The following is a 121,896-nucleotide window of genomic DNA, read 5'->3' as shown; positions in this document are numbered from 1 at the left end:
TGAACTACAATAATAAGAGCTCCCGCAGAATAACTCTGTTCGTTTTTCCCTCATTGAAATCGAGTCATCTTAAAAGATTCCTCGAACGAACCTTCTCTTTTCAAGCGGCCAAACTAAACTCATGGCTCGCTCAAATTATACTTGACACCTTTTCATACCTCCACTTTAGAAAAAAGCTCAAAACTCTACTTTTCAATGGACCAAATCCTTAATGCTCCCCACTTCCGCCTTACGTTTCCTTTCTCCACTTTAGAAAACAGATCAAAACTCTTCTTTGCAACAGACCAAACCCTTAACGCTCCCCATCCCCTCCTTAACGCTTCCCACCTCTTCCTTTACTTTTTACGCTCCCTCCCCCCACCCTTCTAAGATTGTTGCTCCCCCCTTTCATCTAATACGCTTTGCTCCCCCTTCTCTTAAATTCAATTGTATTCTCTTACCGTACACACTGTATGTGCTCTGTATATAGCCCTTCCCTTACCTAAATTGTTAATGTAAACTAGTTTGACTCTATGATTGCTTTGTTATGCTCTTCAATTTCAACCGCACTGTATGTAATTCATCTATCTGTTGTGAACCGCCTAGAACTCCCTGAGTATGGCGGTATATAAAATAAATTATTATTATTATTATTTACTTGCACATACCATTGCACCCCTCCCAAAGAAAACTACTACGGTTCAGGATACTGACACAGCACTTCCAATACAGAGTGCTACCATTTGGACTCTCCTCCACGCCATGAGTAGTCACAAAATGTGTCGCAGTAGCAGTCACCCACCTCCACAAGAAAGCCATATGCGTGTTTCCCTACCTCAATGATTGGCTGTTGGTGGGGCCATCGAGCAGGGAGACTGCCACAGCAGTCGACACCACAATATCTCTCCTTGGGCTTCCTCCTAAACACCAAAATACCAAGCTACAACCAACCCAGTCACTAGAATTCATCATTGCAAGGATCTGCATGCCACTCAATGCAGCTTTTCTACTCCAAGCAAGAGCAGAGGCAATCCTGGCACTGATGCAGTGCATATCAACAGCGTGTACGGTCACAGCAAGGACAATATTCTGCCTCCTGGTCCATCAGGTGGCCTCAATCCACATTGTCTCACTAGCAAAGCTACACAAGCGTCACCTCCGAAAAAACTGGAACCAACACAACCAAACTCTCACAAGATCACCATAGACTAGAGCGTCAATGACACACTCAAATGGTGAACACACCAGCGGAACCGTTGCAAAGGCAAGCTGCTCTAGCAACCCCAGCACCAGCTGACTCTGACCACAGACAACTCCAAACAGGGTTGGGGGGGCCCACATGTTCCATTTGAGGACCAAGGGCCCGTGGTCATCATCTGAGGCCAAACAACACATCAATCTCCTGGAGCTCAAGGTAATTGGGAATGCCCTACAAGTCTTTGCTCCATGGATCACCAACAAGATCATACTAGTCCAAACAGACAACCAGGTAGCAATGTTCTATATCAACAAACAAGGGGGCACGGGTTCCTTTGAACTCTTCAGAGAGACCCTCAAGATATGGAATTTTGCCCTGGAAAACAACATCAGTATCCAGGCCACCGACCTCCCAGGCCTCAACAATGCCCTAGCAGACAGCCTCGGCCACAAATTGGACCCTCATGAATGTTTCCTCCACCCGGCGGTGGCCCGGGATCTCTTTCACAAGTGGGGCCTCCCAAAAATGGACCTTTTATGCCAGAGGACAACAAGAAGTGTGCCCTCTTCTGCTCCAAGCAACCAACACAGCACAGTCAAGCGCAGGACGCCTTCACCTTATACTGGGGTCAACATCTGCACTATGCTTTCCGCCCCTTACCCCTCATCCACAAGACGCTGCAGAAGATCAGGCAGGACGCAGCCACCCTGATCTTCATCACACCCTACTGGCAGAGACAGGTGTGGTTCCCCTTCCTGCAACGCCTCCAACCTGAGGACCAGGGGCACATCCTCCACCCAAAACTGGACACCCTGGTGCTAATCGCTTGGATGCTGAAAGGTTGATCTAGGAACCCCTACACATGTTCGCAGAAGTGACTGAAGTCCTTCTAGCAGCCAGACACCCCTCAACCAGGAAATCCTATGCACTCAAGTGGAAAAGATGCCACACCTGCCCGATCCCAGCAATCCTTCAATATTTGCTCATCCTGTCCGTGACGGGCCTGAGGACACCCTCTATGAAAGTACACCTGAGCGCCATTTCAGCCTTCCGCATCCAGATGAAAGGAAGGACCCTTGCAACAAATCCACTTGTCACCAAGTTCATGAAGATTTGCAAACCTGCACCCATCGGTCCACCGCCCTCCATCGGCATGGGACCTTAGCATTATCCTAAGCAGACTGACAAACCACCCTTTTGAGCCACTGGAGGAGGTACTACACAAGTTCCTCATCTGGAAGACAGTGTTTCTTATTGCCATTACATCTGCAAGATGCATCAGTGAACTACAAGCCCTGGTGACCTACCCGCCATATATGCAAATACTGCATGACTATGCACTGCTGAGAACGTACCCAAAGTTCCTACCAAAGGTAATGTTACCTTTTCATTTAAACCATGTAATTGTGCTCCCATCTTTCTTCCCAGAACCACATGCCAATGACACAGAGCAATGTCTGCACACCTTGGGCTGTACCCATGCCCTTACACATTGAACACACACAACCATGGTGGCACAGCTGTTAATCTTTTTTGACCCCAACAAACCAGGGGCACCGGTTGGGAAATGCACAATATCAGACTGGATCTCAAGTTGCATCGCCCTCTGTTACAAGGAAGAGGGATTGACCCTTACCAACAAGGCTACAGCTCACCAATTGAGGGCCATGGCAACAACACTGGCAAAACTCCTCTAGAGAACATTTGAGGAGCCGCAACCTAGTCCACCCCACATACCTTCACCAAGCATTATTGCCTGGACCGCCCTTTGCAGACCTGCAACAACTACGGCGTCAGCATCCTACAAGCTGAAACCAACCCCACGGGACATGCAGTCAGAAGCTGGAGAATGGATATCAGCACTAAACTTTCTAAGAGAGCCTATATACCCAGAGACCCTTCAGATCACTAGATGGACTCTTGTTCCTTTTAGGCCATGTTGGCCATGCTAAAAAATGTGTTTTCTTTGTTTATTCAAAACACCATGTTGGTGGCATTTTTGCTTGTTCCAAGAACAGATATGAAAACTTGTTTCTTTGGCTTAAACCAGGGTTGTCAAACTCAATCACATAAGGGGCCGAAATCTGAAAATAAGGTTAAGCTGCGGGCCTAATTTTTAATTAAGATAATTAGGGGTCATTTAATTAAGGTACGCTAACCGATTTAGTGCGCGCTAAATGCGCACCTTAATAAAAGGGCCCTTAAGTGACTAAGGCTTAGTCTCAGTAGAAGTATAGGGTTACAATGTCTCTAACCCCACACCAGCTCTGTGGTATAATCAAAATAAATATTATAATCACAAAACAGAAAAGAAAATTATTTTTTCTACCTTTTGTTGGTCCCAGGCTCTGGTTGTCTTCTGATAACTCGCTTGCCAGGGTTTCCTGCCCATTTGTCATTTTCTTCTTTCTCCGTGCTAACTATCCATCTTCCATCTCTGTCCTCCCCTTCCATTTCCTTTCCCTCCCCCGGAGGTCTGGCATCTTTCCTTTTTTTCATGTCCATATCTGCTGCAGCAGCAATGGACCCCAACATCCCCAGATTCACCATCTGTCCTTTTCTCAACTACCCTTTCATCCAGCATCTCTCCCTACTTCCCCACCACTACAGGGTCCACCATCTCTCTGTTTCTATTCCCAACTACCCTCCTATCCAGTATCTCTATCTCTCCTCCACACCATCCCTTGTGTCCAACTTCTTTCTCTTTCTGTTCCTTCCCTCTCTCCCTCTCCTCTATTTTATTTCTACCCCATCCCACCCTCCACTCAGTCCGGCATATGCACATCTGGACCCCTTCTTCTCTCCCTCTGGGCCCGTCCCTGTTCCAAAGGACTGTATGTTTCCCCCCCCCTCCTCTTCTTCCCTTTCTCACCTTCAGAATAGGCCCGCTGTTTCTACCCTCTCTCCATTCCAGCTTCCTGGTCTCTTCTGGCCCACCGGCACGAACCGCTGCTCTTCATTTGTAGCCGTCTTCACCTTGTCTCCTCTTCAAAGCAGCCTGCTAAGGATCGCTGGCCAGCTTCAGTGAACATCATAGGCCGCTCTCCATCTCAGTAGCACGTTCCCTCTGACGCGATCCCGTACATCAGAGGAGGGGCGGAATTGTGTCAGAGGGAACGTACTACCGAGGTGGAGAGCGACCTGCGAGGTTTGCTACAGCCAGTCGGCGATCCTCAGCAGGCTGCTTTGAAGAGGAGACCAGGTGAAGGCGGACATGAATGCAGCAGCGGCGGTAGCGATTCGTGCTGGCGGGCCAGATTTATTATAAAGCTTAAAATGTCTGGCGGGCCAATATTGAACACCCCGCGGGTCAGATTTGGCCTGCGGGCCACAGTTTCACATGTCTGGCTTAAACAAAAGAAAGTTCACGTTTCTTTAAAAGTAAAACAAAAATTGCCTGGTCTCACATCTCTCTCTCAACAACCTGGAAGTCTCACCCTACCTCAGCAGGACACTGGGCTGTAGAGGGTCCACCCCAGTAGGGGCCCCACTTGCTTCCCCTTTGCAACCCGCAGCTGGAGAGTCACCAACATGTGGCTGACTCATCCTGCTTGTCCATGGAGAAAGCGAAGTTACTTACCTGTAATCAGTGGCGTACCTAGGGTATGTGGCACCCAGGGCCCATCATTTTTTGACACCCCCCATGTAAAAAAATATTTTTTGTAATGACCATGAAACGGAATAAATGGTCAGAATAGAAACAGGCAGTGAAAATTTTCTTATATTCCAAACATAACATAACATAAATTATGTCTGAATTGTCATGACATCAGAAGTACATATGGAGTAGTTGCAGGTGATGCTTGGGACAGTTCTGATTGTGTTAGTTCGGTTTTATGTGTTTTTTTAATAGAAGGGTTTTTATTTCTTTTTGAAGGTTTTGCAGTCTGTGGTCGATGTCAATTGGTTGTAGAGTTGGGGGTCAAGTGTTGCAGCTCGAATGGCTAGGAGGTTGTTCGAACAGTTTTTTTCTTTTGACGTTTTTGGTTGGAGGGTGTGTGAATGGTGCGTGAGTTCTCCTATGTCTGTTTGAAGTGGATTGAATTATTTAGCTGAAGAAATTAGTTACCCCCTCATCCCACACACATTAATTCTCTTCCATTTTTGTTCTCATTATAAAAAACACTGATAAGTTCCAAGAAAAAAAAATACATTAAAATAAGAAGTGAAAACAAAGGCCCCTAAAGATGAGAACATAACATAAGAATAGCCTAATTGAGTCAGACCAATGGTCCATCATGCCCAGTAGCCCATTCTCATGATAGCCAATCCAGGATACTAATACCTGGTCAAAACCCAAAGAGTAGCAACATTCCATGCTACCGATCCAGGGCAAGCAAAAAGGGCTGCAGAACAGAGACAGAAAACTACAGACCGGTGAGTCTTACATCCATAGTGTGCAAACTCATGGAAACACTGATCAAACAGAAACTCGACGAAATTCTAGACGCAGAAAATTTACGAGATCCACACCAACACGGATTTACCAGGGGAAGGTCCTGCCAATCTAATCTGATTGACTTCTTTGACTGGGTGACCAGTCATCTGGATGCCGGGGAGTCCCTGGATGTGATATATTTGTACTTCAGCAAAGCTTTTGATAGCGTCCCACACCGCAGACTGTTGAACAAACTAAAATCGATGGGATTAGGGGATACATTCACTACATGGGTAAAGGATTGGCTAGATGGTAGGCTTCAAAGGGTGATGGTAAACGGTACCCCCTCCAAAACGTCAGCAGTGACTAGTGGAGTACCTCAGGGCTCCGTCTTAGGGCCGATTCTATTCAATTTATTCATAGGAGATTTGACCCAAGGGCTTAGAGGAAAAGTATCACTATTTGCCGACGCCGCCAAACTATGCAACATAGTAGGTAAAAGCAGTGTTCCTGACTCTATGATGCAGGACCTACGGAAACTGGAACAATGGTCATCAACTTGGCAGCTAGGCTTCAATGCTAAAAAATGTAAAGTAATGCACCTAGGCAAAAAAAATCCACACAGAACTTACTCACTAAATGGTGAAACCTTGTCCAGGACCACGGTGGAACGTGATTTAGGAGTGATCATCAGCGATGATATGAAGGCTGCAAATCAGGTGGAGAAAGCTACGTCCAAGGCAAGACAAATTATGGGCTGCATCCGTAGGGGTTTTGTCAGCAGAAAACCTGAAGTCATAATGCCACTGTACAGATCCATGGTGAGACCCCATCTCGAGTATTGTGTTCAATACTGGAGACCACACTACCGAAAAGATGTGTTGAGAGTTGAGTCAGTTCAGCGTATGGCTACCGGGATGGTCTTGGGGCTCAGGGATCTCACGTATGAAGAAAGGCTAAAAAAATTGCGAATGTACTCACTGGAGGAGAGAAGGGAGAGGGGGGACATGATTGAGACCTTTAAATATATCACGGGGCGTATAGAGGTGAAAGATGATATCTTCAGTCTTACAGGGCCCTCGGTAACCAGAGGACACTCGCTGAAAATCTTTGGATGGAAATTTCAAGGTGATGTTAGGAAGTACTTCTTCACCGAAAGGGTGGTCGATCATTGGAACGAGCTGCCTCAGCAGGTGATTGAGGCCAACAGCGTGTCAGATTTTAAGAGAAAATGGGATATTCACGTGGGATCTATAGGGGAGTAAAAGTCAGGGAGTGGGTCATTGGTATGGGCAGACTCGATGGGCTGTGGCCCTTTTCTGCCATCAATTTCTATGTTTCTATGTTTCCCCCATGTCTTAATAACAGATTAAGTTTCAAGTTTCAAGTTTATTAGTTTGCTTGTTGAATCGCTTAATCAAATTTCTAAGCGATGTACAATAAAATATACATGTAAGGAAACGAAAACATTACATACAGTTAATTAATTATAACGTAAACAAAAGGTAAGAGGGGGTGAAATACATTTTTTATAGTAAAGAAAGAACATACAGGGAAAACACATAAGGAAATTAAAAAAACAAAAGATAAAAATAATTCGCTAGAATAACACTTTATAATAAAATTTAATTAATTTGCAAATGCGTCTTTGAACAAAAAGGTTTTTAATTCGCTTTTAAATTTCCCAAACACCTTCTCCTCCCGTAAAAACATAGGAAGCGCATTCCAGATCTGGGGAGCTGTACATGAGAAGATAAATTGTCTTCTTGTGCTAATTACTTTTAACGAAGGAATTGATAAAAGGTTCCGTTCACTAGATCTTAAAGTTCTTTTAACTGAATATGGGATAAGTAGTCTGAATAAAAATGCTGGAGTCTTATTTTCTAATGTTTTAAAGATAATAGTACATAATTTATGTGTAATTCTATGTATGACTGGAAGCCAATGAGCCTTTTTAAGGAGTGGTGTCACATGATCAAATTTTTTAGATTTTGTTATTAATTTAATAGAAGCATTTTGAATAATTTGTAAACGTTTAATTTCTTGTAACGCAATTCCTGTAAATAATGAGTTGCAATAATCGATTTTAGACATCACCAGAGAGTGAATAAGAATATTAAGTGCTCTGGGACAGAGGAATTTAGAAATGGATCGAATTTTCCGCAATCTATAGAAGGTGGTTTTCACAATACTACTAATGTGATCATGATAATTAAGTTTATTATCAAAAATTACTCCTAGAATTTTAGTATTTTTAACTAATTGAAGAGGAATATTTTGAATCAAAATAGGAGCAACTAAAGAAAAGTTTTCCTTATAAGGAAACAGCATGATATTTGTTTTTTTAATATTGAGGGCCAACCTGTTTTTGTCCAGCCAATGATGAATTTGCTCAAGTTTCCCATTAATTGACAAAATTTCATTTATGTTGTTATTATTTAGGGGGTACAATAACTGTATATCATCAGCATAGGCAAAAACATGAAATCCTATAGATTGACATAATGTCAGAAGAGGTGCCAAAAATATATTAAAAAGTAAAGGTGAGAGAATTGATCCTTGAGGAACCCCATATGATATTGGTGAAGTTGAAGAAGAAGAATCATTAAAAATTACTGTAGATGTGCGATTACTGAAGTAAGATGTAAACCATGCTAGAACATCATCTGTAACCCCAATAGATTGAAGTCTAGCAAGGAGTAATTGGTGATCAATCGTATCAAACGCTGCTGAGAGATCAAGAGATGTTAAAAGCACCGATTGATGATGATCCAAGAAATATTGAATTGAAGTTGTCATACCAATTAGTGAATGTTCTGTACTATGGTGTTGTCTAAAACCAGTTTGATTGGGATGTAACACATTTGTTTGCTCAACAAACTCTGAAATTTGTTTAAAGACAATTTTTTCTGTTAACTTTGCTAAAAATGGAATGTTGGATATTGGTCTAAAATTAGACAAATCATCATGATTAGCATTTTTATCCTTAAGAATAGGTCGAATAAAGGATTTTTTCCAATCTAGTGGAACTGTTTGTTGTTTTAAACTTTCTGTTACTAATACATGAATCCAAGGTCCAAAGATGTCAAAGTATTTTTTAAGAAGAAATGGTGGTATTTGATCTGCTTTTGAGCTTTTGATATTCAGAGTTTGAAGAGTAATTTCAATCTCCTTAAGACTCGGTATTTTAAATTTTGAACATTTTGAAAATAATACATCTTGGTCAATCTGATCTAATTCAATTTGAATATTAGCATTTTTGAAAGTTTTTCTTATGTTTGAAATTTTTTCATTAAAATAATCAGAAAGTTCTTGAGCAGTGGGAATTTTACTATTTAATTCAAATTGTTTTTTATTGTTTGGTGTGATGTTATTGAGAATGGAATATAAAATAGAGGGGTTTTTAGCTTTAACTATTTTCTCAGAATAATATTTCATTTTCGTTTGATTTATTTTCGCTTTATAGAATTCTGAATGTTCTTTAAAAGATGTAAGATTAGTTTGAGTTTTATTATTCCTCCATCTTCGTTCAAGGGTTCTTAATTGTCTTTTAAGAAGTAAAAGTTCTGCAGAGAACCATGGATTACAAACTTTACGGGCAGAGATGGTTTTAGTTTGAATCGGAATCAAATTATCTAATGTGTTTTGAATAGCCATATTCCATTTATTGTTTAGATCATCTATTGCACTAGTGGAAGATTCGGAGATGTCAAGATCCCATGCGGCTTGTAGAGATTCGGATGAAAGATCCTTAAAATCTCTATAACTAATTGTTTGGCGTTTAATTTTCTGGTCAATGCTATGAGTATTATATGTTAGAGAGATCAGAAAGTGGTCTGACCACGGAACTGGAAGGCAATGATTTAACGTAAAATTATTCTTTTCTGAGAGAGGAACTAATACCGAGTCTATAGTATGACCTGCTTGGTGAGTTGCCTGATTTATTAATGAACATAAATCTAATTGATTGATATAAGAAAGGATGGTATTGGAGAAGTTATTCAGATGGTCATCGAAATGAATATTAAAATCACCCAAAATTAATGGATTTAAAGATGAGCTACCAAATTCAAAAAGTAAAGATTGTAGAAGAACGATGTTTTCTGAATTGACTGGAGGAGGTAGATAAATTAGTAAGACATCTATTTTGGGTTTTGATTGTATGGTAAGATGGAGATATTCAATTGAAGCATAACCTGTAGAGTTATCAACCTTTGTCACTAATGAGTCCCTGAATATTACTGCCAGTCCTCCACCTCTTTTAACAGAACGATGGTTAAATACAAAAGAGAAATAATTAGGACAAGCATATGAGAGATATGCTTCTTCACCTTCTGATAGCCAAGTTTCAGTTAAAAATAGTATATCTAAGGATTGATGCAAGATAAGATCTTTAATAAGGTGATATTTAGTTTTAATTGAGCGTGTATTAATTAATCCAATGTTTAAAGTTTTATATCTGAACTTTTGAGAAAATTTTAAATTATTAGCAAGAATTCTTTCAGTAGAGATTAATTTTAGATTAGAATTATTATTTTGTGAGTTAGTCGGTGTAGATTGCTTATTATGTAGATGGTTTGATTTAGATTCAAATATGCTCGGTCTATGACCCCAAAAAACTGGAATAGAAGAGATTGGTTCCTCCATTTTTCTCAATTCGAAATTAGAAGCACAATGAGCCAACTTCATTGCTTCTGATAAAAAAGCCCAGAATAAAATGATTAAAATGATTATAAAAGGAAAGAGGATACTAGTTTTCAATATTTTATTGCTTATTTGTAATTTGTTATTTCCTTTAAAATGTTTAAACCATAATCTGCACTGCAGTATCGCACAAAGGAGCGCATTAAGGAGCAGAACCTGCTCCTTAAGCGCGCTCCTTTGCGGCGTGCGCCACAAAGTGGTTGAATTTAACTGTCATGTACCGGAAGTTGAGGGGTGGAATCTGGAACGCGCCGCCGCTGTGCGGCGGCAGAGAAAGCACAGAGGGATCAGCTAAAGAAAATAAAAGCAAGGTAACAACCTTAATACAGATAAAATGAAACTGAAAGTTTAAAATCATTAAAACAGATAAAATAAACGCTAAAAATTAAGTTTCTGTTCATGCAGTAACTATCATTGCTAGTTAGAGTGCTTATGGACTTTTCCTCCAGGAATTTGTCCAAATCTTTCTTAAAACCAGCTACACTATCTGCTTTTACCATAACTTCTGGCCACTTCATTTTTAAGTTTAGATCTTTCCTTTCAAACAGAGACCTTGCTAGATGTCAAATACAGCACAAGGTAACTTCACATGGACTTAGCTGTGCAGGAAATGTGAATCTCCTCATACACCCATCATATAGTGCAAAAATGTGCAAAGGTCTGGTTTTTTTCTTTCGATCACTACATAGCCTAATGCCACACAAGCAGCGCTGTTACAAACATATTCTGTAGGTCAATGCTAAGGATAACAAAGTTTCCTTCCTTGGACCAGAAGGAGATACTGATAAACCACTGGAAGAGATCCCAAAACAACACCCAAAGACCCACTCAGTGTGTGAATCAGTTGAGTGGAGTGGACTAACTGGGGGGTGGAAATGGGCCCGGAGTTTGCTCAGCAGAATTTCCCAGACCACCTCTTCCTCTCAACACATTGACACGCTGCCACCATCACCACTAGGAACACCTCACTGGTAGGCCAGCTATGCTATAAACTTTATAAAACACATTATTATATTTTCTTATAAAGCACATATTTTAACTGAACTCTCTGACATCCTCAGCCTTTCCATTCACAAAAATAGAAGGAAGAAAAGTTCCCATTTCCTGCTGTCTCATGTCCCCGGCCTATACAATATTTTTTTTCTGCAGACCCTACAAAAGTCTGACCAAATCTTCGTTTCACTTGCATTATAAAGTACTGTGGATGCCATCTCTCCCCAATCCCAGGTCCTAAAGTCTAAGACAGTAGCGCAAACTAATGCTGCCAGATTCAGGAAAAAAAATTTCGATTCGATTCAGCCTATATTGAATTGGTTTTTCAATTCGATTTTCCTGCCCAGTTGGGTGATTTTTTTTTAAAACTCCTGGTGGGTTTTATAGCTTTTTCACCCCCTTTGGCTTCTCCTAACCACACTGGCGCTGTGGTGTAAATAAAATAAAGAAACAAAAAGGACTTTTCCTCTCTCTGTTAAATCCTAGCTCACGTTTGCAGTCCAACACCAGCTCTGGCAGGATACACATTTCAAATCTGACATATTATAATCACAAAACAGAAAATAAAATTAATTTTTCTACCTTTTGTTGTCTGGTTATATTTCAAATCTTGTTGGTCCAAGGCTCTGGTTTTCTTCTGATAACTTGCTTGCCAGGGTCTCCTTCTTTCTGCATGCTAACCATCCATCTGCCAACTCTGTCCTCCCTTTCCATTTCCCTTCCCTTCCCAGGAAGTCTGGTATCTTTCGTTTTTTTCATCTCCCTCAACAGATCCACCTTTTCTTAACTACCCTTTCATCCGGCATCTCCCCCTCCTTCCCCACCACCCCAGAGTCCACCATCTCTCCCTTTCTTTTCCTAATTACCCTCCTATCCAGTAACTCTATCCCTCCTCCACACCATCCCTTGTGTCCAATTTCTCTCCCTTTCTGTTCCTTTCCTCCCTAAATCCCATGGTCCATTATCTCTCTCCCTCTCCTCTATTTTCAGACCCATTATTTCTTCCCCCCCCCAAAGTTTGGCATATGCACGTCTCTTTGAACACCCCCTTCCCTCCGTGTACTTCTAAACCAGGGTCCTCCCCAAAGGCCTGTCTCCCCTTAAAGGTCTGCCTGTCCCCCCTTGAAGGCCTGTCCTCCCCTTGTAGGCCTGTCCCCCCCTTGAAGGCCTGCCTGTCTCCCCCTTGAAGGCCTGCACCCCCTTGAAGGCCTGTCCCCCCTTGAAGGCCTGCACCCCCTTGAAGGTCTGCACCCCCCCGAAGGCCTACACCCCCCCGAAGGCCTGCACCCCCCGAAGGCCTGCACCCCCCGAAGGCCTGTCCCCCCCTTGAAGGCCTGTCCCACCCCCTTGTAGGCCTGTCCCACCCCCTTGTAGGCCTGTCCCCCCCTTGAAGGCCTGCCTGCCCCCCCTTGAAGGCCTGTCCCTCCTCCTTGAAGGCCTGCACCCCTTGAAGATCTGCACACCCCCCCGAAGGCCTGTCCCCCCCTTGAAGGCCTGTCCCCCCTTGAAGGCCTTCCTGCCTGCCTGTCACCCCCCTCCCCGTTGAAAGCCTGCCTGCCTGCCCGCCCGCCCCACCCTGAAGGCCTGATGCCCCGACCCACCCCGAAGGACCGCTCGCCCCCCTGGCCTCCCCGCACCACCTATGAAGCAGCCGCAGCAGGATCACGACGTCAGCAATCCCTGCGCTGCTTAGGCGCTGCTTCCTGTGCCGCGGTCCCGCCCCTCCTCTGACATCAGAGAATGGGCGTGACCGCGGCGCAGGAAGCAGCGCCCAAGCGCTCAGGGATTGCTGACGTCACGATCCTGCTTCACAGGTGGTGCAGGAAGGTCAGTGGGGCGAGCGGTCCTTCGGGGGTGGGGGGGATTGAACGGCAAGGCCGGGAGCACCCCCTCAGGGCTGGCACCCGGGGCGTACCTCCCCCCCCCGCCCCCCCCCTTGGTACGCCACTGCCTGTAATGGGAGTTCTCCGTGGACAGCAGGATAAGTCAGCCACACGAACCCTCTGGTATACAATTAAAAGTGTGGCAGACAAAGCCGCGCCGACAAAAGCACACCAGACATATGCATGTCGCCAGTTCACCCTATTTAAAGCCTTATCTTTTATGCTCTTAGGGGGGGAATCCCCGACTACAGTTAGAAGTGCTGGCGCTCCTGTTGGGGGGCTTGGGGTGGGGGAAACCCCTAGCAGGATACAGAAGATGGTGAAGTGAGGTAAACTGGAAACATTCTCACTAGTGATTCTGCACATTAAAAGATAAGTAAAAATACTTCCTGTTGTAATGTTTTATTTAAATTGGTTTATACGATTATAATACAACAGTAAGTGATCAGCAATACATTAAGGAGGAGATGAAAAAAGGGCCAAGGATTGACATCATCACCCATTAAGCTTTGTAATTACACAATTAGTGCTTAATAAAGCGTGTTTTGGAGACCCTTTAGCCCTTTTTCCTATACTGGACACTCTTAAGTGGGGTGGTTGTGGGAAACCCCCATGCACTGAAAACTCTTGTTTTTCCCTGTTTGGGAGTTTTCAGTGTAGTGGGGGGGGGGGGTTCCCCCTACACCCCCACCCCATGGGAGCGCCAGCACTTCTAACTGTAGCAGGGGGTTCTTCCCCAACACCCCCTCAGTACTTTTGATGTGTCACCGAACCCTCCCAACCTCCCCTGGGGGCGATCCTGCCATCTCCAAGCTAAGACAAACACTGAAGAGCACAAGGGCTACACAATCCTATATACGGTAACCTGCCCATACTCAAAGGGGGCTTTTCTCCAAAAGCCTTACTCTGAGCTCTAGGAGAGCGAATCCAGATTGGGGTCGTCGAATGATGTCGCCAACATGTGGCTGATTTATCCTGCTGTCCACGGAGAACTCCCATGACAGGTAGATAACTTCACTTTATTTGCTTTTGCAAAGTTTTAATGTTCTCCTCCGCCATTCCCGATTTTATTCCCAGCTCTGAAACATGAGTTTTAAATTGTGTGACTTTATTTGTAAGGTTAGAGAGTTCCTCTTTTATATTTTCATAGTTTATTAAAATTTGATAAAACGCTTCTCCTGGAATACAAAGCGTTGTACATTAAAATTTTAAAATATGAATAGGGATCAAACAACAAATAATGAACATAGACCTTCCAAGACTGACAGTGTCTTCCTTGGTGTCGTATATGATTTCTTATAGCGCTCTCAGCTCCTCTAGGATTTCAGCACTAGTGCCATTTTCCAACGTCGGGAGACATGTTTTAGATGGTGATCTCGGTTCTGGCTTATGCCTCTTTCCTGTCTCATTGGAAGCCATTCTTCGCCCAAAATAAGTAGATGAGTGAAGAGTATAGTAGTTAAACTCTCTTCTGGTAAGTTGTTATAATCAGCATGGTTGTCAAATTTTCTCTGTTTTCTTAATTAATTTTGCTGTGAGGAGAACTGCTGCCAGAAGGATGCTGGGCTGTATAAAGAGAGGCGTAGCCAGTAGAAGGAAGAAGGTGTTGATGCCCCTGTATAGGTCATTGGTAAGGCCCCACTTGGAGTATTGTGTTCAGTTTTGGAAACCGTATCTGGCGAAAGACATAAGAAAACTTGAAGCGGTCCAGAGGAAGGCGACGAAAATGATAGGCTTGCGCCAGAAGACATATGAGGAGAGACTGGAAGTCCTGAATATGTATATCCTAGAGGAGAGGAGGGACGTTCAAATACTTAAAGGGTATTAACGTAGAACAAAATCTTTTCCAGAGAAAGGAAAATGGTAAAACCAGAGGACATAATTTGAGGTTGAGGGGTGGTAGATTCAAAGGCAATGTTAGGAAATTCTACTTTACGGAGAGGGTGGTGGATGCCTGGAATGCACTCCCGAGAGAGGTGGTGGAGAGTAAAACTGTAACTGAGTTCAAAGAAGCGTGGGATGAACACAGAGGATCTAGAATCAGAAAATAATATTAAATATTGAACTAAGGCCAGTACTGGGCAGACTTGCACGGTCTGTGTCTGTGTATGGCGTTTGGTGGGGGATGGGCTGGGGAGGGCTTCAGTGAATGGGAGGGTGTAAATGGGTTGGAGTAGGTTTTAACGGAAATTTCGGCAGTTGGAACCCCAGCACAGTACCGGGTAGAGCTTTGGATTCTTGCCCAGAAATAGGTAAGAAATAAAATTAAAAAATTTAATTGAATCAGGTTGGGCAGACTGGATGGACCATTCGGGTCTTTATCTGCTGTCATCTACTAACCCTCCGATCCAAGTGCAATCCGTTTGCATGCAGGCTGACGAATTCACTAAAGGCCTGCTTACAAAAAATTCATCCAAATATCTTAACCCCTCTTCACCTTCCTCCAGATAATTCTCCCCTATAAAATCCTCCCCAAATCACCTACCAAGTAAACAGATCCCTGAAATGCATTGTAATCTTACCTACTCTAAATGTAATCTATTGTTTATATCACACAGTTCTGCACTGTCAATTTGCTATCCAACTTGTAAATCCCCTCGGAATCTTTCCAGCTATATCTCCTCTGTTGTTAAAAAAAAAAAAAAATTGTATCTTCACTGGAAAATGTCCAGTCAAATCTTTTGTAATCCGCCTTGAACTGCAAGGTATAGGCGGAATAGAAATCCATAATGTAATGTAATGTAATACAAATAGAGACAATCGTTGACACGCTCCCAGCCAACTTCAAGGATCGCTAAAGCCCTGACAGTAGTGACAGGAGAAACAGCCTCCTGTCACTGCTGTCAGGGCTTCTGCCGCTGGCTTTTTAAAGTTTTTTTTTCATTGGGCAGATATTTTTCGTGTTTTGCACACGCAAAATATCTGCCTGATTTAAAAACAAACAAACAACAAAAAAAACCTTCCCCTCCCAACAAGTGCCCCAAACACCCCTCCTTCCCCAAACTCCATCAAAAATTTGCCCCGCCACCACCGGTTAAACCCTCCCAACTGGCCCACTGCACCACTCATCCGAATGGCCCACTGCGCCACCCACCCGACAGGCCCACCCCCGGCCGGGCCAGGCCCGAACCAGCACTCCCTATTTCAAAGTCGGGAACAGGAGGGGTGCTCGGTCCCTCCTTCTCCTTAGGCTTCCCACGAAATCTTCTGGGAGCAGGAGGAACTGCAAAGTGCTCCTGCCCCTCCTCATGATGCACTGCCAATGTGGGCAGGACCGCAGCAGAGGAAACAGCTCAAAGCACTGCAGTACAAAGAGCTGTAACTGCGATCTTTGGCTGAAGCTGTAAGGTAAATGGTTAGGGAAGGCCAGGGGGAACACAGAGGCCTTCCCAGGGGGGGTGCACAGTCTTTCGGGGTGTGGGACAGGCCTTGGGGGGGTGCAGGCCTTCAAGGGCTAAACAGGCCTTTAAGGGGGGGCAGGCTTTCAAAGGGGGGAAAGGCAGGCTTGGGGGGGGCAGTCCTTCAGGGGGTGGGACAGGCCTTGGGTGGTACAGGCCTTTAAGGGGGGAACAAGCCTTTAAGGGGGGGACTGGCCAGGGATGGTGGTATAGTCCTTCAGGGAGGACAGGCAGGCCTTCAAGGGGGGACAGGCCTTCAGGGATGGGGGTACAGGCTTCAGGGGGGACAGACCTTCAGGGGAGGGGGGCCCTGGTGTAGAAGTACACAGAGGGAGGGAAGGGGGTTCAAAGAGATGTGTATATGCCAGACTTTGGGGGGGGGAAGAAATAATGAGTCTAAAAATAGAGGAGAGGGAGAGAGATGATGGACAATGGGATTTAGGGAGGGAAGGAACAGAAAGGGAGAGAAGTTGGACACAAGAGATGGTGTGGAGGGGGGGGGGAATAGAGATACTGGATAGGTGGGTAGTTGGGAAAAGAAAGGGAGAGATGGTGGACCCTGGGGTGGTGGGGAAGGAGGGAGAGATGATGAATGAAAGGGTAGTTAAGAAAAGGTGGATCTGTGGATGGAGATGAAAAAAAGAAAAGATGCCAGACCTCCAGAGAAGGGAAAAGAAACGGAAGGGGAGGACAGAAATGGCAGATGGATGGTTAGAACGGAGAAAGAAGAAAGAAGAAAACCGTGGCAAGCAAGTTATCAGAAGACAATCAGAGCCTGGAACCAACAAGATTTTAATAATGACCAGACAACAAAAGCTAGAAAAACTAATTTTATTTTCCATTTTGTAATTACAATATGTCAGATTTGAAACGTGTATCCTGCCAGAGCTGGTGTTAGATCGCAAACGTGAGCTAGGATTTAACAGAGAGAGGAAAATCTTTTTTGTTTGTTTATTTTGTTTACACCACAGCGCCAGGGTGGTTAGGAGAAGGCAAAGGGAGTGAAGAGGTTATAAAATAAACCTACCAGGATGTTTGAAAAAAACACCCAATTGGGCAGGAAAATCGAATCGAATCGAAAAACCAATTCAGTAGGCTGAATCGAATCGAATCGAAATTTTTTTCCCTGAATCGGGCAGCACTAGTCCAGAGGAAGGCTACTAAAATGGTCTGTGGTCTTTGTCATAAGGCGTATGGGGCAGACTTAAAGATCTCAATATGTATGCTTTGGAGGAAAGGTGGGAGAGGCGTTTAAATACCTACATGGCATAAGTATGCATGAGTTGAGTCTCTTTCATTTGAAAGGAAGCTCACCTGCCCCTCCAATTTCCCCTTCCAATCCCACCCAACTCACGCCCTCCTCTCTCACCAGTTCAGTAAGGACCAACATGTCCAACTTCACAGGAAAACTTTTAACCCTCCTCCTTCTTTACCTACTTAGCACAAGGAACTGGATCACCAGAGTCTTAGCCTTCGAACCCATCCCTACCTACCTCACTTGGAACAGAATCACCAAACCAGGAAACCCACTTCTACCCTCCCGTACCCTCCATGATTACAAGGAATCAGGCCCCTTCCCAATCTCCATGGTCAATGCTTCCCGACACCTCCTTAGACCAACACACAAAAGAAACCGACTCCTAAGAAACCTACCAATTACAGAGCCCAGTACTCCCCCGGAACACCACACAATCTCTGGTGTCTATCTGAACATTCGCTCGGCTAGAAAGAAAGCCCAACTGATCAGAGACTGGCTAGAAGAAACCCACCTCAACATCCTCCTCTTAACCGGAACATGGCTAACTTCCGATCATTAGAGATTTTCTTCCTACAAGCTACAAAATCATTCCACTATCAAGACACACCAGGAGAGGAGGCGGCCTAGATATAATCCTCCGAGATCACTTCCAATTCCAAACTTTAGACTCTAAACTGACCAATGATCTGGAAATCCTCTCCTGCAAAATATCCAAAGCAGACTGTAAAGATAATCTGACCATCACAGTTTTCTACACCCCCCCTAACAAATGGAACCAAGCTAAAGAAGATCTCTATGAATTCCTCCTCACAAATTCCACCACTGGCACCCACACTCTTCTCGCCGGCGATGTAAATCTCCACCTGGAACAGGCAGAGAATTCCAACGTCTTTGACCTTCTCTCCTTCCTAACATCCCTAGGATTCTCTAAACCACCTCCAACTAAAACCCATGCTAAAGGACATCACCTAGACCTGATCTGCCTCCCCCAGCATAAGCTTTAAAGACGAAACCTGGACCACCATCTCTTGGTCATATCACCTCCGTTGCAACTTTAAATTACACTGGCTTAAAAAACAAATCCAAAGGCAACCAAGAACTATCCACAAAGAAAAAACAATATGGACTAGAGGTTGAAAAGAATTAGGTCACAATTACTGCCCCACACTCTCTCTCTGTCATTAGCAAGACAGATGCATCTGGGGACAATATCTTAGAGACAAAAATTCTCCCAAACCTGTCCAGTTTATTGAATGTTCTGTGACTCTTTTTATATCATTTTACATGAGTCAATGTTGTCAGCATGTGTCAGCATGTGACATAAATACAAACCATATATGGACACAGATCACATGAAACTTTAAAGAAATAACAAACATCTTACTATCTAAAGGCTGAAGTCCAAAGGGTGCTCTGCATCGCAGACACTTTTTGTTATCTAAAGCTTCTTACAAAAACAGCTTATGAAAACAATTGAATTCACTTCACAACAAGATAACACACATCTCTCAAACATAAAATGGCCTTGCAGTATTTCAGAGAAGGAAAAACAAACAGGGTCTGGTTTTCTTACAGCTTCAAACACAGCCTAAGAAAAATTACACGTGTCCCTTCAATCCCCTCTTACATCATGAAAATGATGTCATAAATGCACAGCATGAGCTGGGAGGGAGAGATACTCTAGATACGTCTCTCGAGGAGGGATTTTAGGAGCTGTAATACGAATAACACAGTGCATGAGCAGTCGAAAAATTACATAAGAGACAAGAGTGCAGATAATAATAGAGATTATAACAATAAAAAGGTCTTTTACCCAACCCTGCATTCAACTAAAGTACTGATCCCAAGAATTAGATAAACCAGAGTTATGTTTGAGCTCAGCAGAGAGGTCTTCTAATTTCTGAATGGCCATAGTAACCTTTCCTGTAGGACCTGTATTGTCAGGAATAAAAGTGTAACACCATAAAGTACTGGGAAGAATTTTACAGACACCCCTCTTCTCAGCTAGAATCATATCCAGGGCCATACGATTTTGAAAACCATCTGAGAAGTGGGGCCTAATTGATCAGCAATACCTTGCAAGGCATCCCTAGAGTCTTCACAAAGCATTGCTGATTATAATAAATTTAATTAATCCAATCAACATTCTTATTAAGAACATAAGAACATAAGAAGTTGCCTCCACTGGGTCAGACCAGAGGTCCATCCTGCCCAGCGGTCCGCTCCCGCGGCGGCCCATCAGGTCTGCGACCTGTGAAGTGGTTATTGACCACTTCCATAACCTACCTCAAGTTCTATCTGTACCCCTCTATCCCCTTATCCTCCAGGAACCTATCCAAACTTTTCTTGAACCCCTGTACAGAGTTCTGGCTTATCACCTCCTCCGGAAGCTTGTTCCATGTGTCCACCACCCTCTGGGTAAAAAAGAACTTCCTAGCATTTGTTCTAAACCTGTCCCCTTTCAATTTCTCCGAGTGACCCCTAGTGCTTGTGGCTCCCCACAGTTTGAAGAATCTGTTCTTATTCACTTTCTCTATGCCCTTTAGGATTTTGAAGGTTTCTATCATGTCCCCTCTAAGTCTCCTCTTCTCCAGAGAGAACAGCCCCAGCGTCTTTAACCTGTCAGCGTAGGAGAAATTTTCCATACCTTTTATCAGTTTAGTCGCCCTCCTCTGCACTCCCTCGAGTACCGCCATGTCCTTCTTGAGGTACGGCGACCAGTATTGAACACAGTACTCCAGGTGCGGGCGCACCATTGCGCGATACAGCGGCATGATGACTTCCTTCGTCCTGGTTGTGATACCCTTTTTGATGATGCCCAGCATTCTGTTTGCTTTCTTTGAGGCTGTTGCACATTGCGCCGATGGTTTCAGTGATGTGTCAACCATCACCCCCAGATCCCTTTCAAGGTTACTCACCCCTAGCCGTGTTCCCCCCATTTTGTAGCTGAACATCGGGTTCTTTTTCCCTACATGCATGACTTTGCATTTCTCTACGTTAAAACTCATTTGCCACTTATTTGCCCAGTCTTCCAGTCTCGTTAGGTCCCTTTGCAGGTTTTCACAGTCTTCTGTGTTCCTAACCCTGCTGCAGAGTTTGGTGTCATCAGCAAATTTGATAACCTCACATTTTGTCCCCGTCTCCAGATCGTCAATAAATATATTGAACAATAGAGGTCCCAGCACCGACCCCTGTGGAACTCCGCTCGTGACCCATTGCCAGTCTGAGTATTGGCCCTTTACTCCAACCCTCTGTTTCCTGCCTGCCAACCAGTGTTTGATCCATCGGTAGATATCCCCTTGCACCCCGTGGTTCCACAGCTTTTTTAGTAGCCGTTCTCGAGGTACCTTGTCGAAGGCTTTTTGGAAGTCAAGGTAAATGATGTCTATGGATTCCCCCTTATCCATCTGTTATTAATAGTAACAAAGGGAATAAGGGACTCAAACCCAGCCTTAACCTGATCTTGGGCCTTAAATTCATCTGGGATCCCTCTTGGGACCCCTATAGCATCTATGTATACATGCGGATCAAAACTACCAAGGAGATCAGATTTATGTCGAGACGGAAAAGAGGAAAAAACATATGAATAGGAAGGGTGCCCTTCAGAAAGAATATGCAGGAGCATGGTAACCTTAGCTAAAGTGCACTGGCCTATCCACTGGCTGGGTAGCTTAACACGGAGCCAAAAGTCTCCATAGAGCCAGTAAATATCACCTAGGGTGAAAATCTGATGCTGCAACAATGGGGCATACCTATGATCCAAGACAGAACAATAACCTGGGGGTAAATTACCTACAAAACTACCCTGTGTCAGATTAGAAACATGACATGTGTAATTACCCTTATAGATGGTAACGGCAATATCAAGCTTTTTCTGTCCAGGCCGCAAAAGGTATTTAGAACACCACAGTGTACAAAGGGGATAGGTAAAATTAAAGGAGGTAGATAGATCCCGTAAGAGCTAGACCCACCCTTAAACCACATGCCCATAATATACATACCTTCATCAGTAGGTCTAGGGTTGTCAATAGTAAGAGAAAGCTTAATAATTTGTGCAGGAACACTTTTCCTATAACAGTTTCCAACATTACGAAGGGTCATACAAGTAAGCAGTGATTTACCATTTTGGTACACTTTTTTTCAGAGCACTTTCTGGTTTATAAGCCCAGTCAGTATCAATATTCCACCCTACCGCTCCCCAGAATACACACTTACCCCCCAACGTGAGTCAATAACACATATATATACATATGTCTTTAGTTTTAGGAATCTCTGAGGACCAATGGCACAGCCTTGGGATATCAATTGATGAACAGTCCACAATGTCACAATACTCAAAAGTGAAGGTGACCACGTGCACACTGCTGGAAGTAAACCAAAGGGTAGTATACTGTCTGTCTTTCTGGATTCCAATTGAAGGGCAGCCCTTGGAAGGGAGTCCAGCTTGACGTCGTGTTCGCAAAGAGGTGCCGGGGGTGCTGTTTACAGCAGGAGTGTCATTTACAGATGGGTATGGGCAGAAAGTGTCGTGAACCCAGGACACATCATCCCTGTAGACCCAGTTAGAAATGATCCATACAGGAAGAAAAACTAGCAGCAGCGTTGCCAGTAAGAGAATGATAAAGTTGGTAGAATGCTGCAATGAGATCATCATGTTGTTCCACTAGAGGAGATGAAATCTGCGCAGGGAAGACTTGCTTCTGGGGTTTTAGGTTAACCCTCTTCAAGCGACTTGCGTGGATCCAAACAGGAAGCTCCTCAGTGAGTACAGCGGTCCTGGTCACAGCGATCGCAGTAGTGGGAAGGCCAAAGGGGAAATCCGTCTGCTTCCTATCCTTGAAAAGCTTCTGGACGATCACCAGGCTGGAAAAAATGGGTAGGAATCTGTGGAGAGAAAGGAGAAGTGCAAGACACGTTTCTTTGAACAAGCCCTAATATTTCAATGAGCTTTTGGATGTATTCCTCCTTTATCAAGGGAAGATCACTACTCTCAACTATTGAGGGTTTGTCTACCCATGGGGAGGGGAAAGGTCATCCCGTGAGAATCTCAAAGGGAGAGCAGCCAGATGTCTGTACATACAGAAAGAGATACACCGAAAAGAGTCCAAATATCATTCAGCAGCTGTACTCCAATGTGATCCAAATAAGAGATAGAAAACAAGAGAGAAACCATGTTGCCTGTACTGAATGTGGCAACATGTTACAATACCAATACATTTACTTGGTATAGCTATGGCAAAAGAGAGACAATATTCAGTTACTTAAGGTTCTTAATTGAACAATCCAAAAAGATATGTTTTTGCGTGCTGCATATAACTATTATGGCACTTCAGAGAGACCATACTGATGTACTGAATGTATTCAGAAATGTATACTGAATGGATCATATGTAGGGAGCACCACGAAATAAACGCTGTATAAAATAAAACTTTTTTTTAAACATATAACCCCTAACTAAGCTACATTTAGAATATGAAAGCTATAAGTAAAAAAAAAATATTGCGCAGTTAGGCTAGTAAGAAGTGGAAAAAGAGCTCTAGAAATGGCCAATGTTATGTATCCTGGGGTACTCACTAAACTAAAGCAAGGAGACATGACACAGACAAAACATAAAGTTTTAAGCGTGAAGCTATTATTCCATCTGTCAAGTGTGCAGGGCTGAATTTAACTCTGCAAACACATTGATATAAAAAAACCAAAACTACAAATAATGTATATCATAACCATCTCATATTCGGAAAAAGGCATAAAGCTAATGTCTCTTTGGAGCGTCTCTATCTCTGCAGTGATAAAGAGGACCCTTGGAAAACATTAGAAATATCTGTGCCAAAACTGATCTGGGATGGCTATGTATATATCCGAACTACTGCTAAGAAAAAGAAAAAACATTTTAAATTAGCAACATCCTAATTTCAGCTAAAACAATAGAAAGGAATTGTGTTTTCCAATTTGTTTTCAATTCACAAACGTGCCAGCTGTAGCTATCGAGCTATATATATCTGTATCAAGGAGCAAAAGGTCAAGAATGAAAATATCACTAGCAAGAAGTTAAAATGTCGAGCGAGCACTGCGATAACCAATACCATGATATTGGGCAATGAATAAGGGAGAGCTAGCAGCTGGTATCCAGGGTTTCCCTTCTTTGCACCAAAGTCCGTCCAAAAGGGCGGCTTTGGGCACCTGCCTGCCAGGCATCAAGTTCAGAGGGGGATAGTGGGGTGACCAAGGGTCAGAGGAGTAACCATCTCTACCACCATAGCACATGCAGCCAGGGCTCTCAAGCAGGCAAGCATGCCATGAACTTGAACAGGAGTGACTGAAAAAAAAAGGCAACAGAGCGTAACTTACCGCCATGTTCTCCCTTCATGGTGTTACAATGGTCCCGAACAAAGAGATGAAACATATGGTCATAATCAGGAAGACCCAGGCCTGGGCTAGAAACCAAAGCACATTTCAAATGCCCAACATTTCATGAGCCCATCTGATAAGATCAGTCATTTCAGAACCCAGGGTCTGTCTCAGAATCTGGTCATGGAAGGAACAATCAGAGATCCATTGGCGGCAGTAACCAATCATATCAAGAAAAGTAAGCATGTCTTTCTTGGTAGCTGGGCGGGGCAGACCCAGAACAGCAACAATGCGGGAAGTGCAGAGTTTCCCCTGACCATGAGACAGGACAAAACCCAGGTATTTCACTTCAGATTTACACCAGTGCAGTTTATTTCGTGACACCTTGTGACCACACACAGACAACCATTGTAAAAGGTGCAAACTATCAGCCTGACAGGTCTCCTGAATTATGGAACACAAAAAGAGGTACAGGATGAGGACAGAACCATGAGGGGCAGTCCATGGCTGTAGAATAGCCCGGAGGACAATGGAGAACACCACAGGGGAGTCAACATAGCCCTGGGGCATTCCACACCAGGTATACTGTTGCTTAAAGGTGAAGGCAAAAAGGGGCTGAGAAGCCTCATCAACAGGGACTGAAAAAAAACATTCTTTAGGACAATGACAGAGAAAAAAACCATTGGCTGCCGGTGGAATGGAGGAGAGGAAGAAAGGAACATCAGGGACAATAGGTGCAATGAGAATTACCAAAACATTAACAGCCCTAAAGTCTGGGATGAAGCGTATTGTAAGAAGAGATGGTGGTTTTGATAATACCGGAGGAAAGAAAAGAGACAATCAGTGGAATCATGATTCTCACAGTACTGCTTACAACATTGTCAGTGGAAGCCCAAACCGGGAAGTCTGGGGGAAGGGGCAAAAGCATTCATGCACGGACCCTGATAATGAAAGCAAAGAACAACAGCAAGGCTGGCAATCAAAAGTGCATTTGTACTTTATATAATTCAAACTGCCAAATAGAAAAATGTGGATTTCAGTCAGAAAGAGAAAACCAGAATCACATTCCTTAAGGTCAGTAACTAGGTATCCAAATAAGCACAGAGAAAATTTACAACTTGCTAATCTTCTAAAAACAAAACAAAATTTTGCCAGCACAGAACACAAAGGAAGTAGCTGTAGAAGAAACGCACAAAATGAGTCAGGATCAAACTATTATATGTTCGAAAGGAAGACAAGAAACAGTTCTTGTGTACAAGCTGCGAGGGACAGATCTTAGACTGATTCAAACACCACTTGCAATTCATTCCACATAACAGCATGTCCTACCTCAGTGTTAACACAGTCTCTACGGTTGTTGTGTAAAACACAGTAAATCACAAATAGTCAGGCTTACTTTGTTTAAGAGTACAGACAGTCAAAGTTCACTATGTAAAGAGAATAGATCTCAAATGTCTGCAGTCAAACCTCAGAGCAAATCATAGGGAGAGACTTCTGTGCAGACTATCATTGATCAAATGTTCTCTCAGAGAAACTATTCAAGTGAACAATTTTGACTGATATAACCAAAGACAAATTTTTTCAGTGCTTATTGCTTAAGTGATTGTTGATTATAATATTGAAAAAATACTTAGCTTGGGTCGAACTTCACAATCCAGCCCGCTCAATAGATATAATCCAATAAATTCAATATCCAATAAGACGGAAGATCTCCGTTTCGCCCGGAAATATATTATATCAGGCTTCTTTAGAAAATAAGGATTTGGTCAAGGACAGACACTCTTGTACCATCCATGACTAGCCACAGAGTCGAGCAGTGGTATAACTTTCAACCAACAGCTCGAAGCGGCAAACGCAAAACCTCAGTGTTAAACATATAAACAGTGCAAACGTATACGGGAAAGGATTGGTGACAGAAAGATGTAAGCTGAAGGAAGAATGTCACACACACACAGGCAACATAAGCCTTACAAGTCTCATCTGTCTAGGAGGGGGAGAATCCTAAGTGCCTTTATGACTCATTACAAAAACAATATAACAATGCAAAAATATTCGCTTATCTTACCTTATAAGCGAGGTACAGTAATAAGAGACAATAAAATCTTATACTCTATAAAATTTTTAACCTCACAAATGACAGAGTGGGCAGGGGGTTCTATAAATAATTTCATTCTTCCTGAAAGAATGGCAGCTGCTTATATTCATGAGGGGCGCTTCCCAAAAGTACCCCGAGATTTTTCCCCAAAAACTCCGTAATAGAACCCAAAGCTTGAACTTAAAATAAAGGGTGGGAACAGGACGCCAATACCAGTGAGTATTAAAGAACAGAAAAAATTCAGAAATACTCACAAAATATTGGTGATGTCATCTGTCCATCCCGGGCGGGCCCCCAACTGAAAAGAATTAGGTCCCTACTGCCCCACACTCTCTCTGTGTCATTAGCAAGACAGATGCATCTGGGGACAATATCTTAGAGACAAAAATTCTCCCAAACATGTCCAGTTTATTGAATGTTCTGTGACTCTTTTTATATCATTTTACATGAGTCAATGTCGTCAGCATGTGTCAGCATGTGACGTAAATACAAACCATATATGGACACAGATCACATGAAACTTTAAAGAAATAACAAACATCTTACTATCTAAAGGCTGAAGTCCAAAGGGTGCTCTGCATCGCAGACACTTTTTGTTATCTAAAGCTTCTTACAAATACAGCTTATGAAAACAATTGAATTCACTTCACAACAAGATAACACACATCTCTCAAACATAAAATGGCCTTGCAGTATTTCAGAGAAGGAAAAACAAACAGGGTCTGGTTTTCTTACAGCTTCAAACACAGCCTAAGGAAAACTACACATGTCCCTTCAGAGGTCAACTAAACCCTGATGAATTCTGGTCCCACTACAACCCAACATCCATCCCAGACCCAGACCCCAACTTCATCCCAGGTTGGAATAACTTCAGCACTCAGGTTCTAAACAAAAAGGCTCCACTGAAACGCTGCAGGAAAAAACATTGCTTATCTGCCAACTGGTTTAACGTCGACCTTCTAGCTCTGAAACGAGAAGTGCGCAAACTAGAAAGTGTGCAAATCAGGCACAGACAATGATAGATACTCCTGGCGCATAAAAGTCATTGAATACAAAAGAATGATCAAAGAGAAACGCTCCAAATATTACTCCCAATCAATCAACACCCCATCCCTAAACAGCAATAAACTCTTCAGAATAGTCAACTCCTTATTTGACACCAAGTCTCATAAAAGCTCCCCAACAGATCTTCCATCCTCCCCGACAAACCTAGCCAACTACTTTGCCCAAAAAATTCATAACTTAAAAACCTCTCTTGCAACGACAAGCACCAGCCCTTCAATCCATCTACTTACCCCAGACTACGAAGGTTCAACCGCCGACATGACCTGGAGTAGCTTCGAAAACCCAGACTGGAACCTATTTCACGAGCTATACACTAAATATTCCAAATCCAACTGCCTAATAGATAACTGCCCCCCCCCTTCAAAGTTGAGCTTTTCAATTGGGTCACCCTCTGCCTGTCCACTGGCTACTTCCCACTGGAACTCTGCCACATCCTCGTACCTCCAATCATCAAAAACCCCAAAGAACCACTCTCTTCAGCCGCCAACTACAGACCCATTGCCAACATACCCCTCTTCCTCAAAATTATGGAAGGCCTTGTCAACCATGACCTCATGTCCTACCTTGAGAAGTTTAACATTCTTCATGACTCCCAGTCTGGATTCTGCACTAACTACAGCACGGAAACCGTCCTAGCATCAATAATTGACTACCTCCTCCAACTTCTTTCCCTGGGAAACAGCGCACTGCTACTCCAGTTTGACCTTAGCAGTGCATTCGACCTAGTAGACCATGGCATTCTGCTTAGCTGCCTCGACTCTATAGGCATTTCGGGACAGGTACTAACTTGGCTCACAGGCTTCCTAAAAAAACCGCACCTACCAAGTCCACAATGAAGGAACCTTCTCCCATACCTGGTGCAACCCTTGTGGAGTTCTTCAAGGCTCCCCCCTATCTCCTTCCCTGTTCAATATTTACATGGCATCACTGGGACACATGCTATCGGACCGAAATCTGAAATCCTACATTTATGCAGATGACATTACAATCGTCATCCCTATCTCCTCATTGTCACAAGCAACAGAACAACACGTCTCATCAGTACTCACGATGGTCGAACACTGGACTACTCGGTTCAAACTAAAACTAAATCCAGAAAAAAACAAATTCTTCCTCACAAGTCCCAACCACAAATTAACGACCACCACCCTGCAAACTTAACGGTCTAACCTACCCTATCAAATCCACCATCAAAATTCTTGGAGTTATGCTGGACCGCTGCCTGACTTTCGAAGACCATACCAATGCCCACGTCAAAAAATGCTTTCACACCCTCTGGAAACTCTGCACCATCAAACATTACTTCGACTTCCCCTCCTTCAGACTGCTGTTCCAATCCCTAATCTTAAGCACCCTTGACTACTACAATATCATATATTTGGGCTCCTAGAAGAAAACCATTAATCGCCTGAGGCTCATCCAAAACACCGCCGTCCGCCTCAGGCTCAAAAAGTCAGACCATATTAGCCCTTTCTACAGAAAACTTCACTGGTTACCTATAGAAGCAAGGGTCATCTTCAAATTCGCCTGCCCTGCTTCAAAACCTTAACTGGCTCATCCCCGATATACCTGTCACACCACTTTGCATTCCCAGGCACCAATTGCACATGCAATACCTATCTGTTTACCTACCCATCCCCAAAGGGATGCATCTGCAAAAGATTCCTTAACAAAACTCTCTCATTCCAAGCTGGCAGATGGACTGATTGCCTGACCACCCTCATCTCATCTGCTCCATCCTATCCATCCTTCAGAAAATCTCTCAAATCTTACCTCTTTGATAAATTTCTCTAACCCCTTCCCTCCCCGCCTAATGACCTATCTCTAACCGCCTCCCTTCCTCCCCGATCTTCCCCTTCCTCCCCCCTCCTTCCCTCCCTCCGGCTTCCCCTTCCCCTCTTGGTACTCTCCTGTAATTGAAATTGGTTCCATTATACTTGTCAATCAATTCTCTGTATCCTCGCTATATTTGTACAGTCTTTTTGCACTATATCTTCGCTGCATATGTACAGTTTCTTTGCATTGTAAACCGCTTCAACTGCATTATACAGTCTCTTGCATTGTATCTTCGCTTATATATATCTTCGCTGCTTATGTACAGTCTCTTACATTGTAAACCGCTCTCAATTGCATTGTTCAGTCTCTTGCTTTATATCTTCGCTGCATATGTACAGTCTCTTGCATTGTAAACCGCTCTGAACTGTTTGTGGTGTTGCGGTATACAAAAATAAAGTTATTATTATTTATTATTATTAGGATAAAGTTAAGAGATGACAGAAATCTAAGGAAATACTTTTTTACAGAAAGGTTGGTAGATTCATGGAACAGTCTCCCAGAACAGGTGGTGGAGACAGAGACTGTCTGATTTCAAGAAAGTCTGGGATAGGCTTAGAGAGAGGAAGAGATAATGGTTACTGCATATGGGCAGACTGGATGGGCCATTTGGCATTTATCTGCCATCTGATTCTGTTTCTATACATAATGCACAGACAAATGGATTATGAATTTAGATGTATAAAGTAACGTTAGATAATCTTAGGTTTCGCATACAATTTGGTAAAGTTAACCTACATTTTCTTTTTTTCATCTTCAGTTAACCATGAGCCTTTTACCTTTTTTAAGGCATATTCATTTTCTTGTGTATAACTATTGCCAAACCCCATCCCACCCCTTTTTTCAAGGCACGCTGCTGAGCAGCACAAGCTAAATGCCGAGCCACCCATCCTAATCCTTGGCATTTAGGTCACGCTGCTCGGCAGCAGGGCTTAATAAACAGGAGTTAGTGAAGCATGTCTTTCTTACGAAATGCCTTATGGAATGACTTACACGAAGATCCCTTCAATTAGAAACTGCCTGTAGGCATGTTGACTCTCTTTTCATGCCTACAATGTGGAATCTAATCCCACCATCTATTAGATCACCGGAAGGAATATTGAGTTTCAGGAAAGCTGTGAAAACTTTTTTATATAGAAAATGTCTGCAAATATGGATCATGTCCTTAAAATTAACATTGGTATGGGTTTCATATATGCTGAATCTGTAGGAAACATATTTAATCTGTACAAAGGTATGTGTTCACTTACGTACGCACCTATTTTCTCATGAATTAAATCTTTTCCCTTACCTATTGTACTTTCCTTATTTGTATTCTTTTTTTAAAAAATTTGTAGTTCTCCCATTTTTTCCCAATGTTTTCAAGTTACTAGTATGTTTATTATCTAAAACATTTGTTCCCCAGCTATTTTAACTTATTATGTACAACGATTTGTACCTTTGGATAAGCGTTTAATCAAAATTTAAATAAACTATGAAACTATTATCTTGCTTTTGTGAAGCAATATAATAATAATAATAATTTTATTCTTATATACCGCCATACCAAAAAAGTTCTAGGCGGTTCACAACAAGGTGAGCTACATGGGATACAGATAAAATACAAATTAGAATAATGGACTTAAAAACAGATAAAGATAGAAAGCATTTATAATATAATGCAGAAAATACCGGCATGGCAGGAAAAGAAGTAATACATAGAACAGATAAAATACATCAAGTTGAATATAAGGAACTTGATTGAAAAAATGAAGCAGAATGCATTAAGATACCAGCCTATCAAAAAGTTGAGTCTTCAACAATTTTCTAAAATCAAGGTAGGAAGAGACCTCTAACATAATTTTTCCAAGCCATACATTCATTTTAGCGGCTTGAAATGAGAGGGTTCTCTCAAGGAACTTCATATAATGACAGGATTTTAATGAGGGATATGAAAACAAGTGCACTCTACGTGTGGTCTTTTTGGCGTGACTCAAAGATAAATGAGACACAAGATAACCCGGTAACAAACCCGAAACTGATTTATAACAAATACAAGAAAATTTGAACAGAATTCTCGACTCTATCGGCAACCAATGGAGTTTCAAATAAAAAGGAGTGATATGCTCCCATTTTTTTAAAACCAAAAATGAGGTGAACGGCAATATCTGAATCACTTTCAATTGTTTGAAAATTTTCTTCTAAGCACCTAGATATATAATGTTACAATAATCGAGAATACAAATGATAGAAGACTGTACCAGTAAACGAAAGGAAGTTTCATTGAAATACTTCTTAATGGTACGAAGCTTCCAAAGCACAGAGATACAAATCCGTGTGTTGTTCCAATGTGAGATGCTTATCCAGAGTCCCACCCAATATTTTTATGGATTCTTCTATATTATAGTCCAAACCATTCATTGTTGTTTCTTTAATCTTATTTTTTTTTGTTGCTGACATACTGTGTATGTGGACCTGTAACCCAGGCCTGCACAACTCAAAAATGATCTGAGGCCGAAACGAAGTCGGAAAATGTAGCGAGGGCCGCAGATAGTGGCCACGGCTTGAGGCACCTGGAAGTGCATGTGCATGTTGCTGTGATGACAGAGGTTTACATCTCGTCAACATCCGCACATGCGCAGAGGCCTTCCAGACAGGTGGTACCAGCAGGGTAGATGGCAGGAGAGGAGAGGCACTGGCTCCGGCTGATTGCCTACAGCCATGTTTGTCAACTACTTCAAGCTAAGTACCCCAACCACAGATCTCCAAGCTCTGTCCTAAACCCACCCAAGCTCTGCCCCAGATCCTGCCCCCTTTATTAATTGTAATGCAATTTTTTCCTTTCAATTTCCATATACACACAATACACATAGCAGATATAAATTCTCAAAACTGACACATTTCAATCACTAAATTGAATCATTTTTCCTACTTTGTTGTCTGGTGATTTCATTAGTTTCTGGTTGAACTTCCTTCTCACTGTGCATCCATCATTTTTTTTCACAATCCAGCCCCAGCATCCAGGTCTCTCTCTCTTTTCCCCCTGCTTACCCTCCCCAGATCCAGTGTCAGTTCCCTTTTGTATCTACCATCACCTCTGTTTCAGGTCTGAAGTTTCAAGTTTTATTTTAGTTTGATGAATCGCTTATTTCGTTTTACTAAGCGAGATACAAACAATAATAAAAAATATAAGCATATATTTAGAAATACCATTAAAATTTAAAATAATGGGTTAGACAAACAGACTTATAGACTAATCAACACACAAGGTAAAAAAGGGCAGAACTACAATTCAATGCTTTAAAGTACAGAGAAACTAAAAAAAAGTTTGAGAGACACTGTACTAGAGAGATGTGATCAGTACTAAACTTTTTAGCCCCTTGCAACCTAAGGGAACTTTAGAGGCCTAAAATTATACCTGTTCAATAGCTTTCAGCCTTGTAAGCAGCATGGCCCAGATTTTCTATAGGGTACCAATATTGACAGCCGCCAATCACATGTCAGTCACGCAATGGTGCCCTATATAGAATCATGTCTCTGTGAAAGATAGGCAATGGAAATGTAGGCCAGGGTTTTCCAGGCCTACATTTTTGGAGCCTATCTTTGCAGGTAATTGCAACTACATAGGTGCTGTAAAGCGTCTAATGCTACTTCCGGAAGAGGAGATAGCGGAACTACTGCAGCAAATTTGCAATCTATCCCTGAAAACAGGCATGATCCTGGAGGACTGGAAGATAGCCAACGTTATGCCCATCTTTAAAAAGGGATCAAGAGGTGACCCGGGAAACTACAGACCGGTGAGTCTGACCTCGGTTCCGGAGAAAATGGCGGTAGCACTGATAAAAGAAAACATCGATGAACATTTTGAAAGAAACGAACTTCTAATAACCAGCCAACATGGTTTCTGCAAGGGGAGATCATGCCTAACGAACTTATTGCACTTCTTCGAAGGAATTAACAAACGGATGGACAAAGGAGATCCCATAGACATCATATATCTAGATTTCCAAAAAGCCTTTGACAAGGTGCCCCATGAACGCCTACTCCGGAAACTGAAGAACCATTGGGTGGAAGGAGACGTACATAGATGGATCAGAAACTGGTTAGCGGGTAGGAAACAGAGGGTAGGAGTGAAGGGCCACTATTCGGACTGGAGGAGGATCATGACTGGGGTCCCGTAGGGCTCGGTGCTCCAGCCGCTGCTATTTAATATATTCATAAATGATCTAGAAACAGGGACAAAGTGCGAAATAATAAAATTTGCGGATGACACCAAACTATTTAGTGGAGCTCAGACTAAAGAGGACTGTGAAGAATTGCAGAGGGACTTGTACAAACTAGGGGAATGGGTGACGAGTTGGCAGATGAAGTTCAACGTTGAGAAATGTATAGTATTACATGAGGGAAACAGAGACTTGAGGTACAACTATACGATGGCAGGGATGTTATTAAATGAGAGTACCCAAGAAAGGGACTTGGGGGTAATGGTGGACATGACAATGAAGCCGATGGCACAGTGCGCAGCGGCCCCTAAGAAGGCAAACAGAAAGCTAGGCATAATCAAGAAAGGTATTACAACCAGAATGAAAGAAATTATCCTGCCATTGTATCGGGCGATGGTGCGTCCGCATCTGGAGTACTGCATCCAATATTGGTCGCCGTACTTTAAGAAGGACATGGCGTTACTCGCGAGGGTTCAGAGGAGAGCGACGCGTCTGATAAAGGGGATAGAAAACCTTTCATACGTTGAGAGATTGGAGAAACTGGGTCTCTTTTCCCTGGAGAAGAGGAGACTTAGAGGGGATATGATAGAGACTTACAAGATCATGAAGGGCATAGAGAGAGTAGAGAGGGACAGATTTTTCAAACTTTTGAATAATAAAAGAACAAGAGGGCATCAGAAAAGTTGAAAGGAGACAGATTCAAAATGAATGCTAGGAAGTTCTTCTTTATCCAATGTGTGGTGGACACCTGGAATGCGCTTCCAGAGAGCGTAATAGGGCAGAGTACGGTACTGGGGTTCAAGAAAGGATTGGACAATTTCCTGCTGGAAAAGGGGATAGAGGGGTACAGATAGATGTAATGTAATTTATTTCTTGTATACCGCTACATCCGTTAGGTTCTAAGCGGTTTTCAGAAAATTTACATTAAAATTATAAATAAGAGATAAGATAGGCACTTAGAAAAAATTCCCTAACTGTCCCGAAGGCTCACAATCTAACTTAAGTACCTAGAGATTAGTAAGGAAATGAAAAATAGATGAGAAAGAAAAAATAAAATATAATATTTTAACAAGACAGGATATGATTTAATTAATTTGGTAAGTATAAGAGATGAGAGAAAAATAGATGTGGAAAGAGGAACCATTGTATAATAGAATTCTGAAGAATTTTAAAAGATAGAAAATTGAACTGGACAAAGACTTCAGTTGTTAGAAAAAATTAAAATAAAAAACAAAATAAATTGGAGTGAAATAAAATTAAAAATATTGTCTTCAGTCAACAGTTTAGAGTCATAGATAAAGTGGAGTAAATAAATCTAGGAGGATCGATGTTAAGGAAAAAATAGTACTTCAGGTAATTAATATGGCTGATCGTCTTAGAATAATATGATTCCTTTTCAGTGATGTTTTCCAGTCTATACTTTATTTCACTCGATGTTTTGTCCAAGTCTCATCCTCCGTCATGAACGAATGCTGGTCGTTCCGATGCTTCTGCAGGGAGAGGGGCGGTGGGAGACGTCAGGGAGAGGAAGGCTGATCGGCTCGGTAGATCAGGACGGCAACATGATCTCGCGTTGCCTTCCTGATTACCAGTCGATCGCGATCGAGGTATTGGGCACCCCTGATTTAAGGTTTGCCTTCATTTGAACACACAATTCTGAAGATTTCCCACAAGAGGGCGCCATTGTCTCAGCCATCCCCATTTTTAATACAGTAATCAATGTGCCCAGTGCTGCCCTCCTGTGGTGCTTTTTCAGAATACAGGGTGGATAATGGATCCCTGACCCATTTTCACCTGTAGAAGTTAATAGAGCTTAAAAAATATATTATTATTGCATTTCCCCTCCCCCCCCATTTTTACGTTCAGCTGTCTGCTTCATCACTGAGTTCTTCCTCTAGCCATCTGTGCTGTATTCATATTTGACATGGCCTCAGGCTAGAGGGATCTGAAATTTACAATGGCAAGGCAGTTGTGTTCTTTTGGTCTTTTTTTTCCGTATTCCAGGAAGACAGGAAAAGTTAAAACAAACCTGTGTCATCTAACTATAAATCATTTAAAGAAACAGTATAAAATACAAATATTTTTTTAAAAAACCTTTATATGAAAGTACGGCAATATCACCATTGTCACATGGCAGATTCTCCTTCAATAATCGTTCTAATCCCTCCTCTCCCCACCACAAAGGCTCAGTAATGGCTGCCATGCGGCAAATGCTGCGATGCCCATTGAATCCCTATGGGCATTGGAGTGATTACCGTGGCCCGCCGCGATAATCGTCTTTGTAAACGAGGACTTATTCCAGAGATTGGGGACAGGACGGGTTAGATGATTACTGCACAGGTCCTGGACCTGTTGGGCCACCGCGTGAGCGGACTGCTGGGCACGATGGACCTCAGGTCTGACCCAGCAGAGGCTTTGCTTATGTTCTTATGTGTTAGGCTTAAGCGTAAAGTGCCTATGTAGGTGCGATTCCAGTGCCTTTTATTTAGGTACTGGTAGGCATTTTAATTTTACCATTTTTTATTGATTATTGATTACATTACATTAAAGTTAAATCACTTGCAAAAGCAACACAGAGGGAGAGATCTACCCATAAAAAAAGAAAAGAAAATAACTTTTTTTTTTAAAAGGAAAAAGATTTTAAAGATCTCTACCTCTACATAAATCCACCATTTCAAAAGGGAGAGAAGAAGAAAAAAGATAGAGGAGATCAATGAAGAAAAAAAATCTTTCCATATACAAAAACAAGGCTTAGTTGGATTTAAATAACACAGTGAAAACTCTTCACGCTAGTCATTGATTGTATTTCCAGTGGTTGGCTTCTTGAGATCCAAAAGGGACCTCAAATGTTCAGGCTGAAATAAACATCTAAATCCCAAGTATTTAATTACACATCTACATGGATATGCCAACATACAGTAAATGTAGCTTCCAACTTCTTTGTTTTCTTCTCTCATTGCTAGAAAGTCTTTCCTTTGTTCCTGAGTAGATTTTGTCACATCTAGAATCAACCAGATAAGCTGACCTCCAAAAATTGAATTATTAGTTTTGAAATATAATTTCATAATTGCATTTAAACCTTGTCCAGATACAAAATTCTTTAAGAAGCTAAAAACCAAATACAAATAGATTGAACTCTTAAGAACATAAGAACATAAGCAGTGCCTCCGCCGGATCAGACCATAGGTCCATCCTGCCCAGCAGTCTGCTCCCGCGGTGGCCCAAACAGGTCACGACCTGTCTGAATCACCAGAAGGGGCCCCTTTCCACCTTGGTTTCTCATTTAAGTCCTATCTTCCCATCAAAGTCCTCACCCTCTGGTCTTGCCCATGCACGACCTGGTTGGCTTTCTATACTTATTCCTGGTTAGCTTTCTATACTTGTGTTACATCCCAGCACCTCTCTCAGTATCCCACGATCCCTTTATCCCTCAGGAATCCATCCAATCCCTGTTTGAATCCATGTACCGTACTCTGCCTGATCACTTCCTCCGGTAGCGCATTCCAAGTGTTCATGACCCTTTGGGTGAAGAAAAACTTCCTTGCGTTTGTTTTGAACCTATCTCCCTTCAGTTTCTCCGAATGCCCCCTCGTACCTCTTGTCCCCTTCAGTCTGAAGAATCTGTCCCTATCCACCCTCTCTATGCCCCTCATGATCTTGAAGGTCTCTATCATATCTCCCCTGAGCCTCCTTTTTTCCAGAGAGAAGAGCCCCAGCCTATCCAACCTCTCAGCGTATGGGCAGTGTTCCAGCCCTTTTACCAGTTTCGTTGCTCTCCTTTGGACTCTCTCAAGTACCGCCATGTCTTTCTTGAGGTGCGGCGACCAATACTGAACGCAGTATTCCAGATGTGGACGCACCATCGCTCGATACAATGGCATGATGACTTCTTAATTAAAAAGACTTTATTGTGATAAGTATCTATAATAATAAAACCCTAGAGCGCACATGCGCTCTTGAAACTTTGTGATTCCTGGCGCCGTGAGGTGTACTTCTGTGGCAGTATTCTATTTGACACCTCACGGTGCTTGCAGTGGCTGGAGGCGCACGACTGTGCAGTTGTGTCAGCGCGGTCGGCTTTAGGCGCGTTTGGCGGTTTGTCGGACTTGCAGGAGAGTGGCGGTTGCGGTGGCGGTTTGACAGCGGCAGCTCCGGCATTTTCTCTCCTGTTAGTGGAGAGTGTCGGTTCCGGTGCTGCTTTGCAGGAGGGTGTGCAGCCGCTGTTACAAGATTTAAAAAAAAAATATGGCTGAGGGAAGTGGAGGGGGAGAGGGAAAGGGGGCTGCTTTGGAGGGAGGGGTGTGCTGGGAGGCCGACAGACAGAAGGGGGCCAGAAGAGACAGAGAAATACAGGCAGGGGGCTAAGGACAGAGAGACAGACAGAAAGAAAAATAGGGGGCCAGGCAGAGAGAGAGAGACAGAAAGAAAGACAGGGGTCAGGAAGAAAGACAGAGAGACAGAAAAACAGGGTGCCAGGCAGAGAGACAGACAGAAAGAAAAACAGGGAGCCAGGCAGAAAGTCAGAGAGACAGACAAACAAAAACTAGGGGCCAGGGAGAGAGACAGGGAGCCAGGCAGAGAGACAGCCAGAAAGATAAACAGGGGGCCAGGCAGAAAGACAGACACAGCCATCCACACAGCAGCCAAGGAAAGAGAGAGAGAAAGAATGACAGACAGACAGTGGGCCAGAAAAGACAGACAGACAGCCAGCAGCCAAGGACAGAGAGAGAAAGAAAAAAACCAGACAGATAGACAGCGGCCAAGGAGACAGAGAGAAAGAAAGAATGACAGACAAACAGAGGGCCCGAGAGACAGACAGAAAGTCAAACAAACAAGGAGCCAGAGAGACAGACAGAAAAGGAGAAAGACAGACAGAAGGAAAAACAAATAGACAAGGGGCCAGAGAGACAGATAGAAAGAAAGACAGACGGCCATCCAGACAGCGGCCAAGGAGAGAGAGAAAATGAAACAATGACAGACAGACAGGGTGCCAGAAAGACAGATAGACAGAAAAACAGACAGCCAGCAGCCAAGGAGAGAGAGAGAGAAAGAAAAAAAATACAGAGAGACAGACAGCGGCCAAGGAGAGAGAGAGAGAGCGAGAGAAATAAAAAAAAGACATACAGATGGCCAGCGGCCAAGGAGAGAGAGAAAAAGAAAAAAAGACATACAGACGGCCAGCAACCATGGAGAAAGAGAGAAAGAATGATATACAGACAGGGGGACAGAGAGACAGACAGAAATAAAGACAGACAGACAGCCAGAAGCCAAGAAAAGAAAGAGAGAAACAAAAAAAAAAGACAGACAGTGGTCTAGGGAGAGAGACAGAAAGAAAAGGGCCAGGGAAAGAGAAAGACATACATACAGAAATATAAAAAAAAAATAAATGCCTATCTCTACACATCTATTCTAGCAACTGTGGTGATTTGTGAGTGCCTGTTTCCTCCAGCAGCAGTTTCCCTATTGCTACAAGAAGCCTGCATCAGACCCTGCCAGAGCTGCTTAAAAAAAGGGAGATTTCTCAGATAAGCCAAGGGCGAGAGGTGTACTGGGGAGGGGGCCATGGAGTGATCTTGCATTGGTTTGAGTGAAGGGGGTGTGATTGGTTGGAATCAGGGAGTGATCTTGCTGTGCTTTGAGGGGAGGGGTGCGGTTAGTAGGGGGCAAGGAACAATCTTAATTTACTTTGGGGGAGGGGTGTGCTGGGGAGGTGGGCAGGGAGTGATCTTGCATTGGTTTGGGTAAAGAGGGTGTGCTTGCTTGGGGTCAGGCAGTGATATTGCTATGCTTTGTGGGAACAGGTTTGGTTGGTTGGGGTAGCGGAGTGATTTTACTTTTCTTTGAGGGGAGGGTTGTGCTTGGTTGCAGTGAGAGTAGTGAGTGTGCCAAAAAACCAAGCCCATCACTCATTCTGACTAAAAAAAAACTGTGATAGCACTCAGTGTGCCTAAAAAAACACAGTCCCACCACTCATTGTGCCTACAAAAACAGTACCAGCATTCAGTGTACCTAAAAAAACAGTGTCACCAGTTAAGTTTCGAGTACCTCCAGATCACCCTCCAAGAGAGTGTCCTTCCAATCAGTTGCAACTTCTTCTTCTTCTTCAGGAAGCTCAGGCTCTTCTTCGCCTTTGAGCTGTCGAGGAGATTCCTCTTTCTCAGCGGAACTTGGGGTTCTACTCCCGTTACTTTCTAGTTCCAAAGAAGACGGGGGATCTGCGACCGATTCTGGACCTCAGAGCTCTAAACAAATTCCTGGTCAAAGAGAAGTTTCGGATGCTCTCCTTACCCACCTTATATTCCCTGATGGATCAGGGAGATTGGATGTGCTCGCTGGATCTCAAAGAGGCTTATACTTATATCTCCATTCATCCAGCCTCTCGCAAATATCTCAGATTCCAGGTGGGAGATCTTCACCTACAATACAGAGTCCTTCCTTTCGGACTCGCCTCTTCCCCCAGAGTCTTCACAAAATGTCTGGTGGTGGTGGCTGCAGCTCTTCGCACTCAAGGTCTTCAAGTTTTTCCATACTTGGACGACTGGCTAATCAAAGCCTCCTCTCATCGAGAGGTTATTGCAGCGACCCAACAGACTATTCTGTTCCTCCAAAGTCTGGGGTTAGAAATCAACTTCCCAAAATCCCAGTTGACCCCCATCTCAATCTCTCCGGTTCATTGGGGCCACCCTGGATACTGTCTGCCTCAGAGCGTTTCTACCTCCATCACGTCGAGATACCTTCCTTCGCTTTGTCATCGGGTGTATCATCTTCCATCAATTTCTGCAAAGCAAATGATGGTTCTATTCGGCCACATGGCTTCTACAGTTCACGTGACTCCTTTTGCCAGACTTCATGTTCGTATTCCTCAGTGGACCCTGGCATCCCAGTGGCAACAGGCGATCGACCCGCCTTCTCAACAGATTATAGTAACTCCTTTGTTACAGCAGTCTCTCCGCTGGTGGATGCTCTCTTCCAATCTTTCCAGAGGTTTACTGTTCCACACTCTACCTCATCAGAAAGTTCTCACAACGGACTCATCCACTTACGCTTGGGGAGCCCATATCGAAGGCCTTCGTACCCAGGGTCGGTGGACTGCACAGGACTGTCTTTGTCATATTAATTTGTTGGAACTCAGAGCGATTTTCAATGCTTTCAAAGCTTTTCAACACCTTCTTCACGACACTGTAGTTCTTGTGCGGACGGACAACCAGGTGACCATGTATTATGTCAACAAACAGGGAGGAACGGGATCTCATTCCCTGTGTCAGGAGGCTCTGAGGATGTGGACTTGGGAGATTCATCACAACATCTTTCTCAAAGCTGTCTATATTCAAGGTCAACACAATTGTCTGGCGGATGGCGAGAGTTGGTAGGCCCTGCGGGGAAGAAAAGCATGGAGAGAGAACTCGGCGCCGGCTTGTTCCCGATAGCAGCAGTGGCAGCCTATTCCCCAGTGGGTGGCCAGTTGTGCACCCCCTTGGGGCGTGCACCTGGGGGGGACCGCCCCCTTCTAGGTATGCCACTGAGTGATATACCTCAATGTTCTGTTCTTGGGCCTGTTCTATTTAACATTTTTATAAATGATATTGCTGCAGATACCAAAATCTGCAATAGATACCCAGAATGGTGTGAATAACATGAAGAAAGACCTGGGGAAGCTTGAAGAATGGCCTGAAATTTGGTAGCTAAAATTTAATGCTAAGAAATGCAAGGTCATGTATTTGGGCTGCAAAACCCAAGGATTGGTGCAATTTAGGGGGTGAAGAACTTATGTGCATGACAGAAGAGCGGGACTTGGGTGTGATTATATATGATGATCTTAAGGTGGCCAAACAGGTTGAAAAGGTGACGGCTAGAAGGATGAAAGCTAGAAGGATGCTACCATAGGGAGGCGCATGGGCCAGTAGGAAAAAGTAGGTATTGATGCCCCTGTATAAGACTCTGATGAGACTTCTTGTAGAATATTGTGTACAATTCTAGAGGCTGCACCTTCAATAAGATATAAAAAGGATGGAATTGGTCCACAGGAAAGCTACTAAAATGGTGCATGATCTTCATCATAAGGATAGGGGGACAGACTTAAAATCTCAGTATGTCCTTTAGTTCCCTTATGTTGGAATCCCTTCAGATCTTGCCATTTGAGGAATACACAGAGATATAAACTATCATTCCCTTCTTTTAAGGGTATTAAATTTATAGAAAAGCTTAGTCAGTCTTTTGCCTTCAAGCTGGTAGAGATGTGGAATGGACTTCCTGACTCCATTAGACTGCTAGACCAGCTATAAAAATTTCGTAAAGCCCTGAAAACTCTGCTGTTTAAACAAAACTTAAATGGCTTACCTATCAAAGAACTGACGATAATCCAGCTTTTTTTTTTTTCTATGCTCTCTTTCTTATGTATTCTAGTCTTAATTACATGTGAACTGAGTCGAGCTCCGTTGGGAGATGAACCGGTATATAAATTGAAGACTAGATTAGATGTTTACTGTGGAAGAAATGCACTTGGGGGAGATATGATAGAGACATTTAAATACCTATATGGGTTATATGTTCTTTCAGGATTTCCACAGTTGGCATTATGCTTGTTGTAGGTTTCCAGGTCTCGCTGCATCTTGTCAGGTAGAACCAACATTTCAGCCATCATGTTGTGAGGTCTGCAGTTTGTCTTTATATAGTAGGTACTCAAACTTGATTGGTTGGGACTTGAAGTGGATGAGACGGTAAAGTCCGTTGGTCACAAATTTGGATTTTGGTGGTAAAATCGGTTGGTCTCAGCATGATGGCTGAAACATAAGTTCTACCCGACAAGATGAAGTGAGACCTGGAAACCTACAACAAGCAAAATGGCAGCTGCGGAAATCCTGGAATTCCCAGCTTCACTGGGAAAACATCTTTAAACTCACCAGAGACGTTTTCATTCTATGGGGTAAAGAGATCAACTGATTTTTCCACCAAAATTCATATTGGTGATCAACAGATTTTCCTGCCTCATTCACCTCAAGCCCCAACCAATCGGGTTTGAGGACCTACTGTATAAAAACAAACTGCAGCCATCACAACATACCCTGAAGAAAGCCACAGCATGATGGCTGAAAAGCTGCTTCTTCCTGACAAGACACAACAAATCCTGTAAACTTGCAACAAGCATTACGCCAGCTGCAGAAACCCTGAGAGAACATTGTTGATCTGGTTTGACAACTGCTACTATTACTATTAATTATTTCTATAGCGGTGCACAGAGTCACAAAGAAAAAGAAAAGTTTCAAGTTTAAGTTTCAAGTTTAATAAGGATTTGATTGATCGCGTAATCAGAATTCTAAGCGATGTTCATATTACTAAAATTACAAAGTTTAAGGAGCAATACAACAAATGACAAAAGCTAAGTCTTGCAAGACTAATGACTAACACTACAGACCATGAAACACAAGGAAAGGAAGGGGAAGGAAATAAAATTGTTTGATAGTAAATAAGACATTCAAGGGAAAAACAAGAGGAAAGGAAAAATCAGTATGCTTCAAAGAAGCAATACAGTGAAGTTAAAATCAGGCCACAAAACTGGCTTACTAATTATTAAATGCATCCTTAAAAAGAAAGCTTTTTAATTTGCTCTTAAATTTCTCCAAGTTGCGTTCTTCCCTTAAGTAAATAGGGAGTGAGTTCCATGTTTAAGGGGCTGTGACAGAAAATCCAGGCTCAAAAGAGCTTACAATCTAGTTGAATAATATTTTTATTTCTCCACCTCCGATGATTCCCGCCCGACACTCCACCTGAGTGGCACGGTGGAACAAAAATCTGTGACAGTGGTGTCCCCGCGACCCAGAGAGTTGCTGTGGAGAGAAAAATCTCTTGTTTGACGTTCCACCTGAGTGGCAGGGTATATTTGAAAGACACAACAATGAAGCCGATGGCACAGTGTGCAGCGGCCGCCAAGAAAGCGAATAGAATGCTTGGTATAATCAAGAAAGGTATTGCGACCAGAACGAAAGAAGTTATTCTGCCGTTGTATCGGGCGATGGTGCGCCCGCATCTGGAGTACTGCGTCCAATTTTGGTCACCATATCTTAAGAAGGATATGGCGTTACTCGAGAGGGTCCAGAGGAGAGCGACACGTCTGATAAAAGGTATGGAAAACCTTTCATACGCTGAGAGATTGGAGAAATTGGGTCTCTTTTCTCTGGAGAAGAGGAGACTTAGAGGGGATTTGATAGAAACTTACAAGATCATAAAGGGCATAGAGAAAGTAGAGAGAGACAGATTCTTCAAACTTTCAAAAAATAAAAGAACAAGAGGGCACTCGGAAAAGATAGAAGGGGACAGATTCAAAACGAATGCTAGGAAGTTCTTCTTTACCCAACGTGTGGTGGACACCTGGAATGCGCTTCCAGAGGACGTGATAGGGCAGAGTACAGTAATGGGGTTTAAGAAAGGATTAGACAATTACCTACTGGAAAAGGGGATAGAGGGGTATAGATAGAGGATTACTGCACAGGTACTGGACCTGTTGGGCCGCCGCGAGAGCGGACTGCTGGGCACGATGGACCTCTGGTCTGACCCAGCAGAGGCATTTCTTATGTTCTTATGTTCTTATGATATTCAGGCACTTTTAAATGGAAATTCTTCAAGATCAGATATAAAACTTTAAAGGTAATACAAGCAGAAACTGTCAATGTAACTCTTTCAATATGGGAGTAACATGATCTAATTTCTTCCCATGAATAATACGGATTTACTGCCATGTTCTAGACAAGCTGAAGTATTTTCAGACTTAATTATAAAGCCAATGTATAAAGAATTACAATAGATGATATGACTTGTCACCAAAGCATGTACCAACTTAATCAAATTTTCACGAGTCAGAAGGGGCCTCAGCTGCCGTATTAATCGCAGTTGGAAATAAGTTTTGACAACATGATTTAATGGTTGATCGAACTTTAAAGCATTGTCACAGTGAAAACCTAAAGTTAGAATTTCTTCACTCAGAGGAATTTGAAGATTGCTAACAGATGAAGGAACAGATAAAGACCTTAAAACCAGGAAAAAGACTGCACATCTCAACCTGTTTAGACCGCATATCGTAACCTGTTTACACTAACCTGATAGGACTGCACATTGTAATCTGTTTACTTCAACCTGATAAGACTGTACATCTCAATCTGATAAGCCTGTACAATTCAGGTATAAGACTGTTATATCTAAGAGGAATACTGTTCCCTCGCCACCCCGCAATCTACCACACTCCTTATACCAGCTCCCCCAAAACAACCACCTTGCAAACCTCCAAACACCATCATGACCCGGCCCAATGCACATCATTGCTCCTAATCTATCTAATCATTACCAAGATCTGCACAGCCGACCCAACATACTCTGCTCCTATCCCAGTCCACCACTCCCTACACCGCACAGTAAAATCCAAATTCCATACCCTCACACACCATACTCCATATGACAGCCCAGTTACAGGTCCCCCCACGGATACATCCCTGCCACCCATCCCAAATCCTCCTCCCCCCCATAGATCAACCAAGCATGGCACGAAAAAACAAAGAACACTAAAAAAGCTAGCCTACTCCCATTACTCTCCAACAGACCACACTAACTACCAGAACCTACAAGGATTCTACCTAAACATCAGATCAATGAGAAACAAGTCCATTCTCATCAAAGACTGGCTATCTGAAACCAACCCTGACTTTGTACTATTCACGGAAACGTGGCTGCTCTCAGACAAAGATATTATTATCAAAGACTGCCTCCCCCCAGGCTTCAAGATTCTATCCCTAGCTAGAACTTGGGGAAGGGGAGGAGGGCTAGCAATAATCTTTAAAGACCACCTAAACTGCACTGTACTCAACACCAAATCCTCTCCCAATTCAGAAATACTAGCCATCTCTCTAACCTCAAACTCCTTTGCCTCCTCCCTAACAATCACCTTATTCTATATCCCACCCAAAAATTGGAACCAAGCCAAAGAAGACTTTGCAGAATTCCTACTAACCAACTCTCTAACAAGTCCATACAACCTACTATGTGGGGACATCAACATCCACCTAGAGCAAACAAAACAACCAGATGTATCTGACTTCTGGCTGCTAATCTCCCAACTAGGTTATTCCAAACCCCCACCCATCAAAACTCACCAAAAAGGACATCAGCTAGACCTGGTGACATTCTCCGCCAAAGAATCAACCAACCCCAAATTCCACTGGAAACAAGATAACTGGACAGACTCCCTATGGTCTGACCACAGACTACGTAGCTTCTCTATTGACTGCCAACAAAAAGCCACCAAAAACAACAAAACGAAACAAAAAAACTCACAATACTAGAGGTAAAATCGACCCAATAGTATTCTGGTCCCACTATGAAACCATCACAAAACAAAACGAAGAAACAGCTCAACTTATGACTTCCTGGATCAAAGACAGCACAAACATTCTAAACGAAATAGCTCCCATAAAAACCCGCAGAATCAGAACTCCTAACCTGGAGGGATGGTTTGACTCAGAACTACTACTAGTAAAAAGGGACCTTAGAAAATCTGAAAGACTTTGGATTAAATCTGGAACCCAGGAACACAGAGTGGCCTGGAGACTCAAATTAAAAAACTACAAATACCTCACCAAGGAAAAACGAAAAAATTTCTACACCCATAAAATTGGAAACGCCACAACTAACAGTAGCAACCTCTTTAAACTAGTCAACGACCTTTACAATCTTGAGACGCTCACTGATAATCATGAAGAATCCACACTAACCACTAACACCCTAGCAGACTTCTTTAACAACAAGATACAGAAACTAAGGTTATCTATAACTGCCCCAGCCAATCCCCACGAGGACTTTCCAATACTCCCAGACACCGACATGTCTAAACCGGACCTTGGGTCCAGAACAGACCTAAGCTGGAACCAATTCAAAACCATAGACTGGCAAACCTTCAACAAATATTACAACAAGTACACCAACTCCTTTTGCAGACTGGACACCTGCCCCCCAATCATTATGAAAACTGTGCCAATCCATTTCAAAGCCAATATGCTGGCACGGCTAAACCTTCTACTATCCACAGGTAGTTTCCCAATAGAGCAGGGCCACATCTCGATAACCCCATTAATAAAAAACACGAAAGAACCACCCAATGACCCATCCAATTACAGACCGGTCGCTAGTATCCCACTATTCACCAAAATAGCAGAAGGGATGGTAAATGCCGAACTTACCACACACCTGGAAAAATTTAATATCCTAAATGATAATCAATCAGGCTTCTGCTCCGATCACAGCACTGAAACCATTATAGCCTCTCTACTCGACCACCTTCACACACTCTTCAGCCAGGGCTCTAGTGCCCTGATCGTCCAACTTGACCTCAGCAGTGCTTTTGACCTAGTCACCCACACCATTCTACTAGACTGCCTTGCATACATTGGCATCTCCGGCCAAGTTCTCAACTGGTTTCATGGATTCCTACGAAACAGATCTCACTTCTCTATTACCCTCCAGGTACTTTAGTTAGATTGTGAGCCTTCGGGACAGTAAGGGAATTTTTCAAGTACCTTTCTTATTTCTAATCTTAATGTATATTTTCTGTAAACCGCTTAGAACCTAACGGATGTAGCGGTATATAAGAAATAAATTACATTACAAATTACATTACATTACATTACATTACATTACATTACATTACATTACATACAGGGTGTTTAAGAACAACTCTCTTTCATATAGCTGGGACAACTCCTGCGGAGTTCCACAGGGCTCCCCCCTGTCCCCCACCCTATTTAATGTCTACCTTACCTCCCTAGGAAACCTCCTGCAAAGCCTCAAACTCAAATTCTTTATCTACGCGGATGACATCACAATAGTCATCCCGCTAACCAACTTCACACCAGAGTTCCTTACCTCACTCTCAAATATACTCACTCAGATAGAACGCTGGATGTTATCCTACAAACTAAAACTAAATCCCGACAAAATAAAATTCTTACTAGCTACCCCCAATGACAAAATCAAAGACACCACAATTCAAGTGAAAGGATCTACTTTCCCCCTCGAACAAACCTTAAAAATACTGGGAGTCACACTAGATAAACATTTATCCCTGGAGAAACACATAGATATCACAGTCAGGAAATGCATCTCGGTGCTATGGAAACTCCGCACCATTAAAAAATACTTTGACGAGACCTCATTCCGCCCGCTAGTACAATCCTCCATCCTTAGCATACTAGACTACTGCAATATTATTTACTTGAGCTCCACGAAGAAAACCACTAGGAGACTTAAAATGATCCAGAATACTGCGGTCCGCCTCATATTCGGCCTAAAAAAATGGGAACATGTCACCCCTTTCTACCACAAACTTTACTGGCTACCCTTTGAATCCAGAGTCCTATTCAAATTCGCCTGCTTCTGTTATAAAACAGTATTTGGCCTATCCCCAAGCTACTTAAACCCTCACTTCTACCTGAATCACATAAACAAGCACTCCCGCAGAATTCAGTTGTTCGCATTCCCCTCCCTAAAACTATGTCACTCCAAAAGATTCCTTGATAAAACTTTCGCCTTCCAGGCTGCCAAACTGAACCCATGGCTAGCCCAAATTGTCCTTGAGGCCCCCACCTACCTCGGGTTTAGAAAATCTCTCAAAACTCACCTATTCCATGGACAAGACACCTAACACCCTTCTCCAATGAACAACAATCTCCTCCTGCACCCTTCCACCTTCTCTTTCCCAGCCTACCCACCTCCAACCCCCCCCCTGACCTACACTCTCCCCTCTCTCTCTCTCTAACCTCAACTACTTCCTTGCTCCTAATATTGTTCAATTGTTTCGAACCACTTGTAATTTATTGCTTGCTTCTAATAGTGTGCAATTGTTTTAAACCACTTGTAATTTTTTTTTGATAAACAAATGTGAACCGCCTAGAACTCCTTGGGTATGGCGGTATACAAAAATAAAGTTATTATTATTATTATTATCTTTGCGTAATATCCAAGATTATTCAAGATCAAATTGTGTTCTGACAGCTAATTTAACAAAAGCCCCAAGTTACTGTTAACATTTGTATAGAAATGAAACAAAACATAAAGGAAAGAAAGTTATACCTTTTTTATTGGACTAACAATGCATTTTTGATTAGCTTTCACAGGTAACCTTCTTCAATTCTGAAGAAGGCGATATAAATAAATTCCATCTGATAAAAATATTACGCTCTCATATGCCTGTTGCAGGAAACATATTGGTGAATGTTGAAAAAAACAAACACTTTATGGGCAAAAAAAATGTTTTGTAAATATTTATAAATATTATGTTTCTAATAGAAACTTTCTCTCAAAAGCCTTTATGCCACTGCGCTTCAGACTTCTAACATTTTCAAAACAACCTCGTCTGGAATAGAAAGCTCGGTGTGCAAGGTCTGTACGACAGGAGCTGAGAAGATGGGATCAAACCTGAGAGAAAAGAAACACTGGACTCACCCCAGCCAGAAGACAGAAGGTGAAAAGCAAAATGAAACCCAGGCATTGTTTCATGGCAGTCAGCCTCATGGCCGATGGTTAGTATCTCCTCCGGATTCTCTAGGACTTGGGGTCAGGGTTTCCCTTGCAACCTGCTGATACCTCTTCACAGCTCACCAAACCAACCGCTCCCAGAGAACAGGCACCGATGCCAGTTGTTCAGGTATGCTGCTCATAAACCAACCTGCTAGATCACAAAGCTAAAGTCTTCCTGGTGTTTCCAAGGGGGAGGGAGCAATGGTGGGAGGTAAATATACCACAATACACACCTACAGCTACTTTAAATACTCCAATCTGAGGTGTGTCATTTGCATAAATAAAGTCTACTACAGTCAATTTGTGAGCACACCGTGTTAGTCTAAGAAAGTCTCTGGAAACGTTGCAGCTGTGCATGATCTTCGGTGTCGACATCTTCGCTGGCCGCTGGAGTCAGCTCGTCGGCTCTGGAACTCTGGATTACCTACTACGCTAACTGAACCCAAATCAATAAAGGAAAACCCTATTCTAAGAAAAAAAAGGACTTGGCAGAAGAAAGGGGGGCTGACTAAATGCATAAAAGAAAAAGGGGTTCCTGGTAGTGGCTTAGTAAGGAGAGGGTGGAGGGGGCAGACTGTCTCGGGCACAGTCTTGGTGGGGGTACCGGCGCCACTCCACTCTTGGGTACAGGGCATTGAGTGTGGCATGGAAGGAGTGTGGGACTGCAGAGGAGGGCACGGGGGGCACCTCCTACCCTCGCTAAGCCACTGGTTCCTGGCTAGCCCTCTCCAACAGCCATAGCTTTTATACTCCTCTCAGTTTGGCTATCCCCACCCTTCTTGCACTAGCCACAACCACTGGCTATCACTAACCCCACAGGAGGCTCTAAAGCAGGTCTTGGCAAGACAGGCTTGACATATAGTGTGTTTCACAGGGTTACAAGACATCCAGAGTTCTCCAGACATGTCCTCCTTTTGAAGACGTCCGGGGGTCTGGACAGCTTTTCAAAACCCAGCACTTTGTTCAGATTTTGAAAAGAAATCTCTGCGGATGCCTTCCTGCCCAACGAACAGGTAATGGAGGTGGGACTGGGTCGGGGCTGAGGGCGGAGCTCGGGTATAATGGGGAGGAGATGTGGAATTGGACGAGCCTGGGGGCGGGTCTAGGGTCTGGATTTTACTGACGTAAAATCTGGTTACCCTAGTGTTGCAAAAATTGCCAAGATAAACATCTGGTAAATCAGTGTCTATAGATGGCTTCACTATTCGCTGATAAATGTCACCACGTGTCAAAAATACCCCACGCAAAAAACGGCTGCATTGCCAGTGACAAAAGTGATGACATCAATATGTCACTGTGGTAGTGAAGCAATGTTCCATGTAACCCCTTCAATTAGACGAACCTGTCTGAATTGCTTCTATCTGGATCAAGGGCATAACCAAACACCTAATTTTGGATGGGCAGAAGATCCCCTCTCCCACCCAGGCGAGGTGTTCTCATCTGATTTGATCCATTCCAATCCTTCTCCTCCATCCCCCCCTCTGACGCTGTCTACCTTTCATAAAGCTGATCTTTGTTGGCAGCGAGCAACGTGACTGATATATGCTGTTTGCCTTCCTTCTGATGCACTCCACCCCTGTAGTAACAAGAATTTCTATTAATGTTTCCTTTAAACTGTTTCTTGGTTAGTTTTACTTTTATGTGGATTCTTTTGAGCATCCCCACAGTAACAGGGCCAGAGACCATGGAGTTAAACCCAGAACCCTGTGCATTAATTGTATTGTTTGTGAATTTGTATAAAAATAACAGATCCTCTTAAAACATTTTATATTCTTACAGTAAAAGGTTAAAAACTGATATTTATATAATAAAAGAGGAAATATGAAGTATGTTTTTGAGAAAAAAAAAAAAAAGAAGGAAGGCTGTGTGGTTGGTTCAGATGGGCCAGAGCTATGTCACTGTTCTGGATTATGGCTTTTCTTGAATGTGTAGTAAAGAAGATCAAGTGAATCCACACCCCAGGGAAGTGAATTCTCACAAGGTCACTGAAATTTAGGTGCCGGGAAGACCTGGCCAATCACAAATTCTATAGCGATAGTTGTAAGTGCAATTACCGTTATAGAATACTAGTGTAAGTCTGCATTTACACGCCTAATTTTAGGTATGATTCCATATGCCAGCTCAATGGCTGGCGTAAAATGCATGCACCTAACTATAGGCGATTAGGTGTGTAAATGCTAGTATTTACACCCCCACCCTACAACCTGCCCATGCCTTTCCATGATTCATGTACCCCTAAGGGCAGTTACGTTCATAACTGCTAACTATGCTTTTAGCACCAATTAAGTCCAGTAATTGGCTATTAATTCCAATTAACAGCCAATTATTTAATTAAGTGACGCATGCAAATGACCTTATCCTATACCTTGTGCATGTATGTACTAGATATCTCCCCCCAACCCATCCATGTCCCTCCCAGGTTCTCACCCCCTTGCAGTGGCATGCTATGAATTTTGCACACTCAGGCCTAGATTCACTAAGCAAACCGATTGTGTACCGATCGGTTTGTGACCCGATTTTCATCCTGCCTGATTCACTAACCTCTCTCAATCAGCCTCCGATCCAATCCGATCTGCGCATGCAAATGATGGGGATCGGCATTAAAATGTAGGCAGGCGGGGATTCACAAAACAAATTTTGAAAACCGACTGAGCTGGCCGATCAACAAAAAAAGCGACTGCTGGGGACCAGTCGCTAACTGCTTTCCAACTGCATCTTGGTCTCTCGACCTGGATTCTCCTGTCTGCTCACCTGCCCTGACTCTCCTCTGGCCACCCTGCTCCGCTCTCCTGCCTGACTCTACTCTCCTGCCCCGACTCTCATCTCACCGCCCTACTTCCCTCTCCTGCTCGACTCTGCTCTCCTGCCCCGAATCTCTGGCCGCCCTGCTCTGCTCTCCTGCCCAACTCTACTCTCCTGCCCTGACTCTCGTCTCGCCACCCTGATCTCGTCTCCTGCCTGACTCTGCTCTCCTGCCCCAAATCTCATCTTGCCCAACTCTGCTCTCCTGCCACCTTGAATCTCCTGCTCTCACCACCCCAACTCTCCTGCCATTCCTTGCACTACGAGCCCGTGGTTTTAACTCACGGGTTAAAACCAAGGGCTCGCGAAGAAAAGTAAAACTAAAAAGTAAAAAGAAAAGGTCGCTGCTCTTTAAACATGCACAGACTATCTATAGATGGTCTGCGCATGCTCAAGTATTGTTGTTCAGCAATACGATTCAGTCAATTGGGGGCGTGATTCCGATTGCCCTCATTAGTGAATCAGCTCCCTGGACACAGATCAGATCCGATCCATGCCCTTAGTGAATCTAGGCTTCAGTAAGAAGAATACCGACTAAAGGGCAGTTACGTGTGTACCTGCAATTAGCACCAATTAACTCTAATTACGGCCAATTACTGGTTGTTACCAATTAGCTGCTAATTTAACAATTAAGTTACAAGCATAACTGCCACTGGTTGAAGCTTAATTTTGTCGTATGATGCACACCATCATAGGATACACAGTGTGCGTTAATTTAAATCAAAAGTGTACAATAAATTGAATAAATAATATAATGTGCTTTCTGTGCGATAATAATGAAGTCGATTGAGGATTAAATTATGGTAATGAGACACTTATCTTATAAATACAATTTCACAAGATAAGCGCAAAATTGTGCACACGAGATTATAGAATTAGAAGTGCAAATATTTACATACCAGGGGGTCCAGAAAGAAAACCGCATCGAGCTCTACGAACGTGGAGATGATGCGGTATACAAACCTAAGGATTAGATTAGATTAGATTAGATCATGACATTTTTGAACGATCTCAGATCTACATCTTCCATGAATGCACATGTACAATTATGTCATTGGATTCATTTTGTTTTGTACCCAATCCACATCAAATATTATGAGCATGTCTGGAATTCCACTGGGTCATGGATCCATTGCTGGATAAAAAACCTAATAGGACGTTAAAATCATTAGGTTTGAAAAACTTGGCTCAATCTTGTGGATTGAAGGATATTTGGAGGATTCTTCATTTTAATGCTCGGGAATTTTCCTTTTATTCCCATGTTCATAAATCCTTTTCACGTATAGATTATATATTTGTATCTGATACATTTGTACAACAGGTTAGGAAAGCCACTATTGATCCAATCATTTTATCTGATCATGGTGGAGTATGGATTGAATTTAAATTTGATGATCAAGAAAATTATAGATCTGTTTGGAGGTTTGATAATGCACTGCTAGCTGATGAAAAATTTTTGGAGGAATTTCAAATAAAAATGAATGAGTATTTTCAACTAAATACTTCAGAGGAAATCTCATTAGAAATGCTTTGGGATGCTTTTAAAGCTAGCATGTAGGGCAAATAATTTCATATTCGGCTCATGTTAGGAAAAAACTAACGATGGAATTCTCTAATCTGGAACAAGTTATTAAGAGCTTTGGTTGTGAAATGGGAACAAAGTACTTTACAGGCCCTAGTGAAAGCTAAATATAATTATAATGAGATTTTATCTAAATTGGCTAGAAAAGAGTTGTTTATGAAGAAAGCTCTGTATTATGGAAACTCGAATAAAGCGGGAAGAGTATTGGCTAACTATCTCAAAGCAAAAAAAAGGAAAGTAAAGATTGGGGCTATTAATGATGAGAATGGGGTAACTCAATCTCAAATTGGAAATATAGAACTTGATGGGTTAGATTTTTTAAAATTAATTAAAGGTCCAGAAATTCCCGAGCATATTAAAAAATCCCTTGATATGCCTATATCTTTGAAAGAAATACAAAAAGTTTTAAAGTCCCTTAGAGTTGGATCTGCTCCAGGTGCTGATGGATATACTGTAGAGTTCTATAAATCATTTCAGAATTCCTTATTACCTCATTTATTACATTTATATTGGACTCAACTGAATGAAGGTTATATATTAGGTACTATGGCGGAATCCCTAAGCCAAATAAAGATCCTATGTTGGTTTCAAATTATAGGCCTATTGCTAAACTTATGGCAAAGTTATTGGCTTTATGCTTAACTAAGGCTCTCCCTCATATCATAGGTATGCATCAAACAGGCTTTGTTGCTCAAAGGCACTCTTCGAACAACACTAGATTGGCTTTTCATATGTTAAATTTATCAAAAACCACAAATGATCCACCGGATAGTTTATTCTTTCCTAACAGCATTATGAACTTTTTCAATAAACACTGTAAGGCTGTATTATATCATAACAGACAGTTACAGCACCCGCTGTTTGAGGCCTGTGGCTATCACTGTGTGTTTTTTTTTTTTTTTTTACATCATCGCTGTAAAGGGCAACCTTTTGAAAATATTTTAGAAATGTATTCTGAAGATTTTATGCAAAATGATGAAATGGTACTGAAATTTGTAAAAAATAAAAAACAAGTCTTGTGTAGATCTTTTCAAAACCCGTTTCATACACCCCAGGGCTGTGGTTCCTACCATGAATGTCATGCTGCTTCTAAATAAAAAAAAAAGTAAACCTTAAAATCAAAATGTCTGCAGTCTTTTATTTTCATTTTTAAAAAGCATTATTTTATTGACGATATGTTTTTTTACACTCAGCCACCGGTAACTGGGTAATAATTTACGTCTTTTATGAGGAAGGAGTTCTTTGGTCTTGGCAGGTTTTGTATATAATTCAGGAACCATCATAGCTGGGTTCTCCTTGAGGCGTAACAGTACATCTCTGTTGGCTGTGTTACCCACAACCAAGGAAGGCATATTTAATTCAGCTAAGGTTTGCATGAACTCCCCCCAGCCTAGGGGCCTTCTTTGCTCTGAAAGAGCATGGGTCTCGTAACACTGCGAACGAGGTTGAGCAGGTTAGAACCACTGATAGGTTTTCCTTGGTATACAAATGTACCATCTCCCTCCCAGGATGCAACACTTTTGTTTTTTGACAGTTTGTTAAGCAGGACTTCGGCATTTTTCCTATAGCGCGTATTGATGCTGTTTAACACTTTTTGAACCACAGAGTCGGGAGGTATACTATTTTCTGGAGAGGGGTTTGTTGAAGCATCAACTGGTCCCTATAGATACACATTTAGCTTTTCTTTTTCCATATCCCTTTGTCTGTTCAACACGAAATAATGTTGTAACACTTCTGAGTAACGTTTAACTTTTTCATGGTCAGACATACCAGAGCTCTGCAGTATGTTTTTCATTTCCTCGTCTAACCTAAGTATGGTTGAGGCTCTAATATTTTCTTCCCGATCTATGGGGTTTCTCAAGCACTCGAGTTGTTGACTAGGGACCAGGTACATTTTTTCAGCGTGATGCATCAGCGGTTTGTCAGAAGACCCGTTATCAACGGTATAGCAAAACTTAACAAGGGCCCTATAAATCCGCCCGATTGTTTCACCAACTGCTGCTTTTTTTCTTAAGGGTTAATCTTTTATCAGACAGTCTTTTTATATCGTGACGATTCCCTTTTAAAACTTTTATCTGGTTTTGTGAAAGCGGGAAGTTACCTTTTAGGGTGTTGAGAGCGAGTTCAGCTATAGCAGCCACCAAATCATCAGAAGCTGTATTCAGGATGGCTTTTCTGTGCTGCGGCGAGGCTTGGACTAAAAGTTTTAAAAGGAGCAGGTTTCACTTTACACGGCTAGACATGTTACCTGAGACACGCCCCAGCGTATATGAAGGGATCTGGATATGTATTCACAGCCTTTTATGGGTTGATTGTGGTTTTACACAATATACCATTGTCCAGTCTGGCGGGAAAATATCCGTTCTCAATCTGTAAGCCTCAGGCGTTGTGGTATTTAAGTCCACACAGAGATAGCCGTACGGCTTTCTGGAGGCATCCTCGAAGGCCTCTAAAAAGAATTGTGATTTTCCAGGGTACATCTGCCTAGCCAGAATGGCTATCTGTAACTTATCTCTAGGATTCTTAAAGAGAACCATGTATTTGGTGTTTAAAGTTATAGTCCGGCTTGTTTTACCCTGGCAGAAAACATTCTGAACTATATATATGATGCTCAGGTTTCTGTGATGTACGTACTTAGTAAAGGCATTCTCTATTTCGCCGCTTTTACAGGCAGAATCCATTAGATCATCTATAATACAGGGATTAGCAGTAGCAGTAGCGAGTTAAGGAGAGCAGCAATGGCGGCGGCCTGGGTGGGGGTGTTTAAATCGGGCACTGAAGGAAGGCTTTTTTTTTTTTTGCATGGCAGGGAGAGACAGGAAGCGATCGCCTGTCCCGTTGTCCCCGCGCACAGCTTCAGGACGCTGTCCCTGAAAACGGGATATTTCAGCATCCCAAAGCTGTGTGTGGGGACAACGGGACAGGGAATCCAAAAACGGGATGGTCCCGTTCAAAATGGGATGTATTGTCACCTTAAGTATAACGGATTTTCACAAAACTTTTCACAAAGTTCCTTATGAGTAAGGTGACCATACGTCCTGTTTTGAACGGGACAGACCCGTTTTCGGATCCCCTGTCCCATTTTCCCCACACACAGCTTCGGGACACCAAAATGTCCCATTTTCAGGGACAGAGTCCCGAAGCTGTGCGCAGGGACAACAGGACAGGTGATCGCTTCCCTCCCCTGCCGCACCAAAAAAAAAAGCCTCCCTCCTGGCCCGATTTAGGGGAGGCAGGCAGGCAGGCAGGCAGGCTTTGGGGGAGGTAGGCAGGCAGGCTGGCTCTGGGGTAGGTAGACAGGAAGACTGGCTGACTTTGGGGGAGACAGGCAGGCTGGCTTCGGGGGAGGCAGGAAGGCTGGCTCTGGGAGGAGGTAGGCAGGCAGGCTGGCTCTGGGGGAGGTAAGCAGGTAGACTCTGGGGAAGGTAGGCAGGCAGGCTCTGGGGGAGGTAGGCAGGCAGGCAGGCTCTGGGGGAGGTAGGCAGGCTGGCTGACTTTGGGGGAGGCAGGGGGAGGCTCTGGGGGAGGCAGGCTCTGGGGGAGGCAGGCTCTGGGGGAGGCAGGCTCTGGGGGAGGTAGGCAGGCAGGCTCTGGGGTAGGTAGGCAGGCAGGCTGGCTCTGGGGTAGGTAGACAGGCAGACTGGCTGACTTTGGGGGAGACAGGAAGGCTGGCTAGGAAGGAAGGAGGGAGGGAATAGAAAGAGACAATTGTTGGGCCTGAGTGCAGAAAGAAATGAAAGATAGGATGCACAGTCAGAAGGAAACGCAACCAGAGACTCATGAAATCACAAGTTTATCAAGTTTATCAAGTTTATTATGCAATTTGATCAATCGCCTATTCTACATTCTAGGCGATATACAAACAATAATGAATAAATAAAAACTTGGGGTAATTATTACATAGACAAATAATATTACTTAATTACAAAAACTTACAATCATGAAACACTAGAAAGCAAAGGTAGGAAAAATGATTTTATTTTCAATTTAGTGATAAAAATGTGTCAGTTTTGAGAATTTATATCTGCTGTCTATATTTTGCACTATATTTGTCTATTTTTCTATAGTTACTGAGGTGACATCGTTGAAAACCCCCCAAATATAAATAATTAACATTTTCTCTGCGTATAGGGTGCTATGTGGTTTTTAAAAAAATTTTATGGTTACCATTATGAAATAAGATATTGTGTGTACATGAAAAATGAATGGAAAAAATTGGGGGCGGGGCTAGGGTGGGATTGGGGGCGGGACTAGGGAGGGATTGGGGTGGGGCTAGGGTGGGATTGGGGGCGGGACTGAATATTAATAGATGTCCCGTTTTGATGAAAAAAATAAATGGTCACGTTACTTATGAGAGACTCCTGAAAATTCTAAAGAGTCATGGGATAGGAAACAATGTTCTGTTGTGAATTAGGAATTGGTTATTGGGCTACAAAATACAGGTGGTCTGCAGACACAAAAAACGAGGAGGAGGTCTAGCTATCATAGCCAAAAACACCTTGAACATAAGCATACTAGACAAAACATCCAGCTCCCAGTCACTTCACTTCCTTACCGACTCTCCTGCCCTCTTCTGCCCTTTAAAACCATGGGTTGGCAAAATATATTCTGCAAAAACCGCATTGCCAACCCTTGGTTTTAACCCGCGCCGCTGCCCGCTACCATCTGATGCCCGCCGCTGCCTATGGCAGAAGGGGTGCCGACTCCCTCCTGCCACCCCAGGGATTCCCCCTCCCCGTTCCCGTTCTCCTCCCTACCCATTTCCCTGTACCTTTAATGGAGCAGGAGGGGTGCTCAATCCATCCTGCTCCAATGCCTCCCGACTCCCTCTCCCCCACCTACCAACCAAAAAACAAATGGCAGAAAGGAAGCCGACTCCCTCCCACCCACCGGACACCCTCTCCCCATTGCCGGTGCATTACCCCCCTCCCGTACCTTTAACGGAGCAGGAGGGCTCTACTACTACTATGTATTATTTCTGTAGCACTGAAAGGCGTATGCAGCGCTGTACATTCTAACACACAATAGACAGTCCTTGCATAGAAGAGCTTACAATCTCATTTAGGCAGGACATTTCAGAGTTGGAGAGATGATAATGGATATAGGTATCTGACAGCAGCAGGGTTGGGGAGATTATAGTGGGTATAGGTATCTGATAGCAGTGAGTAGGAATTAAGAATTGAAAGCAGTTTCAAAAAAGTGGGCCTTTAGCTTGGATTTGAACACTGCCAGGGACAGAGCACGACGTATTGATTCAGGCAGCCTGTTCCAGGCATACGGCGCCGCAAAAAAGAAGGGACGGAGTCTGGAGTTGGCAGTGGAAGAGTAGGGTACAGATAAGAGGGGCTTGCCCGATGAGTGGAGATCATGGGGGGGGGGGGCGGGAGAGGGATTATAGGGGGAGATAAGCAAGGAGAGATATCGGGGGGCTTCAGAGCGAATGCACTTGTAAGTCAGCAAGAGGAGTTTAAACTGTATTCGGAAATGGATGGGGAGCCAATGAAGTGACTTGAGGAAAGGGGTAATGTGAGAATAGCAGCTCTCATGGAATATGAGTCGCACAGCAGCATTTTGAAAGGATTGAAGAGGCGAGAGACAGGTGCATGGGAGGCCAGAGATAAGTACTTTGCGGTAGTCTAAGCGTGAGATGACAACAGTGTGGACAAGGGTTTTGGTAGTGTGTTCAGAAAGAAGGATGGATTTTGGTAATATTACAGAGGAGGAAGTGACAGGATTTGGCAGTCTGTTGGATCTGAGCAGAGAAGGTGAGAGAGGAGTCAAAGATCACTCCAAGATTGCGAGCCAATGAGACAGGGAGGAGGATAGCATCATCTGCAGAAATAGAGAATGGCGAGATGGGGGAGGCGGGTAAAGGCGGAAAGATAAGGAGTTTAGTTTTAGCCATATTCAGTGTGAGATGGCGAGACATCGAAGCGGTAATGTCGGACAGGCAGGCTGAAATTTGGGCCTAAACTCCCGCGGAGATATCTGGCATGGAGAGGTATATCTGGGAGTCTTCAACATAGAGATGATATTGAAAACCATGAGAGGATATCAGTGTACCAAGAGAGCACGTATATAGGGAAAAGAGGAGAGGGCCCAGGACAGAGCCTTGGGGTATGCCAATAGACAGCGGGATGGCGGCGGAGGAGGATCCACCGTAACATTTGTTGAAGGTACGACTAAAGAGATAGGAAGAAAGCCAAGAGAGAGCAGAACCCTTGAATCCCAGCGAGGACAACGTGTCTAGAAGGAGGCGGTGATCAAGAGTGTCAAAGGCAGCAGACAGATCGGGAAGAATGAGGATAGAGTAGAGTCCATTGGATTTGGCTAGGAACAGGTCATTAGAGACTTTAGCAAGGGCAGTTTCCATAGAGTGGAGAGGGCGAAAGCCCGATTGAAGCGGGTCAAGAGTATTATGAGAAGAAAGGAAGTCCAGGCAATGGCGGTGAACAGCACGCTCAAGTAGTTTGGATAGGAAGGGGAGGAGGGAGATAGGGCGATAGTTGAAGGGGGATGTAGGGTCTAGCGAGAGCTATTTAAGGAGGGGCGTAACTACAGCATGTTTGAAGACATCAGGAACCATAGCAGTGGAGAGCGAAAGGTTGAGGATGTAACAGATGGGAGGGATTATAGTGGGCAGGCAGGCAGGTAGGACTCAGATCAGAGGAACAGGTGGTAGGTTTGGAGGAGGAAAGAAGGCGAGCAGTTTCCTCTTCCGTAACTTCAGAAAAGGAAGAAAGGGTCGTAAGGGTTGTCGAAGGGAGGTCAACAGAGCGGACAGTCAGAAGGGGCGGCAGAGGCAACATTGTTGAGAATTCAAGGTGGATCTTGTGAATCTTGTCGGGGAAGAACTCTGCCATCGTCTGGGGGAGAGCAAAGAAAGGATGGGAGGCAACAGCACTTTGAATAGAGAGCTGAGCATGGCAAAGAGACGGCAAGGGCAGGCACTAAGAGCCAGGCGCCTCGGGCTCCTCTCTTGGAAAAAGCCTGAGGCGCCACAGCCAATCAGGGACTTCCTTAGCGAATATCTAAGGAGTCCCTGATTGGCTGTGGCACCTTAGGCCCCTCCCAAGGGAGGAGCCCAAGGCACCTGAGCCAATCAAGGCTTTAGGCCCCTCCCTGTACATCACATGATATACTGGGGCAGGGTCTAAGGCCTCAGAAGCGTCGTGTAAGGCATTGGAGCAGGAGGGATTGAGCACCCCTCCTGCTCCATTAAAGGTATGGGGAGGTGGAGAGGGGATGGCCAGTGAGTGGCAGGAGAGAGTTGGCATCCCTCCTGCTGTTTGTTTCTGGGGGGCGGAAGTCGGGAGTGCGACTGATGGTAGGAGGGAGTGGAAACCCTCCTGACATAATTTTATAGGGCTGCAGCGGGGGCACTTGATGGGAAAGGGTGAAGTATTTTCAAAAAAAATTTTTAAATTGGGCTGATATTTTGCTTGTGTAAAACACACAAAATATCTGTCCGATTAAATAATTTTTTTTAAAAGCCGGCGAAGCACTGCAGCAGTGACAGGAGGCTGCTTCTCCTGTCACTACTGTCAGGACTCTGCCCCGACTCAGTCGGTTTTGAGTCGGAGTTTACATAAAAATGATTTGTACCTATGTGCAAATCATTTGCATGCAAACAAGATAGTGAATCGCCTGCCTGGCCATGGATCGGATCAGATCATCCACGGATCGAATCGGATCCATGAGGTTAGCAAATCTAGGCCTAACTCTTCAGAGTCTTGCTTTGGTAGGTCATACAGACCAGGATAAAAAAAATAAAGCAGAGCCAAAAACTTGTAACATGTAAGAATCAAAAACAAAACTCAAAACTTTCCTTAGCTTGTGTCCATGGCTTCCATTCTCAATTCTGGAACAAACGACTTACAGTATCCATTGCTTCAAAACCTTCAAGCTGCCTCTCAGCTGTAGTGGAAGGTACCTCTGAAGTGAATATTTCCCATTCTCTCTCCTAATCAGAGTTCAGCTGGAGAGCCAAGCACTGCTTCCTCTGAGGCTCTCCCTGCAGCTCTCTTTGCACTTCCTCCCCTGTGGCTCTCACTCATCTCACTTTAACTTGATCTAAGCCACACCTCCCCAACCTGGAGAGGGGGAAGGGAAAAAGCTCTCTCTGTAGCTGTGAATACTCTAATCTTAGCTTCCTGCTGTGTCCCTGCCTTAAAGGTACATACAGCCTTTTAGATTCCAATGTTTTGGCAGGAATGCAAACAGGCTTAGAATACTGTGTTACAGCTTGTCTGTGTTCTATATGGCAGTCTTTCTCTGGTTCATCTTCAGTAGTGCAAGGGAGGTCAGTGCTAACCTGGTCAGCTCTCCTGCACAGGGGTTTTCACTTCCTATTACTAAATCCTGGGACAAAGCCTGGGCGGGCACTGGATTTGTTACACCCTGCGGTGTGCCCCGAGGATCCCCACTATCTCCAACACTAATCTAGGCACCTGCATAGGCCAACTAAACATAACATCATACAGCTATGCAGACGACATCACATTCCTCCTTCCCTTTGACCAACCAACCCCCACAGCAATAAATGCACTACACAAAACACTAGAAAGAACATAAGAATAGCCTTACTGGGTCAGACCAATGGTCCATCAAGCCCAGTAGTCCATTCTTATGGTGGCCAATCCAGGTCACTAGCACCTGACCAAAACCCAAGGAGTATCAATATTCCATGCTACCAATCCAGGGCAAGCAGTGGCTTCCCCCATGGGGCTTTTCTCCCTGGAAAAGCTGAGACTTAGAGGAGACATGATAGAAACCTTCAAGATCATGAAGGGCATAGAAAGAGTAGACAGGGACAGATTTTTCAAATTATGGGGAACCACAAGCACAAGGGGGCACTCAGAGAAATTGAAAGGGGGAAGGTTTACAACAAACACCAGGAAGTAATTTTTCACCCAGAGGGTGGTGGATACATGGAACGCGCTACCGGAGGACGTGATAAGCAGGAGCACGCTACAAGGCTTCAAAGAAGGTTTGGATAGGTACCTGGAAGACAAAGGGATTGAGGGGTACAGATAGGAGTAGAGGTAGGTTATAGGGATAGGATTAGAGGATTAGAAGCAGTTACAAAATTAGACAGGGACACTGTTCAGGAAATTAGGCCTGATGGGCTGCCGCGGGAGCGGACCGCTGGGCAAGATGGACCTCTGGTCTGCCTCAGTGGAGGCAACTTCTTATGTTCTTATGTTTATCAATAACAGGCTATAGACTTTTCCTCCAGGAACTTGTCCAAACCTTTTTTAAAACCAGCTATGCTATCTGCTCTTACCACATCCTCTGGCAATGCGTTCCAGAGCTTAACTATTACCTATGTGAAAAAAAATTTCCTCCTATTGGTTTTAAAAGTATTTCTCTATAACTTCGACTGTCCCATAATCTATGTAATCTTTGACAGAGTAAAAAATCGATCCACTTGTACCCATTATACTCCACTCAGGATTTTGTAGACTTCAATCATATCTCCCCTTAGCTGTCTCTTTTCCAAGCTAAAGAGCCCTCACCATTTTAATCTTTCCTCATACAAAAGGAGTTCCATCCCCTGTACCATCTTGGTCGCTCTTCTTTGAACCTTTTCTAGTGCCACTATATCTTTCTTGAGATAAGGAGACCAGAATTGAATGCAATACTCCAAATGAGGTCGCACCATGGAGCGATACAGGGGCATTATAACATTCTTATTCTTGTTAACCATCCCTTTTTTAATAATTCCTAACATTCTATTTTCTTTTTTGGCCGTCGCAAAAGGTTTCATCGTATTGTCTACGAAGACACCCAGATCCTTTTCTTGAGCGCTATTCCCCAAGGTGGACCCTAGCATCTCGTAACTGTGATTCAGGTTATTCTTCCCAATGTGCATCACTTTGCATTTGTCCACATTAAATTTCGTCTGCCATTTGGATGCCAAGTCTTCCAATTTCCTAAGGTCCGCCTGCAATTTTTCACAATCCGCATGCGCTTTAACTTTGAACAGTTTAGTGTCATCTGCAAATTTAATCACCTCACTCGTTGTTCCAATTTCCAGATCATTAAGATCATTTATAAATAAGTTAAATAGCACCGATCCAAGTACAGACCCCTGTGGCACTCCACTGTTTACTCTCCTCCATTGAGAAAAATGAACAACCCTACCCTCTGTTTTCTATCTGATAATCAATTCCTAATCCACAACTGAACTTTGCCACCTATCCCATGACACTTTAATTTTCTCAGGAGCCTCTCGTGAGGAACTTTATCAAAAGCTTTCTGAAAATCTAGATACACTGGCTCACCTTTATCCACATGTTTATTCACACCTTCAAAGAAGTCAAGCAAATTGGTGAGGTAAGATCTCCTTCGGCTGAACCCATGCTGACTCCATCTCATTAAATCATGTTTGTCTACGTGTTCCACAATTTTATTTTTTATAATTGTTTCTAGCATTTTGCCCGGCACTGAAATGATGCTTACCAGTCTGTAATTTCCCGGATCTTCCCTGGAGCACTTTTTAAAAGTGGGCGTAACATTGGCCACCCTCTAATTTTCAGGTACTACAGACGATTTTAATGACAGGTTACAGATCACTAACAACAATTTGGCAATTTCATGTTTGAGTTCTTTTAGTACCCTGGGATTTATACCATCCGGTCCTGGCGATTTATTACTTTTCAACTTGTCGATTTGGTTTAGTATATCTTCCAGATTCATTGAGATTTCTTTCAGTTCCTCCACATCATCACCCTTGAAAACCATTTCTGGTTCAGGTAGATCTCTTACATCTTCTTCCATAAAAACCAAAGCAAAGAATGCATTCAGTCTTTCCGGTATGGCCTTGTCCTCCCTGAGTGCTCCTTTTGCTCCTTGATCATCCAACGGTCCTACAGATTCCCTCACTGGTTTTCTGCTTCTGATGTACCTAAAATAATTGCTATGAGTTTTTGCCTCTTTTGCAAGTTTCTTTTCATGTTCTTTTTTAGCTGTCTTTATCAATGCTTTGCATCTAACTTGCCAGTGTTTCTGTTTCTTCTCACTTTTTTCATTCAGATCCTTTTCCTATTCTTTAAAGGATGTTTTTTTGGCTCTAATAGCCTCTTTCACTTCACCTTTTAACCACGCCAGCTCTCGTTTCCTCTTCTTTCCACCTTTGCTGATACGTGAAATACATCCCTTTTTTTTCAATCACTGCATATAACATGACTTTTTATTAGATAGGTTTTTGGTACATTTTTTTAATTAAATCTGTCATAAATGATTTTAGAGAAAAAACCAAACTTATCTGTCCTGGAGCAAAGCAAAACTTTAGCGGGTCTTGACACGTTTCGCATCCAGCTGCTTCAGAAAACCTGTTATGTGCAGTAATTGAAAAATTAGAGATTTTCTGCTGTTGGAGCTTTGCTCTAAGTCTGGTCTCTCAAAAACCTTTTTTCTGAGCACTTAAGAACATGCTATATTGTATTTGAGTTGACAACCATTGAGGACTGTTATTGTCTGTTATATTGTATCACGTTGTCCTTGGTGATACATTTCATCATTAAGTAGATATGATTGAAGTATATAAAATCCCGAGTGGAGTAGTGCAGGTATAAGTGGATCGATTTTTCAGTCCGTCCAAAATTACAAAGACTAGGGGACACTTGATGAAGTTACAGGGAAATACTTTTAAAACCAATAGGAGGAAAATTTTTTCACACAGAGAATAGTTATGCTCTGGAATGCATTGCCAGAGGTTGTGGTAAGAGTGGATAGCGTAGCTGGTTTTAAGAAAAGTTTGGACAAGTTCCTGGAGGAAAAGTCTCTAGTCTGTTATTGAAAAAGACATGGGGGAAGCCACTGCTTGCCCTGGATCAGTAGCATGAAATATTGATACTCCTTGGGTTTTGGCCAGGTGCTAGTGACCTGGATTGGCCACTGTGAGAATGGGTTACTGGGCTTGATGGACCATTGGTCCGACCCAGTACGGTTATTCTTATGTTCTTATCCCCTGTGTGTTGGATTCTATAATATATTCAAAAACAGCAAGGGAATTTATTTATCCAAGGTGATGATATAAATAACTCTTTTACTAATCACCTTTCTTCTTCACTTCAAACACAAATTTAAACACACAGCTGATGTGGTTAAGTGAACACTCAGACCCACAGCTTAGGTCCGGTGAAAAATATCACGGAGCAGCTGTTAAAGAAGACCATCATGGTTGTTCACAGTCTCCTCCACCTGACAAAGACTAAATAACTTCAAATCAAACTTAAATAAAATAAAGTAATAAATTAAACAACAACTTAACTTTGAATGGTGTGGATGGTAAACGTAACTGCTCCGGGCTCCTCCGTTATTCTCATTACCGACCCCCCCAACCTAGGTTTCACCCGCTGGCTTCTTCAGGAGGGGTACTAAAATTGCAAGATGACTCAAATCAACACTGAACCACACAGCTTACCTTCTCAATGAACTAAACATTTTGAAATACTCAAGACATACACTCTTTCTACGACTTACCGGCACAGACACTCCATGCTGCACACAAACACGCTACTGACGAAGAGCATTTCCCAGCAGGCCACGTTTTTTACGTCATGATGTAAAATTATAATTGAAACCATTCAATATCATTGTTTAATCCTGCGGGGGCCAAGGTATGCCACTGGAATACGAACTTCTGCTCCAAATAAAGGAGATGTTGGGTAATGTTTCCAGTTTTTTTATAAGCACGCATGAGCACAGTGTATTGTAATTCTTCTATATGATGAAAGTTTATTAATGAAGAGAATAAGTAGCTTCTTTACCTTAGCATTTCAATTTGACATTGAGATCTTTTGTCACTTTTTCTGCTTTACTCAAAATTTTATCTGTCTAACTGTGACTCCGTATTATGATGACTCCTATAGCCTGATTTTATTAGATTTTGAAACTACAATTGTGCAACAAGTAATTCATATACATAAAATATTGCAATACAAGCACAATAAACTTTCAGACATTAACATACAATTACATTTTTCCCCACTCTCCCACCCAATACTCAAATAAAATAAAACCCACAAGAAACTATCCATATATACCCTGAATCAAGTTCCAATGCAACTCCCTTCCCCACCCCCAACCCACCCTGGATGTGTATGTTTACAAGCCTATAAAATAAAATCAATTATTCTTCCTTACAAAATTTCGCCACTGGCTCCCAAACATCCATAAACTTTCTGTAATGCCCTTGCTGTATAGCCATGAAATGTTGCATTTTTAAGATGTAACAAAGCGATTCCCACCAAAAATTATAACTTAATCGATCCCAATTCTTCCAATTCCTTAAAATGAGCTGTATGGCAACCCCTGTCATTATAAATAGAAGTTTGTTATTTTGATTAGATATTTGGCTTTTAGCTCTCATCAATGTACCAAATAAAATGGTGTCATATGTTAATGCCACTGGATTTTCCAATATGTTGTTCACTTGATCCCATACGGACCTCCAAAATTTAAGAATCAAGGGACAATAGTATAATAAATGATCCATAGTCCCAGCTTCAAGATGACAGGGCCAGCATCTATTAGACTTTGAACTATCTAATTTCTGTAAACGAACTGGAGTCATAAATGGAGTTATTACCCTCCTAATGGACAAAAGAAGATGAATAGAGATAATATCTACGTAATTGTATGTCTGAAGAATTAATCAATCCAACTATCTGTTCCACTTCCTGAATAGACACTGGTTTAAAACTGTCCTAGGTTTCATGATTGTCCAGAGCTTCTTGAAAACTAACCTTTCTTCTGTTTCTGTGGAACAAACTTCCATTTGATGTTTTAGGTTGTTTATATATATACGCCTAGCAAGGTTATCTAAGTAGTTTTATAATCAGGTACTCAAGCATTTTCCCTATCTGTCCCGGTGGGCTCACTATCTATCTAACTAGCTGGGGCTATGGAAGACTGAGTGACTTGCCCAGAGTCATAAGGAGCAGCACGGGGTTTGAACCCACAACCCCAGGGTGCTGAGGCTGTAGCTCCAATCACTGCACCGGGAAGTGACCTTAACTCCAAAATAATATAAGAAGCCAGAGGCTGTCAAAGTGTCTCCTAAAGTAATCAATTTATTCTTAGAAGTACTGGCTAAGATATAAACAACTTTGAACAAACGATGAGGATTATTTCCAACTTCCTCTAACTTCTTATTAATATACGGTACTCTCATTTACATCTCAAAATTTCACTGTAATAGAATGTACTATGTTGTTTACATTTTGGCACAATTCTTCAGATTGATTTTTACGCCATTTACGCTCTAATGGCCAGATTCTATAAACAACACTGAGTGGTGTAGAAGAGAATGATGTGGAGCCATGAAACTTACAAGTTATTCCACACTTTTCATGACACTTGTCCTTTCGTTTCATATCATTGAAATGAAAAGTGTGGAATAACTTATAAGTTTCATGGCTGCACATCATTCTCTTCTTGGTTGGGCCCCTTGTATTGTGATGTCATAATGTCTCATTCCACCAATGCCTAAGAGCCAGCCTCATTGGTGATGTCACAAGGGCCTGGTTTCCCTATACTTGTGCCCATTTGCTAGATGCATTTGCCTCACTGAAACGGAAAGTGTGGGATAACTTACAAGTTTCATGTCTCCACATGTCTCCACATGGGACCGGACAATCTGCACCCCAGAGTGCTTAGGGAGCTAGGTGATGTCCTGGCAGAACCGTTAGCCGTACTATTCAATCTCTCACTGAGTACAGGGACAGTCCCCTTGGACTGGAAAACAGCTAACGTCGTTCCTCTACACAAAAAGGGTTGCAAGACAGAGGCTGCAAATTACAGACCGGTGAGTCTGACATCAATAGTATGCAAAATCATGGAAACACTGATCAAACGCCAGTTGGACACGGTCTTGAACGAAGGGAATCTACGGGACCCCAATCAACATGGATTCACCAAGGGTAGGTCCTGCCAATCAAACCTCATCAGCTTCTTTGACTGGGTAACAAAAAGACTGGATGAAGGAGATTCACTGGACATAGTGTACCTGGACTTCAGTAAAGCTTTTGACAGCGTCCCACACCGCAGACTGTTAAACAAGATGAAATCAATGGGGTTGGGAGAGACTCTGACGGCATGGGTCAGAGACTGGCTGAGTGGCAGACGTCAGAGGGTGATGGTTAACGGTACTTTCTCTGGGACATCGGAGGTGACCAGCGGGGTGCCTCAGGGCTCGGTCTTGGGTCCGCTCCTCTTCAACATATTCATAGGAGATCTGACTCAAGGGCTTCAAGGTAAAGTAACATTATTCGCCGACGACGCCAAACTATGTAATATGGTAAGCGAGGACAATTTACAAGATAGTATGGCGCAGGACCTGCGCACATTGGAATGCTGGTCCTCAACCTGGCAGCTGGGCTTCAATGCTGGAAAATGTAAGGTCATGCACCTAGGTAACAGAAACCCGTGCAGAACTTATACCTTGAACGGGGAGACCTTGACCAGGACTTCAGCGGAACGAGATTTGGGAGTAATCATTAGTGCAGACATGAAATCTGCCAATCAGGTGGAGAAGGCTTCCTCAAAGGCAAGGCAGATGCTGGGTTGCATCCGTAGAAGTTTTGTCAGCAGAAAGCCTGCTGTCATTATGCCATTGTACAGGGCCATGGTGAGACCTCATCTGGAATACTGCGTGCAATTCTGGAAGCCACACTACCGCAAAGACGTGCAGAGGGTCGAGTCGGTCCAAAGAATGGCCACCAGAATGGTCTCAGGGCTTAAAGGTCTCCCGTACGAAGCAAGACTAGACAATTTGCAGCTCTACACTCTAGAGGAGCGCAGGGATAGGGGAGACATGATTGAGACGTTTAAATACATCACCGGACGTATAGAAGTGGAAGATGACATCTTCCTTCTTAGAGGCCCCTCAACCACAAGAGGGCACCCGCTCAAACTCAGGGGCGGAAAATTTCACGGCGACACCAGGAAGTATTACTTCACGGAGCGAGTGATTGATCGGTGGAACGGGCTTCCAGTGCAGGTGATCGAGGCAAGCAGCGTGCCAGATTTTAAGAATAAATGGGACGCCCATGTGGGATCCCTAAGAGGGTCAGGGCAAAACACTAGCTAATCTTAAGGGGAGGGTCTATAGTGGGCAGACTTGATGGGCCTTGGCCCTTTTCTGCCGTCATCTTTCTTTCTTTCTTTCTTTCTTTCTCTCTCACATTATTCTCTTCATGGTTGGGCTCAGAACTTTTCATTGTCCCCTCATATATCTTAGTAACTGTGTATGCAGTGTGTGTGTGTGTGGGGGGGGGGGGGGATGGGGGTGGGTGTTACTAAAAATGATCACCTGAAGTTTTTAAATTGAGTTTTGCAATTCTCAGGTGAGCCGCTGCTACCCCTTTGCACACCGGGGCTGCTGATCCCAAATCCTTCTGGATTCTATTATGACGACAAGTGGACATCCCGGGTCTGCTCCACCAAGAAGTTCCCCACGCCACCCAACGTCACCAAGTGCCTTAGAGGGAAAGTGGTGTATATGTTTGGAGATTCGACCCTGCGGCAGTGGTGGCTGTACCTTGATGAATTTGTTCCCTGTAAGCTACTGATTGCATATCACTTCTCTCAGTAATAATACAGACCTCCTGTGTGTCTAGATCAGTGGTCTCAAACCCACGGCCTAGGGGCCACATGCGGCCCGCCAGGCCCTCGGTATGTTTATCATAATCACAAAAGTAAAATAAAACAGTTTCTTGATCATATGTCTATAAATTACAATATTATTATTATGACTTAGCCATAAGGAAAGATTTATAAAGTATAAAGAGTTTTACCTCATGCAAAACTGTCATTTTTTAAAATAAGACATTAACTATTTTTTCTGAGGCCCTCCAAATCCAAAATGTGGCCCTGCAAAGGGTTTGAGTTTGAGGCCACTGGTCTAGACGGAAAAACGAGATCATAAAAGTCATACTTGTGAGTGAATTTTCTATGAGTCTCTGTTCAGTTTCCTAGTTAGACACCACATAATTTATATACTCATCTACTTTGCAAAGTAAATGAAATACAGACGACTCCACTTAAGTGCAAGCCCTTCGGACCGTTTGCCACGTGCACTTAAACGGAGCAGGTGCTTAATTGCTGTACCATGTGAGCACCGTCATTTTTCTCGCGGGATCAGCAGCTCAGGGACAGAATTCCATGCTTGCATTGATCACAGCCATTACATATCTTAGGACGAGTGACCAGTAATGACGTTTGAAGTTTGCGATTATCCCTTGGGTTTTGTTGCTTTCATATTCAACAGGCAGGCACCTTGAAGCCAACAGCTTCGCTACGTTTGAAAGCGGTGTAGAGGTCTCTATTAGAGAATGACACGGTGAAAAAATTGGTCCCCGTCACCGCCCCGTCCCCGTCTCACCATCCCCGTCACCGCCCCGTCCCCGTCTCACCATCCCAGTCACCGCCCCGTCCCCGTCTCACCATCCTCTTCACCGCCCCGTCACCGCCACTGCCACCCCATTCACCGCCCCGTCACCGCCACTGCAATCCCATTCACTGCTAGTTTTCTTCCCCGTTTTCGGCGGTGACCCGCGGCTTAAATGCGGTGGCCGTGGGTAAACCGTCACCGTGTCATTCTCTAGTCTCTATCGCTTTAATTGGGAGACCCTACGTAAGCAACGGCAGAAGGACTTGGAGTACACCACTCTTAGGGGACAGGCCCTTCCAAATTTATGTACAAGTACTGTAATAACAACGCCTAAGCGACATCTGACATCAGTATGGTGGACACATTCAGCCAAAGACAATGATTTTTGTCCACGCAACGCCACGGTGCAGTTCCGAATGTTCGAACACATGGCCAGATCTAGACTGCTGTTCTGAAACACGCGGCTCATCTTTGTGATTGCTTTTAACTGGAATGAACGTTACATAAAAAAAATAAAGGTTGGACCTACAACATCAGTGCACATAAGCGGATTGTGTGCTTATCAGAATTGCAAATATCCGGAGTTTACGTCCATTGACTTTAATGAAAAAAAAACGGGACCATGGTGGTCGGGTACGGATAACCGAAGCGTGCGCTTAACCGACGTGCACTTAGGTGGAGTCGACTGTACAAAGGTCAGGATGTGTTCCTTCTATTCAGTGGCATAGTAAGGGGGGGTGGTCTACCCCAGGCATCATCTTGATGGGGTGCCAGCTCCTGTCCTCCTCTCCACCCTCCCCACTCCTATCCCCCCCACTACAGCATGTAAGTACCCCTCCCCTTCCCCCATACCTCTTTAACGTTCCGGGCATGAGCAGCAACCACAACCTGCTGCTCGTGCCAGTGCCGGCTCTTACTCTGACATCACTTCCTGGACACGCGCCTAGGAAGTGACGTTTGAGGAAGATTGGGTGCTGCTCGTGCCTGGAACATAAAAGAAATACAGGGGAAAAGGCGTATGCAGCAGGATTGAGCGGGGAAGGAGCGGATGGGGGTAGGGCAGAGAAGAGGGCAGGATGTGCGCAAGCCGCCCCGGGCACCTCTCACCCTCACTATGCCACAGCTTCTATCCCATCAGATTATAAAGACTTTTGATGTAGCACCTATCCGAAATCTTCACGCATCACTGACTCTGCATTCAGTTTGATTATATTGGTTATAGTGAAATGTGAAGGAAACACAAACACACAAATGCATGCTTCTGCACTCACACACACAGGAATATTCTCCTCAACGTGGTCTTCAGTTCTTAGTTTTCCGTGGAGCCAGAAAACCCTGTCTCTCTTCTCTGCAATCCTAAGTGCCTTTCTTGCACCACGGCTTCGTTTCTTTGTTTTTCCAGTCAGAAGTCGCTGTGCGCTGCGTTTCTTGTTTTCATGTCCTTTCCAAACCATTTAAAAAAAAAAAAAAAAAAATTTCATTTTTTCCTCCGTCGACCTGCAACCGGGGACTCCCAGTTCTTCGGTGGCCGCTCAGTCTCGCGTGGTCGCGGCTTGTTCTTTCTGCCCTATGTCCCGGTCGGGTTATTTCCATCACAGACCCACACCGTTGGCTTATCCTTTGCCTGGGGGTTGATCACCCTATGGACTCTTGCCCTCGATGTGCCACCCTTCAATCTCGGGCTCTCCATCGACGTTGGGCCAAGATTCTGGACCTCTTCGCCATGGAAGTGGGTCCAACCTCGACCCCGGTCTCGGCCTCGGTCACGACGTCGGCCTCGAAGACCTCGGTCCCGAGAAAGTCCCCCTCGACTTTGAAGCACTCGGGGGCTTCGGCTTCAAAGACCTCGACCTTGGGTAAGTCTCCTCTTCCTCCTTCAGGTTCAGCTCAGCTACCGAAGAAGCCATCCTAGGAGTCTCTGGCCTCCCAGGCAGTGAGTTTAGTCCTGCCGGCCTCGACAAGACCTCCTCCCAAACATGCCTCCACTTTACGGGAATACTCTACCTCGAGGTCGCCCTCGTTGGAGTGGATGTCCGTATGTCCGAATCCCTTGGTCTCGATGCCAATGTTCGAGGATATGCTAAAGGCTATTCTAACTACGCAGATCTCCTCGGCTTTGACCCAGCTTGCCCTGGCCTCGACCTCGCCCGTTGTGGACCAGCCTGAGCGTCGCGCCGAGGGCCCTCGAGGCAAGCTTCATCGGTCTCGACGTCTCTCCTCGAGTGATTTCTCGCCTGTTCCCTTGAGGCGTACTTCTCCCGCCACCCGTCCTCGTGTGAAGCACTGGTTGAGGCGTCTCTCTCACTCAAGGCAGAGGTCTGCGAAGCGGCCCTGAGATTCTTCCCTGAAGCGGGGCAGATCACCGGGCCCTCGCACTACGGGGTCCGTTCTGCCATCAGACCTCATGCTCCTCCGCTCTTCTGTGCCGTAATGGTCCCCGTACCGTGGGGCACCGAGATCGAGGACCCTCACCTCCCTTCCATGTCGGCGGGTTTCTTCTTCCCTGGGCTCACCGGGGCGGGCTCTTCGGATCTCTGTCCCTTGGACTCCCGGGTCCTCACCTGCCCAGTTTGCTAAACGCAAGCTGTCATCGATTCCCCCTCGTTCTTTTAGTGGGGCCTCTTCGACGTCCGTGCTTGTGGACACTGATGTGCCGGCGCAGTATTCGAGGGAGGCTTTCCCCTCGTTTTCGGCTGCCCCGAAGTCTCGCTTGGCTTTCCCCCTGGAAGGCCCTCCTCCTTCACCAGGTTTGTGGTGGACATGGGCAAGGCGCTGCAATTGGACCTCCAATCTGATTCCAGGCACACCCAGGAATATTTGGAGGAGATGGAGCTTCCTTATCCGCCGAAGGAATCCCTTCGTCTCCCTTTGAATCCGGTTTTACAGCAGACTTTCTTCCGGAATTTGGAGACTCCTTATGCTATCCCGGCCATTCCGTCCAAAATGGAATCCCGGTACCGGACCGTCCCCTGTAAGGGGTTTGAAAAGGCTCAACTCTCCCACCAGTCTCTGGTGGTGGAATCTACTCTAAAGAAGTCTAATCCTTCCCGTGTCTACGCGGCTGTAACCAAAAAAAACCCAAACTGTTGTAACTTCACTGGAAATGTCCAGTTAGCTCTTTTGTAATCCGCCTTGAACTGCAAGCTATAGGCGGAATAGAAGTCCCTAATGTAATGTAAGTTTGGCAGGCGCCCATATCAGAACTCGATGATGGTGAACAGGGTCCTGAACTACAATTTTATGTTCACTTCCTATCTTAAAAAGTGCATTAAGACTCTGCCCTCCTTCCTGGATGATTTGCCGGTCCATCTAGAAACAGGCACGAAGTGTGAGATAATAAAATTTGCGGACGATACAAAACTATTTAGTGGAGCTGGGACTAAAGAGGAATGCGAAGAATTGCAAAGGGACTTGAACAAACTGGGGGAATGGGCGGCGAGATGGCAGATGAAGTTCAACGTTGAGAAATGTAAAGTATTGCATGTGGGAAGCGGAAACCCGAGGTACAACTATACGAAGGGAGGGATATTATTGAATGAGAGTAGCCAAGAAAGGGACTTGGGGGTAATGGTGGACATGACAATGAAGCCGACGGCATAGTGCGCAGCGGCCACTAAGAAAGCAAATAGAATGCTAGGCATAATCAAGAAGGGTATTACAACAAGGACGAAAGAAGTTATCCTGCCATTGTATCGGGCGATGGTGCGCCCGCATCTGGAATACTGCGTCCAATATTGGTCGCCGTACCTTAAGAAGGATATGGCGTTACTCGAGAGGGCTCAGAGGAGAGCGACACGTTTGATAAAAGGGATGGAAAACCTCTCATACACTGAGAGATTGGAGAAACTGGGTCTCTTTTCCCTGGAGAAGAGGAGACTTAGAGGGGATATGATAGAGACTTATAAGATCATGAAAGGCATAGAGAGAGTAGAGAGGGACAGATTCTTCAAACTTTCAGAAAATAAAAAAACAAGAGGACATTCGGAAAAGTTGAAAGGGGACAGATTCAAAACTAATGCTAGGAAGTTCTTCTTTACCCAACGTGTGGTGGACACCTGGAATGCACTTCCAGAGGACGTTATAGGGCAGAGTACAGTACTTGGGTTTAAGAAAGGATTGGACAATTTCCTGCTGGAAAAGGGGATAGAAGGGTATAGATAGAGGTTTACTGCACAGGTCCTGGACCTGTTGGGCCGCCGCGTGAGCGGACTGCTGGGCATGATGGACCTCAGGTCTGACCCAGCGGAGGCATTGCTTATGTTCTTATGTTCTTATCGCCAGGCAGAGTTTTGCCGGCTCCTGGATATGCTGTCGCAGATTCGGCTTTATATGTTTCAGGCGACATATGATGCCTTTGAACTCTCCTCCAGGGTCTCTGCCTTTGCGGTAGCCATGCACCGCCTGGCTTAGCTCCGCATAGTCGATATGGACTTGAATTTGCAGGATCGGCTAGCAAATCTCCCCTGCTTGGGCAACGAACTCTTTGATGACTATCAAGGAGGCTACTAAACGCCTCTCCGAGCATGAGCGCTCCTTTGCCTCCTTGGTCCGACCCAAGACGAAGTCCACTCCTCCCAAGTCCTACAAGTTGCCTCCCCGGCGCTATCCCCAGAAATCAACGCTGGTGTTTTCGGGACCGCCTCCTTCACGTCAGCAGCAGCAGCGGGCCCCTCAAAAGCCTCAGGCCCCTGCGACGGCTAAGCCTGCACCGTCCTTTTGACTGTCTGGGTTGGAGCGGGCCGCCCCCTCCGTCCTCGATCTGTGCTCTATCCTGGACCTCCGAGAGCTGAACATGTTCCTGGTCAAGGAGAAGTTCCGTATGCTCTCACTTTCCACATTGTACCCCCTGCTGGACGAGGGGGACTGGCTTTGTTCCCTGGACCTGAAGGAGGCCTATACTTACATCCTGATCCACCTGGCCTTTCGCAGATTCGTTTGCTTTCAGGTGGGGGACCTTCACCTGCAGTATCGGGTCCTTCCATTCGGGCTCGCTTCGTCCCCCTGAGTTTTTACCAAATGCCTCGTGATGGTGGTGGCAGCCCTGTGGTCCCAGGGTCTTCGACGATTGGCTTATCAAAGCACCGTCGCGGAGGGGGGTTATCTCAGCGACCCAATGGACTATTATCTTCCTTCAGCGCCTGGGCTTCGAGGTCAACTTTCCTAAGTCCCAGTTGTGCCTCTCTCAATCTCTGCAGTTCATTGGGGCGGGGCGGGACATGGTTCGCCTCCGCTCGTTTCTGCTTCAAACTCGGCAGGCCGCCCTCATCCACCTCTACCGGCAGGTCTCCCTTCAGTCCACGGCCTCCGCCAAGCAGATGATGATACTGTTGGGACACATGGCCTCCACCATTCTTGTGACTCCTTTTGCCAGACTTCACCTCCGAATACCTCAGTGGACTCTGCCGTCCCAGTGGAGGCAGGACCGGGATCCCGCCTCGCAACGCATTGCGGTGACTCCCTCCTTGAGGCGTTCGCTCCGTTGGTGGACACTCTCTTCAAATCTTTCGAGAGGTTTTCTCTTTCTCACGCCCCCGCCGCGGAAGGTCCGGACGAAGGACTCCTCCGCGTATGCCTGGGGTGCTCACCTCGACGGCCTCCGAACCCAGGATCTTTGGTCAAGCGCCGACCGTCGCTGCCACATCAATTTGCTGGAACTTCGGGCCATTTACAATGCGCTGGTCGCATTTCGGCATTTGCTTCGGGATCAGATGGTCCTGGTGCAAGTCCACTTGGTGTTGCTGGGTAATAGTTTCTAAAGAACTTATCCTGGAAGTAGAATTTTGAGTTATAGAAACAAAGTTAGTGCATACCAGGTGAAGGTTCTCAATTGCAGACCAAATGGAATCCAGGGTAACAGCCTGTGGTCTCACCAACGGTCCAAGGAGGGAGATATCAGCCGACTTTGGTTTTAGTATGGCTTCTGCACCAAGAGAAGAACTCTGGGCTCCTGCAACCTCACCACCGCTGGCTACCAACGGCTCCTCTCCCCCTGAACGCTGCGTCTCCAACATCGGAGTTAGCGTGGCTGCTTTCACTTCCGGGTTCACCTCGGGTAGAGAACGAGCCTCCCCCCACACACCGGGGGAGCCCTCTTGCCAGTTCTGCTGCGCTGACGTTTCTCCAAGTTTGGGAGGGGTATGCGGTCCTCGTGGGCTCAACGAGAGAGACATCTCGCTGTCAAAGCTGTGGAGTTCCCGCTCCACAGCAGCAGAAACGCCCAATATGGAAGGAGGAACTGTAAACGCTGTAATTACAGTCTGCCTCGGCGTCGAGGAACCTGAGGTAAGTGGAGGGATACCCCTCGGTTTCCCTCTTCTCTTAGGCATGGAAAAAGCCGTTTTTTTAAAAAAAAGGTTGAAAAGGAAAATTGCTCCTCTCAGCGTCCTGCTCAAGACGCCATCTTTGCCAGTTTTTAATCCACGTGAGTATTTCACCCTCAATTCCATGGCTTGCAATTTACCAAAGTAGTCATTCATGTGGAACCTTGTCGAACACCTTCTGAAAATCCAGATATACAATGTCAACCACTTTGCCCTTGTCTATCTGCCTGTTTACTCCCTCGAAGAAGTGCAGCAAGTTCGTCAAACAAGATCTGCCTTTGCTGAAACCGTGCTGGCTGGTCCTCATCAGCCCGTGTCCGTAAAAGTGATCAATGATGTGAAACATAGAAACATAGAAAGATGACGGCAGATAAGGGCCATATAGCCCATCAAGTCTGCCCACACTATTTACCCACCCTCTTAAGTCTTCTGACCCCTTAAGTATAATTGTAATTATACTGTCACTCTACTGACCCGCTCATTCAAGTCCTAGTGACCCTATCCCTTGGCATGACCCCGTAGGGATCCCACATGGGTATCCCATTTGTTCTTGAAGTCTGGGATGCTGCGTGCCTCGACCACCTGCACTGGAAGCTTGTTCCAATGCTCGATCACTCTCTTCGTGAAGAAGTACTTCCTTGCGTCTCCACGAAACTTCCCTCCCCTGAGTTTGAGCGGATGTCCTCTTGTGGTCGAGGGTCCCCTGAGAAGAAAGATATCCTCTTCCACCTCGACCCATCCCGTGATGTACTTAAATATCTCAATCATGTCTCCCCTCTCCCTACGCTCTTCAAGAGTGTAGAGCTGCAATTTGCTCAGTCTTTCCTCGTATGGGAGACCCTTTAGCCCCGAGACCATCCTGGTGGCCATCCGCTGAACCGACTCAATTCTGAGCACATCCTTACGGTAATGTGGCCTCCAGAATTGCACACAGTACTCCAGATGAGGTCTCACCATGGCTCTGTACAATGGCATCATGACTTCAGGTTTCCTGTTGACGAAGCTTCTCTTGATACAACCTATCATCTGCCGTGCTTTAGATGAAGCCTTCTCCACTTGAGTGGCTGCTTTCATGTCAGCACTGATGATTACTCCTAAGTCTCGTTCTGCCGTAGTCCTGGTTAAAGTTTCTCCATTCAGGGTGTAAGTTCTGCAAGGATTTCCGTTACCGAGATGCATGACCTTACATTTCTTGGCGTTAAAGCCCAGCTGCCACATCAAGGACCAACTTTCTAAAGTACGCAGGTCTTGCTCCATAGCATCTTGTAGATTATGGCCGTTTACTATATTGCATAGCTTGGCGTCATCAGCGAATAAGGTTACTTTGCCTTGAAGCCCTTGAGTCAGATCCCCAATGAATATGTTGAAGAGGAGTGGGCCCAGGACCGAACCCTGTGGCACTCCGCTAGTCACCTCCGACATTTTAGAGAGGGTACCGTTAACTACCACCCTCTGAAGTCTGCCATTAAGCCAATCTTTAACCTATGCAGTTAGAGTCTCTCCTAATCCCATCGATTTCATCTTGTTCAGCAGCCTGCGGTGTGGGACGCTGTCGAACGCTTTGCTGAAGTCCAGGTACACGACGTCCAAGGACTCTCCTGAGTCCAGTCTTCTTGTTACCCAGTCAAAGAAGTTGATTAGATTTGACTGGCATGACCTATCCTTGGTGAATCCATGTTGGCTGGGATCCCGGAGATTTCCCTCGTTCAGGATCGTATCTAATTTATACTTAATTAGTGTTTCCATGAGTTTACACACTATTGAGGTGAGGCTTACCGGTCTATAGTTTGCAGCCTCAGCCTTGCAACCCTTTTTATGTAGAGGAACGACGTTGGCTGTTTTCCAATCTAATGGAACTTTCCCCATACTTAGTGAGAGATTGAAGAGCACTGCCAACGGTTCCGCCAGAACGTCTCTCAATTCTCTGAGCACTCTTGGGTGTAAATTGTCCGGTCCCATGGCCTTGTTTACCTTTAGCCTTGCCAGTTCGTTGTAAACGTCCCCAGGTGTGAACTCAAAATTCTGAAACGGGTCATCCACGTCTTGTTTTATCATCAACTGTGGTCCATGTCCCGGTGCTTCGCAGGTGAAGACTGAGCAGAAATATTCATTTAGTAGTTCTGCTTTTTCTGAATCCGCCACCGTGTAGTTCCCGTCCGGTTGTCTAAGGCGTACTATACCGTCTGTATTCCTTTTCCTATCACTGATATACCTAAAGAAGGATTTGTCCCCTTTTTTAATGTTCTTTGCCAGAGTTTCTTCCACTCGAAGTTTGGCCTCCCTAACTGCTGTTTTGACCGTTGCAGATCTGGTCTTATATTCTACTTTAGTTTCTCTTCTCTGCGTACGTTTGTAGGAAAGAAATGCTTTTTTCTTTTCCTTAATGAGGTGCGAGATCTCTTCAGTGAACCATTGGGGTTTGTTGTTTTTTTTTGTCGTTTATCTACTGATTTTATGTAGCGATTAGTTGCTTCGTGTATGGATGATTTTAGGTATGACCACATAGTTTCCACATTGCTGGTCCCTGCATGGTCCTGCAGCGTCTGATGAACGAAATCCCCCATGCGTGCGAAGTCGGTGCCCCGGAATTGGAGCACCTTTGTTTTTGTAATTGATTTAGGGGATCCTTTCCCAAGGTTGAACCATACCATGTTATGGTCGCTGGAGGCTAGCGTATCTCCTACCGAGACCTCTGAGACGCTTTCCCCGTTGGTGAGTACCAGGTCTAGGATCGCCTGGGCTCTAGTGGGTTCCGTTACCATCTGTCTGAGATGTACTCCTTTTATGGAGGTCAAAAGCCTCCTGCTGCTGCTGGTTGTTGCTGAAAATGTGTTCCAGTCTGCATCAGGTATGTTGAAGTCCCCTAGCAGTACAGTGTCGCCCCGTAGAGTTATATTCTCTATGTCTTCAATTAATTCTGCGTCCATGTCTTCCGGTTGTCTTGGAGGTCTGTATACCACTCCAAGATACAGGCATTTTTTGCCACCTCTTGCCAGGTTTACCCAGAGGGATTCCCCGGTATACTTGACATCAGTGATCCTGGTGATTTTGATGTCCTCTTTAATGTATAGTGCTACCCCTCCACCTAACCTGCCCTCTCTGTCCTGACGAAGTAAATTGTACCCCGGTATAGCCATATCCCACCCATGTGCGTCCGTGAACCAAGTCTCGGATATTGCCACCACGTCCAGGTTGGCATCCCTTATTTCAGTTTCCAGTTCTAGAATTTTATTGCCTAAACTGTGTGCATTAACATACATGGCCCTCCACACTTTGTGTTTGCTGAGTCCCTGTAAGGCTATTCCTGACTGAGTCTGTGTGGCTCCTAGAGAACTGTTTGCATATTGGGTCCTTACCTCGGAAACAGAGTGTCGACTCGTCACATCAGGATAGTTCCTTTCCACACCAGTATATGAGTAGGTCCCCTCCCCCAACTTACCTAGTTTAAAGCCCTGCGAATCAGGCGGGCTAGTCGGTGTCCGAAGACGTTCTTACCTCTGCTGGTCAAATGGAGTCCGTCTGGTCCCTGTAGTCCCTGCAGCGCCTCTCTATGATCCAGGAATCCGAAGTTCATATCTCGACACCATCCTTGTAGCCATTCGTTCGTTCTCCGGATGCATTCATCTCTGGCTCTTCCCTTGCCTCTAACTGGGAGGATTGATGAGAAGACTACCTGCGCACTTGTCTGCTTCAGCCTCTCACCCAAGGCTCCGAAGTCTCTGGTGATGGTCTCTGGGGTGTTCCTGGCAGTGTCATTCGTACCTATATGGATAAGAAGCATAGTAAAATGGTCATGAGATGTAAGTAGTTTACCCAGGCTGGTGGTGACGTCCCGTATTTTGGCTCCAGGCAGACAGCAAACCTCTCTTGAGTGAGCATCCAGTCTGCAGATTGGTCCCTCGGTGCCCCTCAGCATGGAGTCCCCAATGACTATAACTCTGGTCCTTTATCAGAGCCTCTACCATCTTTCCCGGTACTGAGGTCAGACTCACCGGTCTGTAGTTTCCCGGGTCCTCCCTCGAACCTTTTTTGAAGATCGGCGTAACATTCGCCACCTTCCAGTCCTCAGGAATCTTTCCCGATTTGATCGACAGGTTGGCTACTAGTTGAAGCAGTTCAGCTATAGTCCCTTTCAGTTCCTTGATGACCCTCGGATGGATGCCATCCAATCCCGGGGATTTATCACTCTTAAGCCTATCAATCTGCCTGCATACCACTTCTAGACTGACCGTCAACCCTGTCAGTTTCCCATCTTCGTTTCCAGCATATAACCTGATGGGTTCTGGTATGCTGTGTATATCCTCTGCGGTAAATACAGACACAAAAAATTTGTTCAGTTTGTTGGCGATTGCTTTGTATTTCATTAGCACTCCCTTCATTCCACGGTCATCCAATGGTCCCACCGCTTCCTTTGCGGGTCGTTTCCCCTTAATATATTGAAAGAACGGCTTGAAGTTTTTTGCCTCCTTGGCTATTTTTTCCTCGTAGTCTCTTTTGGCCCCTTTTAGCACCTTATGACACCTGCGTTGATGTTTGTGCTTATTCCAGTTTTTGCCCATTTTTGACCTTTTCCATTCCTTAAACGAGGATTTCTTGTCCCTGATCGCTTCCTTCACCGCTACAGTGAGCCACGCCGGTTCCTTGTTCTTTTTCCTCTTGGATCCCTTGTTACTACACGGTATATATAGATTTTGCGCCTCGGTGACCATGTCCTTAAAAAGGGACCAAGCTTGCTCTAGCGTTTTTACAGTGCTTATCCTCTTCTTAATCTTCTTCCCCACCATGCATCTCATCTCTTCGTAATTCCCTTTTCGGAAGTTCAGTGCTGTGGCCGTCGTTCTGGACCGATGTTTCGCCTTTGTGTCTAGATCGAAGTGGATCATATTGTGATCGCTGTTTCCCAGCATCCCTTCTACTTCTACACCTTGTGCAGGTCCTCGCAGTCCATTTAGAATTAAGTCCAGAATTGAATTTCCTCTTGTATTTTCCTTGACAAGTTGTTCCAGGAAGCAATTGTCTACAACATCCAGGAACTTGGCCTCCCTAGTGCAGCCGGAGGTGCCTAGGTTCCAGTCTATCCCTAGATAGTTGAAGTCACCCATGATAACTGCGTTGCTTCCCTTGCAGTTTCATTTAATTTCATCCGTCATTTCTCTGTCAATTTCATCGGACTGCCCTGGGGTCGGTAGTAGATGCCGATCTTCATTTCTAGTCCATTTATTCCTGGAATCTTTACCCATAGAGACCAACTTATCTGTCGGTTGTGGCGTATTCTCCCCAGTAGATTCAATTCCCTCTTTGATGTATATGGTAATGCCCCCACCTTTTTGAGCCACTCTGTCTCTGCAGTATAGTTTGTATCCCGGTAGCACAGTGTCCCAGACGTTTTCCTCAGTCCACCATGTTTCTGTGATGCCGATGATGTCAACGTTATCTTTTTGTGCCACAGCTTCTAATTCACCCATCTTATTTCTAAGGCTCCTTGCGTTCGTGTACATACACTTGAGTTTGCGGCCTGTTCCTTTCTCGCATTTCCTTCCTTCTTGTGTCCCTTTTGGTCTGTCTTGCCTGTGATCCAGTGAGTTTTCCCTCTATCTTCCTGCACGGTATCCTCCAGGTATACCGGTTCCCGAACCATCGACTCTCTCTCTTGATTGACTGTCGGCTTTCCCCCTCTTGATGTTGCTTGCAAGTAGCCTCGTTCTGTCTCTGCTGAGGTGGAGTCCATCTTTTCTGAATAGCTTGATCTTCTCCCAGAATGTCATCCAGTTGCGCATGAAGTGGAATCCTTCTTCCTCACACCAGTGCGGCATCCACAAATTGACTGCTTGCAGCTCCATTTGCCTCTTCTCTTCTGCCCTGGGTACCGGCAGGATCTCTGAGAATGATATCCTCTCAGTTCTGGTCTTCAGCTTCCTTCCCAACATCCAGAATTGGTCCTTCAGTACTTCTCTGTTATAGTTCCTGTTGCTCACGTTGTTCGTCCTCACATGTATCACCACCGCCGTATCTTCTTCTTCCACACTTTCAATGATCCTGTCATTGTGACTCACTATGTTTTCTACCTTGGCTCTGGTAGGCAGATCAACATCCAATCCAGTCTTCCTCCCGCTATGTGGCTGTCTACTTGTCTGATGATAGAGTCCCCTACGACGATTGCTGTCCTCTATATCTTCTCTTGATTCTCCAGCTGCAGGTCCATGTCCTTCGTTCTCACTGCTGTGTAACTTATTCCTTCGTGGTGATCGTCCATCAGGTGATCCACACTCTCTGCAGGTGAGTCTCGGCAGTTCCACTGTTGCTGGTGATTTTCCACGGCCTCCCTGTACGCCTCCTCTGTGAACTTCTCCAGCTATCGGACTTCTTCCTCCACGGTGTTCTCTGTCTCGATGTTCTCTGCATCTCTATCTTCCTCCTCCACTGCTTGGAGTTCTGTACATTTCTGCGTCTCCGCATCTCTGTCTTCCTCCTCCATTGCTTGAAGTGCCTTCAGTTCCACTGTGACAGAACACTGTCAAAGGCTTTGCTAAAATCTAAATACTTCACATCTAGCACACACCCTCTATCCAATTCTCTGGTCACCCAGTCAAAGAAATTGATCAGATTTGTCTGACAAGGTCTACCTCTAGTGAAACCATGTTGCCTCTGGTCCTGTAATCCAGAGGATTCCAGAAACTTGACCATTCTCTTTTTCATTAATTTGCTTACCACAGAAGTCAGACTTACCAGCCTGTAATTCCCTACTTCTTCCTTACTTCCACTTTTGTGGAGAGGGACCACATCCGCCCTTCTCCAGTCCTCTGCTACCACTCCAAACTCTAGAGACTCATTGAAAATTGCTTTTCTGTACATACATATGTATCTTTGATAGTATGTATTTGCAGGAGGTTGGGGGACCACACAAAGGAGTGGAGTTATGGATTTTAGAGATGGACATTTGTAAGTGATCGTGTGTTCTAATAGTTATGTTTATGTTTATTGAACATTTGATATACTGCTCCCACATTTTACTGACCTAAGCGGTTTACAATGAAACAATTCAATATTGAAAGGAACTCCACAGAACATATTCAGATAGGAAAGATAAAAAATAGAGATAAAGACAAGATATATACAATACAACAAGAATAAAAACAAGGATAAAATGATAAATTTAAAAAAAGATTAAATATTAAGTACTGTATTTAAATTAAATTGAATTAATAAATTCCAGTCAGATATTAATATAAGCAGACTGCATAGTTGACAAGCCAAAGGAGAGAAAGGATTCAGGAATCAATTCCGTAGTGACAGTTTGTCCGCTTGAACAGCTGACAGCCGTAATGAAATCGGCCCATCGCTGGAATGAATCATATATGAAGGCGTATTTCCATCACCAACCAGACAACCGCCACCACCAACCTCGCAGGTCCTTGCCAGCACATCGGACACCCCCGCAGGCCGATACGTAGCGTCGCGCCACCTCGGCTGCACCTCTCACTCGATCTGCTGCCAAAATTTCTACAGGCCACCTCCTCCTCCTATGGGAAGTGTCTCACTACTCTCAGCGGACCGATCACTGCCAACACATCAGACGTCTCATCAAGCCACCTCCCTTGACACCAGGAATCAGCTGAACAGCAGGTTGGGGCTCTCTCTCATCTTGGAAAAAAGATGTTCAAGGGGATGATTGAGGTCTTCAAAATCCCAAATGATGGAAATACTTAGCAGGTAGAAGGCACTTTAACAGTTGAACCTGTACCAACAGTCAAATTGGAGTGATCAGTGACTTAATTCAGTGATGTAAGAACAAGAATGGAGGCTGCAGAACAAAGTCAACATAACCCAATAAACAGAAGATTGGATAAACAAAATATAAAGAAAAGAAAAACAAAAATAAAAGTGGGGTGGTTAGATTTTACCTCTCTATTGCCCCAGGTACCACAATTAAATTGTTAGTCTTCCAGGATAGATAGGGAAAATACTTAAGAGTACCTGATTACTGTTAAGTGAATTTCTTCATGAAAAAGGCAGTTAATATATCCCAATAAATGTTTTGGTCATTAAATAAGCCGGTGCTTAACTTTAGGTACACAATGTGGGAATATACAGGGTGGGCCAAAAGTAGGAATACAGTATTTATTCATTATTTCTTTTTATTGTACAGGTATTGAATAGGTATAGTACAGTACTAAATGATAATAAATCTTCACATAAATGTTATTCATGATCCCCAAATAAAAACAAATAATGAATATGTACTGTATACCTACATTTGGCCCACCCTGTATTATCAAATACTAAGATGTGTGTATGATATAATCCAACAACAAAACAATCAATGTTAAGAAAAATATCCATTACTTTTCTAATAACCGAAGTGAAGCTTGTAGTTTCCTGTTTCATCTCTACGACCACTTATGTGAATAGGGACCACATCCGCTCTTCTCTAATCTCCAGGAATCACTCCCATTTCCAAAGATTTGGTGAATAAATAGGACCCGCCAGAACCTCTCTGATCTCACTCAATATTCTGGAATGTATCCCATCTGTTCCCATCACTTTGTCCACCTTCAATTTTTCAAATTGTTCATAAACACTTTCTTCCTTGAACGACACGGTATCTACTCCATTCTTGTGTATAACTTTTCCAATCTTGGTCATTCTCCAGGATATTCTTCCGTGAACACAGAACAGAATATTTTTTTAACATGTTTCCTTTTTCCTCATCACTCTCCACATATCGAGGCATATCATCTTTTAGTTTCGCAATTCCGTTTTTCATCTTTTTCCATACACTAATATATCTGAAAAATTTTTTGTCTCCCTTTATTACATTCCTAGCCATTTGCTCTTCCGCTTGCGCTTTCACCAGACGTATCTCTCTCTTGGCTTCATTCAGTTTCACCCGGTAGTCCTTTCTGTATTCCTCTTCTTGGGAATTTTTATATTTCACGAACGCCAGCCCTTATGCCTTTATTTTCTCTGCCACAAGTTTATAGAACCATTTCTCTTGTTTTTAATTATTTTCCTCACATAAAGGTCAGTAGCCATTTTTATTGCTCCTATAAGCTTAGACCACAGTTTTTCCACTTCCCTTATGTCCTCCCATCCTAACAGCTCTTTCTTCAGATACGCTCCCATTTTACTAAAGTCTGTACGTTTGAAATCTAGGACTTTGAGTTTTGTGTGGCCGCCCTCAACTATACTGTATAACTTAACTTATAACTTAACACAGATGCTGATAGAGGGAGCCAAGGTACCTGTTTAAAAAGAGAGGTTACATGATCAAAATTCTGTGCAGAGTGTAAAAGCTTTTAGGAGTGTATACCCCAAACTGTTTCTTTAGAAATATCACAATTTATCACAAGTACTGACTTGTGGGGTTCATTCCTGCTCCCATAGCCCCCACTGGACAACCAGGGACTTTAGGTAGGCCCGAGAGTGGGCCTAGGCTGAATGGAGTTGGATGGGATGGGTTATAGTATTGAGAGGGGCTTGAAGGTGCAGATCTTGAGTCATCTGAGGGGGTAGTGAGGGAGGAAGGAGGATATTTGGGTGATGTGCTTTTGGGGGAGTTAGAGGGAAGCAGGAGGATCAGACAAGTGATGTGCTTTGGGGAGGAAGGTGGGAGGAGAATCCGAAGGATGTGTGCTTCAGAAGGGTGAGAGATCAACACAGTTAAGTTGGGACCCAAATATTATGTGGGTGCAGGCCAGATGAATTTAGGACTGTGTATGAGCTGGGCTAAATTTGTCCGGTTAGCTATGTAGGTGTTGTAACTGCTGGTTCCTCCTTAACTTTGCCCCCTATACTGCCTCTGACCTGTCCACTTTGGACATGGTTGGTCAAAACTGATACTCAGTGAGACAATCCAATGAAAAGCTGCTGAATATTAGTGGTTGGGCGGCCTCAAGCGATTTAAGCAGGGAAGAGCTTCTCCTACCTGCTTAAATCATTTTGAATATTGGGCAGAATGTTTTCTGCTCCTGTTTTTCCAAAACAAACTTCTTTTTATATGTGCAGCTTGCATGAATGAGTCTCAGAATTAACCTTTGACCCATTGTCAGGCCTCATCCTACTTATAACCTTGTTGTAACACTGCTATTGACAGTAATACTGGGTGATTTTTCTTTTACAGCTCTAAAGAGGATTGATTTACATGTACCACCTCTGATAGGACCTTTACTGGCCATAGACCCAGAAAACAACTACCTAGTTCAGTGGAGAGTACATGGAAGACCGTTGAGGACATATGGCAAACCTTTAGTGGCAGACGTTCACTACATGGCAAATGACATTGATGGGATCGGCGGGGGACCTCAAATGGTGATCGTTTTCACCATCTGGGCTCATTTCACCCACTTGCCTGTGGACATGTACATCCGGCGGGTACAGATTATCCGTAGGGCGGTGGTAGATCTCTTGCAAAGGAGCCCTCAGACCACTGTTATCATCAAGTCGGCCAACACGGGGTTCAAGGGCTTAGATTTCAATGAATGGCAGTCCCTGCAGTTGGACATCATCTTAAGAAGGATGTTCTCGGGGATCCAAGTGGCCATCATTGACACATGGCAGATGACATCATGTCATTACTTGCCTGAAGACATCCACCCTGCTAGAATAATTATTCAGAATGAAATAGACATTCTTCTGTCTCTTATCTGTCCCCGTTAATTCAGGTGCATAGTAACATAGTAGATGATGGAAAATAAAGACCCGAGTGGTCCATCCAGTCTGCCCAACCTGATACAATCTAAAAATTTGTTGGGGGTTTTTTTTTCTTCTTATTCTTAGATATTTATGGGCAAGAATCCAAAGCTCTGCCTGGTACTGTTCTTAGGCTCCAACTACTGAAATCTCTGTCTAAGCTCACTCCAGTCCATCTGTTCCTGAAGTATTTAGGTAACTGACATATACAATCTTAGTCCACAACAACTGATCTCTAGAGCTGTTAATCACTAACCCTTAACTTTGTTAATTCTACTCAATCTGCAGAATCTTTTAATCATTGTACACAGCATAGAACTTCAAGGTCCAGCGGTATATAAACTGTTATTTTTATTATTATTATCTACACCAGTGGTCTCAACACACGGCCTAGGGGCCACATGTGGCCCTCCAGGTACTATTTTGAGGCCCACAGTCTGTACTAGTGCTTCCCACTCTTTGCAGCGTCCTCTGGCTCCCCCCCCCCCTGGCCTCCCGCTCCTACCTTCAGATAATTACCGAAGCCTACAGAGAGGATTGCCGGTGCTGTAGTGATCCTTGCAGGCTGCCGTCATCCTCAGCAGCACGTTCCCTCTGCCGTGATCCTGCCTCTGACATCAGAGGTGGGGTGGGACCGTGACAGAGGGACATGCTTGCGGAGGCTGATGGCAGCCTGTAAGGAATGCTACAGCACTGGTGCTCTTCTCTGCAGGCTGTGGTAATTAGCTGAAACTAAGACCGGGAGGCCAGGGGGAAACTTTTATTTGTGGGTTTTAAAGGGATTAAGTATAAATTTTCCTGTCACGCATGTGAATTATTCACTTTCTCCATGATGTGGGCTTGATGTTTATTTTAATTTCTTTTTATTACTACTGTATGATGGAGGTATTTTCTGTTTTTCTTGTGATTTCTCAAATATTGTAATAAATGCAAAAATCTTAATAAATAAAAAATAAATTATTGCACTTATCAGATGTGTTGATGTTTTTTTCTTTTACTTATTTGTTTCATCCAGATATTAAATTTTAAATGTTAATCTGTTACTTCCCTAAGGAAACATAACACAAGTCTGCGACTAAAAAGCTGTTAGTAGTATAATGGGTACACCTCATGTCAAAATGATTGACAGCTGTCAGAGATAAGGATCGACCAATCAGCGTTAACTTCTGGGTTAAGCCCCACCCACACCACGCCCCTGCCCTCCCATTGCCCCTCCCCCTCTCCACCCATGCTCCTTCCCCTCCCATAGGAATGAATGGTGGTAGCCCCACCCATGCCCCACCCTGCCCATGGCCCCGCCCCTCATGCCCCACCCCTCCCACAGGAATGAATGTGGTAGACCCGCCCATACCCCACCCCCGCCCATGCCCCCGCCCCTCATGCCATGCCCCTCCCATAGGAATGAATGGTGATAGCCCCGCCCATGCCCCCTGCCCATGGCCACGCCCCTCATGCCCCGTCTCTGCCCATGGTCACGCCCCCTCATGTCCCGCCCCAGAAATGCACTTTCTAATGACATCACTGGAAATGGGGGCATGGTTGACCCCGGAAATATGCTTTCTGATGACATCACTGGAAATGGGAGTGCCTGCCCTACGGGAAATGCACATTCTGATGACGTAGGCGGAAATAGGGTAAATGAAGCAACGGAAATGCGCTTTTCTGACCACGTAGGTGGAAATAGGGGAAACAGACTTAGTCAAAAGCCTCCCGGAAATGATGTGGCCTGAAAAAGAAGTGTCTTTATTTTAACAGTTTTTAGTTAAAAGACACGGTTTAAGAGCTCATGGATAGAGCAGATCACAAAACAAAAGACATTCACAAAATCTTTCCTGTTTTTAAAACAGACCAGGGGCAGAAACAATTGAGAAAAAGTTGCATTTATTTATTTTTTTTTCTTTTCTGGTTTTAACACCCTTTTTTAGTAGGAATTCTGAGCTAATGGTTAATGGGCCAGCTCCCCTATTGTCATGGTAACAGCTGATAAGCCCCTTGCAGCACCCCCTCCCCTGATAAAGCCAAGGGGGAGAGGTGGAGGTGTGTTTAAACATGTCTGACCTTGTCCAGGCCCCCTACTGTTGTCTTAACAATCTGAAAAAAACAAAAAACAGCTGTCACCTAACAGGGGTCTGTTACAAAGGCAGAGTTTTAAGACCTATTTTTTTTTTTTTTATTTAGAGCTATGAAAGAATCTTTATTGAAGCAAATTTATTATGATACATACACGGCAGGAAGCTATGGAGGCATTAACCCTCTACTTCAAGCGGCTAAAAAGAGCGATATTACAGTCCGGAGAAAAGACGTAGTGGACTGGGCCACCGGTCAAAACGCATACAATTTACACAGACCGGCTAGAATCCATTTTAAAAGAAATAAAACAATGGTGTCGGAAGTTGGCAGACAGTGGCAAAGTGACTTAGTCGACATGTCAGCCTTTGCCCGTTATAACAATGACCCTGACCCGATACCTGTACCTGTATTTTACGCTTATTCTCAAGAAAAGCCTCCAGTTGTTTGGGATCAAAGAAAAGATATCTATTTGACTCATTCAATATCAAACATTTACAAGGAAAACGCAAAAAGAAATGAGCACCCAGGGCTATCACCTGAGGGCGTAGAGCCAAAAATTGCTTCCTTTTCTCCTGAGTGTCTACACAGACATCAGGGAAAACCCAAATTTTACCTCCCAAAAACAATTTACGAAAAAACATTCTCATCACCCAGTCCTTGTCAGATTCAAAAACAAATGTAACTAGGAGTGTGGCTCTTATACACTCTTCTTCCAAAGATGTTTCTAATAATTGTGTTACATTTAAACTGTCCATCGATAGTTCTCCTTGGGAAGAAGATTGTCGTTTCTTCCCCGGCATAGAATAGACTCGAGAGAATGGAGGCACAGTTTCCTTTGGAACCCCCAGAACTTCCATCAGATATTTCTTAAGCAGTTCAATGGGGGCTACAGTCCTGGATTGAGGAAAATTGATAAAACGCAGATTCATCCTACGGGTATAATTCTCCATTTTCTCCATTTTATTCCTCAGTCCAGTCATACCTTGTCCATAAATCAAGGTATTAGATTTTAAATCTTTAAGACTTTGTTGAACTTCCTCTACTTTTTTCTCAAGCTCAAAATTCTTTGCCTCCTGGATGACAATACGTGTTTTACAGTCTTGCAAGGAATTGTCCACCAAAAACTTATTTCCAATGAAAATCTTCTCCAAGCGAGCTACAGCGTCCCAGATGGAGTCTAAAGTAACATGGGGAGGTTTAACCAGAGGTGTAATTTGCTGCTCACCAATATCCTGCCGCTGATCAAATTTCTCAGACCTGGAACCCTCTCTGTGCCTCTCCTCTGTACCTCCTACAGCACCTTCAGTAACCAGGTGGAGCTCAGAACTTGCTCCCATATTGTCTCCCAGCAAACTGGTTTCTCCTCTCATGCTCCGGATACCACCCTCCTCCGTTGAATAATCCGCAGCGCCAATCACAGCCTGCGTGCTCAACGCTTGTTCCGGCAGCATCACCATGCCTGGGTCAGAGGGTGGAAGTCGCTCCTCCGGGCTCAGCGTGACATTGAGCTCGGGTAAGGCCGCCCCTTTGCCAGCACCCGCTCCGGGGATGTTTGCTGTTCGGACTACGAATCTCTCCATGGTGGAAAGGGGAAGGGGAGAGGACTTGGAGGGGTAAGTCCTTACTTTCCCCTTTCTCTTACCCCTGTTAAAGGAATTCAGAACGCTAAACAGTGGAAGTAAAATAAGTTCCGATAGTAGCCTTCCTCTGCGTGGTTACCGGCGAGACGCCATCTTAACTCCTCCTCGATCCCAGTTCAGACATGTTTAAACACACCTCCACCTCTCCCCCTTGGCTTTATCAGGGGAGGGGGTGCTGCAAGGGGCTTATCAGCTGTTACCATGACAATAGGGGAGCTGGCCCATTAACCATTAGCTCAGAATTCCTACTGAAAGTGTGTTAAAACCAGAAAAGAAAAAAAATAAATAAATGCAATCTTTTCTCAATTGTTTCTGCCCCTGGTCTGTTTTAAAAACAGGAAAGATTTTGTGAATGTCTTTTGTTTTGTGATCTGCTCTATCCATGAGCTCTTAAACCGTGTCTTTTAACTAAAAACTGTTAAAATAAAGACACTTCTTTTTCAGGCCACATCATTTCCGGGAGGGTTATGACTAAGTCTGTTTCCCCTATTTCCGCCTACGTGGTCAAAAAATCGCATTTTCGTCGCTTCATTTACCCTATTTCCACCTACGTCATCAGAATGTGCACTTCCGGTAGGGCAGGCACTCCCATTTCCGGTGATGTCATCAGAAAGTGCATTTCCGGGGCGGGATATGAGGGGGCGGGGCCATGGGCAGAGACGGGGCATGAGAGACGGGGCCATGGGCGGGGGCGTGGGGCATGGGCGGGGCTACCACCATTCATTCCTATGGGAGGGGCGGGGCATGAGGGGCAGGGCCATGGGTGGGGGCATGGGCGGGGCTACCATCATTCATTCCTATGGGAGGAGCGGGGCATGGGCGGAGAGTGGGGCGGGGCAATGGGCTGGTGGGGCCGTGGTGTGGGTGGGGCTTAACCCAGAAGTGAACGCTGATTGGTCGATCCTTATCTCTGACAGCTGTCAATCATTTTGATATGAGGTGTACCCATTATACTACTGCTGTTTGATTATTTTCATCTAATTTCTATGTATTTAGGTGTGCTGAAAACAAATAAAATATTGAAAAAACTCCTAGACATCATGATTTGCCACAAAATGCAAAATTGTCTTCAAATTTATCAATTTTTTTTATATTATGGGTTTTAACCAAATTCAAAGTCCAAATTACTATTAATTAATTTACATATATTTTTAATCATTTCCTTCAGATCTCTAAGCTTTGACACGAAGCTCTATGTGCTAAACAAAGTTCCCTCTATAGCTCTATACCTTAAGGCTCTGCTTTTATCTTCCATACATCAGAGGTTCAAATCTTAACCTATTGTTCTTTCCATTTTTTCTTCTGCTATCTCTTTCACGATTGTAGTTCTTCCCTTTTTTCCTATTGTTTGAAGTTAGTCCATATGTCTTATTATGTGTTTCACTAATTAGTTTGGTATTGTTTAGTATCCCTAATTTTAACCTGTTTTAATGTTAATTTTATATTGTACACCACTTAGAAACCTGATTAAGCGGTTTAAAAATTTTTTAAATAAACTTGAAACCATCACAGCTGTTCACTGTCTCATTCCACCGCACACAGACATCTCTTTCAAATGCTAATAAAGTAGTCTGTACTTATCTGAAGCGGTGGAGTTGCTGGGATCCGTCCCCCAACTGCTCCGGTCTTGTAAACTTATATAAGTAAAACTACTGCTGTCTCAAACTTCCCTCGACCCCCCAACTCGAGTTTCACAAATTGGAGCTTCTTCAAGAGGGGACACTGCAACAAACAAATACTCCAATAAAATAAACTACCACTTAAACATAAAACCCTCTAGTGAACTAACCATCCCACTGTTTTAAAAACCAGATTTTACTAATCTTATCTTCATTCATAATGTTAATTTAATATTTAATCAGCTCATCCATTCGTGGGACTCCCACCCAAACAAACTGACAGCATTAACAACTAGCTCCGTGTTTATTCACTAGAGTTTGGTTGTTGGGTTTGAGCTATTCACACACATATTAATCTTATTATTATGTATTTAAATCTTTAAAGGAGAAGTTTTATTAAGACTTATGAAGTGATAATTATTTTGTGTATCAAGATTATGATCACTTGGGAGTTCACGTGATACACTCAGCCAGATCGGATGTCTCTAGCCTCCTCTCCCGACCCTGGAGCTGTATTATCTGCTTTATCTTGCCTAATCCATCCCTAGAGCCCTGAAATTGCTTTTGTCGGCTAGGTAGAGTTGCAGGCTATCTGCTCTTCCTGATTTCTGCTGGGGCGACCCGTTATGCTGACTCGAATCTCGAAGGCTGCTAAAATTTTTCGAGGCCCATCGACTCCTGCCAAGATGGCGGCAGCACCCTCCAACGCGCAAGTACAACTCAGCCCGACGATTACACTGCCATCGAGGAGCTGAAGAAGCACCTAATGGCTTTTTTGGATGATAAACTTACCCGGCTGCAATCTACAGTTGATGGCATAAAAGATACGGTGGAGAGGCAAGCCACCTATCTTCAGCACGTGGAATCCGGCTGTCGACGCAAGAAGACCGCACCATGGCTTTGGAGGCAGGGGCCCAGTCGCTTGAGGAGAAGTGCCGTCGGCTGGAGGAACGAGCAGAAGAACTGGAGAACCAGAGTCGTCGGAACAACATTAGGCTTATAGGCCTGCCGGAGTCTCTCGCCCCTGCGGATCTGCCTCATTTGGTCTCCACATGGCTGCCTACGGAACTGGGCATGGACACCAGAGGCCTCCCGTTACTGATTGAGAGGGCGCATAGGCTGGGGATCTGCCAGGAGGGAGACTAAAAACCGCACCCGGTGATTGCCCGCCTTCTTAACTTTGCCAATAAGCAACAGCTCATGGCCAACTACAAATCGAAGGGCTCGGTCTCCTACGAGGGACATAGACTACTTCTGTTCCAGGACTATTCTCCGCGAGTATCAGAACAGAGAAAAGCGATGGCCTCGTATTGCACCCAACTCCACCAGCACCAGCTCCGCTTTGCTCTGCAATACCCTGCTAAGCTACGAGTGCACCACAACAACCACTCTATTTCTCCACCCCAGCAGAGATACGCTCATTCCTGGAGGGCTTGCCGGGCTGACTGCTTTACGCCTGCAGCACCTGGGACATCCGCGGACTGTCACCCCCACACTGGACCCGAGAGTGTCTTGACCTGCCACCTTCTAGTGACTGTTGAGTACTCTGCTTGCTGGGACTTGAACTAGAGGCTTTTATTTCTCTTTGTTCTTTCTCTACTCTCCCTTCTCCCATAAACCCCAGCATACTGACCTATCGCTTAGGGTACCTGGCTTGGCCTTTGTACTTTGCAGTCTATTCCCTTTTTTCTTTTCTTTCCTCTCTGCAGCCCTGAAGTAGGCTCTCTAAGAGAGGGCTTCATGCTTGCTACCCTGTGGGAGGGGCCTCATGCCATTCCAACGAAAGAGCCATGTAGGGCGCCTACCGTCCGCCGCATTTCTGGCCCTGAACTCAATCGGGGAACCTCCCAATGAATGGGAATCCTGACCTGGCATGCATTCTGGCGGCACATTACTCGGTTGGTTTACCTCCCTTATCTTTCTTCCTTGCCTGCTGTTTTATTTCCTTTGCTGTCTCACTCTCTCCTTTTCTTTTTGCTTCCTCTCTATAGGCTTCTGGCGCACTGCCCTGTACGTGGGCCATGTTTGCTCTGCTCTCTGCTCTTTATTGTCTCCCTCGTTCTGGGGGTATTCTCTCCTCTTCATACCGATCCGCAGCACATGGAGCGAGCTATTCCTTTCAGCTGCGGCCGCACCCGGGACTTTTCTGATCTGGAACTCTGGATTTATTCTCAACTATCCCCTTCTTTTCTCCCCTTTCTCTACACTAGCTACAGATCTTTGAGGGGGGATGGGTGTGTGTGGGGGGGTTGGTGTGAGACTCGGGCGAGTTCCTCATTCTAGCCCTGACTGGTTTCCCCTAGTTGTTGTGGGGTCAGTTTGTTCTGGTTAACTACGTGTACCATAGATCTCTATTGTTCCGTTGGTCATTTGCCCTGTTATATGGCAACCCTGGATATTTTCTCCGCAGGTTTCTGCATCTGCCCAGGTCTTACTGTATCGCCCCCCTATTGGGTTTGTAGGGGAGAAGGAGGGGCCTGGTTCATAATCCTGGGGGTTTTCATTAGGGTAGTCTTGGTGGGAGGGAGATTTCCAGATCAGGTGCTGCGGTGGTAGGGCCAAGGTGGGTGTGGAGGGGGGACGGCGGGTGACTTGGGGAGCTGGGGGGGGGATTAGTTGGGGTTTGGTGCACGGCTACAGGTTATTGAGGGCTTCCTTGGGGTTGTGGTCACATTCTATCTATGATCCGGTAGTTTTTGATTTGACTTGGTGCTGGGTGGTGAGGGCACTAGGGTTCAGTGGGATCCCTTGTTTTCACATTTCCTTTACCCGGGTTTGGGAGAGAGGCTAGGGGGCTGAGTGTTTGCAATCCTTCTTGGGAACGGGGATTTGGAAGGTTTAGGGAGGGCTTTCCAGGATGGGAGGGAGAGAGGTAGGTTTGGGAGTATGTTTGTAGTGTGGCTGTGGATGAATGTGGGGGGGTTTGTTCAATAGCAGGGTGGGGGGGGGAGGGATTTAGTAGACGGGGGACCAGGGGGGGCTGACAGAGTGCTACTGTTTCCTGGAGACGGGCCTAGCTGGGGGGCCTGGTCTCTGGTTTGTTTTTCCTTTTTCATTTTATGGGCGCAGTGGTGGCTGTTTTTGCTTAGCAGCTATGGTTAAATTAACTGCACTCGCTCTCAATGTTGATGGTATTCACTCTCCAATCAAGCACAAGAAAATCTTCATAGCCTTCCTACAGGAAACCCACCTGACTAATGCTGAACATGAGAAGCTGCGCAGAGAATGGGTAGGAGACGTTAGCTTCTCCTCTTACAATGGTCGACAGCGAAGAGTGGCCATTTTAATACATAAACAGATCCCACTTCACATCCATAAGACCATTCAGGACAAGGAAGGTCGTTTCATTATAATTTTGGGAGAGCTTTGTAACCTATATGCCCCAAATGGGTACAATCACAGATTCTACTCTGGGCTGTTGGGCATTGTAGCGCAATATCCTATGTATCAATTGATTGTAGGGGGGACTTTAATATCACAGCTGACCCTACTATTGACTGCTCTCCTGCCAAGCCGCCGCCCCGGAACTCTGCTCGTCTAGGGGTTAATTTCTTTTGTGACCATCTAGCAGTGGTAGATGCGTGGCGACTCTACACCCATTTGAACGGAAATACACGTTCTACTCTAACCCTCATTCTTTGTATTCCAGACTGGACTATGTTTTGGTATCCTTCAAGATCTTTAGGCAGGTAGACAAAGTTACTATCGAAGAAACACCCCTTTCGGATCATTCCGCGGTGATACTGGTTATGAGAGTTACGGATCAGGGGGGAGATAAAACTTGGCGGTTTCCCACGGCTCCATATTCTGACAAGGATTTCCAGGTGTATTTACGGTCCTGCTGGCTGGAGTATGCCTTGTACAATGACACTCCTGATGTAGACTCTGCTGTATTTTGGGACGCTTCTAAAGCGGTGTTGCGGGGTTACATCATCCAGTATGTTGCCACTAAACGGAAACATCAGGGGGAAAAACTTTTGGCTCTCTCCGAGCAGCATCGCGTCATAGGGTGGGTCTTAAGATGGAGGATGGTCACCAAATTAAAACTCTTCGGCTTCAGATTGATGAGATTTTGGATCTCCGTGCCCGCCAGGATATTTTCTATCAGAAATTTTGTCTCTATCGGTGGGGGGTAAGGCGGGCAAACTTCTTGCTAATTTGGTAAGTCCTTTTTGGAAAAAACAACTCATTAAATTGGTGAAGATTACTAGGGGTGAGTGCTTCACCCAGAAGGCCCAAATACGGGATCAATTTGTAGAGTTTTATAGTGCTCTCTATGCACAGAGGGATTTCACAGAGGCAGACAGAGATCACTTTTTTCAGGATATTTCTGTACCGCGACTCTCCGAGGCACAGGTGGCTCAGCTGAATGGTCCTATATCTCTGGAGAACATTCAAGTTTCAAGTTTTATTAGGATTTTATATACCGCCTATCAAGGTTATCTAAGCAGTTTTTACAATCAGGTACTCAAGCATTTTCCCTCTCTGTCCCGGTGGGCTCACAATCTATTTAATGTACCTGGGGCTATGGAGGATTAAGTGACTTTCCCAGGGTCACAAGGAGCAGCGCGGGGATCAAAAAGCTGAAGCTCACGAAGTCTCCGGGACCGGATGGGTTTGGCCCTGAATACTATAAACTTTTGCCTGATCTTTTTGCTCAGCCTCTGGGGAATTATTTTAATTTCCTCTCCGCATCCGACTCGGGTATTAGCAAAGCCAGGGAAGGATGCCACACAAGTGGGCTCCTATCGCCCAATCTCATTACTCAATCAAGATGTTAAGTTGCTGGCTTCTATCTTGGCAGCACGGCTGAATCAGTTTTTACACCAGCTCATTGAGGGCGATCAGGTGGGTTTTGTTCCCCAACGATATGCTTCTATGAATCTTCTTAAGGCGCTGACGGCACTTCATGAACATCGGGGTAGAGGGGGCATTTCGGCGATAGTTGGGCTTGACATGGAGAAAGCTTTTGATAGTATTTTATGGCAGTACCTTTTTTGGGTGCTGAGGGAGTTTGGATTGGATGAGAACTTTCTTACTTGGATACAGGGCCGGCCTGGCGTTGAAGCTGTTCCTTAAGGGAGACAAGATCCGTCGCGGATGCAGTATGCGTGTCCTCAACCAGCGCCACTCACATCTCCAGCTCGCCGGTGCGCCAGGTTGTTTCAGTCAGTAGAATCTCCGAGGAGGTTAATTGGCCTGACAGTTGTTCGAACCGGGCATCCAACACTCGCAGCACCAACGTGGAAAGTGCCTCTATGTGGGCTTCAGATAGAGGAAGCGCGGAAGCCGCGTCCACCGCCACCATCGTAGGGTCAGATTTTGGAGCCCTCGCCTCCCTTTCTTTGGTATTCCGTGTTGTTTTGCCACTCATTGCTGGGCTGCAAGGCTGTACGAACCTGTCCATGCACCTCTTCAAGCTCGATCCCGGTGGTGCAAACTCCGAGTGAGGCTAGGCAGGGTAAGAAAGGACCCGGGGCCCCAGAGCTCGAGCAGTACACGTTCCGCTCAGCTCAGCACATCATGTGACTCACCTATCTCCCTCCTTATAAAACCCTGCTTAAACTCCCTCTATGCAATCTATATAATTTCCAGTCCTCTCTCCATTGCTTGCTGATTCCTGTAAACCACCTTGAACCAAAAGGCTTTCATGGTATGTAAATAAAAATTATGTTGTTATGTTATAGCCTTAGGAGTCTTTCAGTTCTTGGAATGGGATGTCACTATCAGGACACTTTCAGAAGAAGCCGCACTGTTCCTCAATGTTAAACGCTGGATGTTTGTATAATCTTTCATATCTTGGCTTGCGTTTAAGTTAAACAAAATTATAGCTGTTGCAAATCCTGTCCTAACCGTGGGTACAGTAAACAGAAAGTCTTGAATGTGAATGAAGGCACATCTTTAATCCAGAGATGAGACGCCAGACGTCTACTCAACAATTCCTGTATCAAGTGAATCATGCCAAGCAGTAAAAGGAGTATAAGATTACTTTTAAGAAATTTGCTCTTCAAAATTTAATTATCAAAATACCAGCATATATCTTATAATGTTCAATAGTGTCCATAAATATAAAATTAAAAAATATTTTTAAATATAATGGGAAAAGTGTTCAGTGCCCTTTGTCTCCTGCACAGACGGTGCTGTTAAGACAACAAGTTTGGGACCATCATGACACTCTTCCGTCCCAGTACAGGCAAGTTACTACAACGGCTACTTATAAAAATGGAAAAGGTAGAACTTAACTTATATTAGGAGTAACTGATCTTGTTCTTTCATCATGACCAAATGGCCAGGCAGCAGAGGGCGGGGAGGGGGGGGCAGCAGGGGGCGGCCCAGCTGCAGGGGAGGTGCTAAGATATTACAGGGTGGGGATGGGTGGGCCTGGAGGCAGTTTTTAGGGGATTAGAAAATCTGGCAACCCTATATATGCACAAATAAGATAGAGAAATGGTCAAGGATAAGGTATAAAGTTATGTGTGCAACTAAGCTGCTGAACTGTAGGATAGTGTATAAAATATAGAGAATAGGGTGCAAAAGGTATAGTACCATGTTGCAAAACACTAAAGTAATAAGTACATAACACACCTAGTATAATAAAATAGATAGAGGAAGTTAGAGACAGGAAACTAGAGCTGTGTTAGGCCAATAACTATCTTTGCAGCTCTGAAGCATTCTGGATATGTTTACAAGAACTGGGTATAGTGTCGCCGTACCCAAGCGGGTATGGTCGAGAGTTTACAGAATTATATGGCGCAGGACCTGCTTACATTGGAAAGTTGGTCCTCAACCTGGCAGCTAGGCTTCAATGCTAAGAAATGTAAGGTCATGCACCTCGGAAGCGGAAATCCATGCAGGACGTACTTCTTGAACGGAGAAACTTTAACTAGGACTTCAGCAGAACGAGATTTAGGAGTAATCATCAGTGCAGACATGAAAACTGCCAATCAAGTGGAGAAGGCTTCATCTAAGGCAAGGCAGATATTGGGTTGTATCAAAAGAAGTTTCATCAGCCGAAAGCCTGAAGTCATAATGCCGTTGTACAGGGCCATGGTGAGACCTCATCTGGAGTACTGTGTGCAATTCTGGAGGCCACATTACAGTAAAGATGTGCGCAAAATTGAATCGGTTCAACGGACGGCCACCAGGATGATCTCGGGGCTCAAGGGTCTCTCGTACGAAGAGAGACTGAACAAATTGCAGCTCTACACTCTTGAGGAACGTAGGGAGAGGGGAGACATGATCGAAACATTTAAGTACCTCACGGGACGTGTCGAAGTGGAAGATGATATTTTCTTTCTCAAGGGACCCTCGGCCACAAGAGGGCACCCGCTCAAACTCAGGGGCGGAAAATTTCATGGCGACACCAGAAAGTATTTCTTCACAGAGAGAGTGGTTGATCATTGGAACAAGCTTCCAGTGCAGTGCAGGCAGACAGCATGCCAGACTTTAAGAATAAATGGGATACCCATGTGGGATCCCTACGAGGGTCAAGATAAGGAAATTGGGTCATTAGAGCATAGACAGAGGGTGGGTAAGCAGAGTGGGCAGACTTGATGGGCTGTAGCCCTTTTCTGCCGTCATCTTCTATGTTTCTATGAGAGAGCCTAAAGCACACGGTGCTGACTGAGCGGCTAATCAATTCCCATTTGGAGTGGTGGATCAAGTAATAAAAACACCTGGATTGTTTCAAACTTAAAGTACTTTATTCCTTCAGGAACTCCAAATTTCATGGTTCAAAGGAAAACATAGCTTTCAAAAATATATTCCAAAATGGCCTCCTTTGAACCTGTGTCCCTCCTGGTCCACTCAAACTTCTTACACCAGGGAATGCTTGCAACCCCATTTCTATTTTAATTCCTATAAATAATTTTACCACTGAGGATCTGTGCTCTGCTGATTAACATATGGTGAATTTGGTAAAATAATTTACTGAGGAAAAAATCTATCTTAGAGAGAAATTTGGCAGTTGCTTTGTGGGAGCCTGGTTTTAAAGGTTATACACTAAGGAGTAGATTCTCTAGACTGCGTCTAAACTTAGGCGTGGTTTAGATGTCCCGCAACGCAACTGTCAATCATTTGTACTTAGGCGTTACTTAGATGTGGACTAGACGGCTGTAGGACGCTGAGCGTGAAGTAGAAGCGGCTGTCTCAAACGTCATCTAGACGTCTCTACATGGCCATTCTTAGACGCCAGATAGACGTCCCTACGATGTTTTTTATATATATATATATATATATATATATATATATATATATATATATATATATATATATATATATATATATATATAAAGGTAGTCTTTACTGATTTATTATCATTATTTCAGCATTGTAAGCTTTCAAATAATTAACCCAAAATATAAGCTCATTAAAAGGATAATAAAAACACAATATACCATTTTTTAAACTATATTTTTTATAATATATTAGTTTAAGTGGGAGTTGATCTGGGAATATCACTGAGTATATTGAAAAAGATGACATGCTAACCTTCAATCTAATCCGCTGTGCTAGACAACAAACCAAGCAATAGTAGCAATTCTTGCTCTAAATAACACTGGCCAAACTTAAAAATAGAATAAAAACACAGAACAGACCTGAATGTGGCTTCTAGTTTATACCAAAAGGAAGTAGCCAGCAGCACAATGCTGACCTCATTGTCACATCATCTAGGTGCACCTGGAAGGTAGATATGCCACAAGTAAAAGATAAGCCAGGAATTGAAACCCCAAACTCCCAAAGATCAGTGCAGCGCTTTTACTCATAGAGCTACAGCACCTTCTACTCCAGTGTCACTGGCTCCCCTTTCATAGCATACCTTAGTGATCTGCTAAGGTATAATCCGCTTAGCTAGTATCTCACAGTTAGTTGACACAAAAGACTGGTAGCTCAATGGTTTAAACTGCTGCTGTCACTGACACAAAACCCATATTTTCAAGTATGGTTCCATAAATGTAACATGGAGTAAAATTATTCAGTTTTTTTATCAAACGCAAGCTCAACTTTTTTATGTATTGTGTGTAGTATTGCTAATGTGTTTGAGATGAAAATTAGATGTGATTAGTCTGTATCTTGTAATCGGCGTTATTAGCGCTTTTGCGATCAGCGTTACATTAACGGGTGCTAGAATATATGTCTGTGTCTTTTTATTTCTGTCTCTCTCTCCCTCCCGCTGTCTGTCTCTCTCCCTGCCTCCTATGCAGCAGCATTTCTCTCCCACCACTTCCCTGTGCAGCAGTAGCATTTCCCCTACCCCCCTTTCCCTCATCCTCCCATCTGTCTCTCTCTCGTCACCTCCTGCCTCTGTGGAGCTCTCGCAGCTCCTCCTCATCCTCCTCCAGCCAGGCTTCAGCCATCTGCCACCGCGGCCTGCCGCCACCGACAGCCTTAGCGGCTGACATCCGCCTCGAGGGATTCTCTCCGATACTGCCTGCACCGACGACAGCCACCTCATGTCGCCCTGGTACTGGCCCGCTCCCGGCATTGCTGGCACTACCGCCATCCATGCTGGGCGGGAAGGTGGGCTCCATGAGAATAACAACTAGAATGAACAGAAGCAAAAATAAAACAATTCTCAGCAGCCTGTTCTCTGTCATCCTAGACCCCCTCCCCCACCCCCAACAAATTCTCCTGCAGCATAAAACCCTAACCCTAACCCTAGCCCTAAACCTAACCCTAATGATGAAAACAGCAAAATCCACCATCTAATATAATAAAACCCTAAACCGCGCATGCGCACTCCCATCTGCGTGCGACCGTTTTTCGTGAGCTGTAGGGCACAGCAGGAAGGAGTGTGCATGCGCGCGAATCTCTCTCTCTGGCCAGCAGAGAATCTTTACACGGGACTCCCTGCTCTTCAGCTCCTCCAGGCAGTGGCAGACCAAACAGGATCCGATCGCCGAACCCAAGGTAATGTTCTGACTAAAGTTAGTTTTAAGTTCTAAGCCGCCGCCGCGGCTACTCTCACGAGCCACATCTGCTTCGGAGAAAGCTTCCATTGCAGGAAGGGATCGTGAGAGAAGCCGCTGCCGCAGCTTACAACTTAAAACTAAATTTGGTCAGAACTAAAGGTCGGCGGCAGCGTCTTCGCTCCTCTCCCCAGCACACCCGAACCCCCGTTCAGCCTCCCATCCGACCCTACCTTCTGATTTGCTCTGCCTGACACGGCAGAGCAAATCAGGCCAGTAGAAGGCCGCAAAGCAGCGTGTTTAGAATGCTGCGGCCCCTGCTGAAGTCAGGACATTTGTCGGGACCGCAAGAAGGAGGGGCAAGGGACTAAGGGAGCCGGCCACACCGCGGGATGGGAAGGAAAAGGGGCTGCTTTCGGGGAGGGGTGTGCCGTGAGGCACACAGCTTTGCTTGGGGGGAAGACAGAAAGGGGACCACGGAGACACAGTCAGGGAGGAACTGTAGGGGGAGAGGGAAAGGGGGATGCTTTGGGGGAGGGATATGCTGCGAGGCAGACAGCTTTGCTTGGGGGGAAGACAGAAGGGGGCCACGGAGACACAGGGAGGAACTGGAGGGGGAGAGGGAATGGGGGCTGCTTTGGGGGAAGAGTATGCTGCGAGGCAGACAGCTTTGCTTAGAAACATAAAAACATAGAAAAAAGCGGCAGAAAAGGGCTATAGCCCACCAAGTCTGCCCATTCCAAGTATCCCCCCCTGAATTTACTCCCTTAAAGATCCCACGTGAGTATCCCATTTTTTCTTAAAATCCGTCACGCTGCTGGCCGTTATCACCTGGAGTGGGAGTCTGTTCCAGTGATCCACCACTCTTTCGGTGAAGAAGTACTTCCTGGAGTCGCCATGAAACTTCCCTCCCCTGATTTTCAGCGGATGCCCTCTGGTGGTCGAGGGTCCCATGAGCCAGAAGATATCATCTTCTGACTCGATGTGTCCCGTGATGTACTTATACGTTTCAATCATATCTCCCCGTTCTCTTCTTTCCTCAAGTGAGTACAGCCGCAATTTCTTTAGTCTTTCTTCATACGTGAGATCCTTGACCCCCATGACCATCCGTGAAGGGGGGCCATGGAGAGACAGTCAGGGAGGAACTGGAGGGGGAGAGGGAAAGGAGGCTGCTTTGGGGGAGGGGTGTGCTGGGAGGCAGACAGCTTTGCTTGGGGGGCGGGAAGACAGAAGGGGGGCCATGGAGAGACAGTCAGGGAGGAACTGGAGGGGGAGAGGGAAAGGGGGCTGCTTTGGGGGAGGGGTGTGCTGGGTGACAGACAGCTTTGCTTGGAGGGAAGACAGAAGGGGGGCCACAGAGATACAGTCAGGGAGGAACTGGAGGGGGAGCAGGAAAGGGGACTGCTTTGGGGGAGGGGTGTGCTGGGAGGCAGACAGCTTTGCTTGGGGGGGGCGAGAAGACAGAAGGGGGACCATGGAGAGACAGTCAGGGAGGAACTGGAGGGGGAGAGGGAAAGGGGGCTGCTTTGGGGGAGGGGTGTGCTGGGTGACAGACAGCTTTGCTTGGGGGGAAGACAGAAGGGGGGGCCACGGAGACACAGTCAGGGAGGAATTGGAGGGGGAGAGGGAAAGGGGGCTGTTTTTGGGGAGGGGTGTGCTGGGAAGCAGACAGCTTTGCTTGGGGGGGTGGGAGAACAGAAGGGGGGCCACGAAAAGACAGTCAGGGAGGAACTGGAGGGGGAGAGGGAAAGGGGGCTGCTTTGGGGGAAAGGTGTGCTGGGAGGCAGACAGCTTTGCTTGGGGGGAGACAGAAGGGGGCGCCATGGAGAGACAGTCAGGGAGGAACTGAAGGGGGAGAGGGAAAGGGGGCTGCTTTGGAGGAGAGATGTACTGGGAGGCAGACAGCTATGCTTGGTGGGGGAAGACAGAAGGGGGGCCATGGAGAGACAGTCAGGGAGGAACTGGAGGGGTGGAGGGAAAGTGGGCTGCTTTGGGGGAGGGGTGTGTTGGGAGGCAGACAGCTTTGCGTGGGGGGAAGACAGAAGGGGGGCCACGAAGAGACAGTCAGGGAGGAACTGGAGGCGGAGAGGGAAAGGAGGCTGCTTTGGGGGGAGGGGTGTATTGGGAGACAGACAGCTTTGCTTGGGGGAGGGGAGACAGAAGGGGACCACAGAGAGACTGTCAGGGAGGAACTGGAGGTGGCGAGGGAAAGGGGGCTGCTTTCTAGCACCCGTTAATGTAATGGGCTTTAACACTAGTATATATATATATACTCCTTTGAGAGCTAATAGGAAGCTGTGAAAAAAAAAAAGGGGCGGTGAGGGTAGGAGTTGAACCGGTGAGCTTGCAATGTTGGATCCGGCGCATTAACCTGGTGAACCAGAAATGCTTTCTTTGAGCTGTTTGTGACATGATCGCTAATGAGATGATACATAGGCAGGTCAGTCAAGTATGATATGAAAGGGCAGTGAGATCCACCTCAGTAGAACCTGCTATAGCTCTATGGGTTAAAATCCTGTGCTTTTTTTTTTTCATACAGAGGTTGTGAGTTCTACACCCAGCACATCTTTTAATTGTGGCATACTACCTTGAAGGGGCGGCTTGATGATCTCACAATGAGGTCTGCTAGGAGACAAAACACTGCTGTTTTATATATTTTTTCTTCATGATTTCAGAATTGTATACTAACATAATATGCTATGTTTATAAGGAGATATACAAGATGAGTTGAACTCAAATTATCAGCATGGAAGTTTATTTTTATGCTACACAGAAAGTTGTACAGTAATGTTATAATCAACTCCTATAAGAAGTGGAAAGCATCATCAAGGTGCACCTGGAAGGTAGATATGCCACAAGTAAAAGACAAGCCAGGAGTTGAACCCACAACTTCCAGAAGATCAGTACATTGCATTTATTCATTGAGCTACAGCAACTTTTACTCCAGTGTTTCTGGCTCCCCTGTCATATCATATCTTAGTGAACTGCTATGGTAATATATGCTTAGCTATCATCTCACAGTTAGCTGACACAAAAGAGTGGTAGCTCGATGGTTTAAAGCACTGCTTTCATTAACCCCAAACCCCTACTCTTAAGTGTGGTTGAATACATGTGAAGTGGAGTCCAAAAGTGCTGTTTTGATCAAATGCAAGCTCAACTTTTCTAATGTTTTGTATCTGGTATTGCTAATAATAATAATAATAATAATAATAACAGCTTATATACCGCAATATCGTGAAGTTCTATGCGGTTTACAGAAGATTAAGCAAAGGTAACAAATTGAATTGACTTTAAGAGGGGAGGAAGAAAGAGAATTAATAGGACAGGAAATTCATTGTTGAGAGAGAGATCAAAAGGACAAGTTAATCGCTATAGAGGGGAGAGAGAAGAGAGGATCAGTTGTCTAGATGCTTTAGGAACAAGTGTGTTTTTAGACGTTTCCTAAATTCTCCATAAGTAGTGGGCGAAAGCAATTGTTCTAGGTCTTTACCCCATGATGCTGCTTGGTGTGAGAGAAGGTGTTCATGGTGTTTTTTCAGTATACAACCTCGAACTGGGGGGGAAACGAAATTGGAATGTGAGCTTCTCTTGTGTCTGTTGGCTGAGAAGAAGAAAAGGTCAGTTATGTATTTAGGGGCAAGTCCGTGTAGTGCTTTAAAGCAGAAGCAGGCAAATTTAAACTTTACGCGTGCCACCATTGGCAGCCACGTGTCACATGGTCAAACTTCCTCAGCCCAAAGATCAGTCTGACTGCTGCATTTTGCATCAATTGTAAACGTTGCATATTCTTTTGGGAAATTGCTAAATAAGTGATGTTACAGTAGTCAAGTAGACTTAGTACGAGGGATTGGACTAGGGTTCTGAATGCCGATGTATTGAAATAAGCTTTAATGGATCTGAGTTTCCAGAGAGTAAAGAATCCCTTTCTGATTAAGGAGTCTACCTGGTCTTTCATGGTTAGGCATTGATCCAAAGTTACACCTAGTATCTTAATGGTGGGCTGGATAGGGTAACTAAGTTTATTGATACATAGTGGTGATTTGGTGTCAAGCGGATGTGGCGAAGCAATGAAGAAAGTTGTTTTTTTCTGAATTAAGTTTGAGCCTAAAGTTTGTCATCCAGTGCTCCATCACATTTATGGCTTGTGAAGCTTTGGGAATAATTTCAGAGACAGAATTAGCGAATGGGATGATAATCGTAAAGTCATCTGCATGACTAGTTTTATTCCCAGATGGGTTAACTGCGTACCCAGTGAGGACATATAGACGTTGAAGAGCAATGGAGATAGTGGAGATCCTTGTGGCACACCGGATGGATTGCTCCAGGTGTTTGAAACCTCATAATTAAAACGTACCTGATAAGTACGGGATAGAAGGAATGCTAATGTGCTGTTTGAGATGAAAATGAGATGTGATTGGTCTGTATCTTGTAATTTGTATTCAAATGAGTATTGTGTCAGCTGAAGGAGTTGAGGGAGTCAAACTGGACCATACTCACACACTATGCTACTGAATGAATCTATGCCGTTTAGGCGTTGTATGCGGAAAAGAGGCGTTCTTTGCGCTTAACGATCGGCGTCATTTATGCTGCAATAACGGCATTACTGCGGATCTATAAGCACGTCTAGGGTTTGTTTTTTCAGCCAAGACTTATTATCATCTCAGACCTGCTAATGACCCTGGGGAATGGAGAAAAAGTTAATGGATAATCACCAAAAGAAGAAATCAGTTTTGCCTGAGCTTTTCTCTAACAAAGACACCTAAATAGCTACCCAAATATAATTCTCACCTAGATTTGTTCCTACAAAGATGAAAAAGGTTAGACAAACCTCAAAATTGTACTTTACTATAGCTGTTAACGGACCTATGAAATGGAGAGCAGTGGCAGATATAGGAATGAAAAGGTTAAAAGATAATCAAGAAAAGTAAAGACTCAGAAATCAGTATAAGCAATAACACACAATAGAAGCCCTAAAAGAGAAAACACTGCTCTGATGGACCTCTTTATACTAAGCATGCCTAAGTAGCATCTGATGTCATAGGCACCGTTTGGACTTCCCACCAGAAAACATTAAAATCTGATTGGCCAACACACCTGTCCTGATTTATAATCAATTCCTTCCCTTCTCAGAAGCTAGTTGTCATTTGCTTAGTCTGTAGAAGCTCTGTTACCAACTTCTAAATGAAGTTCCCTCTCTAGCTCTATGCTTTAAAGCACTGTATTTGTCTTCCGTATGTCAGGGGTTCAAGTCTTGAGTGTGGTTAGTGCATATTTGATATTCATTTTTCTACCAGAAAACCTTCAAACTCGTTAGCCATTCCTTTGCTTTAATCATATTTGAGTAGATCTTTAAAATGATCTGCAGCACTTCTCAGCAGCCTGTTCTCTGTTATCCTAAACCCCCTCCCCCACTCCAATACACATTCCTGCAGCATAACACCACAACCAGCCAAGCTGAATATACCAACCGGAATGTCTCTAGGATACATCTCAAAAAAATGTACACCTTCCTTCAATACCTGGCCAAGCCCTCTGACGTTTTAGTAAACTCTTCTATCTGTTGCCCTGTGTGGATATTGCATAGCAGGAAATCCATTCCTACCACAATGGCTTGTAGCTGAGAGCAAATGAATGTATCTGATGCACAATGCTGATGAAAAACAACAAAGCTGTGAAAAAGAGGGATGGTGAGGGCAGGAGTTAAACCGGTGAGCTTGTTGGACCAGGCGCATTAACCTAGTAAGCCAGAAATGCTTTCTTTGAGCTGATTGTGACATGATAGGTTTATACTGGTTTATATGTTTCCTGTGTGGTTTTCTCGGATTTATAATCTAACAATGCAGCAGGTGAGGGTAATGTTAAGCAACTGTAGCTAGATGAGGTGAGATGATATGCAATGTATGCAGAAGGCTATATGTGGAACGGAAGAGAAGTGAAACCCAGGTGTGTAAGAAGGAAAATATTTCCCTACAAACCACAATATGGAACAATACCACCTTGTCCATCCTCCCTAGTAATGCCATCTTCTTAATTATGCTATTTGCAGGCTCTGAGGTCATGTCATTGGACTGGTGAGCAAATGGGAGACATGAAAACTCCTAGTCGTTCCCCCCTACCTGTTTGCTACCCCACTTCTTACCTTTCCAATCTGGCCACCGAGAGGAATGCCACCGAGAGGTTAGAAAAGCAAAAGGGAAATATGAAGAGGGGCTGGCCAGGGAGGCGAAAAACTTCAAGGCATTCTTCAGTTACGTAAAGGGGAAGCGACCAGCGAGAGAGGAGGTGGGGCCGTTGGACGATGGGGATAGGAAGGGAGTGATCAAAGAGGATAAAGAGGTAGCTGAGAGGTTAAACACGTTCTTCTCATCGGTTTTCACGAGAGAAGACACATCTAATATACCAGACTCAGAGGAGCTCATGAGTGGGGAACAGGCTGAAAAATTAGAACACATAGAGGTAAGTAAGGAGGATGTCCTCAAGCAGATAGACAGGTTAAAATGCGGCAAATCGCCGGGCCCGGACGGGATCCATCCAAGGGTTCTGAAAGAACTAAGACAAGAAATAGCGGGCACAATCCAGCATGTTTGCAACCTATCCTTGAAAACTGGAGAGGTACCAGAGGACTGGAAATTGGTGAATGTCACACCTATCTTCAAGAAGGGATCGAGGGGTGACCCCGGAAACTACAGGCCGGTGAGCCTGACTTCAATTATAGGGAAGATGGTGGAAGCTATGATCAAGGATGGTATTTGTGAGCATATCGAGAGATATGGCCTACTGAGAACAAGCCAGCATGGATTCTGTAAGGGAAGGTCATGCTTAACGAACCTTCTGTACTTCTTTGAGGGAATAAGCAGTCGGGTGGACAATGGGGAACCTATAGACATCATTTACCTTGATTTTCAAAAGGCTTTCGACAAGGTGCCACATGAAAGGCTGCTTAGGAAACTGTGGAACCACGGGGTGGGAGGGGATGTGCACAGATGGATCGAGCACTGGTTGTCGGGTAGACTGCAGAGGGTCGGAGTAAAGGGACAATACTCTGACTGGCGAGGAGTCACAAGCAGTGTTCCCTCTAAGCGGGCGGGTGTTGTGAGCAAACTTTTTTCACTGTGAGCTAAAAATATCGGGCGCCAGCAAGTTATGAGCCAAATAAATATGTTGCTTTCTACCACAGAACTTCCTTACGTTTGTATGGAATCTATCCCCTTTCAACTTTAGAGAGTGCCCTCTCGTTCTCCCTGCCTTAGCTACTAAGTCTATTCCCTTCAGTACCTTGAATGTTTCTATCATGTCCCCTCTCAATCTCCTCTGCTCAAGGGAGAAGAGGCCCAGTTTCTCTAATCTTTCGCTGTACGGCAACTCCTCCAGCCCCTTAACCATTTTAGTTGCTCTTCTCTGGATCCTTTCGAGTAGTACCGTGTCCTTCTTAAAGTACCAGTGCTGGACGCAGTACTCCAGGTGAGGGCGTACCATGGCCCGGTACAGCAGCATGATAACCTTCTCTGTCTCTTCAGTCCAGCATCTGCCCCTTCCATTCACTGTCTGTCTTTCCCTGCCATCTCTCCTCCTGCCCCCCCCACCCCCCAATTTGGTCTAGCATCCATCATCTTCCTTCTGTTCCCCTCATGGTCTGGCATCTCTATCCTTCCCTCCCCCCTGTGGTTTTTAGCATATCTCTCTTCTCATTTCCTCCACTCAGATCTGATCATTCTCTGCTCTCTCTTCCCTTTTCTTCTCTGGTCTTCCTTCTCTATTTTCTGCCTCCATCTAAATTAAATTCTTTCTTACTATTTAGTCCCGTTTCCCTCTTTTCACTGTGTCTACACACAGCTTGTCACCCCTTTCCCTCACCCCTCCATTATCTTACTATTTTCTTCCCCCTTTATTTATCTCCTCCTTCCATCCAGTATGTGTTCTTTCCCCACTTCCATTCAGCATCTGCTCTTCCCTCTCAACTGACATCCATCTGCCTTCTGCTCTCTCTCCCTTCTTCTCACTTCCATCATCTGTCCCCTTCTCTCTCTCTCTCATCTCCTCCATTCCATCATCTGCCCCTTCTCTCTCTCTCTCTCTCCCCCCCCCCCCAACTTCCATCATCTGCCCCCCTTCCCCTCACCTTTGTGGGTCACTTTCTTTCCCCTGAGGGTGGCTCATGTCACAGGGGAAGCTTTGGCCGAGCAGAACCGCTTGATTGACAGTGGAACTTACTTGATTGATGTCGATGCTGGGGCCCGTTGCCGTTTGAAGGAAAAAAAAAAAGGTGGAAAAAAGGAACCTGTAAAGGCGAGAGGAAGGGAAACCTCCAGGACAGCTGCTTTTTGCCCTCCTTCAGCGGCCCAAGAGTTCAGACCAGCAGCGGCAGCTCTGTATGCTTTTAACTTCGGCACAGAGCTGCCCCTAATCAATAGTTTAGCGCGGTTTCATGAGGCAGCCTCGGGGCCTTTGATAGCCGGCCCGCTTCGATGATGCGATGTGGGCCGGCCTAGCAAAGGCCCCGAGGCTGCCTTATGAAACTGCGCTAAACTATTGATTAGGGGCAGCTCTGTGCCGAAGTTAAAAGCATACACAGCTGCCGCTGCTGGTCTGGAGGTGCGGAGACAAGGCAGGAGGCAAACGCGGTGGAAGGCAGGAGTCCCGGCGAAGGCAGGAGTCCCGGCACAGCGACTGCAACAGGAAGTTGCAAGTCAGCTGACGCCGGCCTTTCGTTGCGGCGGGGACCGAATCCTTCGCGGACCGGTAAGATTTTGTTTGCGGACCGGCGGTTGAAGAACTGTGCTCTACACTGTGTGCGCTGTGACGAGAAACTTGTGCGCTGCGAGGTAATATTTTGTGCGCCAGCGCACCCCAGCGCAGCTTACAGGGATCGGTGCGGGGCCGTTACTCTTCAACATATTTATCAATGACCTGGAAAAAGAGGCAAAGTGCGAGGTTATAAAATTTGCAGACGATACCAAACTGTGCGGCAGAGTTAGGTCTAAGGAGGAGTGTGAGGACCTGCAAAGGGACCTGGACAAGCTGGAAGACTGGGCAAACAAATGGCAAATGCGCTTTAACGTGGAAAAATGCAAGGTCATGCATATAGGGAAAAAGAACCCGTTGTTCAAATACAAATTGGGGGAGCATTATTGGGAGACAGCAGTCTTGAGAGAGACTTGGGTGTGCTGGTGGATGCATCACTGAAGCCATCTGCACAGTGCGCAGCAGCCTCGAAAAAAGCCAACAGGATGCTGGGCATCATAAAGAGGGGCATAACAACCAGGACGCAGGAAGTCATCATGCCATTGTATCGAGCTATGGTGCGTCCACATCTGGAATACTGCGTTCAATATTGGTCGCCGTACCTCAAGAAGGACATGGCAGTGCTTGAGAGAGTCCAAAGGAGAGCAACGAAACTGATAAGAGGGCTGGAACACTGCCCATACGCCGAGAGGTTGGATAGGCTGGGGCTCTTCTCTCTGGAAAAAAGGAGGCTCAGGGGAGATATGATAGAGACCTTCAAGATCATGAGGGGCATAGAGAGGGTGGATAGGGACAGATTCTTCAGGCTGAAGGGGTCAACAGGCACGAGGGGGCATTCGGAGAAACTGAAGGGAGATAGGTTCAGAACAAATGCAAGGAAGTTTTTCTTCACCCAAAGGGTCGTGGACACTTGGAATGCGCTACCGGAGGAAGTGATCAGGCAGAGTACGGTACAGGGATTCAAACAGGGATTGGACGGATTCCTGAGGGATAGGGGGATCGTGGGATACTGAGAGAGGTGCTGGGATGTAACACAGGTATAGAAAGCAAACCAAGTAATAAGTATAGAAATCCAACCAGGTCGTGCATGTGCAAGACCAGAGGGTTAAGACTTCGATGGGAAGATAAGACTCAATGGGAAACCAAGGTGGCAAGGGGGCCCCTTCTGGTGACTCAGACAGGCCGTGACCTGTTCGGGCCGCCGCGGGAGCACACTGCTGGGCAAGATGGACCTGTGGTCTGACCCAGCGGAGGCACTGCTTATGTTCTTATGGCCCTCAGACAAAGATCAATGTGATAAGATGTGATCCATTTACAGCGGTACCTAAGGAAACATTAATGCATGTGCACTACTCAATGTATCAGACTGGGCCCTGGCATTCCTTTGGTAAATAATCACAACATCCATAAATGATTTAAGATTTTTATTGTAGAATATCATGTCATTTCATTGACACTCAAATGTACAATCCTTGCACAGTCCAGGAAAGCGGTGTGCAAGTGTAACATCATGCAACTGCAGTTCGATGAGATGGATCACAGCTACACCGGTATACAGAGTAAGTCACTCCTAGGTCCAAATCAACTGCCAGCCTACAGGAGGAAAGGGTAAAATGTCAGTGCCCTTGAAATATTAAGGTTTCCTCATGGTAGGGTAAGGCAGGTTGTAGGAAAAGGAAGATAGATTCAGAGATGTAGGATGTTCTTTGTTGCACTGGAAGAAAGGGAAGGAAGGAGGTGAGAGAATAAAGGCCAGAGGTTTCTGCCATTGAAAGCAAGGAAAATAAATGCCACATATCTTGAGCCGTTCTCGTTACAGAGCCCATAAGAGAGCTAGGAACCTAAACACACTGTTTGAAATGTTGAAGGTTAGTGGAACTGAACACAAATGTCTTGTGCCTAACTATGCACAAGTATCAGGAATAGGTCACAGGATCCGCCCGTATCACAGGAACAGCTTCACAATGAGATGCAAGCCACAGGAGGAGGTCAGCTGGCCCCGAACACCTGCAAAGAGGGGAAGCATGTTAATACATTGGAAAAGTCCCCCACCTCAAACTGTCAGAACACCTACAGTTACCCTCTAGCTTCAGTTGAACTTGAATTATCAGCATGGAAATGGGGAGGGAGAGCTTTAGTTTTATGCTACACAGAAACTTCTACAACAATGCCACCATTAACTCCTATAAGAAGTGGAAAGCTGTGTACCATATAGGCTTCCAATAGCCATTGTTTAATATGTTAGCAGTATAGGTAGTCTAAGGCATCCAATCAGCTTTCTCTGAGCTTCCCAAAGACGTTCATTGAGAGTGTGTTTGTACAACTATAGATTTGATTTATACTTAAAACAAAGGGTGTTCAATCAACACATATGCTAAACTAACATGAGCATGTGTTGATTTAGGACTTGTGTTTGCTTTAAACAAAAAAAGAAAAAAGGTCTTAAACTGCTAGCTCTTACCAGGCCGTCAAGAAGTGCATTACAATGCCCTTGTATGGTGACGATGAAAGTCTTGGACATCCAACCTACAACAAGAGTATGAAAGCTGTTAGCTATTTCAAATGTGGTCAATTCATCATAAAGCCTGCTAATGGAATGATTATTCAGGAGCAACATAGTGAATCGGCCCCAAAACCAAGATAACTACATTAGATTCTCACCTATTAAGAACATAAGAACATAAGAGTTGCCTCCGCTGGGTCAGACCAGAGGTCCATCGCGCCCAGCGGTCCGCTCTTGCAGCGGCCCATCAGGTCTATGACCTTTGAAGTGGTTTCTTTACCATCTCTATAACCTACCTCTGCTTTTATCTGTACCCCTTTTAATACATGAGCTGCTACCAATAACTTCTTGCTGTGGTGGTCAGGGACATCTGAGTTGTAACTGCTGCCTAGAGAAAGAGGCACGATCACATTTAGTCACATGAGACAGAGACAGAGTCAGAGAGGCTTTTGGGATTCACATAAATATACTCACCATTATCCCAAGAAATGGGCTCTTATGAGGTTTTCTGTGACCACCTGCCCTCTTCTATGCTCCTCTTGCTCAGGTAGCAGCCTCTGTCTAGATTGGATGTCCTCCTCATCGTCACTGTCTTGGACCGGCTCAGGAGGGCCTGGCATCCTTCTTCTCACCGCTAGGTTATGTAGCATGCAGCACGCAACAAACATCTTGGACACCTTGACGGGGCTGTAGAGCAGTTGCCCTCCTGAGCTGTGGAGACATCTAAAGTGGGACTTGAGCAACCCAAACGCACGTTCAACGATGGTGCTCAGAGCCCGGTTATACCGCACCTCCTCCGGCTGTTGGGGACGCACAACTGGGGTCATCAACCACGCCCTCAGGGGATAGGCCCGATCACCTGCAAGAATAAACAATATTAGAAAAGAGGCACATACCTGTTGTCCATTGTTCTATATCATCCTCCAAAGTTTGCGGTGACCCTGTGGTAAAATGAGAGAAAGGCGGTTAAGGTAGCAAAGCTTTATTTGCAGTAGTATGTTAACTCACCAACCAGCCATCCACCATGGATTTCTCCCCTCTGGAACCTGCCACCTAGGCCGGAGTGGGCCAGGAGATAAGCGTCGTGGCAGGACCCTGGGAAGCTGGCACATACATCCGTCACCTCCATGGTAGCACTACAGACCACCTGCATATTCATCGAATGATGTGCTCTCCGGTTCCTAAATTGCCTTTCAGTCTCGGCAGGTGGTCTGAGTGCTACATGTGTGCAGTCTATAGCTCCCAGGACAGAGGGGAAATGTGCCAGTTGAGCAAAACCCCTCATTGTGCATTGCCGCTCTGCCTCACTTATCGGAAACTATATATACATGGCAATACGCCTTAAAAACACATCCAAAAACTTATTGATTATCCTGGATACAGACGGTTGACTAATGCCAGCCCCAGCTCCCAGGGACTTTTGGAAGGTTCCTGTAGCCAAAAACCCCAGGGCTGTAGTTACTTGTACATAAACTGGAAGGGAATGTCCCCTAAGAGTGGTGCGCTCCAAATCCGCCTGCAGTTGCTCACAGAGATGAACTATGGTCTCACTATTAAATCGAAACATACCAATACATATCAAGGAAGTTCGCCCAGGGCTTGGCGTCAGCGTCGGCCTGTGCCTCTGCGTCTGACCTGGCCAAGCCCCAGGGCTGGGGCTGGACCCCTTCCTCTGTGCAGCAATCTATCACGGGCCACCATATATAAAACAAACTCAAAGTGTCAGCCATCTCTCAAACCAACACCAAACCAAAGACACCAACTGACAAGTACACAACAAACGGGAGAAGATGGGGGAAAGGAGAAACAATAAGATCACAGCACAAAGTCACAATATCACAAATCAAGCACCAGAAGCACGAATACACGGGAGTCTAAAGGAGACAAAATAATGCTGTTTTAGAGTTCCTTATATACTATGGCCGCAGAAGTAGCGTCTGACGTCATAGGAGCCGTTAGAACTTTCAAATCTGCTTGGACGTTCATTGGGTGTTTTGTGAAGAAATACACCTGTAGACACTTGCAATTATTGCCCTCACTTGTCAAAGCTTTTACCTAAAGCCATTTCTGGAGACTCTCATTCCCAAATCCCCAACATAGCTCAGTGCTTAAAAGCACTGCATATATTTTTCAAAGGTCAGGGGTTCATGTCCTGACTACAGTTACCAAAGACATAATATTTTTTTTTTGCACCCAAACAAACTTGCATACTGTTTGGGTTGAGCTTTAATTATCAGCAGTCATTCTCAGATTATTAAAGCAGCCTATTGTGTCACATTTAGAAACCCCTCACCCGTACCCACAATTCTAAAGCCAAGCAGTATGTACCGATAGTAATGTTCATATTCTAGACCAGGGGGTAGGGAATTCCAGTCCTCCAGAGCCAGAGCCAGGTCAGGTTTTCAGGACATCCACAATAAACCTGCATGAGATAGATGTGCATCTCAAGGAGGCAGTGCATGCCAATCCATCTCATGCATGTTTATTGTGGAGATCCTGAAAACCTGACCTGGCTCTGGAATTCCCTACACTTATGAGAGCTGTTAAAATAAATGCAGGTGACACTGGGACTTGTACTGGTGAGGTGGCACACGAAAGTGCCTTAGTTAGCTAAGATAAAATATGTGAACCTCCTGAGATTATGCCTATTATTTCCCATTCTTAATTTATTTCATTTATAACTTGTCATTGTTTAAATGTAGATTGTGTGAACTTAAATACATGGGGGGAGTTGAACTCCCATCAGGTTTACATGGTAAGCTTCTAAGCGTTCTGCTATATTTGTTTTTATAACTGCGATGTTGGCGTGGTACAGTATGTAATGTACAGAGTGTATGTAGCGCGGAGTGGACGCTACAAGCACGCCCAAGCGGCCCCAAAAATATCATCGCGTTTTTTGGGTTGTGACATCATAGAATCGCCAGTTCTTCATATGCAGTTATTTTTCCTAAAATGGCTACCAGGAGACAGCCAAATTTCAGCACTGCTGACACCAGACTCATGGCAAGGCTGTTCTTCCCCCGTGAGCACCACAACTTTGTGGTTCGTGGCCACCGCAAGTCATACCTGCAGTTCAGGCAATCTTGGACCCGCCTGACCCGGCGGTACAATAGAAGAGCTTCATGTCCCAGGGAAGTAAGTATTCCTAGTCAGGCTTTCACAAATAATCACGTAAAACGTAATGATGATGTAAACCTGTCTCAATCAAAGTACCGTATTTTCACATAGATAACGCGCACCCGTGTAAAACGCGCACACGGGTATAGCGCGCAAAAAACACACATTTATGTACAGAAATTTTTATATACCGCGCACACCCGTATACCGCGCATGCTGCCCGACTCTCCCGTCGCCGCCTGACTCTCCTTTCGCCCGCCCCGACTCTCCTCTGGCCACCCCGACTCTCCTTTCGCCCGCCCGACTCTCCTCTCCCCCTTCACCCCCCCAGGACCGCTCGCACCCCCACCCCGAAGGACCGCTCGCACGCACTCCCACCCGCACCCGCACCCCCACCCTGAAGGACCGCTCGCACCCCCACAGCCTCCTGACCCCCCCATCATGTAGAAGCTCCTACCGGTGTCCTGCTGCTTCCTCTTAGCGGTCCTGACTCCCCGACACGATCGGGGCAAGAGGGAGCTCAAGCCCTCTTGCCCCAGCCAACCGCGGCACCCCCGACACGATCGGGGCAAGAGGGAGCTCAAGCCCTCTTGCCCCCCCCGACTCCCCAACTCCCCGACAATATCGGGCCAGGAGGGAGCCCAAGTCCTCCTGGCTCTTGCAAACCCCCCCCCCCGCTAGTTGTTCGAGCCAGGAGGGAGCCCAAACCCTCCTGGCCACGGCGACCCCCTACCCCCACCCCGCACTACATTACGGGCAGGAGGGATCCCAGGCCCTCCTGCCCTCGACGCAAACCCGCCTCCCCCCAACGCCCGCCCCCCCAAGAACCTCCGACCGCCCCCCCCCAGCCGACCCGCGATCCCCCTGGCGACCCCCACGACCCCCCCACCCCCCTTCCCCGTACCTTTGGTAGTTGGCCGGACAGACGGGAGCCAAACCCGCCTGTCCGGCAGGCAGCCAACGAAGGAATGAGGCCGGATTGGCCCATCCGTCCTAAAGCTCCGCCTACTGGTGGGGCCTAAGGCGCGTGGGCCAATCAGAATAGGCCCTGGAGCCTTAGGTCCCACCTGGGGGCGCGGCCTGAGGCACATGGTCGGGTTGGGCCCATGTGCCTCAGGCCGCGCCCCCAAGTGGGACCTAAGGCTCCAGGGCCTATTCTGATTGGCCCACGCGCCTTAGGCCCCACCAGTAGGCGGAGCTTTAGGACGGATGGGCCAATCCGGCCTCATTCCTTCGTTGGCTGCCTGCCGGACAGGCGGGTTTGGCTCCCGTCTGTCCGGCCAACTATCAAAGGTACGGGGAAGGGGGGTGGGGGGGTCGTGGGGGTCGGCCAGGGGGGTCGCGGGTCGGCTGGGGGGGCGGTCGGAGGTTCTTGGGGGGGGGCGGTCGTTGGGGGGGCGGGGGGTTTGCGTCGAGGGCAGGAGGGCCTGGGATCCCTCCTGCCCGTAATGTAGTGCGGGGTGGGGTTAGGGGGTCGCCGTGGCCAGGAGGGTTTGGGCTCCCTTCTGGCCCGATATTGTCGGGAAGTCGGCGGTCCTTCGGGGTGGGGGTGCGAGTGGTCCTGCCGGGGGGGGGGGATGTATCGGACGTCGGGGAGTCGGCCGGGCAAGAGGGCTTGGGCTCCCTCTTGCTCCGATCGTGGATGCGGGTGCGGGTGGGAGTGCGTGCGAGCGGTCGTTCGGGGTGGGGGTGCGAGCGGTCCTGCTGGGGGGGTGAATCGGGCGTCGGGCGGGGTGGGAACTATGTTTAAAAACTTTTGTATACCGCGCTCACGCATATAACGCACGAGGGGTATGCGCGGTAGGTAAAAACGTGTATAACGCGCGCGTTATATGCGTGAAAATACGGTAGTCATGTTTTGTAAATCTAGATTCATTTTTTAAACTACAATTGTGCATCTTTTACATTGAATACTAAAATTAAAGCACCTCCCAAAGGAGTAGTAGTAGGATTTCCAATGACTAATTCAGGTCCTATAGCACATCTATCCCATTTGCAACATGCACACAAGGAACTTTGCCAAAGGAAGAAAATTATATTAAAGTGCTCCTATATCATTTCAAGTACCTGCAATTTTCCTTTCCCATATGTATGTATCAATCTGCAGGTCTAGGGAGATATTGGCTTAACGTTTAAAGTGACAGCGTCAGTACCCTGACGTCGGGGGTTTAAAGCCACGCTGCTCCTTCTGACCAAACTATATTATTGCCCCTGCTGCATGATTGTAAGCTCACCAGGACAGGAAATATTGCTTGACTAGATTAATAAAGTCATGCAAACTTTAATGTGGGGCAGTGCTGATAGGCTACAGCCTCAGCACCCTGGGGTTGTGAGTTCAATCCCACACTCCTCCTTGTGATGCTGGCCAAGTCACTTCATTCCCCTCCCCCCCCTCCATTGTCCCAGGTACAGTAGATAGATATCAAGGCCTCCAGCACAGAAAGGAGAAAATGCTGGAGTACGTGAATACATTGATGTAAAACATGTGGCAGGAGGGGGTGGAGGCAGGCAGCAAAGCCGATAGGGGCTCTTGGAGGCCAGTGTACCTTTCACTCCATTTTGATGTGCTTATAGAGGTCAATACTTAAGTAAACGTGTTATGCCACAGTGCTATATGGCACGCATCATATCCCTCCCTCTCCTTTCTTATCCAGGTTGAGGATCTCAGGAAACGGGGTCGGCTGCTGAGGCGGCAGGAGCGGCCCTTCCTTGAGGGGGTGAGGGAGGAAATGCGCGCTGAAGCCGGTGAGTAATGAGTCCAGAGTGTGGCTCTTTGTGATCAGCCTACCAGAATAAGTAGATGAAAATGCTTGGGTATCTGTAAACCATTCTTAATCATAAAATCTGCGGAAAAGCCGCTATTGTGATATCATAACAGCCACCCTCCTTTGGTATGTCACAATGGCTTTATGGTGTTCTACTTGCCTCACTTACTTACACTACATTTGATGTTTACAGTGGAGTACGTGCTTTGCGTTCTGTTATTAGCATTTGAAGAAAATAAAGTAGTAAAGAATGTCATGTTCAACAGTGTTATTGATATACCTGACTGTATCCTGTTTCCCTCTTGTCAAGCAGCAGCGCAGGAACCCCCTCAGGAGGTGGCACCAGTGACCCCAACCTGGGCCCCGGAGGTGAGGGAGGGAGCCCCACCCTGGTCCTCTGCAGATGAGGATGGGGAAGAAGATGAAGAGGAGGGGAAAGAAGATGAAGAGGAGGGGGAAGAGGAGGAGGAGGAGGGGGAAGATTCCCCTTGGCAGCCCTCAGGACCATCCACACCGCCTGCCCCACCACTGCCCCCTGGACCACTGCCACCTGCCCTACTACTACCCCCAGGACCACCACCGCCTGCGCCACCGCTACCCCCAGGACCACCACCGCCTGCTCCACTGCTACCTCAAGGACCACCACCACCTGCGCCACCATTACCCCCAGGACCACCACCGCCTGCTCCACCACTACCCCCAGGACCACCGCCCCCACTGCCCCCAGAACCCCCACCACCATCCCCTGTTGGACTTTCCCCTTCCCCCAGCCATAACCCTTCCCTTCACTTTCCTGCCCTTCCTGCTCCTGATCCCATCCTACCCTCTTTCCTTGCTGTCCCACCCCCAGGAGCAGCCTGACCAGCCTCAGGAGGGGGTGGCCAGGCAGATGGACCCCTTCTCTGCCCTCTTGGAGGTGCAGTTATTGAGAGGGTGCATGGAGAGGCTTGAATATGCCCTCTTTCAGCTAGTAGCCCAAAGAGGGCATGGTTCCAGCAACCATGAACCCTCTCCATGACTGCACCTCTTCCGCCCCCTCTCCTGAGGTAGCTCAAGCTGCCCTTGGTGGGCACCCACCCTCTCTTGCCCTGCGTTATGTGTTTGTAAACAGTTAAAAAGAAAAAAAATTAATGGTTTTACAAAAAATTAAAAAGTTTATATTTGTTTATAAGTTTCTTGTGTGGTTTTATCTTTGTAGCATCTTCAGTTTAGTGGACAGTGCTAGGTAGATAGGGTTCAGGAGGTAATGCTGAATGGGCCCTTTTCAATATAACAACAAGGTGACATATAGAATGTTTGACAATCTTTATTGGGTTCTGTCATTCTATTACCTGCTAGCCACTCTGATGTAGAATCATTGCAGAATCTAGGAAAGAAGCAAGCGAGTGTAATGGTATGCAACTGTAGGTAGATGATGACATCCCAGCTATGATCTGCAAAGTAAGTCACTCCCTGTTCCAAAGCAAATGGCTACATCAGGAAGAGAAAATAAGTCACTGTGGTAGATTTGTTGTTGAGGAATAGGGCTGCTGCTAGGAAGAGTTGGCTCCACACCAGGAGAATCCAAATGAGACATGTGGGTTTTTCTTCCTTTCACTGAAGGCGATGGAAGTAAAGGCCAGATTTCTCAATCTATCCTCCTGGTTCTTGAGCTGTATGGTAACTACACCCAAAACAAATAAAAGCCTGCACTATTTTGGTAAAGCAGGTGTGGAAACAGGGACATACTTCGCTATAAACCACAAAGATGCTCACAGCTGCACAGGTCTCAGCAAGACAAAACTGGATCTGACAATACCGCAGGAAGAACTACAGTTGGCTGTCCAGGACACCTGAAAACAGAAAAGAT

The 121,896-nt window shown here is 45.0% G+C and overlaps 1 protein-coding gene across 1 annotated transcript; it reads left to right on the top strand.

The window, feature by feature from the left end:
* Window positions 1-1,644: 1,644 nt before the first annotated feature.
* Window positions 1,645-87,740, top strand: LOC117349766 (NXPE family member 3-like). Its single transcript, XM_033923359.1, has 3 exons — window positions 1,645-2,017; window positions 69,629-69,841; window positions 87,115-87,740. The coding sequence occupies exons 1-3, from the start codon at window positions 1,645-1,647 to the stop codon at window positions 87,648-87,650; spliced, it is 1,122 nt and encodes a 373-aa protein (XP_033779250.1). The 3' UTR covers window positions 87,651-87,740.
* Window positions 87,741-121,896: the final 34,156 nt, after the last annotated feature.

Source organism: Geotrypetes seraphini, chromosome 16 (genome assembly GCF_902459505.1).
Source record: "Geotrypetes seraphini chromosome 16, aGeoSer1.1, whole genome shotgun sequence".
Classification (NCBI taxonomy): Eukaryota; Metazoa; Chordata; class Amphibia; order Gymnophiona; family Dermophiidae; genus Geotrypetes; species Geotrypetes seraphini.
This window is presented reverse-complemented; position numbering and strand designations above follow the sequence as displayed.

Bases quoted from the DNA above. Each gene is read 5' to 3' on its own strand.
- LOC117349766 (XM_033923359.1), top strand. From the start codon at position 1,645: ATGTTTCCTCCACCCGGCGGTGGCCCGGGATCTCTTTCACAAGTGGGG. The intron at 2,018-69,628 runs GTTGATCTAGGA...TGCAATTCTCAG, and splicing joins AATCGCTTGGATGCTGAAAG to GTGAGCCGCTGCTACCCCTT. The intron at 69,842-87,114 runs GTAAGCTACTGA...TTTCTTTTACAG, and splicing joins CCTTGATGAATTTGTTCCCT to CTCTAAAGAGGATTGATTTA.